The 111,779-nt window shown below is 39.5% G+C and overlaps 1 protein-coding gene across 1 annotated transcript; it reads right to left on the bottom strand.

The window, feature by feature from the left end:
- Positions 1 to 5,338: 5,338 nt before the first annotated feature.
- mylka (myosin, light chain kinase a) lies at positions 5,339 to 100,434 on the bottom strand. The gene is made up of 33 exons (XM_077216304.1): positions 100,420 to 100,434; positions 91,949 to 92,076; positions 75,360 to 75,567; positions 74,121 to 74,166; positions 73,494 to 73,659; positions 73,238 to 73,403; positions 72,757 to 72,778; positions 69,897 to 70,384; positions 68,977 to 69,180; positions 63,664 to 63,798; positions 57,153 to 57,305; positions 42,323 to 42,460; positions 41,278 to 41,475; positions 40,902 to 41,148; positions 40,179 to 40,262; positions 39,049 to 39,836; positions 37,938 to 38,054; positions 35,243 to 35,305; positions 26,378 to 26,425; positions 23,962 to 24,089; positions 23,295 to 23,448; positions 21,559 to 21,864; positions 21,404 to 21,439; positions 21,101 to 21,188; positions 20,795 to 20,998; positions 17,981 to 18,198; positions 17,609 to 17,732; positions 10,840 to 10,992; positions 10,421 to 10,544; positions 10,150 to 10,240; positions 8,484 to 8,606; positions 6,755 to 6,954; positions 5,339 to 6,635 (listed from the first exon to the last, which is right to left on the bottom strand). The coding sequence occupies exons 2-33, from the start codon at positions 92,051 to 92,053 to the stop codon at positions 6,495 to 6,497; spliced, it is 5,466 nt and encodes a 1,821-aa protein (XP_077072419.1). The 5' UTR covers positions 92,054 to 92,076; positions 100,420 to 100,434; the 3' UTR covers positions 5,339 to 6,494.
- Positions 100,435 to 111,779: the final 11,345 nt, after the last annotated feature.

Genomic DNA, 111,779 nt, shown 5'->3' with positions numbered 1-111,779 from the left:
CTTTTTAATACATATTACAATGTACTCTTTCATGTGGTACAGATATTATTCATTTCAATTCAATTATTACTTTATTTTTTAATCAAGTTGAACATTGATTAACTCCTAGCCAAGGACAACTAATTTTGTAGGCAATGGGCCAGCATATAATCATTAAATCAATACAAATTAAAAATAAACCTATAAAAGAACCTTACTATGTGCAAAGGACCCCCTGATTATAACCTTGATTCTTTTTATTCATGCAAATGTTATTAATTTCCAACAGAATTAGCACTTGTCTTTGTGGGACATCTTTTTGCCAAAGTTTCAAGAATCAGTGAACTTCAAAAATAATCTGCATGGAAAATAAATAAACTATGCCTCAGGCTTGCATAGTATTGTCAACTCACTCATTAGAATCATCTGTAATCCTCGGCAAACTTCAACAGTCTGTTGAACTGGCTCAGTCGGTTCTTTTTAGAGCTGCACGATTAATCAAAATGAAACCACATGCGATTTGGCAAATGCTGTGATTATTTTATGCGCAGCTTGTCAGTGAAGCACAGCTGATCGGTGGTAAATGCTGCTCCATCTGAACACCAGAGAGTGCTTGCACGCAGACACGCCAAATATGCCCTTCCGCAGAAGTAGATAATACACGTCGTTCCAGGAAATCTTTATGGGCATCATACTATGAACGCTGTAGATGAATAAACAGATGATTTATTATAATGCTTTAATTGATTTATTAAATGTTGTCTTTTGTTAGACAAGTGGTTAATAAATGCTTCTCATGAAAAGGTGTTGCTTTTTCAAATGCATGTTATAAGCGACTCAAACTCACAGTGCTTTCAGATAGGGGTGTAAATCATCTACATGACGATTCGATACTATACCGATTTCTTAAGCCAACGATTCGATTATTTTCGATACTTCAGAATTCCCCACGATACGATTCGATACGATTCAATAATCGATATTTTTACATGATATCTATTAAGTTTCAAATAAATCAACAAAAATGTTTATAATTTGCCTTTTATTGAGAATAAAGGAACAGTATTCTATTCATATAATGTGCAGGCCTATGTTGTGCTCAATGCACTGCAAATAGAACAGCAAATATAACAGTTACTGCATTCAGTTTAAAACTTGATTCTATCGAATCCTGGTGCGTTTCCGTGCATCTTACGTCATCGCAAACGTGCACGACGCATGATAGAAAACAGAACGCGGGTCAATATAGCCTATTGTGTTTTTTTATTTTATTTTATTTGGTGCTATTATTCACAGCTGAGTGAACAACACCGGTTTACTGTGTGTCGCATTTGGCTTTTTGCTGATTGCAAACGCAGGAGACAGTGGATTTCCATTAATTTGTTGCCCTGAGTCCACGCGCTATGTGTGTGCGAATACAGACTCACTCTCGCTCTTATCCAAGGTAAATTATCAACACTATCATCCCTTACATGTGTTTTATTTAACTAAATACATCATAATCAGTTAAAAAGCATGCGCACTTACTTCCTGAACAAGTGCGCACCCGAGTCCGTGATGCTTTCACATTCACGCGAGCCGCGGCACGGTTCGAGTGCAACCGAACTCAGCGCACCTCCTCCAGGCAGTCTCGGGTTTGGTACCCCAGTGCGCACCCGGGTCCGCATGACAGACAGCGTTTACATAATTAGCTATTTTTCATGCGAACCATGCCCGTTCCGTTCCGAGTTGGTGTGAAAGACTTTTCAAGTAAGCTGTTGAAGTAGCCTTTTGTACACCCTAGCGCCTGTTTGTTTATGTTAGTAACTGCTAGCTTGGAATTCGCCGACTAAGTGACTGAGGGTGCATACACTGGCAGTTTAGTTCGGTGACTAACTAACGTTAGCCCAGTGCATAACAACAATCGTTTGTATGCATATGAGCGGATGCTGAAAATAGACTGGCGTCAAAATAAAAACACATTAATCGATGCTCTTGCGGACGCATCGAATCGTCGGCTGTATAATCGATGCATCGATACTAATCGATTAATATTTACACTCCTACTTTCAGATGGAGCAGTGTACTGATCACAGAGCCGTGCATTAAAAATAATCGCAGCCTTTGCGATCTCATAACCGCAATAATCCAAATCAGTTTAAGCATGATTTCCATGTTAATTGTGATTAATCGTGCAGCCCTAGTTCTTTTTGAGTTGGACGTGCTACTTCAGCAGTGCGTCTTGTCATCAACCTGAAACTAAAGTTCGACTCAGTTCGATTAGAGAACTGGCTCAAAAGAACGATTTGTTCAAGAATCGAACATCTCTAGTCAAAACTAGTGAAACTGTTGACATGGAGAAGCTAAATCTAGAAACTCCGGGAATCACCTGTTTAAAAATAACACGGAACAGAAGAGTGTCTGCTGTCAAAAAGAGAATGTGACAGAGATTGTAATAAAACAAGAATTAACATTGTCATGGCTTTTACAAGATGGTGAGAACTGAGGGATTTGACATATAGAAGTGACGTGGAGATGCCGTTTTTATTACTGAACAGGTTATTAGAGCAACACTATGTCGTTTTTCAACCTTCATTATATATTTCCAAGACCCTTGAGATCGTACATCGACTTACAATAGGTTGAATGACACGTCTGCCGTAGCCTGACAGTGTCTGTATCGCTTTTACTGGCACTATATAACTTCGGGTTTCGGGTAGTAACCCGAGCACAAAAAAAACCTACAAAATTCGACTGCTTTACGGCAAACGGCATTTCCCCCACCACCCCAACTTCCTCAAATTCTGACGTGAGAGCCCAATTAGCGTTTGATACCCGTCTGTATGTTGTTGTCATGACCGAAGCAACAACTAAAAGGAAGAAGGGAAAGGTTTTGTCAGAGGAGACTAAAAGAAGAAAAAGGGAGAGTGACAAATTAAAAGACCGGACGAGGATCACTATTGGAGGGAGAGCAAGACAGTTCGAAGACGGTGAGAGTGTGCGCGCGCGCGCACGACCGGCTCTCTCTCTCTCTGCTCGTTCTTTCAGTAACATGCACGCTGTCACAAGCCCAGCAGTCAGTCATCTATAGAGTGTTTATAAATGTACCGCACGAAATGTAAAAGGCTGAATAAAATGGTCTGGCCATGTTACGGAATCTATCTGATCCTCCATTTATCTTCATGAATCAAGTAGACTCTACTACTACTGTAGAGTAGCGAATTATCAATCTGGTAGCTACACTAACATGCTAGTTTACGATGGTTATAATAAATAATCTTTCAGGATAACTATCCTAATGTCTGCACAGGCTGAATCATGTTCGTTTATTTATTTTTCTGGTGAAAGTGTCATATATCATATCATACAAGCTTGATATTACAGTATAATATTGAATTAGCATATCCGTTATGTAAAACAGTAGACAATAGGCTACTATAATGACGCTGGCTTGTAAACGTGAGCTACGCGATCTTTTGACGTTTGAAAAAAATAAAACCCATGAAATTATATTCATATGACATGCTGAAATATATGCCTGTGATGAAGACATTCCATACGCAACGCTGGCAGTCTGCCTGCAAGAACTCAAGACAGTATCGGCTTGTCAACAAATGCACACGTGTATCCCCGGGTGGAACCATGACAGATTTTAAGACAGTGGTAGAAAACAATACTGTTTCCCAACTGTAGGGGGACCCCGAGAGCAAAAACCACAAAAACGACATAGTGTTGCTTTAAAGGGTAACCAGCCTGACTCCACCCACTGGCAATATTTGAAAAATGCTGGAAAAGTGGGCAGAGCCCTGGGGGGGGCACCTGAGACCATCTCTCTGTAGGGAAGGGCGGTGTTAGCTGGTACCCTCTGACGTCAGAGGGTACCACAACTTCCAATAGGAAAATTCAACTGCAGTAGCCACCGTTCAACCTGAAGAGGGCAGCACTCAGATGTTTTTACACCATAGATTGTAGAATTAAAACACTTTAAACCCAAATGTCAAAAAATTTACTCAAATCAATTAACAGCATTAATGAAGCTCCATTCTGACACATCATTAACTAAAAAAATGTTGTTTTAGTGTTTAGTTTCCATTTAAGGTATTTTTAAACAGATAAATTGCCATATGTAGCTCTCTAACTAAAGAGTTCAATAAAGCATTATGTATTGTGAAGGGTCATTTCATTATGGTTGCTGTAGCGCTGTGCTGGAATTTATTTTCAAGAAAGTACCGTGTCTATGGGTAAAGCTACAGCAACGCCTTCAGCAAGTCAGCATGAAATCTATTCCATATAAACTGTTTATGTGTCCTAAGCCTGGTAGTGAATGTTTTATGAGCAGCAGGATAACTGTATTTATCCGCAGTCACACAGAGCCGAAGCTCAACCGAAACTATTCTTCCGCAAAATGCATGCAGTTTTGTTTTTTAAAGGACAAGTTCGTTATTTTACACTTAAAGCCCTATTTTAAGATCCTTTCTGATGAAATAGAACAGTTAAGATTAAAAATGTGGACAAATGCTGCTGTCCCGAGAATTTTCGGTTTCTGTGTTAGCATCCCCCCCCCCCCACAATGGTTTCATAGTTGCACTGGAACAATATCATTCATAAAACGCATTAAACTTTAGTTTACAAAGACGTGAAACTCACAGAGTGGTTTGGGGTGTTACCTGATATGCTCACACAAAAACCGCTGCAAAAGATGCTTTCCAACAGGTGTTTTACCATTCGTTGTAAAACTGTGGACCTATTTTTCCAAACGCCTCACACCCATACATTCTAACGTTGAGAGCTTGAATAATAGACACTCCAGCCCAGTTGGTGGCGATAATGGACCTTTGCTAATGTTTGTATAGCGTAGCCTACGATACCGCGACTGCATAAGACTACAGAAAGAAAACAAACAACCCCATTTCCGTTTCCGGCGGCGGAGTAATACCGTACCTCACAGAACATCCAATACAAGTCAATAAAGTTGGACAAAAACTACAATAAAACCTGTTGGAAAGCATCCTTTGCAGCGATTTTTGTGTGAGCTTATCAGTGAACACCCCAGACCACTCGGTGAGTTTCACGTCTTTGTAAACTAAAGTTTAATGTGTTTTAGGAATGATTGTTCCAGTGCCCCTATGAAACCATTGTGGAGGTGGGGGGTGCTAACACAGAAACCGAAAATTCTCGGGACAGCAGCATTTGTCCAAATTTCAATCTTAACCGTTCGATTTCACCAGAAACAATCTTAAAACAGGGCTTTAAGTGTAAAATACTGAACTTGTCCTTTAACCGCAAGAGGGGCAAAAGTTACATGTTAACTAATTATCAATGACTTTAATAACTTTTAAGGACTAGTCAAGTTGTTTTTTGGGTGAGCACAAATATACAATTTGTTTGTGATCAAAATTTATTCTTTAAAAGTGAATAACTACATTTGTAGTGTTCTCATTACAATGCAATCTGTACTTTATCAAACGCATATATATGTAAATACATTAAAGAAATATAATCTACAGACATTCCTAATACAATAAACATACATTTAAAATGTGTCTCCAAATATCCGTTGAGTTCTGCTACTGTGACAGTTGGTGAAAAAGAGGAAAATGTCTCGAAATGAAAACACACAACCTTACTTGAGTTTACAGTGCTTAAATAAAGCTGTCATAACAGACAGGAAGTGCTGCCCAATTCAAACATTCTCACACAAACACACATGTGAGTTTAGTTTGAAAAAAAAAAACCCTACTTGTAGAGTAAAATATGACAATGCAGAACAAGCAACCAATGGAATGTGAGTAACATTAAAGGGATAGTTCACCCAAAAATGAAAATTAACCCATGGTTTACTCACCCTTAAGTCATCCTAGGTGTATATGACATTCTTCTTTCAGACAAATACAATCGAAGTTATATTTAAAAAAAGCTCCCAAGCTTTATAATGGGAGTGAATGGCCGTTTCTGTTTTGAAGTCCATAAAAGTGCATCTATCAATCATAAAAGTGCATCTATCCATCATAAAAGTGCTCCACACAGCTCCAGGGGGTTAATAAAGCCCTTCTGAAGCGAAGTGATGCATTTGTGTAAGAAAAAAAATTCATATTTAACATGTTACAAAGTAACATTCTAGCTTCCGGCCAAACGACTATACGCAGTCTACTTACTCCTAAAGGGGAACTTACAAAACTTATGACATCAGAAGTAGTGTAGTGCGTCATGGCGTAGCGTAAATATCAGCAGTACCTCGCATTACTCGCATAAGTTGCGCTTTAGACTTAAATGCAATCCGTATGTTCGTTTGGCCGGAAGCTAGTTATTTTACTTAATAAAGATTTAAATGTGGATATTTTTCTTACACAAACGCATTGCTTCACTTCAGAAGACCTTTATCAACCCCCAGGAGCCGTGTTGAGTTTGTTTATCACTGCCATTATAAAGCTTGGAAGAGCCAAGACATTTTTTAATATAACTTCAATTGTATTCGTCTGAAAGAAAAATGTAATGTACACATAGGCTAATTTTCCTTTGTGGGGTGAACTATCCCTTTAAAGCCATGTGATAAACAAATCTGATATCTGACTTTGGGTGTTGCATAAATACAAAAAGAACAAATTGAAGGTGCAATAAAGGAAATGCAGCAAAAGGTGATCAGAGGTCTTCATTATCCACATCATCATTGTCATCATCTGGAAGTCCAAAAGACAGTGAGAATAAAAGCACCATGTGAAAAAGAATGAAACATGGCAAAAGAGATTGTCTTCTATTCTTCCTCCTCCTCCTCCTCCTCCTCCTCTCCTCCCATCACCTCTACGATGAGTTCGGCGGTGCAGATGGCCTCCCCGACGCTGTTCATGGCCTTGCAGGTGTACTTTGCATCATCATCACCGTTGACCTCAGAAATGACCAGACTGCAGTTTCCATCTTCATCATAATCAATCTGAAAATGGCGCGTCTCTTTTATCGGCTGGTCGTCCTTATACCACACCACCTCTGGGTCAGGATAACCTGTTTGTACACAATAAAAAATATACATAACTATTAAATAAAATATATGAATAACTTGACACAAAAAGCATGAATATTAAAAGATCATAATTACTGCATTATTACTACTGTTAAAAGTTTGTGGTCAAAGGAAGCATTAAATTAATCAAAAGTGACAGTACATTTCTGAAGGATCATGTAACACTGAAGACTAGAGTAATGATGCTGAACATTTAACTTTGCCATTGCCTGAATATCATCTTAAAGGAGTTGTTCACCCAAAAATCAAAATTATAACATAATTTACTGACCCTCAAGCCATCCTGGGTGTATATGACTTTGTTCTTTCAGCTAAACACAATCAGAGTTATATTAAAACATATCCTGGCTCTTTCAAGCTTTATAATGGGAGTGAATGGTACCTTAGATTTTGTGCATCCATCCATCATAAAAGTAATCCATACGACTCCAGGGGGTTAATAAAGCTCTTCTGAAGTGAAGCCATGCATTTTTTATAAAAGAAAATACATATTTATAACTTTATAAACTATAAACACTGGATTACGGTAACGGTCGTGCGCAAGTGTAGGAAGAGTGACCTCTGACCCGACGCATGACGAGTGACCTCTGACCCGACGCATGACGAGTGACATCTGACCCGACGCATGACGAGTGACATCTGACCTGACACATGACGAGTGACCACTGACTCGACGCATGACGAGTGACCTCTGACCCGACGCATGACGAGTGACCTCTGACTTGACGCATGACGAGTGACCTCTGACCCGATGCATGACGAGTGACCTCTGACTCGACGTATGACGAGTGACCTTTGACCTGACGTGTGATGTAGGAGTAGCGTAAGCTCAGGTGAGGGTAAATATATAATCATGCCTGCATTTGTGATTGTAGAAACGAAAAACAAGAGCTACTCTATACTGCAGAGAGTACTGCAGGGGACTCTAGTCGAGTGAGTTCACTAGTGTAACAGCGCAGCGCTTCTGTGTTTTACGTCACACGCATCACCCACATGACCAGCGTCGGCCAATAGTGAGCCTACGTGGGACGTAGCTCTATGCAATCACACTAAGTTAACTGACTAGAGGCCCATAGAGAAGGAAATGAATAGTTGAAATAAAGTCATTATTTTTGTTTGTTTTTGCGCACAAAAAGTATTCTCATCGCTTGATAAACTTAAGATTGAGCCACTGTAGTCACTTGGACTATTTTAACGATGTCTTTAATAACTTTTCGAGGCCGGCAAGTTCAATCCCTGAAGAAGTCTATGGATTAGTATGGAAGAGTGATCCAGCTCTCAGATTTCATCAAAAAATATCTTAATTCGTGTTCCGAAGATGAACGAAGGTCTTACGGGGTTGGAACAACATGAGGGTGAGTAAATACAGACAGAATTTTCATTTTTGGGTGAACTATACCTTTAAGTCATCTTTAAAACTGTAATTTTATTTTACACCATATTTAATCAATGCACCATATTTTATCCATAGATTGTTTCAGCAATGCATTATGTAACCATATAATTCTACCTTCAATATTGCAGTCGAATCGAGCAGCACTTCCCTCCACCACCTCAACGTCTTTAATAACTGTGCTGAACGTGGGTTTCATTAGAGTCTTCTGCTCCAATTCAGCAGAAAACTGTTTGTCCTCTATGACAGATAAACAGGAAGATTTTGGACATTAATAACAATGTTAACGACTTTAACATTTACTAACTCATTTGGATGATTTTAGTAATAAAGACAGAGGTTTGAAATAAGAAAGATTTTTACACATAAGGAGTAGTGCAATATATCTGTTTTTCTTTTTTCTCATCAAAGACAGCCTCACTTTTTAAAATTTTCTTTTAAGATTCGAAGTACGCATTTTTAATAAGCACACTTCTTTAGCACAATGCCTGACTGTGTTAAAGAGGACCTAGCCTATATGCACTTTTAAACAAGGCTTGATTTTGTCTTTGGGGTTTTCATAATTGAATGTTCAGAAAAAAAAATCTACACATATTTTACATTGTTGCCTCACTTCCCAATCTGTTAGTAACTCTCTGGGGTGTGTTTCCAGAAAGCATCTTTAGCCAACTATGGTCGCAAGTTCCATTCTTATCAACATAGTTCAACGATTTGCCGTTTCCCGAAAACCATAGTTCCAACAAACATTCGCGAACAGCAGCGCAAACTTACATGGTTGTAACTACAGCTCTCGACCTGTGGTTAGAAGCATAGTTTCTTGTTAAATGACATGTGAACTTAAATAGATCATGCTTTTAGGCACAATAAGCAAGCTAACATTCAGTATATTCTATATATTTTATTCTATTTAAATAGAGTACGCATGTGTGTAAAATGCGCAAGAGAACTCTGGACTATGATGGACTATATCAAATATATCAAAATAACATGGAACAAAAACATGTTCATTACAGCACCATCTCAGAGATCTCAAATAGATTAATCATTAGAAATTACCGGTAATCCTCCACCTGTGCAAGATGTCATTAACGACAGTCCTACTGTATATTGTTGAACCAATATGGTTCAAACGAAAAGAGGTGTGACTATGTTACGACAGTTTCGGGAAACATTCAAGACTAGTTGGTTAGTTTCTCCAATGATGCATCGTACTATGGTAGTTAATCAGCGAGTTACGGAAACGTAACGCGAGTTACGGAAACGTAACGCGGAAAAAGCACACATTTTTAGTTCCTGCCTCTATGAAGCCCCTCCTCCTGAAAAGTACAATGTCCTTTGATTGGTTGGCTAGACCAGCTAGTTGAGATTGGTCAACCGCTTCAAGCGTGTCAGAAATGTCACGGCCCTCACCATAACTGCATTAAATCCAGGGTGGAAAAAAACTGTGTCACTTGGACATGTCAACAACACACTACTAATTTAACTCTGACCATTTAATTTGCGTATGCCTTAGCTGGGAAGTATTTAAATGAGGAACACTGTGATGTGATGTGTCGAGGTCTTCCAGGGAGTTCAGAAACAGTGATACAGTGAATACTGGAAGTCACTTTGGAGTGACTTGGTGCTTTGGAACTTTGCAGACCGTTTCAATGCTCAAACAACAACATTACACACTAAAGAAAGTGAAATGTAAAAAAGCATATCATGTCCTCTTTAAAACAATTCATTAGCTGAGTCACTACTAGTATTCTATTTAAGCGTTGGTCATTCAGAAATGTTGTACCTTCAGTGGGGGAACCCTTTTTGGCATGAACACCTGCCATCAATGCCATGTTGGATAGTCGACCAATAGCTCGTACCGCGTGTCCTGTTTTCTGGAGAAGAGAGTGAAAAACTATCAGTTATCACTGTATTCACCAACACATCAGTAACAGAACTGTGATAAACACACTGAAAGAAGATCCTGAGCTTGTTTTAATCAGACTTTCAATAATACAAGAAACAAGGAGAAAACCAACCTTTTATGTCACAATATTATTATTCTAGATACTAACCTGCCACTTTCTTCTCAGAATATACTTCTTCATCCTCTCTTTAGAAAGCTTCTTGGCCTCCATGATGGAGGTGTCCTGTTTGAGCCATGGGTGCTGGAAACACTGATCGCAGGTCAGACGAGCTCTGCAGACAAAAAAACACAGACACTGATCTTTAACTGCTGAGAGAGAGAGAGAGAGAGAGAGAGAGAGAGAGAGAGAGAGAGAGAGCTTTGAGGGAAAAAAAATGTGAAAGAAAATGTATAGTCTCAGACAAAGAATTGTACCTCAGAGAGCACTGATGCGTGATGCAAGACGGGGGAAATCAAGTAAATTAAACATTTAAATTTACTCCCCGTATAAGGCAACACATGTACTTTCAAGCATTTTTCTGAATAAGGATTTGACATCGTGAAAGTGAAGCAGAGATGTGCACTCACTTCATGTCTTTCTTCAGCAGGTTACTGATAAAGTCTTTGGCCTCGTCTGAGATCTCATCAAATGCATCGTCTTCAAAGTCCCACGTCGCTGAGGTCACATTAGACAGCGTCTCATTATCATTGTCCCCCATGAAGGGAGACAAACCACTGACACTAAACACAACAAGAAACAATGAAAAAAAAAAAGTAGAGCTATTGACAAAAAAAACCCTAAGTTGTTAAATATTCATCTTGAAATATTACTAACAATAGAGTTATTCTTACGTGTAATTTATAAAAATTAGAAAAGATTTCACAGCAAAAAGACGTGTACCATGACTTGAAGATGGACATTTTTACAATTATACTAAAAGGCCTTTTACTTTGCTTATTGATGCCCAGATTAACACTGGAGAACCGAGGAGATCACAGAGAAACACAAAATATCTACATCTTTCTGTTACCAAAGATACTGTACACTCTTATCACATACATACTGCATAAACTCATACAACTCTGACAGATAGCTGATAAAACAGACAACAAAAAAATACATGAGGGACTGTAGTATTCCTCTAGTTTCCAAAAGTAAAAATGCAAACACCATGCCAAAGTCCATTTAAAACAGGAAAGACTATTGAGCAACAAAATCTCACACATTCTTCCCAACAACAATAATGTGGGACGATCACCCCTGTGGAAAAGAAGTGTGCTGAAGTGTACTGAATTATGCACTTGTAATATAGTTCAAATCTTAAAAGTATTACAATGCAATTAAGTATCTAGGAATAATGGCAGGATGCACCATTTCTCCACTGGCTTTTACCATGGCAATGTAAGTAATCATTAGGGCATCAAAATGGGTAGTAGGAGGAGAGCGCTTGGCTTCTGGGATGCGACTACCACCAATCAGAGCATACATGGATGACATGACAACCATGACTACAACGGTAGCCTGCACTAATCGGTTATTGGGGAAGTTAACAGATAATATTGAATGGGCACGAATGCAATTTAAGCCCTCTAAATCAAGGAGCATCTCAATAGTTAAAGGCAAGGTAGTAGATAAAATATTCTTCATTAATGGTGAGGCAATACCAACAGTTGCTCAGAAGCCAGTGAAGAGTCTAGGGAGATGGTACGATGGGGATCTAAAGGACACAGTTCGAGTGGGAGAAGTTAGACGACAAGCAGTGGAAGGGTTGAAGAGCATAAACAGCTGTGCTCTACCAGGCAAACTAAAACTCTGGTGCTTTCAGTTTGGTCTACTGCCAAGGTTGCTGTGGCCACTGACTGTGTACGAGGTTTCTTTGACAACAGTGGATAAGCTGGAAGCGTTAATAAGTTCATACATCAGGAAATGGTTGGGAGTTCCACGCTGCCTCAGCAGAGTGGGACTTTATAGTAAAGGAGTATTGCAGCTGCCAGTCTCTGCTTTAACCGAGGAGTTTAAGTGTGCCAAGGTCAGACTGGAAATGACTTTAGCAGAGTCACGCGACAAATGTGTAAGGGAGGCAGCCCCTGTGGTAAAAACTGGTAGAAAGTGGTCAGCAAAGAAATCTGCAGTAGAGGCAAAGGCTGACCTTCAAATTGGGGATATCGTGGGACAGGTGCAGCATGGAAGAGGGGGTTTTGGGCTCAGTTTAGCTCCTCCTAAATGGCACAAGGCAGGCCCAGCTCAAAGGAGGAAGCTGGTAGTCAACGAAGTGCGAAAGCAGGAGGAGAGGATGAGATGTATAAAGGCCATTTCCCAGGCCAAGCAGGGAGAGTGGATGAGATGGGAGAGTGTGGAACAACGAAAAATGGGCTGGCAAGACCTTTGGTCAATGGAAGAGAGTAGGATCAGTTTCCTTATTAGGTCAACAAATGATGTTCTCCCATCACCGCAGAACCTAAACCTCTGGGTAGGAGAGGATCCCTCTTGTCCTTTGTGTTCATCACCTGCCACATTAAGGCACATTTTGACAGGATGTAAGGTGGCTCTTAGCCAAGGTCGGTTTACTTGGCGCCATGACCAAGTATTGCGATGTTTGGCTTTAGCATTGGAAGGCAAGCGTAGTATGACCAATAAGTTGCCGCCTGTTCTAGCAAAACATTACACGCAGAAGACAATATTCCTTCGCCCAGGCGAGCAACCACCAAGAAAAGGTGCTAACACCAATTCTCGCCCAGGACAACTGGAAGCTGCTAGGGACTGGAAGATGCTGGCTGATCTTGATCAACGGCTTATTTTTCCACCTGAGATTGCCACCACTAACCTACGACCAGATATTGTTTTGTGGTCTGGATCAGCACGCATTGTTCAACTGATAGAGTTAACAGTGCCATGGGAGGATGCGGTAGATGAGGCATATGAGAGGAAGAAATTGCGGTATGCTCATCTGGCCACTGAAGCAGAACAGCGAGGATGGAGAGTCCAGGTTTATCCAGTGGAAGTGGGTTGTCGAGGTTTTGTGGCACACTCTACAACCCGGTTCCTCAGAGACGTCGGATTCAGTGGTCAAGAGTTGCGTCGCACAGTAAAGAACTTATCTGAAGCAGCAGAAAGGAGCAGCAACTGGCTGTGGTTGAGACGGAAAGATTCTAGCTGGCTGAGTACAGGCCGCCATGCTACGGTTTCGTAGAATTCTTGAAAACTTGAAGGGTGTTGGTTTATTTGTATAGGTTGTATAGTATTTACAATCATTACGTTCCTGTGTATATTGCGTGAATGACGGGATGTTGGGCAGATATTGTGTTTTGCGGTAGGTGGTATGCCATACGGAACCGTTGCCACTGAAACTGCATATTAACGCACCAGTGTTAGTTGGTGCTTATCTTGGCGAAAGCCGAGTACAAATCAGCATGAAGTTTTAGCATCTACTCTCGTGTAATGGAAATCTGAAAACATTACATTGAGTAAGTACTAGTGTATATTCTTTTAAAGTATATTGTTTCTGTAAAAGTATTTTTAAAGAATGATAAAGTATACTTGATTTCCACAAAATTGCAACACGTCAATTATGAGGGTCTACAAATTTGGACCATAGGCAAGGAAACACTCTGGACAAAGACCCAACATATATACAGTCAAACCAAAAATTAATCAGACACCAGATATAATTTTTGATATTTTTTTACAAGTGGGTGCAGGACACTATAGTTAATTTATGTAAGCGAGGAAAGCAAAATAAAGTAAACTGTGACATACCAAAAAATTCTTCATACAGTCGCTATCAGTAAAATGTATAAAAATGTGGGAGCAAATTGTTTTGCTTAAGTGTTTTGCTAATTTTACCTTTTTACACCACAGACTGAACAAAATGAAGCATTGCTTGGTTGACCTAAACTTGTATTATCTAGTCGTGTACTTAAATTTAACAGCTGACAGATATTCAACCTAATTCATTTGTGAGACAGTGTAACAGAAGGATGGCCAAAACTAGTGAAACTAATTTGAAAACTCTTGAGTTCTTGTCATATTTTATTACCATTTTCTAAACTATAACGAATAAACTGTGATAATGTGAGAAATGTTAAAGGTGTCTGAATACATTTTGGTTCCCTTTCGAACGGTCACTTCGTATTGTGTAGCTATTCGCAGTGGGGGGGGGGGGGGGGGGCCTTTGCAGTCAGTCCAACACTCAGTATGTGCGCAAATCACAATGTAAGGGTATCAGGTCCCCCCTGTGTTAGACGGCCCATCCCTGACACGCTCTCTGCGCTCTCGGTGCAGACGCTTGCAGACTCGTTCAGAGCGCGCGAACGCGCGCCCCTGAAGAAATTTCAGAAACTTCTCAGTCTCATGGCAGCAGCAGCGTCAGTACTCCGTACTGGCTGAAACGCCGTGTGCCAACCCATGCATGGCAGTCGGGCAGCCTGCGCGTCATGGTGAATCATGGTTGTTTAAGGATCCTGATTCCCTGGCGGGCTCAGGACTGGTATCACAAGGGTGTGACCATGGGAACAGTTTCCAGGAGGAAAGTGTTTTTTACAGACACATCCAACCTGGGTTGGGGAGCGCTGCATGAGGGCAAGCCTGCCTCTGGCCTCTGGTCGAGCACAGAGCAGAGCTTACACATCAACTGTCTGGTAAATGAAAGCAGTTGGTTTGGCCCTGAAAGCATTTCTGTCAAACCTCAGAGGTCACCACGTCTTAGTCCGTACGGACAACATTTCAGTGGTGGCCTACATAAATCACCAGGGTGGCATCAGGTAAGGCAACCTGCATGCTATGGCGAAAGACCTCCTCTTATGGGCATAGACCAATCTGAGCTCTCTGGGAGCAGCGCATATCCCTGGTGTCCAGAATTTGGGTGCGGATATGCTCTCGCGGGGCAACACTCCCCTAGGCAAGTGGTCCCTGAACTCACAGACGGTCAGTCTGATATGGAGGCGAGGCCGAAGTCTACTTTTTCGCCTCAAGAACCAACACCCATTGCGAAGTGTTCTTCTCGAAGAGCAGGGACGCGCTGGCCCATCTCTGGCCCAACCGCCCCCTTTACGCCTTTCCCCCGTCTCAATGATTCCACAAGTCATCAAATGGGTCAGGGAGAGTGGATGCCCAGTCCTTCTGGTGGCCCCACTCTGGAAATCCAGACCGTGGTTTCCGGAGCTGGTTCAGTTATCAGACACAATCCCCTGGCCTGTTCCAATGAGGAAAGACCTCCTCACACAGGCCAATGGGACAATATGGTACCCGGGGACCTTCCTGAGAAGGTCTTAAGCACTATCTCTGAAGCTAGAGCCCTGTCTACTCGGCGCTTTTATGCTTTGAAATGGTCGAGTTTTTCCAGCTGGTGCTCGAAAAATCGTGTGGACCAAGAGTCATGTGAGGTATCTGTGGTACTCTCCTTCCTGCAGGAGCTGTTGGATGTGGGCTGCTCCCCGCTCTCCGTCCCCACTCAAAGTGTACGTGGCAGCCATTGCAGCGCATCATGCTCTGGTGGCTGGCCAACCACTAGGGAGAAACGATCTGGTGGTAGGGTTTCTAAAAGGTGCTAGGAGGATGAACCCCTCCAGACCTCCTTCTGTGCTGCCTTGGGACCTCTCCACGGTTCTTGGGGCTCTGAAGGGACGGCTTTTGAGCCGTTCCAGTCTGTTGGTCTGAAACCTCTCTCGCTAAAGACTGCTCTCCTGTTGGCATTGGCATCAAGTGAGTGGGAGATCTGCAGGCTCTCTCTTGTGAGCCCATCATGTTTGGAGTTTGGTCCAGATGACTCCAGAGTCATTCTCAAACCTAGACATGGTTATGTACTCAAAGTGCTCTCAATGCCGTTCAGAGCACAGGTTATTACATTATTAGCCCTTCCCCCTTCTGCCGAGGATGGGGAGGTTAATCTTCTCTGCCCTGTCAGAGCGCTGAGAATCGATTTGGAGCGTTCTGTGTCTTTTAGACAAACAAAACAGCTTTTTTTCTGCATGGGTGGCCGATATAAGGGTGATCCAGTCACTAAGCAAAGACTGTCTATATGGATAGTGGATGCCATTTCTATGGCATATACCTCAGTGGGTCAGGTTGGCCCTATTGGTATCAAGGCCCATTCGACTAGGGGCATGGCCTCGTCATGGGCTTGGTCATCTGGCTTTCCCATTCAAGAAATTTGTGATGCGGCCGGCTGGTCCTTGCCTTCCACATTTATGAAGTTTTATAATATGGAGGTGCCTTCCCTACAGGCGAATGTGCTTTCAATATGATCAAGGCCCGACAGTGTCTGGTCTGGTCTAAAAATGTTACGGTGGACAATCACATACATATCTATATAAAACCCGCTTTGGCCGGTTATTTTTCCTTATACTAATTAGTATATTATGTTGGTCTGTTACTAACACCTATGTATTTTTATTCTGATCCCGACAGTGTCCGGGCTGATATATATACTTGGTTTTCTGGCTTGTTCTGTGAGCTCAGGGGTCCTGAGTTTCAGTGGCAACCAGTTACTTATAGTGTGGCGTTTTGCATGGCGTCCCCACTGCGTATAGCTTCGCAATACGAAGTGACCGCTCGAAAGGAAACTACTCGGTTACTATCGTAACCTCAGTTCCCTGAGATAGGGAACGAGTATTGCGTAGCCGGCCGCACTATAGTAGCCTGGAGAGTTGTCGCTTCAGTCGTTAAAGCTGCTATAATGGCGAATTCGGGGGAATATTATAGGCTATGGCCACGCCCCCTTGACGGGCTCTGACGTGTAATGACATAGGGCTAGCTCATTGGTCGCACATCAGAGGCGCCCGCGCCATTGGATGTGCAGTTGCCGCAGCACAGCCTATGAGCGAGCCAGACGCTCAATGTGCTTGCTGTGTAGCTGCAAATGCGTTTTACATACAAGCGTAAAATTCAGTAAATCGAGGAAAAGGAGTTTCCCCCACTGCGTATAGCTATGCAATACTTGTTACCTATCTCAGGGAACAGAGGTTACGACAGTAACCGAGTAGTTTGACTGTAATTACTTAATTGTTTGGATCATTTAGGCTTCCATCAACCAATAAGAGTGTAGTAATTCTAAGCGCATTTTTACATTCATTGCATATAATTCAGCAGATTTTACACCAAGATCAGCACAGAAAATAGGAAAAAATCCATTGGCCATAAAGGTAATTTCTCTTCAGAATCGATGTGACATGTATTGAGCTAAATAATGACACTATTGTCTTCTGTAGCCCTGCTTTACAGTAGATTTTGCATCTGAAGTTTGCATCATTGATCATTATTTTCCTGTTTATTACTATGAAGCTGCCTTTAAACAATCTGAAACAATTGTATAAGTACATAAACAAGAGTGACTTGACTTGACTTGACTTGTGTACTCACAGGATGTAGCAGATAACTCCTATACTCCACATGTCTGTAGTATAACTGATGGCCTCGTAATTAATCACCTCTGGAGCCACAAACTCTGGGGTGCCAAAAAGGACTTTCAGAGATCCAGCATTCTCTACAGTCATACATAAGACACAAACCAATTCATGATTTAATTTTAAAACAATACATGATATTTTAAGTAAATAAATGACTCAAATGGCTTCTCAGTTGAAATTATAATTGAAAAGCATTGGAAAACGTCAAAATGATATATTGACCGTGGATTATCAACAGTAAGTCTTAAATAAATTAAAGTCTAATATAATATTTTTCTGATAATAATTTAAATTATTAATTCATAATTTTAAAAAATGCAATTACCCAGTCTGCGTGCCAGTCCAAAGTCAATTAGTTTGATTTTGCTGCCGGTCTTATTGACACACATGATGTTCTCAGGTTTGAGGTCCAGGTGGACAATGCCTTTCTTATGGATGAAATTTACTCCATCCACAATCTGAAGCATGTATTTGATCACCTCTCTCTCTGTCAGCTCAAAGTCCTCATCTATTATCCGCTCAAACAGTTCCCCTCCAGAAATCCTGAAGAACATTAAAGTTCAGCCTATACATCAGACACGTTATACTAAAAGCTTCAAACCCTGTAAGAGTTTATCTTTGAACTGTCCTTCACTTAACCTCTTCTTAACTACTTCTAAAAGCGAGTTAAAACAAAGGGGACATGCGGAATAACGCCAAAAATGTATTACATTACAGTCTGAAATACAGAAGCAAGAATGAGTTACAACAGCTTCCACTCTACTGGGAAGGGTTTCCACAAGATTTTGAAGTGTTTCTGAGGGAAATTTTTACCCATTCATCCAGTAGAGCATTTGTGAGGTCAAACACTAAGTTTCCATCCACCTACTTTTATGCACATTTTGGGATATTGCATAAAAAAGCTGAACAGAAATGGCAATATGCGCATAAATAAATAAAAAAATACACAAAAAAACATATGCGCTCAATTGAGTCGGATAAACTTTTTGTGTAAAACATGTGCATAAACTACAATGAAAACACATTTACTGAATAAATTCCTCATTGAGCATCAAAAAAGACATGTGACTGCGATGGAACGGCATAACTGGACTAACCAGCGGACCGATCTCATTGCACAACATCTGAAATGCTGTTTTGGTTGTTCTGAAATGCAAAGTCTGTCATCAAAGTGGTTCGGTATAATTACCTCCCAGAACCGTCTTACATTAATGTGTTCCCAAACAGCAGGTATCCACCTCCGAAAGCAAGATAACTTTATTGCCGTTTCTTCTACGTGCTCTGAGGTGCAAGTAATTTATTAAATACGACATTATTACATACAGAGGCTTACTCTGCCTACTGCAGAAACTTCCATTTACTGATATTTAGCGCCAGTTAATCAGGAAGTGATGATTTTGTTATCTTCCATCACTGGATGGAAACAGTGCTTTATTTGCAAATGTTTTATGCCATATTCCAATTTTGCGCACAAGTTAAATTCGCAACTATGGATGGAAACATACTGATGTTGGACCTCTTGGCATTGTACTTGAAGGTGTGAGGATTGCATAAAGCGGCTCGGACTTGAAAACCCATTCCATGAAACTCCCACCGCACAGCTTTTGTGCTGATATTTATGCTAGTGGAAGTCTGGAACTCTTCCATGGAATCAACAGGGCATTGGCGACTTTTACGCACCATGCTCTTTAGCACTCAGTGACTTTACATGGTTTTCCGCTTAGTGGCTGAGATTCTGCTGTTCCTAAACGCTTCCACTTTAAAATGCCACTTACAGTTGACCGAGGAATAATATCTAACTGACTTATTGCAAAGCTGGCATCCTATCACAGCATGACGCTTGAATTCACTGAGCTCTTCAGAACGAACCTTTTTTCCCCACAAATGTTTGTAAATGCGGACTGCATAGCTAGGTGCTTAATTTTTTTTACAGCTGTGGCAATGGGTCTGATTGAAACACCTGAATTCAATAAATAAGGGGCTTGAGGGGCTGTTTATACGACACCGTTATCAACTAAAAACTTTATGCGTTTTGGCTGTTCATTTACATGACAACTGCGTTTTGGGTGCCTGAAAATGAAAGCACAAGTTTTTGAAAAGGGACTCCGTGTAAACAACAAAACGCAAATCTCTGAAGCTGCTGATGTCAAGCACATGCGTGTTACATGTTCAGTCTATAGTGTTTCATCGCCATCTAATGGCCTGGCAGCAGAATACAGGATTTTTTGTCATTTTCGCAGATCCGTGTAAATGGGGATCGTTTTGATAATGGTGTCATCTGTACGCGGAAAACTCACAGGAAAAACTTCTCCGTTGTAAGCATATCGTTGTCATGTAAGCGTACCCTAAGACACAAACTTTCAAAATTAATTAAAGACAGTAATCAATCATCCAGTGAAGGGTGGATAAAATAAGCAAACCTCTGTGTTATGGCTTTTCAAATTGGAATCAGTTAAGGAGATGAGATTGGAAGTGTGTTTTGCACAGGTGCACTGCCCTTTACATAAAGACACACAAAGCCTAACAAATCTGGTCTTTTTGAGAAAGATTGGTTAGTGTGCATCATGCCTTGATCCCGAAAGCTTACACAGTACCTTAAATAAAATGTGTGTTTTCCTTAAACAGGGCTGTGTTATCAAGAAAACTCAAGACATATTGATACATTAAAAGAGATTTATGATGGTCCAAAATTGGTCAGAAGTCTTATACTGTTTGCAGATACAGGAAACATTTAGTGGAGGTTTTACTGGAGAATCTACTGTACAAGTTACTAAATTCAAGAGTTTACTTTCTCCACCCTGCATTGGGAATAATTAAATAAAAATGTGAAAAAAGGTTGATTATTTTTTCCTTATTAGTTTAGTCAGATTGTGTATGACATTTTCAAAGGGTTCATAACTTATTCTTGCCAGTGTAACTTGACAATGACAGTGCCAAGTAATTTCGGTAAAAAACAATTATGTTATAAAAATTGGTATACTTGAAAAATTATAAAACTTCTTTTCAAATCACTAATTCCTGGGGTAACGTTCTGTTGTAAATTGATTACAGGCTTAGAAAGTAATTAACAGTAGTCTCATTCTCTAATTTGAGAACTGCAATTAGAAGATTAAAGCTCATAAAACACATATCTACTTACATTTCCAGCACCATTACGATATCTGTCTTTCCCTCAAAAGCGTCGACACACTGCACAAGCTTTGAGTGATGCAGGTCATTCATGATTGCAATTTCCTGTCTGACATTTTCTTTTTCTTTGGCAGAATATGCCTTTATGAATTTTCCAGCCCAAACCTTCTTAGTGGTCTTTTCTATCAGTTTGAAAACAGTCCCGAATTTCCCTCTGAAAATGAAAATATTTTTGTATATAAAATGTTGTTTCAGGTTCCTTTATTGTACAATATAATTTTTTTACACCATTGTATTGATCTGCTGTCATACTCACGTGCCCAGTCGTTCTTCCACATCATAAAGGTCCTTCACTTTTACATCTGTCTTGATCATCACGTTTCTGTAGTTCAGTGCCTTCTCTTCTGATGTGAAAAGAGGAAATAGATCCATATTATTCTGAATTGTCTATAACCAGTCATATTGCAAAATTTAACACTTTTAAAAAAAAACTGAAAATGAAAATTGGAAAAAAAAACGAAAATGAAAATTGGAAAAAAAACCGATTACTACGTCTCTGATTACTATGAGAGAATCATATTTTCAAATATACATCAGACACCACAAACATGACACATACCATCATCTGAGGGCTCAACTTCATCTTCTTTATTTCCTGTAAAATCAACAGACTGTTTTTATAACACATTTTAAACTGAAATAACTAAATTTAACAGCATAATCCATGCTTTGTTCCTAGTACAATACTATTGATGTCCACCAGGTGGCGCTCACCCTCTTCGGCCTCCAGTCCCACCTGCACCGGCACAGACTCAGCACTAGGCTCCCCGACTCCATAGATATTTACAGCTCTCACTCGAAACTTGTACTGTCTGTCTGGAAGCAGGTTCTGTACGTTATAAGAGGTGCTGTTACAGGACGCCAGATCTGTCCACTTCATGTCCACAGAGTTCCACAGCTCCACGTTGTAGGAATGGACAGCGCAGCCCCCGTCGTATGTCGGCCCATACCAGGACAGTGTGAGGCTGGATTTACGGATGTCTGAGGCCGCTGGGACGCGGGCAGGGGGGTCAGGCTTATCTGTGAAGAAACAGACCAAGATTGACATTGACATCCTAAAATTCATCAAAGAGTTCAGATTCAGTTCAAGTATTCAGGCAAAATGACAGCCAGCATTTCACCCCAGCCTTGTGTTTTTGTAACCGAGAAAACAGGCAATGTTCAATGATTATATTGTCTTTTTAGTCTTTAAAGATGCCTAGTTTTCAAATGTAATTGCAGTTAATATGACTTCAGGGGATCAAGAACTGATTTGCAATCGCGCCTGGGAAACCCAGAGATAATTTTGATAGGAAAGGAACCATACGTTTTGAATATGGTGGAAAAGAGAATGTTTTGTTTATTTATGTTCTTATATACACACACACACACATATGTATATATATATATATATATATATATATATATATATATATATATATATATATATATATATATTTATAAAATGGGAATGAAGGCTTCGTCGGGAAAGCATTCCGGCAATGCACGGAGAAGAGCAATTACACAACATTTTCAGATGAACAAGCACACTTTGGCATTTTTAACTGTGATAACTAATGTTCTCACTCATAGAATCAGACACTGCTCACTCACTGATTGTTTTGGTGCAGATCTGAGCGCAATTGCCATGTTCATATATGCCTAAATGAACCAAAACTATGGGAGAAAATGCATTGGGTTGTGAAAATCACCCCTGACATTTTTTTAGTGTGCACATGGCCTCAGTGGCTCATGGGCTCTGTACATTATTTAAATAAACTTATAGTCAATAAATCAAATAAAAGTTATGCAATTTAGTTTCAGATAGAACAAATAATTTCTGTATATTTCTACATTAATATTTGATTGACATTCTAGTTCAAAAATCTCTCTCCCTCTGGTTTTCTCACTCGGTGCAGTTGGGCACAAGGAATGTGTTCAACACTGTTTTTAAATAGTTTTTCTATGTAAACGTGCTGGATAAACAAGAACGTGTTCTGTGTGAATGGATCCTTATTTTAGTTGCCATTTTACAGCGTTCCTACAGTTACCATTTCAAAATTCCATTATTTTCCAGACTCAGATTTCCAATTCTGTCAGTAGATTTTTCAGACCATTTAAAATAATTGGTTCATACAGCATTATTTTTAAGCTTTATATTTGGTATAGTACAGTCATCTGTAAATTTCAGTCATCTGGGGTTTTTTTCAGGGGTTTTCTCGAAGTGATAACATGTGTTTACTTGATGAGTAGAAGCCTAAAATGCATATTAACCTGCATTTCTCCATACTCTGTTAACATTTTTCCATTCTTATCCAGACCTGGAAATGAATCAAATCCAATTCCATAATTTTCTAAACTACATAGGAGCCCTGATTTTAAATGTTCAAATGTTGTGAAACTCCTTTCCTGTAATGACTCCCATATGCATATGACCAGATGTTTATGTTTTCACTAGTGTTCACACTTACCGACTATAGTGAGGTTGAGGGCAGCCTGTCTCACGCCGTAGCTGTTCCTGATCTCGATAGTGTAGCATCCGCAGTGCTCCTGCTGTCCTTCTGTGATGGTCAGCTGACTGCTGCTGTCTGTGCTTAATACTGAGATGCCCTGACCTTCCTGAATCTGAAGAAGCAGAGGATGTGGATAACCAACATGAACACGGGTGCTTGTTTCAGGCGTAGGCGATTTCAAGTGTTCAGTTCAAACTATTTTGAGTGGAAAGACAACTAACTGAAATAAATGGGAGTAATAAACGTTTTTTTTCGTGTGTGTGTTTGAGCCATGTGTACAGAGGAGTATGCCAGTGCTTGCAATATTTGGCCATTGAGGATGATGGCTGTTTTGGAAAAGCTGTGAGCTGCCAACCTAGAAAGCATATTTGGGCATTATAGCAACTCCCAATCCAAAGACAATATTAAATAGTAACAACAAATTAATGTTTAAAGCATTTAAAAGGGACTGGCGAGTGAATACATGTGCAGATGGCAAATGTATTCACTCGCCAGTCCCATTGTAAAAGCCAGAGAGAGACTTCTAAATGTTCGATTCTTTAACTCACAGATGGTGAGTTAAAGAATCAAACATTTAGAAGTCCCTCTCTGGTTTTTACACGTTAAAAGGTGAAAAGACTCTTACTGGTTTGCGGAACTTGAGCCAGGTGCAGCTGATGGGCAGCGCTCCAGTGAACTTACACAGCAGACTGACCTCCTGGCCCGCCAAGATCTTCATATCATCAGGAAACTGCAGGATCTGAGGAGGAGCACCTAACACACAATCCAATTATAGAATTTAAGAATTTAAAATAGAATTTTAAAATAAATGTATGTTCGCCATAAGATCCATTTGCTCTCACAGGGGTTAAAAATGTATTGAAAGTGCACAACAGACTTTCATGTCACTTTCTGGTATGTTTCCAAGGTGAACCAAGCACAAAAAAAAATCAGGGATTTTTTTATTTATTAGCTTGTTATGACATTAGCTAAGTTTCCATCCAGCTATTTTTACATGCATTTTGGGAGATTGCATAAAAACGCCCTATGGAAATGCACATACATTTTAAAAAATAAAACACATAATAAAAACTTTTGCACTCAATTTGGGTGGATACATTTATCCAATAAGAAGAAATGCGCATAAACTATGCTGGAAACACATTAATGGAATAAATTAGTGATGGGTCGATCATGAACAATTTGTTCATTTTAAACAAATCTTTATGACTCGGCAACAACGAGTTGTCTCAGAGAGTAATTCGTTCATTTTATGTTGACCACTTATGTACAACATTTCATAGGTTCAGTACAGGAAACAGAAACGATTTGTTTCAATCAAGCACATCATTTTTTTTTTTATTACAGTTACATGATGCATTTCTGGTCTCAAATTTCTTACAATTTATACATTTGTGAATTTCTGTCATGATGGTTCTTTTCCAAAATTTGTGATGAACGAACGACTCAGACCCGAAGACTCGGGAGGTAAACTAATCATTTCTGTTTCCTGTACAGACTGCATACCTTCAGCCTATGGGGATGTGACGTGACAAAAGAACGAATGACTCGGATCAGGAGGTAAGGTAAACTAACAGACTGAATATCCTGAATATCCATCTAAGCAAAGAATTAATAATTTATGTTTGTTATACTTCAGCCTTGGATGCAGTATAGTTTTTTGTTATTCTAAATGTGATCAATGTTTGCGTAAGTTGATGTGTTGGGAAGTCTGGCAATTAAAATGTAACATTTTAAATATATACTGCTGAAATGAATTAAATTACTTGGAAAAAAGATTAATTTATTTTGTTGGACAAGATTTTCACGTGACTTTCCCTCAACAGTGGTTGTGATTGGATAACTTGGCTAATCAGTGGATCAGTTTCATTACACAGCATCTCAAAAGTTGGTTTGATCATACTGAAATGCCTGAATCAAAGTCTGTCATTAGAATATTGAGGTTTAAAAAAAAGTTTTATTTGCACACTCTGAGGCGCAAGTCATTTATGATGGAGGAAAAAAGAGCCACAGTGACTTCCATTTTTATTACAGATATTTTGCGCCAATTTCCCAGGAAGTGACGATTTAGTTCTCTTGAACACATGGGATGGAATAGTGATTCCATCCCATGTGTTCAAGAGAACAAAATCGTCACCTAAGTGACGATTTATTCGCAAATCCACTGAATCCACTGAATAAATCAGTGGATTTATTCGCAAATATTTTATGCGATATTCCAATATTTCCAATTTTTAAATCTGCACCTTGGATGGAAACATAGCATATGATGACATGAGTTAAAAGATTGGATATAACTTTGTATTCTATCTCCCCCAGTCGCATGCAAAGTCCAAGAGAAACTTTTTGCTACTTTTCCCCAAAATTTATTTTAAAGAGTTACCAAAATTTCTTAACAGCCATGAAATATGTTTTCATTATTTTTATTATATTGTTTACCATGTGATTAGTTATTCACTTTTCCTTGCCCCTCAATTTACAAAATGTAAATAAAATAAAAAATAAAAATGAATGAATGTTTATAGTTATACTTTAAAAACTGTGATATAGTTGCAGAATTGAAATGTTTAATCATGGTGCTGCACTTGCCTGCTAGACTTCCATTGTAAGTGTATTACTACACCACAGGGGTGCTCAATCCTGTTGCTGGAGATCTACCTACCTGAGGTGCGGTTCCCAAAAGCAGCATTGGCCAACCATGATACGCAATTGCGAAACAACGGAACATGCGACCATAGTTGGCTTTGGGAAACACACCCCTGCAGAGTTCAGATCCTGCCCTGATCTAACACACCTGTCTGTAATTATCAAGTGTGTGTAAAGATCTTAATTAGCTGGTTCCGTTTTACTTGCTCAGGGTTGGAGCTGAACTTTGGATTGGGCACCATATAAACTATTTTCTTTGGTTGTACAAACTGAGGGACACAATTATTATCTGTTGTAATCAACAACATGTCACAAACATAGCTTAAGTTTTGTACTGTTTATTTAACCCAACATGCATCTTTAAATTATGCAGATGATGACTGATTTGATCCTACCTTGTTTAGTCAGTGTTTTGGGTGGGGGTTTCTTTATTTTTGCCTCACCTGAAGTGAAAGACACAAGAAATAAACACAGATGAGATACTCACATATGTTGAGAAAATGGGCTCAACATACAATCTCAGTCCAGAGAACTGATCTTAAAACATCAGCCTAATATGTTGGAATTTCCCTATGGAAACAATTTCATACATTCTGTAGTTGTGCTACTTTCATGTCTCTCGTATCATTTCACACTCTTTCTTCTTACACAATCAAATATTTCAAAATCAAGATAAATTGCAAGTCCATTTTCATGCATGTGCATTTCTCACACACACACACACACACACACACACACACACACACACACACACACACACACACACACACACACACACACACACACACACACACACACACACACACACACACACACAGTGTGAGTTCAGATGCAAAAGCCTCTAAGTGCCATTTGAAATTTTCTTCTAGAATGATAATTTTAATCAAGATTGTATATTTATGTTCATAAATGTCACTTAAATGGCAATGAAGATTACCTTTTAATTGTCATTTAAGTGAAATTACTGAACTTAAATATACAAGCTTGATAAAAAATATCATTCTAGAAGAAAATTTCAAATGGCACTTAGAGGCTTTTGCATCTGAGCTCTTCACTTTCAAAAAACCTCACTTAGTATGATTTATAAGCAGTTTTCTTCATGGGGACCAATGAAGGGGACCAGTTCCCCTTCATGGGGATTTATTATATTGCCATCGTGGTGGGGTTGTTTTGTACCCATAACATAGGGTTTACCAGGACCACACATACACACACACAAACAAATGTTAACATCAACCATCAGATCTACTCTCAGAATCTAGTGTATTTGAGAGAACATGCACTCTCACGTTTACAAAATGGTAAAAGGGAGAGTGGAATGAGAGGAAAGGAGATATGCTTTTCTATGGATGTACTAAGAGATCAGCTGCTAAGGTTCTTTGCACTTTGCCTTTTTTGGTCATACTAAAAATATCCCCAACAAGAATCCAGGAAATAGCTTTTGCCACTATTTATTTTACATCTGATCGCTGTCATGAAACAATGTGATGGCAAGGCCAACAAACACAAGCCTAGAGCTGCAGCACTGGCAATGAAGCTATTCTGATCTGAAACAATGTCAAACTTCTGAGGAGTTTTTCTGTCGGTTGTAAGACATTCCAATCTCATCCCTCTATGAGGCCATTCTCTCATTCCTCTCTCTTTTTCTCTGTAGCCATGGAAATGAAAACATCCTCTTTCCAACACAAAACTATTTTTGTTTCATTGAGCATTCACCTGAATCCATAAAATGTGGACAAAACACATCTGAAACTGAGTTTATAAACAGAGATTATAATGAAGCCGATCAGATCTTCCTATCTGTCCTTTCATTATAAATCATTTGTAGTAGCAGCAACACATATATAGAACCTTCAACCGCCAATGGAGGGTCACACAAGATGCAGTATTACCTGCTATTTAGGAAAACTTTTTAGGAAGTCTGGCTTAAGACATGCTTTTTTGGGGCGGTAAATAATGGGTCAAACACCAGTAAATTGAAGAGCGCAAACCTTTGTAAATCACCTTGCATGATTCATTTAAATACTCTCCTCCCATATATTTTGTGTCTGAAAGGGAAACTCCTACAAATGCATATGCAATAAGGTCAGCCGCAAAAAAAACTGGGTCCACGCCTTTTCAGCGCTAATTTTTCACTGCGTGTCTTTAGTAAATCCTGACAGTAGTTTAACTCCAAAAGAGGGTTTGCGATGTCGCAAGCTGTCAGTAAATCTAGCACATAGTATTAAAGTAAGTTCTTACTTGCCCAACAATGCAACATTTCCAACAGTATGACATTGGCTGTTTAATTAAAAATTATTAGTTTTTTAATTAATTTAGGCCACAGGATCAAACGTATCTGTTTAAAAGCCTGACAACCTGAAGACACTTAGAACACAGAATCTCTGCCCTCCAACAAATCACACCACTTCACACTGTCATCCACTGCAGAAAAATAACCAGACAAAATGAAAGACAGAGAAAACAGGAAAAAGATCCCTGTTGGTATCTTTAACATTGCTTCATTTTATAAATGATCAAAAAAAGCAGGTGAATTAATGTAATCACTGAAACACCTGCATGGTGATGTACTGTATAGAGAGACATAATAGAAATTAGAACTTGTATTTAAAAGTTCTGTATACAATATGACATAGTAAAATGGTAAATGGATTGCATTTATATAGCGCTTTCACAGACCCAATGGCCACCAAAGCGCTTTACATATTTGCCTGACATTCACCCATACACTCACTCATTCATACACCGACGGCCATGCAAGGCACCATCCAGCTCGTCGGGAGCAGCTTGGGTTAGGTGTCTTGCTCATGGACACCTCAACACTTGGTCAGGTGGAACCGGGGATAGAACCACCAACCTTCTGGTTTGTAGACAACCTACATGAACCACTGAGCCAAAATGGGAAAAGGGGAGAACATTTAATGCGCAAATTTTTTTCACGGTAAATTAAGTGTCGTATTATACTTATTACTAACATGGAAAGGTCTGCAGCAAAACAGTTACATGATTGATTTTATTGGCTTCCCTTATCCTGCTGCTTAATTGCTTGCATTTGTGAAAAATAACTACACTTCTACGAATAAATTAAATATTATTATTGTTTAAATTTACATTGAATGCAATTAGCTGAACTATAAAGTGCTTTTTTTGACCCACTTAGTTAAGACTTAAGTATACTGTATGTAATTGCATAATTGCATTGTTTATTGTTTTAGTTTTTTTTTAAAATTTACTGTCAAATGTAGAATATGTTGTACTGAAATGTAATTTTAATGTGATTTCTCTTGAAACCTGTAAATCGTGTATTTAAATATATGGTCATACTTTATATTAGGTGACTTTAACAACTATGTACTTACTTAAAAAATTGATACAATGTACTTGTGTTCATGTATTGCAAAATACTTTTGATACCATTGAGGTTTAGGGACAGTATACTACAAGTGCAAATTAAGTAATAATACGTTATATATATATATATATATATATATATATATATATATATATATATATATATAGTGCCTTTCCAGTGCTCAAGGATGCTTTACAATGTACACGCAACAACGGAAGGATAACACCAATGTTACACATTGGTGACAAACCACTGATTACAAACAATAGTAAGTAGGTTAGAGTAACAAGAATACAGAACAGTAAAAGAGCATTACATAGACATGGCAGCATACAAGGAAACATAGAACAGAACTTAAGAATGATAACATTCAGAAAATAACTGAGTTTTGAGTAATGTCATAATGTTTAGGCTTTAGGCCACAGGATCAAACGTATCTGTTTAAAAGCCTGACAACCTGAAGACACTTAGAACACAGAATCTCTGCCCTCCAACAAATCACACAACTTCACACTGTCATGCACTGCAGAAAAATAACCTGAACATTCAGAAAATAACTGAGTTTTGAGTAATGACTTAAATTCAGAAATATTAATAATACAACAGAGTGATCGGGGGAGAGAATTCCATAGTTTAGGTGCAACAACACTGTATGACCGCCCCCGAGCGACAAAGAGAAGGCCAGAGTCAGAAAATCGCACTGAATGAGTCGGGGTGTAGCGGAAGAGCAGGTTACAAATATAGGGGGAGCCAAGCCATGCAAAGATTTAAAAGTGAGCAGGAGAATTTTGTATTTAATACAGTAGGCCAATGGAAGCCAGAGGAGATCATACAAAACTGGGGTGATGCTAGCAGAACACTTGGTATGGGTACGTATTCAACAGCAGAGTATTTAATATATTGTAATCTGGAAATGGTGCTGGAAGGTAAACCAATGAAAAGGGCATTACAGTTATCAAGATGTGATGAGACAAATGCATGGATGACAGTTTCAGCGTCTTTGACACTGATGAAGGGTCGGAACTGGGCAATGCGACGTAGTTGAAAGAATGCAGATTTGGTGATAGAGTTAATATGAGCCTGAAAGGAGAGATGAGTCAAAAATAATACCTAGATTTTTAACAGTACTTGATGGTTTGATGTGAGAACCATCAATCTCACAGGTGAAATCAGTAGGAATATTGCTAGCGAGTGACTGAGTTCCAATAAAAATGATCTCAGTTTTGTTTCAGAAAATTTGAATTGAGACAATCTTTTTCATGCACGCAAGCAGAGATTTTCGGCAGTTTGGGCAGATAGAGCCGGTAGAGAAGGTGAGAGAGTGTATATTTGGATGTGATAATCCAAAAGTGGTAAAAATCCATTCTAAAATCCATTCTAAAAGTCATAATTAAAACAATGACGTGTAAGATCTGAACCAGAGGTAGTATGTAAATTATGAATAATAATGGCCCAAGAACGGATCCCTGGGGGACACCTTGCTTCAGTGGAACAGTAGGTGACCAAAAATCCTGAACTGAAATGTAGAATTGTCTGTTGGAGAGATAGGAAGATAACTAAGTAAGAGCAGCACCAGAAATACCCACACCCGAGAGGCGAGAAGTAAGAAATTAATTGAAGACGGTTTTGAAGGCAGAGCTGAGGTCAAGAAGCAGAAGTATAGACAGAGAACCAGAGTCACCAGAAAGTAGTAGATCATTCACAACCTTAACAAGTGCAGTTTCTGTACTATGAAGTGGGCGAAAACCAAGATCAAAGAGATTATTTTCAACTAGAAAAATACATTTGAATTAATTATATAGAACTGATGGATCAAGGTTGGGTTTCTTGAGAACAGGGGTAACCGCAGCAGTTTTGAGTGGCAGATGGAATGAAGCAGAGGTAAGAGATGCATTGATAAAATGAGAAATAGGTGCAGAGATGACATAAAGGCAAAGTTTCAGGAGAGAAGTAGGAGCAGGGTCAAGGCGACCAGATGATGAATTGGATCTCATAATTAACTCAGAAACAGAAGATGGAGTAGTCAGAAAAAAGAAGGTCAGGGACTGAAAAGATAGATTCTGCAAATATCTAAGCTTTGTAGCATCATTAGAGAATCACGGGTGGAAGGCATCTGTCTTTTCTAGCAAGTGAATAAGGAAGGAACAGCAAAGCTCATCTGAAGCTAGAGCATCATGGGATGGAGGCTTGGTGAGCTTGTCTATTGTGTTAAATAATGCTTTTGGTCTGTTGCTTGATTTGTTAATGGTGGCAGAGACAAAACTAGTTCAGTACCCAGTTCAGAGCAGATTTGTATTTTATGAGATGTTCAATTAAAGCTAAATAGTACACAGTGAGGCCAGTTTTCCAGTGAAGACGCTCAAAACATCTACCAGTAGCCTGTATGATACGAAGCTCAGGGGTGTACCAAGGAGAAGAATGGAAAATTAACATTCTGAGTCCGATTAAAACATTCAAAATTAGACAGTAATTGATAAGTGTTAAAGCAAGTCACCGAAAAGGAGAACGGGAAAGGAAAATGAACAGGCAAGGGTCAAAAGTTCACTGGGTTCAGAAAAAATAAGTTAGACAAAGCCTTAGGAGGATGATAGAGCAAGATAATTATAAGAGAGTCACCCTTCAATACCATATATTCAAATGTATTGGTGTCATGAAAATCAAGTTGTGTGAGTCGGAGGTTATCTCGATATATGACAGCGAGACCACCCCCTTTACAGTCAAGGTCTGGACAGATACTTTTATCCTTCCGGTGTGAGTAGATTTAACTGCAGAAAATTGTCAGGAACATGTCAGGTTTTAGTGAGAAGACAAATATCAAGCGTATTGAGAAATGATAGTTAGTCCAGATGCATGGAAGAGCATCAGGCTTAAAGCGTAAGGTACTCTTAAAGAACTCTTACAATTAAGTGCACACTTTACGTGCACAGAAACCTATGAATATTAAAGAGACCATATTGAAAAACTAATGAGATCAAAAGAAAGAATAATTTATCGCAATTACATAATTTATGCACACAAAAGATTTAATTTAATTTATATTACATAATCTGATAGTACAGTTTTTTTAAATATACTTTTAAGATTTGTACAGTAGAAGTGCACTACACTCTGAGTTGACATGTTTGTGGATTTTTTTTTAATTTTTCACCTTTATAGAACTAAATAAGTAACTGTGGAAACCATGATGTTTTTTTTCTTAACGCTAAACTACACCCCCAGTATAGATACAATGTCAACTGTATCTAATGTTTGTTTTTTATGACTTAAAAAAATACTAATACAGAGCAGAGTGTTGCGGCAGGATACGGGTTTCAAAAGAACTGTGCAGGACTAGCTTACAGCAAAAAATGACAAACAATTTTTTTTTCGATCTTTTCAGATTGACTGAATTCGATGACTGAAGTATTTGTACATGTTGGTACCATATACATACAGGGTGAGGTGAGTTACAAGGCAAAGTTTAATATTTAGTTAGGTTAAGGATTCAATGCTAACAGTGATGCTTTCCTAACAAGCACAACTAATAACATAGAGAGATACTAATAAAAGCCATTAGGACAGAGGAATGTAACAAACATGACGCAAGTTGCAGTGGTTGTTTCTGAACTGGTCATGAAAGCACAAAGTCCTTAAGGACACCAATTGGGTTTTCAATTTCCACCAGCGATTCAGAGGTGCTTTGGAGGTTAGAATTTTCCATCATCCAAGACACAACTGCTTATTTTTATAGCTTCATGATTTTTAATCACAGATTTTCCATGACTGCAAACAACTGAATGACTCAATGTAACCCCTATAATGTAGGACCTACCTAAACCTTCAGTTGCTCCAAAATCACACTCAATCTTTTATTGTCAGCCTTGTTGATGTTCAAGTGTGGACAAGAGGAAATGTACAACATTAAAAGCATATCTGCATCCGTTTAGTGCTGCTACAAATGCACTGCTGCATCTCTCTTTTGAGGAATCTGGTTCTGCAGGTCCATCCACAACAACTACATGTGCATTACAACAAATGCATGCAGGAATATTATATAAACATTCTGTTATTGTTTAAACAGATGGTTTCTGAATACAGTTTCCTAATAAATGAGTAAAATCCACTGCCCCTTTAAAACAAAGCATCAAACTTGACTCACTGACTAATGGTTAACTATTAAAGTTGGAAAATTAGGGCTCATCATCACTTTGTTCCAAATCTAGTGAGCTACCTCAATGTCTACTGTCTACACAGGCCACTATTTCATTCGGCAGCATTTACCCTGAATGAAACATCGTAAGTAACTGATTTGATATCAGGTCAATACTGATACTAGACAGCAGGTGCATTAAGACCAATTCAAGTGTGCCAGCCAAACATCCTCAAAAATAATTCTGATACACTTTGACTTAAGAGTTTTGTGTTGTAACATGCACTATAAAGCACCTTTCACATGGTTTGCAAGTACGTATACGCATCCTGCAACACTTTAACCTGCACGTTAAATCACAAATAATGTCATGGAAGGGTGATTTCCTTTTTTCTCACCAGAATTGTCTTGTAACCTTTGAGAAAACCTTTGTAAATATACCTTTAAATTCTCACTTCTCCTTTCCTTTAAGAATAAAGACATGGGACATTTCTTATGTGCACATATCAACAGTTTCAACAGTTTCAGTTTCAGCCATTTCGAAAGAGTCTGCTAAAAGAGTAGGCGAAAAGTAGACCCACTAGTATACAAAAGCTTCACAAAACATTCTGAAGAATGTCAGGCATGTTAAAAACATTGATGTTAGAAAACTCATACAACACTCCTCGTGGTCCGGAGAGTGAGAGAGAGTCTTGACTGAGCCCATACATGGAAATCTAAGTGGGTTTTGTCAAGCAGTCATGCAGTAAAAGTCATGATCTCTCTTGCTCTACTGTCAGAAATCTCCTTATATCTCTCTTTATATCTCTAAAACACACTTTTGTTCACCCCTCATTCTCCTTTTTGCTCACTGAGTGTGTTTAACGTTAAAAATCAGTCAAAGTCAGCTATCCAGCAGCCTTTGTCAAACAACTCATCTGATGAAGAGTGTGAGAAGTGAATGACTGGTTCACCAGTGAACACGGACCTCCTCTAGGGTTTGTTCTGTACTATACTCCTATACTAGTTCATCTAACTACAACTGTTGGAGGATGCAAAACTAAAGACCATATGGCAACAATAGAAAATAGTGCAAAGGCTAAATCTTTAACAATAATAGTCCAGCTTAAAACATTATTTTACAATAAGTGTCCAGATTAAGTGTCCAGATAGAGAGTGGAAAAACTATTCACTAGTTTTCATCTTTCCCTGAATCTGTATGAACTAGGTTACATGCAGATGGATGTCTTTGTTTGTGTGTATTTTTTATCTGATTTTAACCAAGATATATTTGCAGCAAAAAGTAGCAACCTACAAAACATAATCTCTAACAATTGAAAAACTTTGCAGAAAATTGCAAAATTCACTCTAATTAACCTTATCAGAAATCAAATGGAGAGCTTCCTGTTAGGCTTTAGACCAGTGATCTTTCTTTCTTTCTTTCTTTCTTTCTTTCTTTCTTTCTTTCTTTCTTTCTTTCTCTTCTTGAACAAAGTAATTTAATAAGTAACTATTCTTAGTAAAATATATCCCGAGTGAAATTGTCTACAAAAGCTACAAGCAACTTAAAAGTGTGCGTGCGTGTGTGTGTGTGTGTGTGTGTGTGTGTGTGTGTGTGTGTGTGTGTGTGTGTGCGTGTGCGTGTGCGTGTGTGTGTGTGTGTGTGTGTGTGTGTGTGTGTGTGTGTGTGTGTGTGTGTGTGTGTGTGTGTGTGTGTGTGTAGCAGTGGGAAAGGTTCACATCTCCCACGCCACTCCATATTGGGATATAAAAAAGGAAGTACATATTTTGGAAACTCACTCTCTGTGGTCGGGGTAGAGGGCTTCCTGCTCCGCTTATCAGCTGGTGTGGAGACACTGGGATCTGAACACAGACAGTCAGAGAGAAAGAAATACAGAGAGCAAAATTAGAATCAAATTCATGTGACCCCGTGAAAGCAGCATATTATGCCTCCTCTTCAACTTCTGCACACTAAAAAAGTTTCAAAAATAATATCTAAGCTAATTAACTATTTTGAGAATTTATTGACATTATTTCATTCCCACTTATTGCTAAGATCAAGACAAAGGTCAAAATGTCAAACCTGAGTTTAAAAAGTGGAATTGGGCAGTTAAAATGGCAGAAGCCACTTAAGCACAAGCTATTTGAGATGTTTATTCAGGAAAATTATAACATTAAAGTATTTAAAGGGATAGTTCAGCCAAAACATTTAATTATGTTATTAATTACTCACCCGCATGTTATTCCAAACCTGTAAAACTGTAATCTTTTTGATGAAATAAGAGAGATTTATGTCCCTATACAACATCCATTTTTATGCTTCAAAAAGTTCATAAAGAGATTGTAAAACTAATCCAAATTAATTGAGCTGTTCAGTCCAAAAATTTCTGAAGTGACATGATTGCTTGATGAACAGATTGAATTTAGCTTTTATTCACATATCAACTCATACATCAGTTGTTGTAAACGGAAGCTCAAGCATGTTCGCCTGACATTCGAGAACCAATTCTTGTGTTAAGTAGCACGTTTGAGCTTCCGCAAGAACCAATGAGGTTCATTCTTGTTCATTCTCACGCTTGAGCTTCCACAAGAGGTTTGTTATTGCGCGTCAAGCAGGTTAGGTTGAGCTTCTGTTTATGTTAACTGATCAATTTTTATGTTTGAATAAAAGCCTAAATTCAATCTTTTCATCATATATAGTGATTGTGTCTATTCAGAAAATTTGGAATAAACAATTTGATTCATATGGATTAGTTTTACGATCTCATTATGAACTTTTTGAAGCGTCAAAGTGGTATTTGCATAGCTGTCAATGGAGGGACAGAAATCTCACAGATTTCACCAAAAAGGTCTTCAATTGTGTTCCGAAGAGGAACGAAAGTCTCACGGGTTTGGAACGACATGAGGGTGAGTAAATGATGACAGAATTTTCATTTTTTGGGTGAACTATCCCTTTAAATTAAACTAACATGCCACCTTTTGTCACCGTTAAGCAGGAAAGAGATGTCTAGAGTCAATTTTAATGTCAAATTCTATATTATAAGAGAAAGACATATCTAAAGATTTCTGTAGCAAAGATGTGACCTGTAAGGCTGGACGCAGAAATCTAGAAAAGCTGTAGGGAGATGTCCTGTTAAGCATGAACGAGATATCTAGATACTGTACAACAGTAGGTACATGCCCAGTAAAGTAGGATTGTGACATCTTGACACAGCTTAAGGAACACATCCTTTAAAGTGGGACATAGAGATCTATGAACGGCTGTAAAGAAATGTCCTGGAAACTACAACAGAGATAAAGAGATAGCTGTAGGGACATGTTGACTGCAGGGGTATGTATTGGAAAGCAAGACACAAAGATCTAGAGATGAATGACAGAAACAGTACACAGGGATCTATAGTGAATCAAATGGAAAGAATTTTGAAATTGGACATGACCCTGTTAAGCAGAACAGAGATGACTGAAGAATCAAGTCTTGTAAAGTGGGACAAAATTATTATGAACAGCTGTAAGGACATAACATGGAAAGCAAAACAGTGACATAAAAAGAGTTGTAGGGACATGTTCATTAGTTAGGACAGAGAAATCTAGATATGACTGGTAAGACATGTCCTCTAAAGCAGAAGAGAAACAAGAGATCACTGTTAGAATATGTTATCCTGTCCAAGTGGATCTAGAGATGGTTGTGGGAAGATGTCCTGTCATGTAAGACAGAGCGATCTTGAGATCTTTTCAAACTTAACAGGGAGATCTAGAAATGGCTTTATTGACATGTCTTGTTAAATAGGATACATACATCCAAAAACAGCTAAACACATCCTCTAAAGTGGAAAAGTGAGACCCATAAATGATTGCAAAGACATGTCCTGGAAACCAGAAAAGAGAGAAAGAGACATGTCATTTAATCAGGACTGAGGGATCTAGAGCCGACAGCAAGAACATGTACAGCAAAGCAGGACACATACATCTAGATATGGACATTGGGACATGACCTGTAAAGTCAAACAGAGATCCAGAGATGGTTGTTAAAACATGTTATGCAGGTCATAGGTCACAAACAGCTGTTATGACATATCCTACAAAGCGAAACGACGAGATCTCAGGACATGGCATGCAAGGGATGCAATACAGCCTGATCTGGTCAGTAATTACCGGAAGCTGCAGAACTCAGGCAGAGACTCTAGGGAGGGAGACATACTGCCCAGCCCAAAACAGACAGACTCAAACCATAATATTCTCAAAGAAACCAAGTGTTTTGACAAAGTTCTCAAGTGGAGAGATACATAATTATTTGTGTTGTACAATTCAAAATTTTGAGTTGTAAAAACAAAACAAAAAACAAAACACTAAACATAAAAAAATACAGACACTCTTGACACATAGGGTTAGAGTACGCCTCATCTCTCAGAGATCCTATTGAGTTTCATAAAGTAGATACAGGAAAAGCATGCTGCAAAAACATTTATTGTACTGGAGTGTTATAATATAAACTCACCGTCCACTAGGACCATACAGGAACATTCTGCCTTTCCCTCGTTGGTCTCTGCCCTGCACATAAATTGTCCTTCATCCTCAGGTAGAGCTTTATCAATGGATAGAGAGCACTGACCACCTGCTTACACACACACATATAAACACACATTAAACATTGACGCTCAGAGGGGTGAAGAATCCCCTTCTTTTACAGGAAAGTTAATCTACAGTATACTGATAGAATCTGCTGCATGATGGAAATTACCATAGAAATAATCTGGTTACCAAAGACATCATTTGGACTGGTCCCTTAATCATAAAAGCAGTTGTAGTCTTATAATGGATGTCTATGGGGCAAATGTGCAATGACAGATGAGTTTGGTACTTCTAAACATGAATTTAACCTGGAATATTCCTGCAAACCACACATTCATATTAAATAAGATATTCTTCAAGTACACAGTTTAACTTGTATGTGTCACTACATTGATATACGAGAGTCAGATTAAGAGTTTGTGAAACTCTTTTTCACAAGAGTTTGTGAAAGAATTAGCATGCAATTAAGAACACAGGAGGCCAAGCCACAGAGATACATCCCTCACTGTCCAGCTCACACCACTTTTCTCCTTAGATCTCTCAAATATCATTACTGATAGCCCTAATACATCATGAAACATCTTGAATAAACTTTCATCCAATCACACTCCTGCCGGCTGACACCAGAGTGTTATGTGACCACTGTTTAATGACAATTATGTAACAGTTACTTCTGGTCCTCTTGTCTGATTGGATAAGTGGCGTTCTAAAAGTGCTCATCTTTGTTTGTGGCGTTTCAGCCAACCGTTGTTTCTCTCAACAGAACACAAAGTTGGTCCAGCGTTGGCTTCATTTGGAACTATTTTGATTAGTGGACCAAAAGTCAACTGTCTGTAATGTCAGGTATTCAATATTAACTTATTGTTTGTATAAAATGTATGTCAAACTGTGATTACCTCTGGTATGCTGAAACATGTACACATGCATATAACATAATAGAGCCCCTGATAAATGCCACAATGCCAAACTTTATTCATGATAGATTGCAACAAATTGGTCTTATTTGGGTAATTTTAAATTGTAAATGCAACACTGACCCTCGTTAGCAATAATGATGAATTTGGATGGTTTGATGAGTTTTCCATCAAGCATCCATGTCACTTTAGCGGGAGACTCAGATGAAAGTTGGCACTGTAGATGCAAACGTTCCCCATACAGTACTGTCACGTCAATCAGTTTCTCTGTAAAAAAGGGCTTATTTTTCCCAACTGAATTTGTTTTCTCTTTTATCCCTCCATCCACACAATTCACGTCATTTTCCTTTTCTCTGGTGTCTTTATCACCGTGGCTTTCTCCATTCCTGTCCTGGCTTGGTTGTTTTTTCTTGTTGCCTAACACTGATCTAAAGTCAACAGCTTCATTTTTGTTGGGTTGTGTTTTCACTAAGGATCCAGGACCAGGTTTGGGGCCTGGGGTTCCTTTCTTTCCCAGCACTGCTCTGAAGTCCACCTGTTGTGGAGAGTTGACTTTACGTTCCTCTTCCGTCAGCGTCTTGGGCTTGATCTGCCGTTGAAGGTTCCCCCTGAAGTCCATCTGCTCGGCCGTGATCTCCTTCAGGTCTTCCTCAGAGACGCTCTTAGTGTTGACCTTGCGGCCGAGCACAGTTCGGAAGTCAATCTGTTCGGCCTCCTGTTGTCGGATTTGATCTTCTCGGTGTTCCTTTGTCTCTACACGCCGTTTGAGAAGCCCAAGGGTGGCACACCCCTCCTCTTCTTTCTGATCTGTCCGACTGTTGATGTCCCAGAATGGCTCAGAGCACGGTGTTGCAGGGCTGGGAGTCTCTGGATGTCCTCCCCTGCCTGGTGCAGTCCTCTCCACCCCTCGGCTGCCACAGGAAGAGTGGAGAAAAAAAAACATACAGAGACGTTTAAAGCCCCAGCTAGCTCAGCCCACACTGGAGAGCAGCTTAATCAAGAGGAGAGTTAGTTCAAAACGACAGAGTTGCATCAGAGATGACTTCAGAAGCCTTATAGGGAAATGAGACCAGAATGGGGCCCCTAGACTAACCCACACTCCTCTTTAGACAACAGCACAGCGGAGTAAGGAAGCATAAACAGAGCATTTGGTTATGTAGAGATACTATGTAGATTTAGTGCAGGGGTTAAGGGACAAGGGCTGTAAATATAGCTTCGGGGCAGAGGAGAGCAAGAATAGAAGGAAAACTTACTGCTTATGAGAATCGTCACCAGACAACATGGGGTCCTCGCTGACGTGCAGAGTGGCCACTGACCTGCACTCTCCTACTTTATTCCTGAGAGCAAAAGAAGATTTGTGAACACTGAAGTTAATTTATGGTAAACTGCAGAATTGGAAAAGTAAATGAAGAATTAAAAAAACAACCCTTTCTGATATGACAGAATGTCGCCTTGAATGTACTTAAAAGTGTGGATCTCATGAAAACATTTTTCATAAAAAATAAAACAATAAACAATTAATTACAACATAATTACAATACTACCATGGTGTATCAATACTTCTTTATATAACTATTTGTATTTAAAATAATATTCATATTTTCATAGTTATATTATTTCATTATTTTTTGTTACATACAATATTATATGAAATTTCAGATTTTGGGTAAAGTGTAATTTTCACATATTTTCACGTGAAACTATTATGGAGAAGGAAATTGTTTTCAATTGATAAAGAATCAACAAAATAAAATCCGTCGTTCACCTTGAAAAAGAAAACTATAATTGTATATATAAAAAAATCACAAAGATAAATAAAGCCTCTTGAGTACTATGTTTTAAGTGTGTACATTTTTATTGTGTAATTTTCTCAAAGTGAGTCAACATTAGAAAATAACTTACTAAAAATATATAAAATGTAAACTATAAAGAATGGTTTAGTAAATCTTTTTTGAAACAAGTGTAAAAACTCTTACTTCAGAAGAATCTCATAGTTTCCAGCATGATGTGTCTTCACTTTCCTGATGAGCAGTGAGACAACATCCTCCTTCTGTAGGATCTCAAAGTCACTGCTTCCAGATATTACCTGCCCTTCCTTCATCCAGAGGAATTCTGGGAAGGGGTCACCAGCGATGGCACAAGAGAGCAGAGCGTGTTGACCCAGGGAGGCGGTAGATGACTTGGTTTTAGTGATGAACCAGGGCTGAACTCCATCTTGAGGCTCTGTGACCAAATTAACCAAAATCCATTGGAGATACACATCCATATTTAACTATTACATTATTCTAAAAGGCCCTGGCAGTATCTATTTGATATCACACTATTTTGTTATGCAGTCAGTACAATGTGTACCTTGTACAGTCAGTGAGGCTTCAGTCCGAGCGTCTCCAGCTTCATTCCACACCTCACAGGTGTATGTGCCTGTGTCTTCAGGAAACACTTCCTGTATGAAGAGAGTATACTGACAGCCCTTCTTCTCAAAGTGGAAATCCTCTGACTCTTGAATCTCTTTTCCATTATGCAGCCAGACCACCTCAGGGGCAGGATTACCTACATACAAAACACATCACACTTGCAAATGATTAAGCAAGTTTGGGTTAGAGAAAATGAATGGAGGACAGTGGGACAAAATAAAGAATAATGAACCGCGGAGTGTACAAGTGTGTCAAAGAGAGTTAAGAACAGTGTCTTACAAGCCACACTGCACACACTTTGTTGTGACTTCAGCAAGTTAATATGTTGAGGTCACATGTTCATGCAAATAGTCAGGAGACTCCTAAGATGCGGTCGTTACACAGGAAGTGCTCACCATTATATAATCACCAGAACTAAATCATCTGCACAAACATACTCTTGAGGGAGTACAAAGGAAATTACATTCATTACAACTGAACACAGCAAAACACACAATCTATTGAAAAATAAGGATTTTGGAAATGTTGGCACAATTTAGATTTTACAAACCTGCATTAGAACATGGTATTGCTTAAATTAATCGATCAGGGCATCATTGTCTGGTAAGATTGTCTGGCATCACAATCTTAGTGCCCACTGTTTTTAAATATGTAGCTTGCAGAAAAGGCCTTGAAAAGGCCCTGACGGCCCACCACTGATATATACATACGTATATATATATATATATATATATATATATATATATATATATATATATATATATATATATATATATATATATATATATATATATCTGTATGTATGTATGTAAATAAAAGTTGTCATTTTACATCTGTGGCAGTGATTTTTGTTGTTGTAAGAGGGATGTTGTTGTTTGATGTTGGTCGTATTTGTAATGTGTGAATTTCCAAAAGGACAATAAACTACACTTAATCTTGCTCTGCTTTCCTCCTAGATTGAAAAACTGAAGGTTGTTTCATACCTGTCACCTCCACGGTCATGGTCACCTGACTGCCGTCCATGACTCTGAGATCCTGCAGACCTTTGAGGAACACCGGGGCAGACGGTCTCCTCACATCAGTCACAGAATGAGCAGCAGACCGCTTAACACTTTGCTTAACTGGGGAACCACATACAGATTACATGAATGATGCAAAATTTACCTCAAAAACATGCAGACAAACACTATATACAAGAGCTGCATTCCCTATTGTGTTTCACGGAAGAACAAATATCATACAATACAGGTTTGAAGTTGACTAAAAGATGGTAGACGTTATTTTTTTCATTGATGATCTATCCCATCATAAACCATAAAAGACTAATGTGAAGTATTCTGCAATCTATAAATCGGGTGTATTTAAAAGACACACTGAAGTCCACACACAGGAGCATCTGTGCAAACAGTATCCTGCACTGCTCTTCAGTACTGAACCAGAATCAGTCACACATGATTATTTTACAGAGAAAAGTTGAGTGACATTGTGTGTCAAATACGTAGAACTAATAGATGAAGCATCTGTAAATGAATGGATGTTGGAGACTGTAGGAGCCTGTGGAGACGATGTATCATTACCTCAATTGGGAATACATTGTTTTTTGTTTTGTTTTTGTTTTACCTACATATCCTCTGGTGCACCCCTTAATCTGCTCCTGAATATTACTGTGAAAGTGAAGACACATAATTCTGGGTATTCATAATTATAAGTATGTGGTGTCCCTCGGGGGCTGATTTTGGGACCAGTTATTTTCCCTGTATATGTTTCCTTTGAGTTGTATTTTTTGGAAGTACAGTATCTTCTACCACTGTTACACTGATGATTTTCAGTTTAATTTTGCAGCTAGTTTAGATAAGAAATGTTCTTTAGACAATGTTTGTGAGCATATAATGTCATTTTATAATGACATTAAACTTCAGCTGTCTAATAATTTACTTCAATAAAATGAGAGTTAAGCGGAGGTTTTGATTGTAGACCCTTCCACATCATATCTATGTACCCTGGTCAGTCAGCAGATGTTTTGTCCTTAACCTCATCAGATCAGATTTTTTTTCTATAGAGCAAAACATAATTATTAAAAATTAACTTTATATTTGGTCTTTTCTTATGTAGAAGTGAGTCTAAAAAACAAGATCAGTGCCAACTCATATTTTTATTGTGATTTGTGAACGCCACACATGCATGTAAAAGTGCTCATATTTTAACCATAGCTATGAACTACAGTTAAAACATTTACAGTATTTGAATACGTTTTGAAGATTTTGAAAATAATACTGTAACAATGAGCAATGCAACAACAATGTAGAAAAAAGGTAAGATAAGATGAAGTCTTATTGGAGTCTTTTTGTAGGTTGCAGTGGATGAATCTAATTTGTATATGTTTGTGTGTCCTTGTGGGTGCATTTATTTGTACTTGCTGATTTATTTGATAAATATACAATTGTGTGGATTTTCTTATCAAGGCATCAGTGTGTGTGTGGAGTGTTTGTGTGTGTGTTGCTGTGTATTCACTTATTTCACAATCACTTTTTCTGTCTTTCACTAAAACCAAAAAGTAAATGACAGTTTATAGTTTGATACCCCTATAACCCTAGAGTCTGCGAGAGCAGGGGCGGAAGATGACTCAATGTTGGACAACATGGTTAACGTTGGAATGGAAATGGATATGAGTATGAAGAGTACTTCACAAAAGACTAGTTCAGGTTCTGCAGTTAGCAAAGTCATTGAACTCCAAGCTTGTGTCTGTGGCTGGAGCAAGGCGACAACGGTCAGGGGGTTGAAGATTCATCAAGGGAAAATGAAATGCTTGAGGGAGAAGGGACAAGGGCCTTGCATTGATCAGTACTTCTTACAAAGTCATTCAAGTCAGTCGAATGAAATCCAGCGACAGGAAGCAAACCACAGTTCGCAGGATATCAGTACCCCTGTCATAGAGGAGATGAGGATTTGCAAAGTTAGTGATGAACACATTGATACTTGTGAACCCGGTCAGACTAACCAGCATAAGAGAGAAAAGAACCTCAACGGGCATAGGCCTGGAGTTAGATGGCCAAGAGCTTGTGAGAAAACTGCATGGGACATGGTAAACACAGATCTATGCTTTGCATTGGAAAGATTAACTGGTACAGTTGAAAAGAAGCTGGATACATTTGGGGACATCATTTACGCATATGGAAGTGAGAGGTTTGGTGTGAAAAAAGGAAGGAAAAAGTACAAACTACTCCTGCTGTATCTAGACGGCAGCAGAAAATTGAAGGGTTAGTTAGAGAAAGGAGACAGCTGAGGAAGAAATGGAATAAAGCAGAACAAAGTCAGAAGGAGGGACTCTCTTACAAAGGGCCATAAAAGATAAGCTTGCAACATTACGCAGAGCTGAGCGCCTACGGAAACGCTACAAAAAGAAGGAGCGTGCGAGGGCTAATTTCTATAAAGACCCATTCAAATTCGTAAAGAAGTTATTCACCAGTGAGAAGAATGTCACTTTAAAAGCATCTAGGGTTGAGCTAGAGAGATATTTGGAGGAAACGCATACAGATGCAAAAAGGCATGAGCCTATGTCAATTCCGTCAGATATCCCACCTATCAATGCACCAGAATACCAAATAAAGGTCTGTGCACCTAAGTGGAAAGAGGTTGTGAGAAAGGCAAGGGCTTCATCATCTCCAGGGCCTAATGGAGTTCCGTACAGAGTGTACAAGAGTGCTTCAGGAGTTCTACGAATTCTGTGGAAATTGATAAAAGTGGCATGGAAAAACCAGGTTGTACCTAGAGCATGGCGCCGAGCAGGTGGAGTCTTTATGCCTAAAGAAAAAGATGCTACAAGCATCAGTCAGTTTCGACCTATTTCACTATTAAACGTCGAAGGTAAGATTTTTTGAAGGACTCTAAGGATGCTTAGAACACATCAATGTTATCTGGCAACGAATTCAATCAGCTAAAAAGGAGAGGAAGGAGCTCCATGTGACATTCCTGGATTTGGCTAATGCATATGGTTCAGTGCCACATTAGCTTCTTCGGGCAGCATTTGATTTTTTTAGAGTACCAATGTCAATAACAAATTTAGTGAAAGCCTATTTTGGAGATTTGCAATTTAGTTTCTCAACTCCAAAATTCAGCACCGCATGGCAATGCTTAGAGGTTGGAATGGCAGGATGCACCATTTCTCCACTGGCTTTTACCATGTCAATGGAAGTATCATTAGGGCATCAAGATGGGTAGTAGGAGGAGAGCGCTTGGCTTCTGGGATGCGACTACCACCAATCAGAGCATACATGGATGACATGACAACCATGACTACAACAGTAGCCTGCACTAATCGGTTATTGGGGAAGTTAACAGATAATATGGAATGGGCACGAATGCAATTTAAGCCCTCTAAATCAAGGAGCATCTCGACAGTTAAGGGAAAGGTAGTAGATAAAATATTCTTCATTAATGGTGAGGCAATACCAACAGTTTCTGAAAAGCCAGTGAAGAGTCTTGGGAGATGGAACGATGGGGATCTAAATGACACAGTTCGAGTGGGAGAAGTTAGACGACAAGCAGTGGAAGGGTTGAAGAGCATAAACAGCGGCGCTCTACCAGGCAAACTAAAACTCTGGTGCTTTCAGTTTGGTCTACTGCCAAGGTTGCTGTGGCCACTGACTGTGTACGAGGTTTCTTTGACAACAGTGGATAAGCTGGAAGCGTTAATAAGTTCATACATCAGGAAATGGTTGGGAGTTCCACGTTGCCTCAGCAGAGTGGGACTTTATAGTAAAGGAGAATTGCAGCTGCTAGTCTCTGCTTTAACCGAGGAGTTTAAGTGTGCCAAGGTCAGACTGGAAATGACTTGAGGGAAAATGTGTAAGGGAGGCAGCCCCTGTGGTAAAAACTGGTAGAAAGTGGTCAGCAAAGAAATCTGTAGTAGAGGCAAAGGCTGAGCTTCAAATTGGGGATATCGTGGGACAGGTACAGCATGGAAGAGGGGGTCTTGGGCTCAGTTTAGCTCCTCCTAAATGGCACAAGGCAGGCCCAGCTCAAAGGAGGAAGCTGGTAGTCAATGTGGTGCGAAAGCAGGAGGAGAGGATGAGATGTATAAAGGCCATTTCCCAGGCCAAGCAGGGAGAGTGGATGAGATGGGAGAGTGTGGAACAACGCAAAATGGGCTGGCAGGACCTTTGGTCAATGGAAGAGAGTAGGCTCAGTTTCCTTATTAGGTCAACATATGATGTTCTCCCATCACCGCAGAACCTAAACCTCTGGGTAGGAGAGGATCCCTCTTGTCCTTTGTGTTCATCACCTGCCACATTAAGGCACATTCTGACAGGATGTAAGGTGGCTCTTAGCCAAGGTCGGTTTACTTGGCGCCATGACCAAGTATTGCGATGTTTGGCTTTAGCATTGGAAGGCAAGCGTAGTATGACCAATAAGTTGCCGCCTTTTCTAGCAAAACATTACACGCAGAAGACAATATTCCTCCACCCAGGCGAGCAACCACCAAGAAAAGGTGCTAACACCAATTCTCGCCCAGGACAACTGGAAGCTGCTAGGGACTGGAAGATGCTGGCTGATCTTGATCAACGGCTTATTTTTCCACCTGAGATTGCCACCACTAACCTACGACCAGATATTGTTTTGTGGTCTGGATCAGCATGCATTGTTCAACTGATAGAGTTAACAGTGCCATGGGAGGATGCGGTAGATGAGGCATATGAGAGGAAGAAACGTCTCAGGTTACTATTGTAACCATAGTTCCCTGAGAACAGGGAACGAGACGATGCGTCCATCGACGCCATGGGAACGCCCCCAGCGTGACTGCGTCTGAAGCATCTATGTCAACTAGTCCAATGGAAAGAATGAGCGTCACGGGCGGGTGACGTCATGACCAGGATATGATAAAAGCACATCCGGTGCAAACCGGCATTAGCTTCGAAAATTGCCGAAGCAAGCCGATCACAGGGATGCAGGAAGTATGGCAGGGTGACGCATCGTCTCGTTCCCTGTTCTCAGGGAACTATGGTTACAATAGTAACCTGAGACGTTCCCTTACGAAGGGAACTCAACGATGCGTCCATCGACGCCATGGGAACGAGAATACCCAAAGCGCCAGAATTCCAAGTACCTGAGTGTCAGTCTGTTGTAACTAAGCACTAAGCACCTGAGAACCTGGGGCAGCATCCAGGTCCAAGCTGTAAAACCTCATGAATGTGAGCGGTGAGGACCAGCCCGCCGCATCACAAACGTCTTGGAGAGAACTCCAGATAATACGCTTAGAAGCCATACTCCTAGTGGAATGAGCCCTGACCACCAAATGGTTGGCCAGAAGACTCACAAGCAAGAAGAATAGTCTCGACTATCTATATGCTCAATAGGTTGGATTTTCTCGACAGAGAAGTCCGATGAACATAAGTGTCCAGTGCTCGCACTGGCACAAGAGGTTCAGCTTTTCCTGGTCCGAAAAATGGGGGAGGACAGAAACCTGCAGCACAATAGGCCTCGGAATAATGGTAGGCACCTTTGGAACATATCCATGTTTCGGGTAAGATTGCCTTGGCCATCCCGGTGCACTCAAGGCAGGTGGGGACCGAAAGGGCCTGAAGGTCTGACTCTTATAGGGACGAAATAGCTAGCAGAAAATAGTCTTAAAAGAAAGGAACTTCTCTGAGACCAAATCTAAGGGCTCGAAGGGAGCCCCAGATAGGCCTTCTAGAACTATTGCAAGGTCCCAAGCCAGCACCTTAGTGCAAGTTGCATGCCTCAGCCTCAAAGTGCCACGAAGGAAACGAGTGATCAGGGGGTCTCGACCCAAAAATGTACTACCCACCAGGGCGTGGAAAGCCGCAATGGCCGCCACACATATTATACCTTAAGCGTGGAAGGACATAGACCTGATACAAAGCGTTCTTGCAGAAACTCGAATACTGTGTTTACTGAACAGTTAACCGGATCCCACTGACGCTGGTAACACCAAGAAGTGAAAAACTCTCGAAATAGTGAATATAGTTTCCTCGTAGCGGGAGCTCTGGAGCTTAGAATGGTCTAAACAACCTCGGTTGAGAGACCACTCTCTATGAGTTGGGCCCCCTCAGAGGCCAAACCCACAGTTCCCAAATCCCCTGCCGGGGGTGCAATATTGCATCCCCTGCCTGAGACAGAAGGTCTCTCCTGATCGGGACCTCCAAGGGAGGTCCGTCGAGGAGAAAAATTAGGTCCGCAAACCAAATTCAGCTCGGCCAGGCTGGTGCTACTAAATAGTCTTATTCCATCCTGGCGGATTCACTCCAGAACTCCTGGGAGCAGAGCAACGGAGGGAAATGCGTACAGACGTAGCCTCGGCCACGTCTGCACCATAGCATCCAGCCCCGAGGGGACTGGTTGAGTGAGGGATAACCAGAGTGGACAGTGCGTCGTATGCTGAGACGAGAACAAATCCACTTCTGCCTGGCTGTAAAACTCCCATATTTGCTCCACCGCCTCGGGGTGGAGTCCCCTGGCCTCAGCCCCTGCCTCGACAGGGTGTCTGCTCCAATATTCTGGCCCCCCCTGGAATATACACTGCCCTCAGACAGCGTAATTTCTTGAGGGACCAAAATAAGAGGCCACCAACGTGTTGTCTGTGGGTCAAGAACCAGAGTTTCCTCCATATAACCAAGGCGCGGGGATACTGCCGCGTGATCTTGATCGTAAGGAGTGGGTTTCCCCTCAGGGAGAACCCTCTGGTCCTGAGCCACCTCTGTAAAGGTCTCACGTACAGCAGGTCAAAGGGTATCACATTGGACGCTGCTGCCCTGAGGCCTAACAGTCACTGTTCCAGAACAACACATGATGGCCCCTCAGGTCTGGGAGGAGATGTCTCAACGCATTGAAGACGACCATCATCTCTAGGCAATTCATGTGCCAAGAGAGATGATGACTCCTCCACAAGCCCTGAGCTGAGCGGCCTTCCAATACCGCTCCCCAGCCGGTGAGGGAAGCATCTGTCGAGATCACAACTCGATGGCAAAGAGCTCCCAACACCGGACCCTGGGTTAAGAACCAGTGTTTCCTCCATATAACCAAGGTGCGGAGACACCGCCGCGTGATCTTGATCATACGAAGTGGGTTTCCCCTCGGGGAGAACCCTCTGGTCCTGAGCCACCACTGTAAAGGTCTCATGTACAGCAGGCCAAAAGTTATCCCGTTGGACGCTGCTGTCACAAGACCCAACAGTCTCTCTAACTGTTTTACAGTGCGTGACTGGCCTAGCCTCAGCTCTTTTGTGGCTGTTAGGATAGCAGCTACACGAACGGGCGACAGAGTGGCCCGCATCGTCACTGAATCCCATACCACACCAAGGAAAGTGGTTCTCTGTACTGGAGAAAGCACACTCTTCTTGGCATTGAGCCTCAACCCCAACATCTGCATAGGAGCGAGAACGACACCTCGGTGCCGAACCGCTAACTGTTCTGATTCCGCTAGAATCAGCCAGTCATCTATGCAATTCAGAATGCATATACACTGCAGCCTGGCGGGGCCAGAGCTGCGTCTACACGCTTCGTGAATGTGCGGGGTGATAGAGCTAGACCGAAAGGAAGTGCCTGATACTGGTGTTCTTTGCCCCAAAGAAAACCTCAGGAACCTCCTGTGCTGAGGGAGGATGGAGATATGGAAGTATGCGTCTTTTAGATCTATCGTGAAAAACCAGTCCTCGGATCTGATTTGAGTCACAATCTGTTTGAGTGTCAGCATTTTGGAATTGAGTTCCAGCACCAAACACTCCAACAGACGAAGATCTAGTATGTGACGCAGCTCTCCATCCTTTTTTGGAACAATGAGATAACGACTGTAAAGACCCGACGCAATGTCGGGTGAGTACACCTGCTCTATAGCTTCCTTTGCTAACAGGGCCTTTACCTCTTGCTCCATTACCAGAGCCTGCTCGGGATGCACCACTGTGGGCAGCACCCCGTTGTAACGAGGAGGACGAGAACCAAACTGGATTCTGTATCCTTTCTCTACAATCTGCAGGACCCAATGAGAAATATTCGGCAGAAGCTTCCACGCTGCCAGAAAATTTACTAAGGGAACCAGCCTCTCGAGGCTGGTCTCTGGTGTTATCGAGACAGCCAATTCCGGAGCCTGAAACATAATGGCAGGAACTACCTGAACTGGCCGCTCTAAGGCCCCCCTCAGAGGGCGCGAAACCGATGCTGTGCCGCAGCATAGCATCAGCGACTCGCTGGAGACCGCTGCGCCCTGAAGCACCGAGGGTGGCAGGGTTGGCAGAAGGGTCTCGTGAGGACCCCGAAATGGAACGGGCACCGTAAAATGAGGTGTACACCGCTCCACTTCGGTCGGGGCTGTCCTCACAGGCCTGATGCGTGAACATCAGGACCTTTTTTTCTTTTGAGCCGCAGCCTTCTCAGCGTGAAGAACGGTCCTCGGATCCGGCTTCTGCTTTGAAGGCTTTGGCTGCTGTGTTGTGTATGAGAAACTAGACGGCTGGAGCTGCTCACGCCCAGCAGCCCCAGGGGGTTGGACATAGCGAGGGAGAGATTATCTTGTATCTTTCTCTATGATTCCCATCAAATTGAGCCAGAGGTGTCTCTCAGTGACCACAAGGGCTGCCATCCCTGAGAGATAAATCTGTGGCCCGACGGAGTTCTCAAACCCCATCGGGCCAAACTCCCTCACTTCTGTCCAAATACCGCAGCAGGTCAGCCTGATATGCTTGTAGCACTGCTATGGTGTGCAAGCAGGCCCATGCTAGACCCACTGCCATATATGCTTTTCCCACTAGATTAAAAAATAGTTTTCTTTAATGGTTTAGTGAGAGAAGCCGACGCCTTCAGGTACGATACTGAACCGGGAGACAGATAGCTCGCAAGCGTCTGTTCTACCCGGGGTATAGCCATACCCTCTTAACCCCCAAATATCTGAATATACATGAATGTGGGGGCTAAAAGACAAGAGGAGAAAGGCTTTTTCCATGATCTAGACAGCTCGCTGTGCAGATCGGGAAAAATGGAAGGCCCCGTGATGGAGGTGGAAAAATAGAGGGAAGGAAACTCGTTTAATTTATTTTATTTTTAGGACGAGTGCCCCCTTATTTCTGCTGGCCATAAATATTTAATTTATCTACAGCCTTAGTAAACACTTCCACCAGCTTATTATTTTTTATATATATTTTTTATATATATTCACTTTATTTTATATATAATATATAAACTATCATATATATATATATATATATAGGCTATATATATTTCTCATACGCTGGGGAAAGAGATGGCAAATTCACTTCCCCCATGATTGTGTCACTTTCAATGCCCAGCACATCTACCTCCTCGGAGGTAGAGCACTGAAGCATTGATTTCTCTCTCTCCCCGGGCGGAAGAGACCGCAGCGCGGGCTTCCGAGACCGGCGAGAGAGCACTGGATCCCTCGTGGAAAGGGAGGAGATAAGATCCGCGGACCCGTCTCCAACCCCGTAAAGAGATCCTATTCGCGATCCACAGGAATGCATTCTCCGCGCTGCCTCGGCAGACGCGGGACCTGTCACCCTGAGAATTGCGAGCCCGGCCACTTTCCTCGAAAAGTGACAGGCGGGAGCGGAGCATGCGAAGCGAAAGCTTCTCACAATGTTGGCAATCAGCCCCCTCGGAGGCTGATACCGCATGCTCTACTCCCAAACACATCACACAAAGCTCGTGTGTGTCCCTACTCGTTAAATAGCGCGAGCAGGGAGAACACAGAGTTGTGCAATTGTTTAGTTTCCATAAATATATATATATCAGACAGACAACAGTAAATATAACAGACAGTTTGACACAGATCGCTTGCTGAGGCAACAGAAGCAAATGCCGGTTTGCACCGGATGTGCTTTTATCATATCCTGGTCATGACGTCACCCGCCCGTGACGCTCATTCTTTCCATTGGACTAGTTGACATAGATGCTTCAGACGCAGTCACGCTGGGGGCGTTCCCATGGCGTCGATGGACGCATCGTTGAGTTCCCTTCGTAAGGGAACTGCGGTATGCTCATCTGGCCACTGAAGCAGAACAGCGAGGATGGAGAGTCCAGGTTTATCCAGTGGAAGTGGGTTGTCGAGGTTTTGTGGCACACTCTACAACCCGGTTCCTCAGAGACGTCGGATTCAGTGGCCAAGAGTTGCGTCGCACATTAAAGAACTTATCTGAAGCAGCAGAAAGGAGCAGAAACTGGCTGTGGTTGAGATGGAAAGATTCTAGCTGGCTGTGTACAGGCCGCCATGCTACGGTTTCGTAGAATTCTTGAGAACTTGAAGAGTCTGTTGGTTTATTTGTATAGGTTGTATAGTATTTACAGTCATTACGTTCCTGTGTATATTGCGTGAATGACAGGTGGTTGGGCAGATATTGTGTTTTGCGGTAGGTAGTATACCATACGGAGCCGTTGCCACTGAAACTGCATATTAACGCACCAGTGGGGCTCGACAGCCTTAGTCTAACGGGTTTGCGTGTATGGTTGGGTTGCGGTGAGATTGTGAGATTGTGGTTAGGTCTCAGCAGCAGGAGGGATGTAGAGGTTAGTAAGCTGGGCTGAGTTGAGTGGGGGACGGAGGGGGGTGACTCTGGGAAGCCAGAGTCACTGTTGAGCCCTCTTGAGGTGTCGTGGGCTAGTCGACGAAACACTGAGGATGGAAGGTGCCCACTTGAAGACCCTAGAGATGTCCCCTACTCAGCTCAATCCAGACGGTTGTCATGGGGGGACCGCACTGTGGTTGCAGCCGTTGTGTGTGCTGACGCATGTTAAAACTAGACAGAAGGAGATTTACATCCCCATATGGAAAGAAACGTAAATGGATGGAGAAGCATAGGTTACTGTAAAGCTATGTCTTAGTTGGTGCTTATCTTGACGAAAGCCGAGTACAAATCAGCATGAAGTTTTGACATCTACTCTCATGTAATGGAAATCTTGAGAACAAATAAAATCATATTGTTAATATTAATAATTAATAAACAAGAATGTTCATAAAACATTAACATTACAATGTATAGCTCTGTAGTTTAGCTTTTAAATGCTTTCAACACCTGATGTCCATTGGACATTAAACTTTAAAAAATGGTTGTTCTACAACTCTGAAAGATCTTCTAATTAACTTTTAATATTATCACTTGATACTATTAAGATTATTATAATGCAGCTTAGCATATAAAAGGTAAAAATGGGTAATTCCTGTAGAGTTGGGGAGCCATGTCTGTGTTATGTGATGCCTGAAGCTCAATTAGATTAGTTAGGGGTCATATATTCATTGTGATTGGCTGATCAGGGACCAATGAGTGACCAGGCATTACTGGTAAAAAACATTGTATCGGTTTAAACCAAAAACCATATGATGTCCATTTCAATGGACCCAGAGTCTGAAGGGGTTAAATTTAATAGTTCTTTATAAAATTTAAAGTAATTATGGACTTATCTCTAAATTTTAATAAGCAGATTAGTGCTGTTGTTAAGAGTAGCTTATTTGATTTGAGGTCAATCGCTAAACTTAAACACCTTCTTACCAGGACAAATTTGGAAATTGTGGTCCATTCACTTTTCTCAAGGTTAGACTATTGTTACTCTATTTACATTGGTCTCCCATTAGCTCACCTGCAATTGGTGCCAGGGGTTGAAGAGACGCTAGCCAGCCATTTATCCCCAGGTTCGTCGTCATAATTAAAGAGACTCACACTAGCCTCAAAGCCCTGTAAAATTACATCTGGCCTCGTGGGTTAGGTTTATGTGGCAGGGGGTCAGGCTTGTGCGTCATTGCATATGATGGTTCTCTTGCAGGCGTACCAGGATGACCTGCAAAAAGACCTGGACTCTGGCGAGGAAGTAGACCCAGAGTTAGTGAGGGAACTCTGCCAGGTCACAGATCTAGCTCTCGGTGCCAAAAAACATGAGCAAAGGGCCAGTGTGGCTTGGTGACCTGGGTGTCGCAGAAAGCCCAGGCGAGAACAGATCTGAGGTCTGTCATTGCTTCTAGGATGGCTAAAAAACAAAAGCCTTCAGGGCCTTGGCCATAGGGCGTCCAGGGCATGCCCCCTTGGGGAAGTGATTTTGGCATCGCTACATCATGCCTCGTCTCTTCCTCCAAGCCCTTCAGGGACTGCTCCGCTTTTCCCGCAATCTTTGGTGTTACGGGAGAGGACAGTCTCCGGTGGAATTTCTGCCCAATCTCCACTCAGCATGGCTACCAGAGTGCGGCACCTGATGGTGTGCTTCCCACTATGGTGAATCAAGAGCAGGTTCCATTATTGAGACAGGAGTTAAAGTACACTCTCTTTTAACAAAAGGGTCCATAGAAAAGGAAGGGTCCCAAGAATAGTGTGTCTCAAATTCAATCTGAGGATTGGTTTGTCACAATAGATCTGATGGATGCATGCTTTCATTTAGAAATTCTACTACAACACATGAATTATCTCAGTTTCCTTTCGGGGGTGAAGCTTACCCGTTGAAGCAGAAGCTGAGGCCTGGGGAATGGATACTCCATCCTGAGGTGGTGGAGTTAATCTGGGAGAGGTTCAACAGAGCAGGAGTGGACCTCTTAGTCTTTAAGTTGTCAAGCCATTATCCACTCTGGTTCGCCCTCACACCTCAAGCTCTGTTAGGGCTGGATGCCATGCTGCAGATGTGGCCAAGGCTACATTTGTAAGATTTTTGAGGTGTGAGAAAGAGTACATCTGTCGCTAGTTGCTCTGATCTGGCAAGCACAAGTTTGGTTCTCGGATCTCTTGGGAGATTTTGACCAGGAGGGATCTTCTCTCTCGGGCCTGGGGTACAATATTTCACCCCAGGCCTGAGATGTGGAACATGTGGGTCTTGCCCCTGAGTGGTACCAGCTCATAGATTCAGGTTTCTCAACTGAGGTTGTTGAGAACATCCTAAAGCTAGAGGTCCCTCAACATAGGAAACTTTATGCCCTAAAGTTGCATCTCTTGAGAGTCATAGTGTTTGTAGGACCATATACTGTGCTGTATATCCAGTCCACTGCCCAGTTGTTTCAGAGCTGGAGTTTTTGCGGGGGCATCAGAGCCCACTCTACTAGCACTGTGGCATCATCTTAGCATCACCTGACCGCGCTGTTGGCCAATAAAAATGAGCAGGTCTTCACATGTGCTTCAGACACTGGCTCACCCAAAACGTTTCAATAGCCTTAACGTCACGATGCAGCGTCTCGTTCCCTCTGAGGGAACCAGGTTACATATGTAAGCTGTGACAGTTTAGGGTTAGGTTTGTTGTGATTGCTAATTTTTAATTGGGTTATTTTTATATTACTGAGTGTTTACTTGTCTTTAATAATGCTCGTAATTTATATTAGTTAGGCTAGTTGTTATCCTGTGATATTTTTACACCGCAGGCAAACATTATTTGTGTAAGTGTTGTTTAGCTGGTTGGTTTTTGTTCATGATTTTCAGCTAAAAAGAAACGCTTTGCAATGAGACTAAATGTGAATGACATCTATGTTTTTTTTTTTTTTTACCTTATTGGAATCTAAATTAGGAATCGATAAGAATCGGAATCAATAAGCAGAATCGGAATTGTTAAAATTCAAACGATATCCAACCCTAATTATCGCCCACCTCTTTAATGTTGGATATATATATTATATCCAACCTTATCCACATGCATACAGTATATACTTATGTAGGGTGATATATACTGCAAATATACACAAAGCAAATAGTAACTTTGTGATTGCTTGTATAATATTGTGAAGAGCACAATACAAATAAAATTGATTAAATAGTATGTAACTGAGAACTGTAAAAATGAAGTGCTACCGGTAATTTCTTTCCTTCACTGTTAGGTACTCTATATATTCATATAAAATAATGTATTTTGAATGTATATTTTCTGAAAATACAGCAAAAAAGTAATGGAAAACATTTCAGAGGGTAATTTCTCTTCAAGTTGTCCTCTGAGACTGCAGCATGTGTGTGTGTGTGTGTGTGTGTGTCTGTGTGTGTGTGTCTGTGTGTGTGTGTGGGAAAAGACTGGTATTTTACATTTTTAACCCACTTGAACATGGAACCTCCGCCATTAGACAGCCTCACAGACTGCAAAAGAGCAGATGTTTCTCTAATCCCGAGGATCTTAAAATAACTCTTAAAAAAAAAAAAAAAACGAAAAACTCCACGATATTCACTTATCAACGGAGCACATAGCAAACGACAGTGTAGCGTTATATGAGAGAAGTTAAAATTTACAAGAGTCTTTAAGTTTTTGTGACTTAAATGCCCTCAGAGTCGGGGGCAAGAAATGTAGGCCTATTTGAGACTTTTGACATAATTTTATGAAAACACCAATTCAGTTCAATTTAGACTCTCACACTGAAAAGTCGAAAAGTCTATTCATATGAACATATTATGAATGCTGCTAGAGCTTTTCTCAGAGCTAAGATTTTGCTCAAGGACTTTTAATCAGTTGGCTTTTTAATTCCTTTCAGTGGATGTACATGAAATCAGTTCTCCTTAAATTCTGTCCTAGCAGAGTAACCACAGATGTAGAGAATCAGATTGACTATCAATGTGATTCATAAACATTTGACTTCCACAAAATGTCAAAATACTGTTTGAATTTAATATTACTTTAATGTTACTTTTAGTTTATGAAAACTCAAAAACAACTTTTTTTGTGAAATGGTTAGGTTGAAAAGTGAGTGAGCTTCTTTAAAAAATAAAATCACTCTGGTTAGATATTTTACAAACTAATGCAATGACATTCAGACATTTTTAAGTGTGACTTCAGCATCCAGTACATAAAACAGAAAACCTGAACCGTACTGGCAAATACGAATAGAAGAAAGAGATGTGTGTCTTACCTTTAACCAGCACACAAGCTGTACACACAGCTCTGCCATGATAATTCACTGCTACACATGAATACACTCCTGCATCCTCCAAAACAGCTGCCTGAACTTTCAGCTGAGCTTTACTATTTTCAAACATGGTGTGGGAATATGGAATGGGCTTATCTGAAAAGACAGAGACAGAAAAAAGACTGAAATTTCATCATTTTAATTGCTGAGAACTACACTGAGAAAGGAATCTAAATTATCCTTAATCCATTATTTAAAAAGTTGAGATGGACAAGGAGGGGTTATTAAGACATGCAGATAACATTTCAGCTGAAATATTGACAAAGTTATCTTGGAGTGATCTTAATAAGAAAATAGAGTGGTTCAGTGATGCTATTTGTGTAGGCCAACCCAGAAGTGTTGTCCCTCAACATAAACCCTATATAGGATTGTTCTGTTGGCTTTTAGATTATTGAAAAAAAATAAGCCCTCTGACTAACAAAAGTTTGTGAAATGGTCATGTTATTTTTTTGCTTTTGTTTTTACTGTTCTGATTGCCTTAATCTGGGTTCACAGTGTACGATTTTGACCACAAATTTGGCTCTCTGGGGCAAATTTGGTGTATCCTAAAAGATTTCTCAGATCTTAGACTAAAATCTGAAGTCTTTGATTGTTAGTTTGACATGTTCACTGATAGCCGATTAATGACCATTGCGATCAAATTTGACCTCCAACAAAATTCCTGTAGCGTGACTTCTCCTACGACAACCGTTAATCAAAAACCAATAGGAGCGCCGAACCTGATGATGCAATTAGTGAGACAACAACAAACCACCACTTGCTCCACACACATCGTCACACACATCGTTTTTTTCCAGTTTTCTTTTCATGAGAAGCCATGATCAAACTTAACGCTATATATTTCTCACGGATTAATGATGGTAAACTCTGGATGAGTATTCTTGCGTACAGTCTGCCATAAAGTCGGCATTAGTGACAACTGAGATCCCACAGTGTGAGATCCCTCAGTGTGATGGCTTACAGCGGGGATCATATTCATAAACAGTCTGACAAGCAGCAGTCTTGAAGGACTATAATAAATTGTACAGTGTGCATCCAGCTTTAGTTCTTGTCCAAGTTTGTTACTATGGTTTCTGATTAGTTACACACCTGTTCCTTGTTTTGTTACTTGTGTTTCACTGTGTCTATAAGGCCTAAGCTTTCCCAGTCCAAACATGCATTTTGAAGCTTAAGCACCGTCTGTGAAACTGGGGTATGTTTCTTACACATTTAATTCATCATGATAATCTTTACAAATGAACATAGCTTTTGTGAATTTTGAAGCCTAAATACAATCGCAAGTAAAAAGCTATACGTAGGCTATAAACGAACTACACCACGGTTGCATGACTTTAAAGATTACAACCATGAAGCTTGTGAAAACCCTTTCAAACTTTATTTAAATTTATTTAAATTGTTTGCAAGAGTGCAGTTATAAACACAATGAGGCTTTAAAAGCGGACTAGTGAGTAGATGCATTTTCTTGTTAGGTGTGATGACGTTCAATGTTCCTGTCAAACTCTGTACGTAGTCCCATTTAGTAAAAGCTTTAAAAAAAAATCTCACAGTGGCACTGCAACGATTGATGTGTGAATGTATCTGTCAAATGGGAAATGTATAGAATAGCACTTTGTTATTCATTGTTAAATGTTTTTGCTTGTAAATGGCTAAATGTCCCTGAGGGCAGAGAGCAACATGATTCAGAGAGCATTCCTCTCAAAATCATGAGGAAAAGCATCTTCTTCTTTTCTGACTTTCTTTTTGTACAACCCCCTACTTTTCCAGGGATTGTAAAATCAGCCTGTACAGATACAGTTCGTTCTCTCTCTCTCTCTCTCTCTCTCTCTCTCTCTCTCTCTCTCTCTCTCTCTCTCTCTCTCTCTCTCTCTCTCTCTCTCTCTCTCTCTCTCTCTCTCTCTCTCTCTCTCTCTCTCTCTCTCTCTCTCTCTCTCTCTCACACACACTCTCTCTCTCTCTCTCTCACTCTCTCTCTCACACACACACACTCTCTCACACACACACTCTCTCTCTCTCTCTCTCTCTCTCTCTCTATCTATCTGACTTACCATGTCCATCTGTGTGAATATTTTAGGGTGAGTGATGCATGTTTTGCCTTTATATGGTTGTAAGGTCTCATATTTGCTCAAAGGCTGCGGCTCACAGTTTCTCGGGGAAACCCAGAGTCAAACTCAAGAGACTTTCAGCTAGTCTGTAAGAACACCACCATCAGTCTTACAGTCCGATTCTTATAGGATAACACACAGAATCAGTTTATCAGTACAGTTTATATATAATTAAAACTGCTACACCAAAAGGTCCTTTAGCAATGATTGAAGAGTCACTATATAAAAATAGATTAAGGAAATGCACAACAATTTGAACATGAATTGTCTCTTTGAAGAGAATCATAAACTAACAATAATCTTCCAGTGCATGATTAAAATTATATAATTATTAGTAGTATTAGCTAAGGCGAGCATCACAAGTATTGTTGCTTAAATGGACTGTGACCATAAACCCCAACTAAACTTCACTTTAACAGTGCACTAGCATTGACGAAGACTGACCTAATAGCCAAAGACAGAACAATAACATCACTCTACATCATAGAGTATTTTATTACATCAACAACAATTAAAAATATTGAACAGTGAATGAGGAACTCGAGTCACAACTTGTCACAGTGTGGTGCAGGCAGAAGACGACGAAGGAGAATAAGTTCCAAAGCAAACCTTTACTCCTAATATAAATCATAATGGTACATCGAAGACGGGCAGAAGGTTCACATACACTTACTACAACGGAGATCAGACAATGAACAAGGCAACACACAGGGCTTAAATACATAGGGAAACAGATCAGGGAAACAAGACACAGCTGACAAGACTAACGAGATAACAGGAGAGACAGATTAACTAATGAGGGTTACCATGGAAACAAATGAGTGGCGGGAAAGCAGAACAAGGGAAGACATATGACTAGTGAAAATACAAACAAACACTGACACGTGACAGTACTCCTCCCTACCGGTAGGCACACCCTTTTGCAGTAGATAGGCCAACTGCAGAGGGAGGGAGGGGACTCAGGGAGGAGGACGAAGAGCAGGTGAAGGGCAGACAGAAGGCAGCAAGCCAGGGCAGAGCAGGCTGTGCAGGCGGCCAGAGAGAAGACGATGGAGGGAGGAGCCATGGAGGAGGCAGGGCTGACGTCTCCAGGGGGCCGACTGATGGGGGTGGAGCAGGTGGGAGAGAAGACCAGGGAGAGGAGACCAGGGTGGAGCCGGAGAGCCGATGAGCCCAGGGCGACGCCGAGGATCCAGCGGGACATGGCGAAGCCGCCGGCTCTGGCGACTGAGGTGCAGGCGGGGACATAGAAGGGCGCGGTGGAGACAGAGGGAGTGAGGACCAAGGAGGAACAGAAGGGAGTAAGGAGTCCATTGGAACCAGGTGGACGAAGGGATGAGGCGTAGCCAGAGGAGTGCAGTCCAGAGGCGAGGGTAGGTCGATGACCGACCCAGATGGATCTGGGGGGACGAGGGAGCCTGGCGAAACTGGTGAACAGGAGGGCCACGGTGGAGCTGAGGGAGGTAGGAGCCAATGTTGAGCTGATAGATCGACGGGCCGAGGTAGAGTCCTAGTCACGAAGGTTGGAGGCAGAGACCGGGGATCCACCGACCAGGCTGGAGCTGCAGGCTGGCAGACCCACGACGACCCCACCTCTCTGTGGTTTGAGGAGCTGAGGTGGCTGACAGGCACTGGTGGAAGAAGGGTTGAGAGATGGTAGATGGGAGGAGGTGGGAGAGGGAGGCTGGGTGGGAGTTCAGGAACCGGCTCAGGCTCAGGTTCTGGAACAGATTACGGCTTGGGAACAGACTCATGCTCGGGAACAGACTCAGGCTCGGGAACAGACTCAGGCTCGGAAGCAGGCTCGGGAACAGATTCAGGCTCAGGCTCAGGCTCGGGAACAGACTATGGCCAGAAAAGGGTGGTACGGCGGGACAAGACTCTGGACGGGTGGTCCCGGTGGGACGAGACTCTGGAACGGGGACTGGAACGGGTCTGGGAATATGGACAGTCCTTCGGGCAGGAACAGGTCTGGGAACATGGACAGTCCTTGGGGCAGGAACAGGTCTGGGAACAGAACGGGGAACAGGAATCGGCGTGGCAGCGGGCCAATCTGGCTGAGGGCTCAGGTGGCGGCCATCTTGGCTGAGGGCTCAGGCTGGGCAGGCATGACCTGAAGAAACGTTGGGTCTGGCTGTGTTCTTGATCGAGGCACGACGCTCTCCAGACACCTGATGACGGTCTCCCTCCAGTCCAGTCCGGTGGTGTCTGGGAGGTTGATTGGATGGTTGAATGTGGCCTGATCTGGAACAAGGTGCTCAGGCTCACGTCATCGAGGGTGCTGGTGACAGCGAGGTGGCAAAAGTCCTTGACAAATGAAAAAAAGTTTTGGCTCTCCTGAGCCATGACGATCATTTTAAACCTTTTATCCATTTTGGGCGGTCCGATCTTCCGTCACAGTGTGGTGCAGGCAGAAAAAGATGAGGGAGAATAAGTTCCAATGCAAACTTTTACTCACAATATAGATAATAAAGGTACATCGAAGACGGGCAGAAGGTTCATTCACGCACGCACGCTGCCAAAAAAACACTGACACGTGACACATCTAGAGACCAACACCTCAGAGACTTGCGTTTTCTATTCACCAGTAAATAACACTGTAGCAACAGGCTAAAAATCACTCAAAACTCCTTACCTAGTAAAGACCCAGAACACAGATCCATAAATGGCCTTGCAATCTCCTAATAACCATTCAGAACACTTTAGCAACCACATAGCAACACCGTGCCAATCCCCCAGAAAACACTAGCATTTATTGGGTGAGTTTTTCCACTGATGTTTTCTTCAGAACATGTAACAATTAAACAGAAGCATTGTGTTTGAGATATAACAGTAAATATATATTCCACAACATTTCCACGCTTGTCATCCATCTAAGATGTTTCTCTGCCTCCAGCCCAAAATTCTGGGATAGGCATAGGTCTAGCGGTTTTTGAGAATTAATTGATGGACAGAACTTTTAGGATTGATTTACATTGTTTTCAGACGCTGGGGTAAATGTTACATTTTGGATTATTGCTGTGTTGTTTTAAAGGTGGTAGTTTTGATACCATTATTCAGGCTCTTTAAGAAACCAACAATTCAAATGTCAATACAATGCAATTGTACAATGCAATAGTTGCTATGAAACTCAGCTATAAGACTTAAGATGCAGTTGCATTTACAATTTCAAATGGACAACAGTAATAGGCTAACAATAAATACAGCCTATTTTAGCTTTACAGAGGACAGAGTGATATAAAAAAACACACACCTTAATAACTCTTCTCAGACATGAGTAAAGACAGATATCTAGTAATGTATCACTCCATTGCATTCCATAGTAGGCCAAGAACATTCAGAGGGGGAAAAAAAGAAAATACAAAAAAAATCATGCTTTTTTGCCCAGTAGGCTACTTTCTTTTTTTTCTCTTTCATTTTTGTTTTTTGCCAAAACAGCAACACTATTGCCCTCTACTGGTTATAAAGAAGCTGTTTAAAGGGTTAGTTCACCCAAAAGTGAAAATTCTGTCATCATTTACTCACCCTCAAGTTGTTCAAAACCTGTATGAATATTTCCTTTTGTGTTCAGCAGAAGAAAACTTTGGTTTCACTTTATTTTGATGGTCCCTTTAACACATTCATATAAGTAACATTGCACCTATATGTCTACTAATGACGCTAGAGTGTTAGTTGAGTATTAGTAGACTGGTAGGGTTAGGATTAGAATAAGTTGACATGTAGTTGCAAAATTACTTATAGTCAATAGAGTGTTTGTTGGAGCACCATCACAATAAAGTGTTATCAGATATTAAGAAGAAAGTCTACTAATACTCTAATGGGAGTTAGTTGACAGTTGCAAAGTTACTTATATTCAACAGCACGTTCAAAAGGGACCATCAAAATAAAGTGTTTCCAGAAATTCATACAGATTTGGAAAAACTTGAGGATGAGTAAATGATGAAAAAAATTTGTGGGTTAACTGTCCCTTTAACTTCATCCCCAGAGAGAGCTTTTTACTCATGCTATTCCACTCATTTAATAGACCAAATATACACACTAACATGCATCTGAGTTCACTTCAATTTTGTTGTGTGTTTGTATAATGTGTATTATATTATGTATAATTGTGAGTATTTCAATTGTGAGAGTGCATGGCTGCTACCTTGGCCAGGTCTCTCTTGTAAAAGAGATCATTTGATCTCATTTGTACTTTCATGTAACTATATTAACCCTGGTTGTATGTGATATTTAGGGGCGGATACATGTTCATGTATTCATTTATTAGATGCTTTTATCTAAATTGACTCGCAAATGATAATTACTGGAACGATGATAATTGGATGTCTCACTCAAACACTGCGTCATCTTACCATTGTGCATCCAGGAGAGCTCAGGCAGTGGTCTTCCCTCTACTGAACACTGCAGGATAAAGTCCTGTCCCTCGGATACCGAACAGTCTTTCAGAGTAGAGCTGAACACCGGGGCTTTAGCCTCCACCCTCGCACCTACAACAGACAAATAATTGAACATTAACTTTAAAACCACAAAGCATCTGAAAGCATTTGGTTTCACCAATAGGTGGCACTGCCAGACTAATAACAACAACATCATTATTATTATTTATAAATTAACTAATTTTCAATTAGGTTAAAATAGAATAAGAATAGAATAACCATTCCACTATACAGTCCCATTCAAAAGTTTGAGGTGTATGTTTGTTTGTTTTAGTTTTTTTAAGAAATGAATACCTAACCCAATAACAGTAGCCTAAATTATGCATTGCTACAAGTGAGTAACTCTAAACCAAACCCTAACTCTAATATAGTAATTGCATGCTTTTATTAATTTGAATTAGTCTTTATTTGTATAATTACACTGTAACAAGGGCACCTTAAAATAAAGTGTAACATACTTTTATTCAGAAAGGATACATTAAATTGATCATAAGAGACAGTAAAAAATTATAATATTTCAAACAAAAGATTTATTTTCAAATAAATGCTGTTCTTGTGAACTTTCTAATTATCAAATAATCCTGAAAAAAAGTGTATTGTGGTTTTCACAAAAAAATTAAGTAGGAACTGTTTTCAACATTAAATAATACAAAATGTTAATTGGGCACCAAATCAGCATATAAGAATGATTTCTGAAGGATAATGTTATTGTATAATCCATGTTGATGAATGAATCTAAATTAGGAAAATCTAAAATCATGGCACAATACAGGACAGTGATGTCGATGCTTAACATTTAATGCTCTTATAAAGATCAATAAATTGTTGTTTTTGTTATTATAAAACCCGCACTGAGGCGTCCTTTGTTATAAGTTCGAAGTTACTGTTAGTTTTAATGTAAAATATTGTAATTGACTTGACAAAATATTAAAATTAAAAAGGTCTAATCTAACACTCAAGCTTCAATTTGTGTCCTTTGTTTTACTATAATAATCGAATGGTGACAGTCGTTTCTTAATTTGTGTACCTTTTAATGCACAATGTGGTAACTTTAATATGAAATATGAGCCTCCTCCGCATCCATTGAGAAAAAAATCTTCTGTAAGTTCACCATGACTAAACAATGTCCCTCGGAGCTTTTAGTTCAAAAGTGTGTATATTTAGAGACCTATTTATTAATTCTCATGTGTTTACTGAGATATGTTTATTTTTTTCCAAAAAATGAGGCGATGGGAGCATTACGGAGTGTTAAACAATCTCATGTAATGTTGGATTCATACTGAAAGCTGGAGGGCACCCACGTGCAAGAAGTCCACAAGTGAGATTCCAGGAAATCCTTTATTTGGACAAAAGCATCCAGAGAGCAGTGCAGCTGAATAGCTTTGAGTGATGGAACATGAAGACAATAAACACACGATTGTGCTGATATGGTTTATCTGGTTTATCGGTGTCCTTAAAGCCTTCAAAAATAAGTATATTTATAAAGCAGTGCTAATCAACATAGCCTTTATTACAGTAGCCTACAGTATAAAAAATACTATATTTTCTGCCTCATTCTGTGAAGCACATGGGGTCACACAACGTTATTTCACTCAACTGCGTCGCTATAAAGTTTAGACCAAAAACATACTCGGTTACATACGTAACCTCTGTTCTCTCTAGAAGAGGGAACGAGTATTGCGTAAGTTGCTTACGCTACGGGTAAAGTCATCTTTTCTCAAGATATTGAAGCCAAAAAAATTATCTAATTTTTCTAATTTACTGTCAACGCAGTGCAGCAGCTAGCAGACCTAGAGCAGGCAGTCTTGCGTGCTCATTGGCTGCCCTGCGGCAACTGCAGCAGCCTACCACTGTGCGTAACGTCACGCCCAATAAGGGCGCCGGCGCCCTTTACGCGTCACAGCCCGCCAAAAGGGGTGTAGTTTAGCGTATAAAAGTCAGGCTCGTTAGGCAGCTCACTGGTTTTCATCGACTGAAGCGAAAATCGCTCATTGCGCTAGCACGGTCGGGTTACACAATTCTCGTTACCTCTTCTAGAGAGAACCGAGGTTACGTATATAACCGAGTACGTTCTCTTACGAGAGGTTCTCTTGTATTGCGCAAGTTGCTTACGCTACGAAATCCCGGAAATCCCGCTGGACCACGCCCACGACGAGCCCACGCCTCCAGTGGAATGAGCCCTGACGCCCAACGGGCATTGCAGACCTTTAGACACATAAGCGGATGCAGTAGCATCCACTATCCATCTGTACAGGCTCTGTTTCGAGGCGGCGAGAACTTTGGTGCGCCCACCAAACGAAACAAAGAGCTGCTCCGAGCATCTGAAAGGGGCGGAGCGCGTAATGTAAGCCCTCAAAGCCCTGACAGGGCAGAGGAGATTAACATCGCTCTCACTATCGGATGCTGGCAGAGCCGATAGAGAAATGACCTGCGCTCTGAAGGGAGTGCCTATCACCTTAGGACATAGCCATCCCTTGGTTTAAGGATGACTTTAGAGTCATTTGGTCCAAACTCAAGACACGCAGCGCTGACAGACAGCTTGTGTAAATCACCCACACATTTAACTGATATCAGAGCTGTCAGAAAAACGGTTTTGAGCGAGAGGAACTTTAGGTCCACGGAGTCTAGTGGTTCAAAGGGGAATGCTTTCAGGGCCTCTAGGACCAAGGAAAGATCCCACATGGGAACCGACAGGGGTCGCGGGGGATTTATCCTCCTGGCTCCTCTAAGGAAGCGGATGACAAGCTCGTTCCTTCCTATTGACCGACCGTGCGTCGACAGAGCGAACGCTGCAACGGCCGCCACATATACTGTAAGCGTGGATGGGGACCTGCCCTTTTCCAACAGCTCTTGGAGGAAACTAAGCAACCACGATACCCCACATGTCCGTGGGTCCAGATTTCTATCGGCACACCATTTGGAGAACACAGACCATTTAGACGCGTAGCGCCGCCTCGTAGAGGGAGCTCTGGATTGCGTAATCGTGTTCATCACTCCTTCTGGCAAGACAACGGGTATCTGTTGATTAACCATACGTGCAGAGACCAGTGCTCTGGATGGGGATGCCAGATTGAGCTGCGGGCTTGAGAGAGGAGATCCCTCCTCACAGGAATCGGCCAAGGGGCTGTGTGTGACAGCCGGCGTCAGCTCCGGGAACCAGACTTGATTCTCCCATCGCGGGGCTATAAGGAGCACAGAGTGGCGCGTTTCCCTGATCCTCTTGATTACCTGTGGTAACAGAGAGACTGGATGGAAAGCATAGAGAGGGAGGCTCGGCCAGATTTGGGGCAGCGCATCATCGTTCTTTGAAAAGAACATTGGGCAATGAGCGCTGTCTTTTGACGCAAACAGGTCGACTTTCGCTTTGCCGAAAAGGCGCCATAGTAACTGGACTGTTTGGGGGTGCAGGGACCATTCTTCTGGGGGAACGTAGTTCCTGGACAGTTTGTCTGGGCCGTCGTTCAGATGGCCTGGCACATGGGCGGCTCTCAGCGAGCGCAGGAGGTGCTGAGACCATACGAGAAGGCGTTCTGTCAGATAGCAGAGACTCCTGGATCTGACACCGCCCTGACGGTTTATGTAGGACATGTTGTCCGAGCGGACTAGCACATGGTGGTCCCGTATGAACGAGAGGAAGCGCTTGAGCGTGTTCTCGACCGCTATCATCTCCAGACAGCTTATGTGGAAGTGTTTCTCTCGGTCTGACCACAGGCCAAAGACATGTCTGCCCTCCAAGAGAGCGCACCAGCCTTAGTTGGAGGCGTCCATCGAGATGACCTTTCGGTGTGAGACAGCTCCCATTGTCACCCCCTGCTGATACCAGTCGGCCACTAACCAGGGCTGCAGAGCTGAAACGCAGCTCTGAGTCACTCTGATCTGTTTGCGGCCGAAAACCCAAGCCCGGTGAGGCATTCGGACGTTCAACCAGCGTTGTATCAGGTGCATGCACAGCAGCCCCAACTGAAGCACTGCTGCAGCTGATGCCATACAGCCCAGCATCCTCTGGAATGTTTTCAGAGGAGCGATGCTGCCCTTCTGGATGCTAAAATACACTACTGCAGTAGCATTCTCTGAGGGGACTGACAGGGCGAGACACTGTGATGGTGGTCCAGCCGCAGGGAGACTCAACCACCTTTTCCTCTCTTCTCTTGCTAGAAGGACTTTGCATGCTCGGGCTTCAGCGCAATCTTAGGCCAGTGTCCCCGTGGGGGAGGCGGCCTGTGGTGGCTGGATGAGCGCGATCTAGGACGGCTGCTCTGTCGTCGCTGCGAAGGCTGTGGCTGAGCTGGACGCTGGTTAGAGCTTTGTGCAGGCGGCTGGTCACGTGGGCGACCTGCAGCAGAGCTAGAGCGTCGAGGCAGGAAGAGGTTCATGGCCTTCAAGGTCTTCTCCACTTCGGAGAAACGGTCAACGATCCCGTTTACCGCTGGGCCAAAGAGACCAGTGGGAGAGAGCGGCGTGTCGAGTAAAGCGGAGCGCTTGGCTTCCCTCATGTCAGCAAGCGTCGACCAGAGGTGCCTCTATGTGACGGTGAGCGAAGTCATACATCTCCCGATCGCCTGCGCTGCGTATTTCTTAGCATGATGGGAAAGATCTGTCGCGCTCCTCAGATCAGTAATGGCGGCTGGGTCCTTGATTTTCTCGTCCCATTCGTTCATCTTGAGAAAAGATGACTTTACCAGTAGCGTAAGCAACTTAGGCAATACGAGAGAACCTCTCATAAGAGAACCCTGTTTTAATCTCATAAATGGTTGTGTTTTTATGCTGTGCTAAGCTAACATGCTAGCTAGCCCTTATGCACCTCTTAACAGGAGTGATTATGTTCTATGACTAATTTTGAAAAGTAAAGAATATTGGAATGTCTGAATCAATGTTCTTTTTTTAAGAAGGTTATTTCATAAAAAGCCAAAGAAGTTGAAGTGAGAAGTTTGATCAAAGAAGTGAGGGATTAAAACAGTGTGAATAGAAAGTCGTAGGTAAATATAATAAAGACACAAGGCATATAATTAGAGGTGATCAGGCCTGTTACTTTAGCTGCACGGCATTTCTAGACTGCAACAAGGCCAATTTAGTTTGTTTTTCCCCCATAGATATTTCATGCAAACTAATTTCTAGTAACTTTATGATTAAGCCCTTATGCCTATGCCATTTCTTGGGGGGGGTAGGGGTGCTAACTTTAAATGGCAATCCAGAAAATGTAGATGTAGAAAATGAGTACTCAATTCTTACGCTTGACAGTCAGATTCCAGTGGACTGCAGTCTTTCCTTTTTTGTTGGTTGCAGTGCAGCCATACTGTCCCGTGTCAGTAATGTGAGCGTTCTCCAGACACAGGACATGCAGACTGCCCTCCTGGTGAGTGCTGACGCCTGATCTCTGTCTGAGAGGAGCACCATCTTTCACCCAGCTCACTGTTGGCACTGGAGACCCAGACACTGAGAGAGCAAAGAATGAGATCACTCATTTAACATCTACATAACTTTACACAGCTTTGCACAACATCTACAGTTCTTCTTACATATTTTACTGAAAATTCAAGTGTAAAATTTTCATTTGTATACATTTGTTTCCCCAGCGAAGAACCTTTATTGTTTTATTATTACACAAAAGTAATGATGAAGTTGCAATTTAGTACATTTAAAATATATTAAGTTATATATATATATATATATATATATATATATATATATTAAATAATCCACTACAGTTAAAATTGTATTCAAGTACTTTACATGTGCATTAATACATTAGTCATCACATACAAATTAGTGTAATTTAAATCATAAAAAAATATTATTAAAACATACTCTACTTTAAAACTTTTAATTTGAAAATATCACAGTGTGAAACAGTCTCTATGAGTACAATTTTATTCAATGAATAATGCATTATCTGCAACTGCAGTTTATTTTTCCAAATATACTTCATATTTATTTGAAGAATACAATTAAGCGCACTTCATTTCTAAAAGGGAATTCATGAAGTGTCATTTTTCTTCCAGAAAAAGTCGAGACATGTGAACAGTGGTATAGACAGGAGCTGGTCACATCAAAGCTGCATTGACCAATCAGAATTCAAGACCAGAACTAAATACTAATACTGACTAAACTTTAAATTTGATCCCAGTCACTTCAGTTCACTATAGACTCACCTTGGCATCTGAAAGTGACATTTTCTCCCTGCATGACCTCTTGGCTCTGAGGCTGATAGTCAAAACTGGGCAGAGTTTCTAGGACATCCATGTTGCTCTCTCTGGTTTGTTGGCTTTTGTCTCTGCTGGACTCCATCCGTGACGGTTCAGGCATCTGTCCTGGAGCTCTGAGCCTTTCCGAAACTCTCTTCGTGCCATGCGACTCAATCTTTACAATGTTTTGACTTCTTTCATTGACAAAGTTTGATGTCTTGTCACTGGCAGGTGATCTTCCATCTGTGGATTTGCTGATGGGTTGTGAGGATAGGGTTGATGTTATTTTTGGTGTGTCAGTTCTGGTCATGGGGGGAACACTGGCTACAATGGTAGTGGACAGTGGTGTAGTTGTTTCTGTAGTTACGGTTCGGACAGATGTGCTATAAGTTTTCTGTTCAATGTCAAGACCGTTGGTGCTGTGCTTGACCGGATCCTGAAATCGTTCGGGAACACTAAGGAAAGAAAGATCCTAAAGTCAAGTGTACAGTCTTGTTGCTGTGTTTCCACCTACCCATTTTAATGCGCTTTTTGGGATATTGCATAAAGAATCTACTGGATTTGCATGAATTCTAAAACTGCGCTTGTTTAAATTGGATTTTCATTCAATTAAGAAAACATGCGCATAAACTACGAAGGAAACACATTTACCGAATAAATGCGCATCAAATAAACCATGTGACTTTGCGATGGAACGGCATATCTGGACAAACCAGCGGACCGATCTTTTTGCACAGCATCTGAAATGCTGTTATGGTTGTTCTGAAATGTAGTCAAAGTGGTTCGGTACACTCCCTCCCACTACCTTCAGCTCACGTCACGTCCGCCCGCCCCACAAACACACTAGATCACGGGTTTTTCAAACTTAGCTAGCTGACTGACACTGCCAATATGCAAAAGTGGGCAAAATATTTAAAAAAAGTTACAGGAAAGAGTGGGAAAGTGATCCAGACTTAAAGTCATGGATTGAACCGGGTGCAGAAGAAGGAAAGGCACACTGCAAATACTGCAACGCTGATATCTGTGCTCATTTAAAAGATCTCAAAGATAAAGCAGCCACCAAGAAACAGAAGGCAAGGGGCCAGACAACGGTCAGTCGTTTGGTGTGAATGCAGAATTACAGTTAGCAGAGTGGGTGAGTCCAGTAACTCTAGTAAATACTACTGCTTTTGTGTTATTATTCTTAATAACAATTGTTCAAAGCGATTTTCACGAAAACTCAGACTCCTAACTGTCTGACGGGGAATAGCTAGCTCAGGCAGTTCGACCTGTGTGTTTTTGTGAAAATCGCTTTGAACATTTTATTCAGAATCATTTTAACACAACAATATTATTGTTTATGTTATTGTGTTATCAAATTATTCCAAATAACAATTATTCAAAGCGATTTTCAATAAAACAGGCCTAACTGCCTGTCTCGGGGAATATAGGCTATACATTTATGGTATTAAGCCTAACTGTTAAAAATCACAGATGTCAAATATTATATGCTATTATATTTGGCGTATGAAAATATTGTTTTGTGTAGAGATGGCCCGCCATGCATGAACGTTCCCCTGTTCTAAATAAAATGTTCAACGTGATTTTCATGTAATGTTATTCATGAATATGCATGTTTCATGTTGCTATTTATAGAAATAATTGACGTTAAAGTGGGCTATTTTGTATATCTATATATCCACTCAATGTTTTTATGTTACTGAATGCTTTTGTTTCAAGCGGCTTTTATTGACAATAAACAGACTCATTGATAGCCTAAGTTGATTGCATTATGTTCTGTAACATAAGCTTATAGTTTAAGAGTAGAATTGTCTGACTGAGGTCAGTGTAGCCTACTTGCGTTCATTTGATTTGAAATTGTTTCTGAAATCGGAGAGTCGAAAAATGGGTAATTTTAAAGCTTGTTAATGATTTCAATGTGTATAAACGAGAAACAAGCCAAAACAATTTTGGGCGTTTTGTCCATTCTCACGTTTTTTGACGAGGTTTTGGGCTGGAAAACCGTGCTGGCATCTGGCAACCCTGTCGGTATGATTACCTTCCAGAACTGTCTTACACGACTGTGTTCCCAAACAGCAGGGATCCGCCCCCGAAAGCAAGATTATTATTAGACAGAGAAAAACTAATGTTTAAAAGTCAATGATCAAGAGCTCACCTAAAGCAAACACTAAATAAGTCACAAAATGGTGACATCAAACAAAATTTTCTATAAAATGTCAACATCTAAACCTCTGTTAATTCTCAAGAAGGACTTCTGTAGACAGAAATCAAGTCAAACTGGTTAGTAATAAGTGAAGCTGCTAATGCGGTTTGTGGAGTTCAGTAGTCCACGTCCAGTGCCCGCTGGGCATATCATATATATATATATATATATATATATGTTTTTTTTTTTTTTTTTTTTTTTTTAAGTATAAATTGGGTCTTTATATAGATGGCTCCCATTTTATGATGGGAGTCCCTCAAATGAGGATGATCATTTAGGTGGTTCATGATATTTAAAAGATTTAAAACCCCTGCATTAGAGGGAATCTCTCACAAGGAAATATGAAGGTATTATGACAAAAAGTTGTCATAGAAATGTTTTTATTTATTTTGCATACAGAAAACATTTTCATAACTTAGCACATTGATGTATATAGTGAATTTTGCCCACATTTCTTTTTAACAAAAATACTGAATTCAGCCAGTTGTATGAATCAACATGTAGATTGAAACAGATTTTTCTAGGCCAAAGAAAAATGGTGCATCGACATAATTGTAAAAAGATTTATTAAAAGTACTATTAATTTCTTTTTAGATCTTAAAAAAAAAAGTAGTCTTTACTTACACGGCTGTCTCAGTGTCTCCATCTGCAACAGATCAACAGAATAAACCATGCGAATTTCAGACTTTAAACTGTGATTTTTTTTATTCTTTTTTTTTTTAGCTGGATAATATTAAGACATTATTGAAACGCATATTGCTAGTTACTGGAAAATTCTGTTACCAAAGACTGAATATGATCCAACAAGGATCCAGGGCACCAGCCTCACTGGTGGCCCTCTTTTGTCGCAATTATGAAATGTAATATTCATACAATGAGAATTATATAAAAAAAAGAGAAATAAAGCTGCAATAGTGAGCTCTAAAGCTGCAATAATGTCAATGAATTCTGCATTTAAAAAACACTTTGCCAAAGTATACGTTTTCAAATTTTACATGAGTAAAATTGAGATAGATGGTGGTAGTTATAGCCCATGGGGAAGTGGCCTACATTGGCCTGGTCTAGAATCATAATCTGTTTCTCCATGAATACACCCTTCTCTTACCTTGTACAATGAGTTCAGCAGTTGCAGAGGCTTTCCCAGCACTGTTGGCCACCAGACAGGTGTACATGCCAGCGTCCTCTGAGCACACATGGCGAATCTCCAGGAAATGCATTCCTGATCTCTCAAACATGTTATAGTGATCCGATGGCTGGATCTTATCTTCTCCCTGACAGAGGAAACACAGGGAATGAATATTCCCACACTACCTGCACTTGACCCAAACTGTGATTTCAAATATTGGTTAATCATGTCTCACCTTACACCACTGCACCAGTGGCTGGGGTCGCCCCGTGATCTTGGCAGAGAATTTGCCACTCTGTCCAACTTTGAGATACAGGCGAGAAGGTTTAGTCACAAACTTTGGGGGGCTTTCACTCCAGATACTGGGTCTATTCTCTACTGCAGGAACACCCATAGAACCACTGGTGACAAAAGAGAGAAAATGTATGTAATGCTTCTGATTCACACGACTAAACCCAGGAACATACATTTATTACATGCAAATGCAGTTTCTTTTCAAATTAGCTCAATTATATCCTCAGGTGGCAGGCAGCAATGGCCAAAATGTTGACCAAATGTTAATAGAATTCATATTTGACAGAAATTTCATAGCTTATCAATTTTTGTCAAATGTTTGTTCATTACCAACCAGCTCCAAGATAAAGCGCAACTATACATTTGATTTTAAGCTAAGAAAAATTTGACTACGACACTTTTGTGAATCATATTCTTCACATGATGATAATTGAAAAAAACGAATGAACAAAAACAGTAACTGTAAACAATGTATAACTAACTACCAAAATGATATGGCATGTTATATATTTCGTATTCATGCATGCAATTTCCTTGTGTGGTGCTTTTCGGCCAGTGTGTATCTCACCCTGCTCTGTTGGAGGAAGGAAGACTGTATTTTTTCACAGCATTTCCTGTGGGATGGAAAAGGTTATTCATGAAGCTCGAAATACAATGTATACACTCATCCATAAACACACAGAATTCATTAGAAACATAAAAAGCAGATATTTCCCCTTTCCTCTTTCTCTCCTTCCTTCATAAACATGCAACAGCTGCTATTATCTGCTGCTAGTTGTAAAATACTTGAATGGCTCCATATGTTTGTGTTTTTGTGAAGTATGCTGGAGGAAGTTTATTAAGCATTTATTAGTCTCTAAATCAGTACAGATGTAGTGCTGTATCTCTGACTGTGAACACTTTTACTGTCGGTAAAAAGTGGAAATTGAGAAATGCATTACACCGTAATGTAAACTTTTAAGTACAGTTGTAATCAAAATTAATCAACCCCAAATTGCAAATCAAGTTTATTGACAATTTACAGACTTTCCGCTGTTTGCAATAAACAAATCAAACAAAGTAATTGAAATAGCTCAACACAAAAAATGTTTCAAGAATTCAAAGAATCACAAGAATTAACTGCATTTGGAATCATTGCTATCAAACCTCTTGAGGTGATGTGAATACCAGCATGCATAATTTGATAAATAATTGCATAAACTTGAATATACCCCCCCAAGTCATGTTGACAACTTTTTTTATGGTTCCTTTTGTGAACTTGACAGCCTCACCGTGCGTAATGGAAAAGAGAAGCTTGGACATTCTGCCTAACATCTTCAATCTCTAAAACACACCATCAGGACCAACAGCTCTTGTTTTTGAAAGATTATTTTCTTATTCACCATTTTTGTCAGTAAAAATGTCTAAGATTAGTTAAAGGGTTTATGTTGATGTCTTCTGATTGTATTTTATATAATGCTTTATATTTTTTACACTGCATGTTTTCTTTCAATGCTTTCTTTTTATATGCTCAATATTTTATTGTACAGCCGTTTGGCAGAACTCTAATGCCTTTAAATGTGCTGTAGAAATAACTATGACTTTTTTTTACTTGACTGATAGTAGACTTTCCAGTAGACGAGCATTATGCAGATGTGTAACACAGGGCCTGTTATATATTCTATATATCCTGGCCATATATTCTCCAACTTATTTTTCTTTATCTTCAGCATAGATCATTCCATTACCCTAACATTGATCACTGACCCTGATCTTTCTAGAACACCGTCTCAAGATGAGCCTCAAGCCCATTAAGGTGATTATTTACCTTCCACAACGATCTCCACGGTAACCTGGCAGCTCCCAGCATCATTGACAGCTTCACAGGTGTAACGTCCTCTATCGTCATCCTGGACTTCCTGGACCACCAGACTAAAGGTTCCACGAGCATTTTGTTCCATAGAATAACGATCCCCTGCTATAAGCAGCTTCCCATTCCTAAACCAGCAGACCTGGGGCTCTGGAAATCCACGTACCTGACAAAGATCACATATACACAGGAAGCTAAGAGATAAACACTCCAACAAATTGTAAAATTAGTCAAACAAAGAGAAATGAACGGCATTCTGGACATGCTTGAAAGCCAGTGAACAGAATCGGGAACAGCCTTCATTATTAGTTACTCAGTAACTGATTATCAGCGTTACCCTGCTTATGCACCAAGAGGGAAAAAGCTCTGCTACTTATTTCCTGAGATTTCTGCATGTGTGTGTGGTGTGTGATGAACAAGAGAAACTTTATACCAGCCGCAGTATCTCTCTTTCTGTCATTACTCTTTCATGATTATAATAATTTATGATTTTGCCAGAAATTCAAACCAACACTACCAAAAAAAATTGCAAAAAAGTAACCATTTAACTAAGGTAAATCCAGGGGTTCCCAATCCTACTCCTGGACAGTCAACTTATTTGAGTTTTGCTCCCTTGGTTATTTCCTAAAAGGGCAGCATAACATCTGATCTACAGCAAAATACCGTAAACCTTCAAATAATAGCCGAGTCCCAAATAGACGCCTGTCTCTTTTACACGCTTGGTGTGGCGACAGGTTTGGGTAAATAAAGGCCGGTCTCAAATAGAGGCCGGGTCTTTTTTTTAGTTTCGGGTTGTATTTAATCTTCTAAAACCCGTCAGATCGTCCCCTTTATGGCGGCCGCCAAAGGAAATTTGTGTCCCGCCAAAGCCTTTTTTGATCGGTGAGTGATGTAATGACTGCTGCGCTTGACAGGGCGCAAACGGAGAGAACGGAGAGCGCACTCTCTCACGTCTTCAAACAACACGAGCGCTGTATTGCTCTCTCTCCCTCGTGCATTAATCAAAATCAACGGACACGATAGTAAAAGGTTGGAAGACCGCAGTTTCACGTGGAGCATTTGGAGATTTTTAGAGATTAGAGACTCTAAGAACAACATCTCAATGAACAACATCTTAACACGAAATTATAAAGGCCTGTTTTATATAGACGTCTGTCTCAAATACAAGCCGGTGCAGTTCGACGATTTGGGAAAATAAAAGCCCGGGCTATTATTTGAAGTTTTACGGTAGTTGGTTTTAACTGAATGAATATTTAATTACTAAGTACTAATTACATTTCATCTCTCCTGAGATTCCTTCATCTGATCGAGTATTGAAGGAAGCATAAATCCACTGTAAAAAAAAAAAAATTTGCTGTTAAAAAACAACTGTACATCTGCAGTAAAATACTGTTTTCTTAAAACTTCCCATCCTCAAATGTTGTGGGCGGGGTTAAGTTATGAATAACTAATGAATAATAACTAACTAACTTAGCCTCACGTCGTTATACACAGATTCTAGTCACAGAAATGTACTGCATTTAATTTCACAGAAAAAAGCTGTTAAATAATTCACAGTATGAATACTGTAGAATTACAGTAGTTTACTGGCAACTCTGCTGCCAATATTTAACCGTTATTTTACCGAGAAATGTTTTACAGTGTGTATCCTTCGCTGTCTTTGATATCCCACAATCCTGTGCTTTACATTGTTACAGTTGAGCTAAAAAAAGAAGAGTGTCTAAAAGTTGCAGTTGGTGGTCAGTTTGTGCGTAAATATAAGATTTTGACCAACATTTTCCATTTTGTGTATCATTTCTAGCGGGAAATTACTATATAATTACTTAAATATTTGCTTTGTTTTCACTATAGCTCTCTATTTTGCTGTAGATCACTAAACCGTTATGCTGCCTCACAAGTCTGTCCGAAATCAGTTTTCAGAGATACTTTTGTGAACAAATGCTGCCTGCAAAGTCATTGCCTGATAGTCAGCTGCCTAGCTTTTTGGACACAGACCTCGATTAGCTGGATCAGGGGCTAAGCTTAAACTTTCCAGGACGTTGGCCCTCCAGGAGCAGGATTGGGCACCTCTTTAAAGACTATGTCACTACTATGGTAATACTATGGTTTTGGTCATGGCACAGTAGTGCTAGAATATTTTCTTTGAATTACTTTGGAATACTGTTTAAATACCATGGTAAACAAATATGGCAATAATTTGGTTCCATTGTATATATATATATATATATATGTATATATATATATATATATATACAATGGAACCAAGCTTATTAACATGACTAAACTTGTCTTGCCTCAGCAAACACAATGCATTATTTTCATTTGCCCTGAGAAATCTTTTGTAGTAGTGAAATGTTTATCAGTTATGGATAAGCACAAGGAAAGGAGCACCGGATCTGTCTATAATAGAACAAACACAAATGCCTGAGTCATTTTGATGGGAGCGGTACTACTGTGGTTCTTATGAAGAGCTCATACTCACTCCTGTTCACTTCATTGATATCTTTCTACCTGTTTTCTCTCGGTTCTATCAACCATTCCAAATCTGTGTGCTGACCATGTCTAATAAGGACACCATATAATCTCCCCCGTTTCACTCTGTCTTTTACTAATGTTGGCATGTCTTGTTTCTGCAGATCTCAGTGAGATTGTTTAACATTGTACATTGGAAGTGGACCAATCAAATCATGAAACACAACCAACCTCTCTGTCTGCAAACCAGCAGCGCCAAACATCCACTTCACATGAAACTAAAATCAGAGGAAACTGCTAACTACTACAAGCTGTAACAGATTTCAGATCGAATACACAAATTTATACAGCTCGATGGCTAGTAGACAATAGATTGATTCCAGATGCCCTTTCAAAATTCCAAGGCTAAAATGAAAGCAAAAACTTTACCATACAGGAAAGGTTGATGAGCGTATCAAGACTGGCCTCTCTTCCTTTCAGGCAAACAGACCTCACAGTGACAGGTCCACTTCGCTGCAGATTTGCCCAAAAATAGCAATATTAGCTCAGAATTCTTTATTAAATCAGTGCAGTGCTGGTATTTCCTCTATGTCGGCTGCTGTTTTTCTTGTGTACACTCTCTCAGTTTGAAGCCTTTACTCTGAGACATGTGGTCAAGAGCTCTACCTCAAAAATCCAGCAGGACTCAAAAAACATAGGGTTGTTCGCACAAAACATCTGCTTTTTTTCGTGTTTTCTCTCACACAATTCATACTAACAGCACAAGTAGGACCCAAGTCTTAAGCAAGACCAGACAAAGAGAGGTCTATTGTATTCACAGTGCATTGCCCTAAAAGAGAATCGGCCAAGCAATGATAAATTGATACATTTGTATACATGCTAAACTCCTCACCAACTGTTCTGGGGTGCATTCCTCGTAACTCTCTGCTTAAGTACCATAGTACAATGCATTTATGGAGAAATTAACTAGCTAGTCAAAAGTTTCCCGAAACCATAGTAACTTTGCACATCTGTTGTTCGAACCTTGTTGGTTTAACTATACAGAACTGTCATTTACTGTTTCCCCGCCACTGAATTTTCAGTCTTTCCGTGTTTTCACTGTTATACGGTAGGTGGCACTATTAGGTATTTTCTGAAAGAGAACTGAATCTCCTGATCAAAACACATGCGAAAAAGAAGCAGAAAAAAGCGATATCATATGTAAGCAGATGCATATGTAAAATAACGTGATCATCAAAATTAAACCGCATCAAAACTGCCTAATTGTAATGCATGAAATGTCGACCAAGGACGAGCTACAGGAGTGTGAAGCTTTGGGGTTGTTGATGGACTTGATCTACTCCAGCTGTGTTTTAATCATCATTCTAAATCCAAGTTCCATGATTCTTACTCTTATTCCGCTTATTCACTGCGTCATCAATCTAACCTATCGTCTATCAACTTTTTTTTCACATATTGTAGCTTTAAAAGCAGAAGCTCTGTTCTTTCTTTTGAAATATTGAATATTCAGATATAAAACAAAGTCATAAAACAAAATATTCTGGGGGTCATGAAATGCTGGTGGTGGCAGGCAACATTTTTCAAAAACGCTGGCGAGTAAAGAGTTAATTATATCACATATGTGGCGTAATAACTACAACAAACTAATTAATCATTTAATTTTAATTTAATAATTAAACTAATGTAAGATTATTGCTCTAAATAATGGAAATGGCATGAGACTTGTTTTCTGTTCCCTGTTGTTTTGCTTTATTTACTGTATATGTTTGATTCCATCACTTTTCCCCTCTTTATGTCATACTTTCCCCATGGTCCTAGAGCACATGCAAGCCCTTAAAAAATATTGCTTTTCTTTTCAATTTAAAATACTTATTTTTGTACAACATGCTAGCTTTTTTATTTTTGGGGGTTTTTTGCCCAAGAGCATAATCTATTTAAATCCACATCATACTAACAAGAAACTATGCTTCTAACCACAGGTCAAGAGCTGAATTTACAACCACAGAAGTTTGCTGTTTGCGAAGTTCATTGGAACTTTGGTTTCGGAAAACACAGAATGGGTGAACTCTGTTAGTTGCAACGGAAGTTAGTTGCGACCACGGTTAATGATGCTTTTGGAAAACCTCACCCCTAGGGTGGTTGCTAGGCATTGCTGTGTGTTTACTAGCATGCTGTTAAGTAGTTTCCAGGGTTTCCAGGCGAGGTGCATGCTTATCCACCATAGTACAACGCATTATTGGAGGAATTACTTAGCTCAAGACTGTCGTTTGAGCCACGTTGGTTTAATTGTAGAAGTTTTGAATGTCGTCACATAGGTGGTGGACCAATATTGCCTGCTAATTAATTAATATTAGATTGAATTAATGTCATATTGCTAATTTACATGGACAACCGAAACACTGTTCGAGAAACACCAAATTGTTGAACTATGTTGATAAAGATGAAGCTTTCGATTATGTTTGGATAACAATGCATTTGGTCAACAGAGCATTACTAAATTCTTGATTAACCTGGGAAACATGGGAAAATGAGATTGAGTTACTTATTTTAATCCAGGACCAGCTTACGCCTTGTTTGTGAAAATGTGGGGAAGAGTTATGAATTGCCATGAGATTTTGTTGGGTTGATGAAGTATTCTGGGTGATTGTTTACTAATGAAAGTATCTATGCTGAAGTCTCCATGATATTCTGGTCTCTAGATGACTCTGGGAAACTTTAGAAAACCTCTCAACAAACTGCATGATTTGAGATATTATTTATGATAACAGTGCAGGAAGTGGAAGAGTTACATGCTGAAGTTTATTATTTAGGGTTAGGAGTTTGTTCAAATCATTAAACCTAAGTATAACATTTTTGCTGTAATTATAGCGAAGTAATAGTGATGCTTGACTGCAAACACTACTAAATACACCCTTGGAACATATGAGTAGATGTACAGTGGCTATAGTGAAATGACAGGAGTACTCTTCATTTTGGCTTTGGGGCACTGCATGTGTACACAAAGAAAATACACAAGATGAGACAAAACCACATACCCAGCTTGTTCTAATACATCAATATTGTTTGTTATGCTACAAGATCACTAGCAATCAAAAGGCACTCATCTTTTAATGATCCCTTTAGACTGCTGCCCAGAACTCATTCCAGTGAACATCAGGTCCACAGACCATGCTCTGAGGCATCTCACAAGATTTCTCATCTTGAAGCCAAACTGAGACACAATGTTTGAATGCTTTTTGTGTGATATAATTTGTTTTTCAATGATGGCTTGTTTTGAGATGTTGTCTGAGATGTTGATTTCCTAAATTAGACTGCAGACTGATGGTACATGCAGAGTTTGGAGGTTCTCTGGGGATGCTCCACCTGGCTCTCATTATGGGGCCTCAGACAAATATTCACTAATGACCTGCTGTTGATTATACAGCCAAAACTTTACATAGCACATACTTGCATAGCTACTAACCACATTCTATAAAAAAGTTACTAAATGCTCAATTTAGTGTATTCCAAGTTATCCATTCAGTAATGTACACATGCCACACACTCTGAAAAGCAATACACTCACAGACTTTATGAAGTGTAATCTGACTAGTATGAGAATAAACTATACTTGCATTTACTGAAACTGTTGCTGGCTTGAACTAGCCCTAGTGAAAAGGGCTATTGTATTGTAATTGAAATATATTTCCTTTTTCAATAGTCCATTGCAAATATACTAACACAAATGTTACTAACTTAAATATATTAAAAGTATATTAGCATCATGTTTTTACCTATTTTACCAATACATCTTTTAATACACTTTAAAATAATTGTACTTTAGTATATTTTCAAAAAATATACTTGAAGTGAAAATTATTGTTTTAATTTAATTTAGTTATTCATTTAATTAATTTAGTTTATTAAAGTGTATTTATTTGCACTTCATTAAAAATATATTTTAGGTATATTTTAACTGTGTGCTGTACTGTTATATATATATATATATATATATATATATATATATATATATATACTTTCAAAATTCATTATACTATACAATAGTATTTTGTACAAAGTATTATTTGTCTATTAGTATACACTAATGGTTGGCTCCGATAGCCTCCTGGGCAAGTGTGCAGACATGCAGCGCTGTTGTGCTTCGGGCGACCCGAGTTCGAGTCCTGGCTTGTGGACCTTCCCTGATCCCTTCCCCCGCTCTCTCTCTCCCACCTCACTGCCTGTCTAGCTACTGTCCTATCCTAATAAAAGGCAAAAAAATATATAAATATACACTTGGTATATTACTTGTATGTTTCGGAGACACTCGTAATGAATTTGTAATGTACTTGTAACACAAATAAAGTACACTTTAATATCACTAATCAAGCATGTAATTAGTCCCTACACAGGCATATACTTAGTATACTTGAAGTTGTTCAAATTTAGTACACTTAAGGTTATGCTTTATACAATTAAATTATAACTAAAATATACTTAGTACAAAATTAGTTGTTTCAAAATAGCAAACTTCAAGTTAACTAATCATTAACACACTCAAAGTATATTAAATTAGTATGGCTAATCATTAAACAGGTTTCTTATTGAGCAAGAAGCTACTAAGTGAGTCTGTTTCTTTCTTCTACAAAGTTCATTATACTGTATATGTTTCAAGGTAAATCATTAGCCATTTAATATGACTAATAGTGTTAACTGATAGTAAAAACAAAGACATTTCTGGTTTGGTGGGGGTTAAGTGGTATTGAGCATAACTGATGAGCTTTCATGAGAACAACAACAAAAATAAACGGTTAAATTTGTTTAAGTTGTTCATTAAACGGTTTAAGTTGAAATAATTGTGAGAAAAGAGAACCAGAATTGAGATGAATTTTAATGCAGTGCTCCCTTTCAAGCACTGTAAATAACTCTCATAGCTCAAACGGGTGGCATACAGACACTCTGAACGGCACTTAGGTCATAATTTATACAGTAAACTGATACACACGCTCACATTCCACTGGGTAGTGGGCCGAAACATCAGGCTGTTGTTTGACAGTGAACTCAACCTCATGTTTCTCCCCCTCTCTCTCTCTTTCCTGTTATCACTTTTTCCTGGCTTCACCTTCGCTGTTAAAACCTGGCGAGGTCACGCACCTGAAATACTGCGGTACAATCAATCTAGAGGCTCCCAGAGCCTTCAAACACTCTGATATCATTAACATATGCTCAGCTCTACTCTGTTAAACACAACTCATTCTGCTTCTCTATATTCTTATCCACAGTGTCCTTTTCTATAGAAATATTACCAAAATGCCTGTTTCATTAAAAAAAGCCTGTTTAATATACATGTAAAACATGGTTTTATACCTGGACACAAGGATTTTTAGATTAATGTGTATGCTGTTACACTACGTGAACTGACTCAAGGTCCACAGAGAAGGAAATGAATAGTTGAAATAAAGTGGTTATTTTTGGGGGGGTTTTGCGCACAAAAAGTATTCTTGTCACTTGATAAACTTAAGATTGAGCCACTTGGACTTTTTTAACAATGTCTTTAATAACTTTTCGGGGCTGGCAAGTTTCAATCCCTTAGAAAGAGGAGTGATCCAGCTCTCAGATTTAATCAAAAATATCTTGATCCGTGTTCTGAAGATGAACGAAAGTCTTACGGGGTGGGAACAACATGAGGGTGAGTACATTTACATTTAGCTGACGCTTTTATCCAAAGCGACTTACAATTGCTATATATGTCAGAGGTCGCACGCCTCTGGAGCAACTAGGGGTTAAGTGTCTTGCTCAGGGACACAATGGTGTCTCACAGTGGATTCGAATCCGGGTCTCTCACACCCAAGGCATGTGTCTTATCCACCGGCCATCACCACCCCATTTTCATTTTTGAGGAACTAACCCTTTAATATTTTTGATGCTTAAAGGGATAGAAAGGAATAGGGATTGACAAATAAAATTGTCATTTACCCTTCAAGTTGTTCCAATATGAATTATGAAGTATTTTCGGTTCCTTGCTGTTTAATGCCTACATAGGCAGCTGCCTCTCATAAGTGTCTGGTTTGAAGCTTTATATGGATGGCAATACTCAACATAAAAGACGGCTTTCCACACTGTGTTATCATTGTTCTAAACTCTGCTTTTCTGCACTGGTAGTGAAACTTTTCACACTTGTAATTTAGATGTGGGGTTAGCACTGCTTTTTATCCAGCTTAGTGGCACTTTTAAGGTGTTAACCCTCCATTGTGGTAACAAACTGGTACAGTGTGAAACGATGCAGTTTTAGAATGTTACTGCTAGATCCTTAACATCTAGATCACACTTGAAATAGTTAACCCTGGGTCATGGTAAACTCTGGATAAACAGAATCCTGGGTTATCTATTTAAGTTTTTCTTCCCTTCAACTGATGCGTTTTCTGTACCCATTTGACATTTGAGAGACAGAGAGAGAGAGAGAGAGAGAGAGAGAGAGAGAGAGAGAGAGAGAGAGAGAGAGAGAGAGAGAGAGAGAGAGAGAGATTGCTCATACAGGTTAGAGATAAATCAATAACTTTAAGTATTTAACTTTAACAATTAATTTTTCTTGAATGTTACCCTAAAGACATGAATGATCCTCACATCATCTACCATTTTCAGGATAGGTGTACCGTTTTAAGCACTCACATCTACAATTAATGCATGCTGGATTATAAACATGTGAAACCCAACATCTAACCCCCATATCTAAAGACAAGTATATCATAGACACTTGGGGGATGTGCTCTTTTGACTTGGGTCAGCCCCTAAGCAACATAACAAAATCAACAAAACCAAACCTGTTTTTTATATAATAGACGCAACTGCAAAAAAACTTCCAGCATAATGACTGGTATTGTATGTCAGAAGTTGCTTCTATACAATATGGGTGAAAAAACTGCAGACACTTCAATCTTTCAAAACTAAAATAAGGCTAACTCATGATATACCGATGCCACTGTAGCTCTTTCCAGCCATTAGAAATGAGATATGTGCTTCTGTGTCCCTGTGAGAGAGGTGTCTGACAGTTATATTGAGGATTCTCTTTCCTGTTTAAAATCCATGCTGAATGGGATCGTGCTGAGGTCCTATGAAGCGTTTTATAGCATGTCTTCCTTTACACTCCAAAAGTTGTACTTCAGTTTGTAATGGTCCACTTCAGTCCCTGTGTCTGTGTGTAGTCAGTAATCTGAAACAACATAGCCACAGGTTGCCCCTAATCTGTTTATGTACTGCTGATGCATATTGTAAAATATGAGGAACTTGCCAAAAGCACATGCAACATTTATATTTTTATCTTGTTTACGGTTATATAATTAATTTCAGATAAACTAACCCCTATTGTAAAATACAGACACTGTGGTTGATCATTGTGCATGTCACTCAGACAGTCATTTCCTGTCTAATTGGGTGGTTCTTCCACAGAATACACTGCAGTTTAATGGGGCTTTTCCACTGCATGGTACGGTACTGTTCGGTTCGGAACTGTTACAGTACAGCTCGGCTCGCTTCGACTCGCTTTAAATAGTACCACCTCTGTTGAGGTTCCAAGCGTACCGATACTAAAATGTGACGTGTAAACACTGCAGATCACTGATTGGTCAGACAGAATCGTCACTACCAGTGTCATTCTATTTGCGAGACATCAAACCCGCTAGATATAAATAGCCAGTAACAGCCACCACTGTAGCACCTGTTTTAAAACTACTTGCTTGAAGAAAAAAAACATCCAAAAAAGAAATGGCTGAATCGTGGTCAGTGGACGAAGTGCAGACGTTCCTCTTGTTGGTTCCTGAGGAGCGGATAAACTAGAACGATCAGTCTATAATCCCACCCACTTTGAAGCGGTACTAACTGCAGTGCAAAAGCAAACCGAGCTAAAGCGAACCGTGCCGTGCCGAGCCGAGTCGTACCATGCACTGGAAAAGCGAAGCGAGCCGAACCGTGCCGCGCCGAGCCGAACCGAGCCGTACCATGCAGTTGAAAAGCGCCATACAAGCCTGTCTCTGTGAGACTAGGTCACTGTGTTAGATCACAGCATAACATGTTCTCTGACACTCGTCTCATGAGAACTAGAGAAACTTCTCTGCACATGGTGCCCCTGAACCTTCACACTTCCCAATAAATCTAACAAATAGCGGTACAAGCATGTGCATGCATGTCTGTTTAAATCTATTTTATTATATGCAAAGGTTTACCCAGTAAGTATGCCTACTACTTGAACCAAGAGATCCCAAAGTACTCCAAAAAACATTTAGAACATAGTGTAATCCTGTCATGCTGTAGTGTAGATCCAAAGCACAGGAAGAAGGGAGAAATCCAAGGAAAATTATTTAAATTCACCCACTGATCAAAACATAACTAATACCAGACAAGGAGCTAACTGAAACTAAGGGCCTATATACACAGAGATCAAAGAGAGCTAAGGAGACTAAATTAACAAGACACACCTCAACAGAATACTAAAGCAATCAGAAATCATGGTGACAAAAAGGTAGGGGACAGAGGGTGACAGAACTAATTAACAACCTAGAAGACTAACAGAAAAACTCAGACATGAATAGAACAAAAACAAACTCTAAACATGAACACACAAACTCAAAACGTGACGCCAACTTGTGTGTTGTACACATGCCACACACTCTGAAAAGCCATAAAGCTCTGACTTTATGAATGAAGTGTAATCTGACTAGTATGAGAATAAACTAGACTTGCATTTACATTTACTGAAACAATCCAAAGTGTATATCTATTGTACAAACCTAATTTTTAAATATGAATCACTGCTCTTTTGAAAAAGAAGCGTGCTTAATTTTATTGAATGTGCACTTGGTCTACTTCAAATCTTTAAAGTTTATTTCTTTAAAACTTGCAAGTATAAATTTATAAAATTATAAAATTTAATATTAATTAAATAAAAAGCCACTTACATGTTCTTAAATGTGGCACACTTTGACCAAGACTTTCATGACTACTTGTAAAAAGTGCCCTTTGTAATAATGTCAAAGTTTTACATTTTAAGAAAACAAACACAATAAATTTACATTTGAACTGTGTCATTGCCTTAAATTTGTACAGTTGTAAATGTTATCTTTGTAAAATTGTAAAAACTATTCTCAATGATTTATAATAGATGATTGACAGCACTTAAGTTATTTGAGTAACGCAATCGGTTTGCATGGTTTTACAAGTGAACTGGATTGCTTTTGAAGTAAAGTAAACTCAGTAATTCCAAGTTGTATACAGAAAACATCAGAGTTAACAGCTAGCATACATGAGTAGTTAGGAATACTCACAAAGTGTATTTTACTTCAAATTATTTAGTTGTTAAAAATAGTGATTCTGAGTAGTCTAAACTTAAACAAGTACATTTAAAGTAAATGATCAAGTAAACTATACAAATTAGTTGTAAGTGACTGGAACTCTTTTGTAAATTACACTACTAGACAGGCACTTGTTAGTTCTACATACTATTCCTATTTCACTTTACTGTGTTTTCAAGGCAATCGGTTTGCATGCTTTTTTTAAGCAAGGTTTACTAATTGGATTTTACAGTGCATATTTCAAAGACAGTAAAAGTAATTCTGAAATTTTTCATAAGGGCGCACAAATAGTTTGAATTGGACATTATCTAAACAAGGGGGTTTGGTAAAAAACAAACAAAAAAACTTTTTCAAAAATTCTGCAGTGAAACCTCCACCATGTCTGTTGATGCTTGACTTCACCTCTCAATGCCCTGAAAGAAAACAGCAGTATGAAAGGAAACTAGGAGTCACAAGACAAAGGTATTTTAATCCCTGTTTGTGCTGTTTCTGCTGTCTCACAGAACTAATAGAACAGACCACAACATACTGAAAACTCACAGCTTCAGAGTCAGTCAACCTTTTAATATGAAAAAGATTTCCTTCATCTGTTAAAGATGTAACAATTTTCATGTATTAATCACTTTTTATTGCCAATGTGTCAACTTGTAACAAAACTTTAAAAATGGGTTCATAGACAGGTTGTCTATGATAACCTGCAAACTGAGTTTTATGTGAAGGACTCAAGATGTTTTTGCAAGGAAAATCAAAAGGATGTGACATCAACGCACGCTTACAAGAGCCTTTTCAAGGTTATTTTCGTAAATGAAAACTGGAACTAAATCTATTGGTCAAAAAACATTTTCGTAAACTGAAATAAATTATGAATTTCAACAAATGAAATACTAAAACTAAACAAAACTAACAAGTGTTACTAAAAAACTAACCGAAATAAAATCATAATTAGCAAAAATAAGTAATTTTCGTAATTAAGCTCTCATCCTGTACCGGAAAATCCATTTTTCCCATTCCACTGCGCTACTTAATTTTTCAATGTATGACTATTGCGCTCAAGTCTCGCGTCATTTGCAACATCTCGCACATGACAAGATGTTCTAAAAACGCGGCACCCAAGTTAAAATAAGTTCAACTTTTAAAAAACGCGTCATGAGACCTTGTGCGTTTTCCCCATTCCACTAGCAGCATTTTCCCCCATTTTTCAAAGCAAAACCGCTTTGTGTGAACCAGCCCTAAGAAGCAGAAATGGCCAAATAAGTATTTCCATCAGTTCTAGACCTTATGCAAATACAGCTGTACCTTCTGTCACCGTGCCATTATATATTTAGAACAATAATATCTTAGTAAAAACATATAATATATTGACAAACTATATATCATTTGAAAGCTTACAATAAGTTTTTTTTTCAATAAATTACAGAAGAGCAGTAATTTATCAATTTGCATCAATAATATTTCATATTCATTAGGCGTGTTTAGGCCTTTATTTTGAAATAGCAATAAACATGAAATCATTTTTATGAGAAAAAAAAGGTCTGAATTTTTTTAATTTAAAGAAAAATATTATGGATTCTCGATTTGTGATGCGGCTGCGACCTATAACGCACATGTGCTCTTTTTATCCGTTTATTCGAGGTTGAATTCAAATCAAATACTGCCAAACCACCCATACTACTTCTGAATAGCATGTCTACTTTATAAATTGTATGAATTTTATGGAAATACATGGTTCAGATCACTCAAAACATATGAAAATGGAGACAGCCTCATCTAGTGAAAAAGTTTGGTACTGCGCCCAAATAAAATCTCACTGAAAGCTCATTTTTTGAGATATCAACCTAAAATGTGGAACACAACTTGTTCAGATTTTTGGCTTTCGTTTTAGAGTAAAATATATTTTGTATTTTCATAAACTCAAACTTATATAACTTTTTCTCTGTTTCACTTTCATAATTTACTTCACTTTTACAATAATCTTGCAAATGTCTTCTTTGGAATATAGACCTATGGTTGGTCTTATTTTAAAGCATTCTTGAATTACAGTTTGGATAGGGATTTTCAAATCTATGCGGAAAGTGGGAGGGGGGGGGGTGGTGGGGGGGATGGGGTGACAGTTGAAGGGTTATTACAAGTAAGATAACCATCTCATGTGAAACTAAACAAGATACCACACTGAGCAGAAAACGGAACAAAAAAACAAATACAGTAGCCTAGCATGTCAACCCACAAATAGACGTACATTTGTACACTTTTAAAAGTTGTACTAATAACAAGTGTTTCTGAATTCTACACAAAGCCCTTTTAAAACAAAGAGTTACTTGTTAACTATGAGAATGTGCCATTTTAAATTCAAAGTTTACTTTAGTCAACAGCTAAAAGCAAATTAAGTTCAGTGCATGAAAAGGCATGTTAAAAATAAAGCCAGGTCATGTGTGTTGTTTTCAGGTGTTATTCTCAGCCTAGAAATGTCAGCTAAGTGCAAAAACAGACACTGTCTGTGCATGTAAAAATGTATGTGAATTCAGCTAGTGCTAATACATGAAGATAGATGAGATCCTGTCAGACTTTCCACTGACAGCCATAGCAAATTCACTCCGATCCAGCAGCTGTACCTGCGATCAGGGCTTTCCTGTGTCTGCAAGAACACTTTACGCTTGAGGAGCAATTCTGAATCCTACTTGCATAAAACATGCCATATGGAAGCACTGTAGGTAGCACACAGTTTGAAGACTCAGGACTGTGTGACCTCAAATGGAATGTCTGTTATTCGGATTGTCAATAAATTTCACTAAATTACAAAAGACAATTCATTATTTTATTTATATAATATGAACAAATATATGAACTTCCAAAACTCGCTGGCACAATTAGGATGCTTGCTTAGATAATCTGAGAGTTTTAATGCTGTGTCACTAAACCGGCATCAAAGAACTAGCGGCAACGAAAATGGTGTCGCCTCACATTACCTGCAACTGTGAGAAAAGGTTGAGCTTGAATACACTGCAAAAAAACAAAAACAAACTCGCTTTAGGGGGAAGTTGTGGCCTAAGGTTAGAGAGACAGACTTGTAACCCGAAGGTCACAGGTTCTCAGTATTAGCAGGAAATGTAGGTGGGGAAGTGAATGAACAGCGCTATCTTCCACTCTCATTACCCACAACTGCAGTTCCCTTGAGCAAGGCACCGAACCCCCAATCGCTCCTCGGGCGCCTTGGATGGGTGAAATGCAGAGCACAAAATCCGAGTATGGGACACCATGCTTGGCTACGGAGAGCTACACATCACTTCACTTATAAACTACGGCTAATGGCCAGTTAGCAAGTATTTTGGAAATAATCTCCATAAGAGCAGGAGGCTGAATTTGTCATTAAAAAAGGGAAACCCAGATGAACCAGGACTATGGATACACAGACAGCACTTCCACACCAATCTGACTCCCCACAGACGGATTTGTAATATAGATTCTTTGAATATGTCTGATTAGTAAAAGATTCACTACAGATTTGTTAAAAGATAGCAAAGCCACCCATGCTGGTGACCATCAAACCAGAAACCAGCATCCCATTCTGGTCTCAGCATGCAAAACATACTTTATGCTGGTGATCAACTTGTACAATGCGAAAAAAATTGGTGTTAGAATATAATAACTAGATGATTAACAACAGACACCAAATCACAGGCCAACCAAAATGCTGAGTTGAAACTATTTGGTAAGGAAGCTGAGTTTGGCCCAATTTGGATTGATAATCATTTAAAATAAACTCATCGGTGCTGGGTTGGGAGTTTAAAGTGCATATGGTTCTCTGTATACCATTACCAATTTGCCTATCTGTGTTTTAACAAGTTCCCACTTACAAATAAGTCGGATAGAATAAATGGTATGTATATTTGGAGTGCCCTCTGAGGAGAAGGCTCCGGGCTCGTTATTTGGCCCGAACCCAGAGTACTCCCCCCGTATTCCTGACTGTGGAAGGAACAAGCCAAGAGTGAGGAGTCAGGGTGGTGGAGGGATGCTGAAAAACTGTCAAGGAATGTAGGAATATGTTGACTGAGTGTATGTATATGTGTGTGTGTGTATATATATATATGCTTCCTCTCATGCTGATAGGATAGAAATGATGATTGTTGATGACAAGTTGATTGAATTGATTATTTGAACATGCTCCTCCCAAACTTTTTTTAATAAAACATAATTTGTGGTGCTTTTGACAGGAATATTTGTGGAAAACATAAAACTAATCGAAGCAGAGAGGAGAGAAAATTTTGAAACTGCCTGCAGTGAGGAGACTCAGACAGCACACACATTATTGGAGTATCTGCCTGCTGTCAGTCTGAGACTGCAAATAAGTGTCCAAATGCACTGTCCTCAACACACTCTGAGAACGTAATAAAACACAGATGTTTTCCTGATAAGAATCTTCAAAAGAAAAGCTCATCATATAATCTTACATAACATTTTACATTTCTTTGATATCTGCTTAGGACAAAGGATGAAGGTTTGACAATTCAAAAGAAGGGACGCATATTTCTGTAAATTCTTAAAAAAACAGGGCCATCCAATCAGAACTGCCAGGTGCCTATGCGTGCAGCAGACAGCAAGGCAGCACACTTGGTTTTGGAATAGAGCTAGTGTCTAAATTAGATTATTGTTGGGAGTCTTAAATGAAATTCATTGGCAGACACAGTGTCTGCTTCATTACACTATGAGGATCAGTTGAGGGTCTGGATCAGGATAGTTCTGAAGATTCTCTCTCACCTTCCCTTCAAGGCGTGCGGTACCCCCTTGGCAGATGCGGGTATTACGTGGCGGGAGTGTAAAAACGGGGGGCTCTTTGCTGGGGGAAGCTCGTCCCAGAGTCATAGTCGTCTTGGAGGCATGAGATCCTGTAACAAACTGAACGTCACCCATCATTCTGCAAATACAAGAAAAACAGAAAAGTTTTGAATTCCATCTCAAGTTCATTTAGCTTTTTGAAATTGTGGCTGATGCAATAGCTTTGAGCTAAAAAGGGGAAAAAAGTAAAAAATAATAATAATTAATCTGGCCCTTGACGTTTTTTGAGCAGGCATATATATATATACCTATATATATATATATATACTCTTTAGGTATACCTGTTCAACTGCTTGTTAATCAGATATCTAATCATCAATCACATGGCAGTCTCTCATTGCATTTAGGCATGTAGACATGGTCAAAAGGATTTGATGTTCAAGCTGGGCATCAGAATAGGAAAAAAGGGTGATTCAAGTGACTTTATTGTGGAAGGGTTGTTGGTGCCAGACAGGCTGGTCTGAGTATTTCAGAAACTGCTGATCTACAGGGATTTTCACACACAACCATGTCTAGGGTTAACAGTGAATGGTCTGAAAAACAGAAAATAACCAATGAGCGGCAGTTCTGTGTGCAAAAATACCTTGTTTAAGTCAGAGGTCAGAGGAGAATGACCAGACTGGTTCAAGCTGATAAAAGGCAAGTGTAACTCAAGTAAAAGCAGATGAAGCAGAAGAGCTACAGCAGCAGAAGACACACCAGGTGCCACTTATTTCACATGAGAACAGGAAACTGAGGCTACAATTCACACAGACTTACCAAAATTTGACAATAGAAGATTGTAAAAATGTTGCCTGCTCTGATGAGTTGATTTCTGCTGCAATGGTCGGGTCAGAATTTGGCATAAACAAAATGAAAGGATGGACCCATCCTGCCTTGTATCAGGGGTTCAGGCTGCTGTTGGTGTAATGGTGTAAGGGATATTTCTCTTGCCACTCTTTGAGCCCCTTAGTAATTGAGCATCATTTAAATGCCACAGCCTACCGGAGTATTGTTGCTGACCATGTCCATTTCTTTATGACCCATGAGTGTTACCTATCTTCTGATGGATACTTCCAGTAGGATAACGTGCCATGTCACAAAGCTCAAATCATCTCAATTTCTTGAACATGACAATGAGTTCACTAAACTCAAATGGCCTCCACAGTCACCAGATCTCAATCCGATAGAGCAGCTTTGGGATGTGTTGTAATGAGAGATTCATATCATGGATGTGCAGCTATTACATCTGCAGCAAATGTGTGATGCTATCATCTCAATATAGACCAAAATATCTGAGGAATGTTTCCAGCACCTTATTGAGTATATGCCATGAAAAATTAAGGCGGTTCTGAAGGGGTCCAGCCCAATACTAGCAAGATGTACCTACTAAAGTGGCCAATGAGTGTATATAATCAGGTTCAATCGATTTTTAAGCATTTATTTATAAAAGGGTTATGCTCCCTCCAATCATGGGGCAGTCATGGCCTAATGGTATCAGAGTTGGACAGGTGACCCAAAGGTTTCTGGATCGATTCCAGTACCGGCAGGAATATGACTGAGGTGTCCTTGAGCAAGGCACCTAACCCCCAATCACTCCCCGGGTGCCACTCAAGGCTGCCCGCTGCTCCGGGTTAGTGTATCCACGTTTGCAGTGTGTGTGTGTTCACTACTCACTATTCTGCTCCTAATGTGTCTGCACTTACTTGGATGGGTTAAATGCAGAGGTCAAATTCCAAGTATGGGTTACCATACTTGGCCTTCACTTTCACTTTCAATGAGTATCAGGATATTCATATGACATACAGTGCTTAGCATAAGTGAATACACCCATGCTAAAGTTGGCTAAAAAGAGGAATAACAAAATCATCTTAATTTAAGATGCCTTAATTTAAAAAAAAATGAGGGGAAAAAAATCAAACCTTTTAGGACACCAATTTTCTTTGTGAATGAATAATATATCGTAAATAAATAAATGTTCTTCCTTAAAATACAGGTTGCATAAGTCAGTACACCCCCATGTTAAATTCCCATAGAGGCAGGTAGATTTTTATTTTTAAAGGCCAGTTATTTCATGGATCCAGGATAATATGCATCCTGATAAAGTTCCTTGGCCTTTGGAATTAAAATAGCCCCACATCATCACATACCCTTCAGCATATCTAGAGATTGGCATGGGGTACTTTCGATAAGATCATCGCTCAATGCAAATCAAACCAGCTATTAGGCTAACTGAAATAAAACCATGCCAATCAACATTTAATCCAATTATTAGACACACTTCTTTTTTACAAGGTATGTTTCTGGGTGAGTTTGTTGTGTGCAATGTAATTTAAAGTGTGGTACTGTGTGACCCTCCATCATTTAGTGTACGATGCCTGGTATTTCTATGTAACCATTCACAAAGTCAACAAATGTATGATGGCCAGTGTTCTAAAATATGTTTATATTATATGTTTAGTTGCCTTTTATTAACATTTATGATTGTACTTGGCTACTGTTCATGATGACCCTATCTGGTCACACATCAATGTAGAGCCACTGCATACTAGCTCATGCATACATATCAGTTACCACAAAAGACTTGATGCTATCATGGATGGTGCATCTACAAATTGTGAATTTCTCATCATGCAATCAACACACTGGTGAAGTATAACACCATATATGGTGAGGTGTATTTATATGTGACTGTAAACATGCCATTCTTTAGAAATAATGGTTATCAGCACTACTGCAGTCAGTCGTATGTTATTGTTTCTGGGTGTCTGTTAAAGCACTGATAACATGAAAGAAGCCAAAGCTTTATCACATTACCACTACACAGTACATATTCCAGTGACTCTCAATGAGTGTGTGTGTTGAGCAGATGCTGTTTGAAATGGCTCCCAGCCAGTAATGACCTGATTCAATAAACACACATTAATGTGTGAAGTAGCTTGTACGTCTTGCGAGGCCAGAACTTTCAGGACAGGATAGTGTTTCACAAAACTTTATGATTGAGGATATTTTTTTTTTAAATAACATAGTACCTCTTATGTTGTCTACCTACAAGTGATGTATTTACTGAATTCACTCTTCACTTAGTTACAAGTGTTAAATCCGGACTGTAGTTAAACCGTAATGCAAATGCCATGTGACTAATCACTCTCAAGCAATCATAACAGCGGTGATTGACTAATGCTGCCAAGAACATGCACAGTCTCAAATATTTCAAATGCAGCAGTACAGGGAAAATATAATTCTAGTTCAAACTTTTAATAGCCTTCCAAAACAAGTTAGGCTCTGGGAATACTCATTATTGCTCATTATTGAATTATGTTGCAATACAGCCAGGACTAACTACCAAAGCTAACTTTCCTGATTTTCTATGTAACAAAAATAATGTTTTGTCCCATCTTTCTTTCATAAATTATATTTGCTAGGTGATCATAAAATAGATATAAAATTCTCACATTAGAATAGCCTAATCTAAGGTAGCTAATCTCATCATTGTATATTTTGGAGAACAAAATTACCATCCAATCACATTTTTCTATAGATTACCTTGCAGTTAGTGAAGATGGGATATTAGAGAGTGCGGAGTTCTAGTCAGACACTCAGAAGTCAAAGAAGTGTGCGTACATTTTAAACTCAAAAATAGTTTATCAAGTTATGTAGTAAGTTGAGAAAAAAGAACTCGATGTGGTATTGCACTGAATGACACATACCAGAAGCGCCCTCTCAGACGCCGAATCCTGAATTCAATTCTCTTTGGGCCTGAAAGGTCAAATACAGACACAGTTGTCAAAACGCCCATCATGTGGAGTATACACAGGATATGTAGCATTCAGGCTTAAAGTGACAGCAGCCTATACCTGTCTGTGTCATTAATGTTCAATTAGGTGTGGCAAAAGGTCTTTACAATTGGAATAATATAAAATATTCAATAACAAATTACAAATATAGCTGCAAGCAGCGATACAGGGCCACGCACCTAAGGTACAGCAAGCAGAGCCAGTACAGTAAGCATAGCAGCACAACAAGCATTGTAAGCAGAGTAAGCATTGTAAGCACAGCAAGCAAAGAGTGCAGCAAGCACAGCAAACAAGAAGTACAGCAAGTATTGCAAATATGAAGCACTGTAGGCACATCAAATGTCATGAAAGCATAGCAATGTGCATCTAAAATAATACAAGTAGTTCTGTAAATCCCTTTCATTGCATTTGCGTCAGATTTGATCTGGAAGTGGTACATAATTTGTAAAATGTTTCTTATTTCTAATTTGTGAATCCTGGTTTCCTTTCCTCATGTTAAGGGGGTTAGGGCTATACATTGAATACACATTGGTGTTCTGTTTAAAGCTTTATGTATTTAACTTGAAATGTAAAAATCCAGATCAATTAACAAAACAGAGGTTTACTTAGACCACCAAAAACCTCTAATCACACCCTTCTGCTCTCTAGTTCACTACTTTACACACAATGCACAAAAAGAGATATGAAAATGAGAATCAACCCACAAAGGCAAAAAAAGAGTATATGATAATGAATAAGATGAAAACAACCAATTTATGTAACAGCTTACATTGCAATCAGAAAAATTTAGTCAATGACTGCTATAACCATCCTATTTGATCACACAACTTTCTGGGTACTCAAGACTTCAGGTGGGAATCAACATAGAATGAATAAAAACAATCATATTTCTAATCCCAAAAGAAGAAAGATTAGAACAATGCTTACCTGGATAATAAAATAATTGAAAAGACACCTTTACAAACAATTTTATAAATTTGTCCCACACAGGACTTGAACCGACTAACTCTAGGTCAGGTGCCTGCTGTTTATCTCATTGGGTACTGGGAACACGTGTATTCACACAGAGGCCTAACTTCCATAGCTCAAGTGAGAATCAACTCAAAATGAATTGTCATTTCCAGATTAGGCCTAGATCAGATTAGATAATTCTCAGAAAGAAAAGCAACAAACACATGCAAGTTCAACTTCGGAGAGGAACTGATCGGGAACTGATCTGCTAAGGAGAGGTTTCTGTGTGAGAATGAGTTCACAATAAAAGTTCTATAGCATGCTAACCAATTAACTTGCTAAACTAAGTAGCAAAAGACAACAAACACAGGCGTGGTCAACTTTAGAGAGAAATATCTCAGGAACGGTACTGAGAATCAAAAATCCATTCAGTAATTTCTGTGCGACTCGGTCCAAAGATCCACTGAGTTTGATTTTGGACCAGATTGGGCAAAATTTGTAGGAGTAGTGAAAAAACTGTTTTTCATTTGCTCCAATATGGCGGACAGTCACATTGTTGGAAAATGACAAATGACACATTGGCGGAATTGGCAATATCCAGGGAACAAAATGCCCTAAAGAAAACAAAACTTTCGACAATGTTTTCAAAAGTTATAAGCGTGTTTGCAAAAATAAATTATATCTCTGGAACACTTGGTGGCGCTGTGTTCAATCTTCTCCTGTACCTTCAGGACATGCTAATGATGATACATATCAATTTTTTTAAAGATGTCAAATATTTTAAAAATATTGCAATTGATGACAATTTAAAATGGCGGAAGCATGGCGCAAAAAAATCTATTGACCGCAATATCATGATTTTCTGACAAACTGTTCAAAGGTTATTGGCCAAAATAGGCATTTTACAGATCTCATGACCTGTATGTGGCACTGTTCCCATCTTTGGCATGGATTCTCAGATCATGGTTCTGATGAAGCATACCAATTTTAATTTCAATTGATCAAAGTTTGGCCGAGATGAAGCCTATGAACAAATTTTGGGTCGACCTTGATAAGTTCGAGACATCATTAAAAAAAATAAAAATCAGTTCAGTCATTTCAGTGCAGCTCAGTCCAAAGATCATCTGATCACCAATTTTCGTTAGAATTTAACGAAATTTGAATGAGCAGCAGCAAAATAACTGAATACTGTACTTTTCAAAATGGACACTACTGTAATGGGCGGAGTCTTAATGTAAGATTTTGCGTGTGATCACCATATTGAGAGGAATCAGGTGTACTAAGTTTCATTTTTCTAGATTAAAGGGTTCAAAAGTTATAACCATTTCAATGTTGAATTTTTGAACTGGTGGTGGCGCTATAGATTTGGTCCTAGAGACTCCAAAATTGGTCCAATTACTTTTCATGACCATCTCCACAAGTGTGCCAAATTTCATAATTTTCCTATGTTCCGTTGATAGGGCTGCCATAGACACCTCGTAAAGAAGAAGAAGAAGAAGAAGAAGAAGAAGAAGAAGAAGAAGAAGAAGAAGAAGAAGAAGAAGAAGAAGAAGAAGAAGAAGAAGAAGAAGAAGAAGAAGAAGAAGAAGAAGAAGAAGAAGAAGAAGAAGAAGAAGAAGAAGAAGAAGAAGAAGAAGAAGAAGAAGAAGAAGAAGAAGAAGAAGAAGAAGAAGAAGAAGAAGAAGAAGAAGAAGAAGAAGAAGAAGAAGAAGAAGAAGAATTACAATTGAGTCAAAACAATTACAATTGAGTCAGTGTCATCTTCTTCCACTCTAAGGAATTATGTATAGGTATGGTTAACGTTGATTGGCCAACACAGTTGTCAACTGGAAGCTCCTTTCATCACCTGTCCATTCCGTCAACCACAGAAATCTGATCACCCTGTCAAGGCTATGATAATTCATGTCAAATGTCAAACTGTTATTTAACTCCTCTACTCCTTCGATGGCAAAGTCACCCCTTCAATCCGAAAAACAAACAAACACCGCTTTCATGAACAGCTCCCCACATAACACGATAGTCCAAGTCACTAATATATTACAAATGTGACAAGATTAAGGGGATTTAGCAATCACTAAAAGGGGAACCAAAAGTGTTATCTCACTTTTCAGACACACTTTGGGAACAAATGCTTGAAACAGGCGGCTGATAAGGTTTAGACATTCCAGGCTTATAATAATAAAGTAAATGAACAAACAAGCAAAGATGATACACAAGTATATTCAAGCAAAAGACAGCATAACCAATGTTACACATGCATCGAGAATAAAGCAAGCAACCTCTGTGTCTGTTTTCAGGCCTTCCCACTCGTCAAGAGCTCTCCAGCTCTGGAAAGCTTCTCCGATATAATCGCTGGTCCTACCTCTCGCATGATCATAACCATCTTTTTAAAGTAATATTACCTGGGCCTTTTCCTCTTGTCTGTCTTGTGCATTGAGCTCTCTCTCCCCTCCCCATCATGAGTGGACACACCCAGAGCCATAGCTAGAGGATTTGGGGCTCCCTGAAAAAATATTGATGTGGGCCCCCACCACCCTCCACCTATATCATATATAATAGATGAGCATGGATGCCCACATACAACAGAAGATGGTGATGTTGTTGTTAAGCCTTTTTTTTAAGTGAAATGTTCATATAAAAATTACAACTAATAAAAACTAACAAAAAGCAAGAAATGGCTAAATAATAATAAAACCAATTTTAAAAAAGTAACAGCAAAATCATGTTCCCCCCCCCCCCCCCCCCATCAGTCTGTTATAATTCATAAATCAAAAAGTAAACATTTAGAAATTGACAAGAATGCAGTCAAATTTAAAAAAATAAAACATAACATGGAACTGGTAATACTATTAAATAAAGCTAATAAATGTATTCATCCAAGTGCAGTGTGTTGTATTCCTGTTTTCTTGATGTAATAAATACATCATCAGCTGGCAGGTCAGGTGCATAATGCAATGCGTCATGACTCAAATTTTTACAATAGTGTAAAAAGACAGAAATTTTAACTACGTAATATTCGGTCGATTGTGGTGCACACCGATAATGAAAAGTGACCGTACCCGGCAGGCTGTAGATGGTAATTTTCTTAATCCCATTGAAATAACAATACAACCTGTCTTTAAGAACATTTTGATCGACTGGGATACAACAACTCTCCTGGCCTCCCTCTCCTTTTAATTTAAATCTCAGGCATACAACTAATATAAATAGAATTATTCATAGAACAGGGGCCTATATAGTATAACTGCTGGATTGTTTGGGTCCTCCTGGGCCTGTAATAATGAAGTTGAAATTTAGTCAATTTAAAATATATTAACTTTCAATGTAATATAATCAAATGCTTTAGAGGTACACTATAAGTGCACATTCAATACAATTAAACACCTTCACAAGGGTCAGCCTTCTAGATTAGAGTTGTAATGTGACATCAACAGAACAATTTCCCACAGACAGTTTTCTAAAATGTGTCTTCTGACATGCACTCTAGGCTGATCGATTCCTTCTAAAGCTTGTCAAATCTATTCTTTATGTATTTTTCCAGTTTTCCATGATCGGCTGGTCATTTACCTCCCATAGCTGTGTTCATATAAGTTAAACTATTTACACACAGGTTAAAGACCTGAACTAAGGTGAGATCACTGTGAGAGAATGAGAGAACACACATACCACTCTCCTGCTGCTCTCTGTAACATATTGTTCTGAATGTCTATTTCTACTCTCAGCAATGGTTGTGGTAAAGCAAAGATTCAGACAGACAGTCTTCAATAATATCCAAAGTTAAATCCAAGAACAGGTAATCAAGAAAACGCAAACAAGACCACACAAATGAGAACTGAAATGACTGCAACTTATGCCGAGTTCAGACTGCACGATTTTAGCCCCGATTTTGGCTCGCCGACAGGTGTTGAGAAATCGCAGACAAATGGCCGAAATCACAGGTAAATCGGTGCTTGTTCATGGGAGTGACAAAGACGCAGTGTGAATGAGCAAAGACGCCATCTGAGAGAATCGCTGACGAGTCACCGACGCCTGTGAGATATTTGCCATGCTAAATATCTGGACCTGTCGGCGATTCACAATCCTGCTGTGTGAAAAGTGTTCTGATTGAAAACTACATCGGCGATGACCGACAGCCAATGAGAGAGCAAGATACAGGACAGCAGGATGTTCAGGGAGGAGTTATAGACCAGAATATCAGTATTTTAACAGATAGGCCTATATTTACAATTATATCAAACAGAAACAAAGCACAAACATTTGCATGACCAGCAGCAACAGAAGGACATTTGTAAAATTATTTATTTACCCCCAACTCTCTTTGCAGAACACAGTCCTTGCTCCCCTCGTCTTCCCAACCATTTCCTCCTGCATAAACTGTTTATTTTTCTCATTTTCGCTGCAAATCAGCGCACAGACAATTTGGATCGCAATCTTCTTGTAGGCTATCATTTTTAATTACAAATTCAGTGTCGCGCGAGAACTCCGGTCTCACGCACGCTGATCTTCCGTTATTTCCTTATCACTTCTCGCGTTTGTTTGGTTGTGAAACGTAGTTTGCGGACCAGGGAGAAGTTGTCGACGATTCTTTCTTTTGTAAAGTCATGCAGTGTGAAACCTCCTGTCGCCGATCCACCGTGCAGTGTGAACACACCAGCAACTGAATGTTACCCCAGATAGTCACGCAGTGTGAAAACAACAGTGACACAATTATTTTGAAAATCATGCAGTCTGAACTCAGCATTAAATGCATAGTAAATGGGGGTAAAATGACAAACACCTGTGCAGATCAATTGAATCACAATGACAACTCATAAGTGGCGGGAAAACTAGACAAAGGAAATCAGGAGACGAATGAAAATAAAAGTCCATGAAAATTAAACTAAGACCAAATAACTGAATGTCTGTGACACAAACAGACACTCAGATGTCTCTTGGTTCATTAACTTTTAACTCAAAATTAAAGTAAAATTCAATTACAGCATGACATTTCTCAAAACAAAAGACAGGAAGATGGCCGTATGTGAAATTAAGTTCAAATCAATCCCAAACGCATGAAAAAAGTCATAATATCTTAAATCAGTGTTACACAAAAAGTCTTGTAGCATGCAGGGCCCATATCAAAAACGAAATACTTCAGTAGCTTGTAGAACTACTGTAGCTTTAGTAGCAACAACTCTAATAAAAAAAAACCTCTACACTCTTATGGCAAATTCGTAACTATGTTATCCCTCAAATAGAGGATTGTCTAGTGTCCTTGGGATCATCAGTTTTGGCAATCAAACAGATGACATCATATTTGTCTCTTGGGTACTTTATGATAAAGAGGGAGTTCATGTGTGACTTGATGACAGCAAGGTCTTCTGGTCCTTTGGCAGCAAAACAAGGCTAACTCATCACTCCTCCACGCAGCACTGTTTGACAGTAGATTTTAGGTGTTTTTGGAGAGACATTTTGAGTATAATAACTACTTCAGTCTGTTCTAATGACATTATTCTACAAATATTGTACCTTGTTTAAATTTAGCTGAACATCTGTCTCTTATATTTACCAAGGCTGCATTTATTTGATCAAAAACAGTACTATTGTAAAATATTATTAAAATTTAATATTTTAAATAGGCCTAACTGTTTTCTATTTAAATATATTTTAGAATATAATTGTCAGGGTTCCGCCCTGGCAGCTTTGTCTATGTCTTTGTTTCATGTCTCTATGTTTGTGTTGTGCTTAAACATGTGGTTTTATTTGTGTTTGCCATGTGCTCCTTTGTTCCTGCCTCCTTGTTTTCCTGTACCACGCCCTCTTGTCTAGTTGAGTCCTCGTTTGTCTGAGTGTTGTCACCTGTTCCTTGTCCAGTGTTATCGCCTATTCCTCATGTTCTCTGCTCCCTTGTTTGAGTCCTTGTTTACCTGAGTGTGTACACCTGTTTCTCTTGTTCTTAGCTCCCTTTATATGTGTGCTCTTTCCCTCATGTGTTGCCAGTTCGTTATGTTGTGCCAGTGTGAACTTCTGAGCTAAATAGTTTGTTACCAAAGTCATTAGTGTTTCTTTTGTAAAGGTTTTATTTGTGCTTTAGTTTTGGCTTAGGTTCTGTCTGTCTTGTCCCTTGTTCCAGACCTGTCCTGCTAAGCAGAGCGTCCCTGACTGCTTTCTCCCTTTTGCTTTGGAGCAAGCCTAGTGCTGAGTCTGATATCCCTGTGTGCCTTGCTGTTGTACGTGGATTTCCTGTCTGGCTACTGCTGGTATTCTCTGGTCTCACTCTGCTCTGCCATTGCTACTCTCCAGCCTACAGACATCTTGTGCAATTATCAACAGCAGCTCGGCTAGCTTCAACTTCTGTCTTTGTGTTATCCTTGCCTATTGTTTGGACTGTTCACCTCTCCCACCACTTCATGTCGTCTGTCTGTCAATAAATCTGTTAACTCACATTCGGCATTTGAGTCCTCCTTCATAGACCCGTTACAATAATTTATGCTGTATAATTACTGAGTCTTCAGTAGCTATGTTTCCATACAAAGTTGTGAATTTAACTTATGTGCAAAATTGGAATATCGCATAAAACGCCACTGTGGCTCTATTTCCCTACATCATAAATGAGAGCGCATACAAAACACAATAAACAGTGTCATGTTACCATGTTAAACGGTGTTGATGTTTTGTAACAAAACCATGTGATACATTTCTGGGAGGGAATTAAACCAATTCATACTGATAACTTTGACTCAGGCATTTCAGAACGACCAAACCAAATTTTGAGATGTTGTGCAATGAAATTGATCCACTGGTTAGAGTAGTTTATCCAATCACATCCACTGTTGAGGCAAACATGAGTTTTTTAGTTGCACGAGGGATTTATTCAGTAATGTGTTTCCATTGAAGTTTATGCGTATGTCTTATCGTATAAAAAAAGTTCCACCTCAATTGAGCCTATATGGTTTTTAACCGCAACTGTTATGTGTTATCTGAGAATATAGCGCTTTATAATTATAAATTTGGTAAAGACAGTGTACTTCGGTGCTGTGTTTAAGCGTTAATTCACCCACACATACAAATTATTTCATTAATTACTCATCCGTATGTCGTTTAAAAACCTGTAAGACTTTCGTTCATCATCTTCATCTTTTTAATGAAATCTAAGATATGTCTGTCCCTCCATACACAGCATCGCAATTATCACTTTGACTAATCAAAATGTTCATAAATAAATAGTAAAACTAAGCCATATGAATCGAGTGGTTTAGTCCAATATTTCTGAAGAGACTCGATCGCTTTGTATGACGAAAAGATTGAATGTTGGCTTTTATTCACATATAAACATCCATAACATCAGTTATGATAAAAAGAAGCTCAAGCATGTTCACTTGACTTGCGAGAACCAAAGAGGTTCCTTCTCGTGTTACGCAGCAGGTTTGAGCTTTAGCAAGAACCAACGAGGTTCCTTCTCGTATTACGCAGCACGTTTGAGCTTCAGCAAGAACCAATGAGGTTCCTTCTCGTGTTACGCAGCACGTTTGAGCTTCAGCAAGAACCAATGAGGTTCCTTCTCGTGTTACGCAGCACGTTTGAGCTTCAGCAAGAACCAATGAGGTTCCTTCTCGTGTTACGCAGCACGTTTGAGCTTCAGCTTGAACCAATGAGGTTCCTTCTCGTGTTACGCAGCACGTTTGAGCTTCAGCAAGAACCAATGAGGTTCCTTCTCGTGTTACGCAGCACGTTTGAGCTTCAGCAAGAACCAATGAGGTTCCTTCTCGTGTTACGCAGCACGTTTGAGCTTCAGCAAGAACCAATGAGGTTCCTTCTCGTGTTACGCAGCACGTTTGAGCTTCAGCAAGAACCAATGAGGTTCCTTCTCGTGTTACGCAGCACGTTTGAGCTTCAGCAAGAACCAATGAGGTTCCTTCTCGTGTTACGCAGCACGTTTGAGCTTTAGCAAGAAACAATGAGGTTCCTTCTCGTGTTACGCAGCACGTTTGAGCTTCAGCAAGAACCAATGAGGTTCCTTCTCGTGTTACGCAGCACGTTTGAGCTTCAGCAAGAACCAATGAGGTTCCTTCTCGTGTTACGCAGCACGTTTGAGCTTCAGCAAGAACCAATGAGGTTCCTTCTCGTGTTACGCAGCACGTTTGAGCTTCAGCAAGAACCAATGAGGTTCTTTCTTGTGTTAAGCAGCACGTTTGAGCTTCAGCAAGAGGTTTGTTCTTGTGCGTCAAGAAGGTTCGGTTGAGCTTTTGTTTATGTTAGCTGATCAATGTTTAAATGTGAATTAAAACCCAAATTAAATCTGTTCATCATATAAAGCATTCAAGTCTATTCTGTAAATTTGGACAAAACCATTCAATTCATATGGATTCGTTTTACATTTACCTTCGTTTCTCTTTATGAACTTTTTGAAGCGTCAAAGTGGTAGTCGCATAGCTGCCAATGGAGGGACAGAAATCTCTCAGATTTCATCAAACAGATCTTCTTTTGTTTTCCGAAGAAGTCACACAGGTTTGGAAAGATATGAGGGTGAGTAAATTATGACAGAATTTTCATTTTTGGGTGAACCTTTCCCTTTAACAGAAAAAAAGGTGTTTCACATGACTTTACCTCTAGAGACAACAAATAGTTGAAGATGAGGGTTAAACATACCATGTATGGTGTGTGGTTCTGCCTCAGGTAAAACAATGCTTTATCCTGTCAGAAAACGCACACTGGTGATGAGGCGTCTTGTTAAACGTAATTCCAGCCAGCTGCACAAACACTTTGTATAGATTTGTCTACACATAACAAGAGGAAACAATTGTGTCCATTGATTCACTCACAGGATTCTGAAAAAACACAGATAAGACACAGAAGAGCCTGTCACTGTCCTCTGATCACACCAGTTCTAAAACTCAATATAGCCGGTAAACAAGAGCACATAACCTGCATATGACCATTAAAGCAGTGAATCTAACACATCTGGAGGCTGGAGATGTAGGGAGGGAGGGGAACCTATTATAAAAACTGATCTTAACAGTCATAGTTCAGGAAAAAAAACATTCATGAAGGGGCTTTATGGAAAGTAACGCCCTTTAATACACCTCACCCTATTTACATAATAAACTTAATAAAGGGCAACAGTCGATTCATTAACCTCACAAAGCGCAGGTTTCATTCATTCTCATGGGCATTGTTTGCTGTACATCATGCATTCACTAAGACACTTTTCCTGTTCTGGGAATTTAACCTCAAACCTTTGATAAAAGAGATCAAACCGGAGTAAACGTCACATTTTTGATGATTAAGAGTAATTATATGCATGCGAATGTGGAATAACTGGAAATGTTCCCACATGAAACACTTACAGTGTACTGTATGTTTATGGACATCCTCAAATTTCATGTGTTCATCAAAATAAATATTAATTGTTTTGTCCTCAAATGCTTGAGTCAAACATGTCTGATTGTCATTGCATGAAATACCAAATATCAAAGCAAGTGTGTATGTGTGTGTGTGTGCGTACGCTGCAGGAGCTATTCTTCATCGCATTTGCTCAATGTCTTTAAATCAGCTGGCGATTTTAGTGGATGTATGAAGTAGATTTACTTTTCACAAATAGTACATTTCACAAATAATTCCCAAAGAAATGGCAAGTAAAATTGAATGAAATGTGAAGTTTTGAAGTAGAAAGACTTAAAATACTATTTTCTTGTAAAACATACCTTTAGTTTATTTACTTGTAAACAAAGTTGTAGAGATTCACATTAACTATGATCATGATCCACTAACATTGAAAGTGTGTCAATTTTGATCCGAAACTATCATGCATTTGACATTTTTTGTTAAGTGTGACTTTTGGGGTCACTTTTGGGCAGTGTTGAGGGTAACGCATTACGAGTTTCAAAATTACTTTTCACTAGTAAAGTCACTAAGTCACTAGTAAAGTAATACATTACTTTTAAATTTACAAGAAGTTACTTGTAACAAGTTACTTTGTTTTCCCATCTATTGACTGGCAACTCTCCTGAGAAATAGGGAGTGAGATGCAGCATTGTGTGCGCTATGTGAACATGGTGGTAATTGTAGTCCTTGAGTAGACTACATTTACTCATCTCACTGGCATGAAAACATTCAGTATTAAAAAATAAATAAATAATAATAATAAGCAAAAAAATATTAAAAGCAAACTCATAATATTTAAAGAACCTGCAATAATTAAATATGTTAAATAACACAAATGTACGTTGTTTATTTAATCAGGCTTATTCATTTCACTTTTGGGCTTTTCTATTAAGAAACAAACAAGCAATCCCAGTCCAGGTGAGAAAAAGTAACATAACACAACTAAGTATTGCAATTAGTTACTGTTTTTAGGGAGTAAAGCAATATTGTATTGCATTATTTTTAAAAGTAACTTTCCCCAACACTGTTTTTGGGGACAGTTATTTTAAAATGCATAATATAAAAAAAAACATACAATGCATATTTTACATAAAACTGGTCAAGCATAATATACATTTGACTTTGTAATACAGAAGAATATATCTAAAACAAAAAGAAAGTTGGCTTTTTGTTTTAATTGTTAACTTATTGTTAATTATAGAAAGTTCTCACTCTTCATTCAAAAAGTCCATCAGATTGTACCATTTGAACGAATAGCTGACTGAGTGTGAGATTAACATTTCTTACAGATAAACTCAAACTGCTTAAACATCTTCCCATATGAACCTGAGGACATACAGAGTCAGAGCAAACTCACCCAGACAGCCGAGTTGAACTCTGGAGAGATTAGTGTCCGTCTGCTGCACGTCCGTCATTCACAGGAGTTCAGACCCGCTGTCCTGACTCTGCTCTTAAAGTGTTTTCCCTGTCGGCACCGAACTTGCTGGCATGGATCCTAACATCACAGGCTGAGAGTTCCTCATTGGTCGCAGGGTTATAGGAGTTGAAGGGGGAGGACTGAACACTGCACAGACCAAAAATGAAATGTGTGTCTCACTGATTTCTGTTTTCCTTTAAAGCCAGAGGATTGCAAATGTAGTATTTTCATTGCTTATGTTATATTTTTACCTAAGGCTTCTTTTGGATATGTGTGTATAGCATAAAATGAGTTGGTATTATACGTATTCTATCTATCTTTCTATCTATCTTACCATAAGAAGACTTTTTAAGAAATGAACACTTTTATTCAGCATGCATTTAATTAATCAAACGTGACAGTAAGGACTTTCATAATTAAATTTCTATTTAAAATGTTTTTTTTTTGTTCTTTCAAACTTTCTGTTGATCAAAGAATAATCATAAAAATGTATCACAGTTTCCCTAAAAAACAATAAGCAGCACAATTGTTTTTAACATTGATAATAATCAGAAATGTTGATTGAACAGCAAATCATCATATTAGAATGATTTCTGAAGGATTGTGTGAAACTGAAGTCTGGAGTAATGCTGCTGAAAATTCAGCTTTGATCACAGGAATAAATTACATTTGAAAATATATTACAATAGAAAAAAAAGTTATTAAAATATTAATGATTTCACTGTATTTTGATCAAATAAATGGATAATGCAATGATTTGTGAAGTTTGTACAACTGTACCACTTTTTCAAACTCTTGAGGTATTTTTAGGACCCCAACCTTGAAAAATCCGTGAAATCCAGAGAAAATTATAATCTCCTGTCAGCAGTACGTTGGCACATATTAAAGCAAAGCTGCTGGACACATTACAAATATACAAGAGTATTGCACATGTTCCAGTGTAGTGGCAAAGCAGAAACAGCTCATAAAGATGGATGCACGGCAAGTATTTAACAAAACCCCTATATGCAAACCAGCTGCCCACTACACAAACCCAACATCTGGCTCTGCACCAGTGACACTGATTGGCTGCCAGACTTTCAACAAAGCATAAACCAAGTCCTGCTGCATTTGTAAAGACTTTGAAATAAATATTACTGTATATATGTTCTTGGACCCGACACTTAGCAGTAGAGAAAGTGCCGGGCTATAGATTGCCTCTAACACGTGGAATGGCCATCTTGTGTATGTTTGGGTTTGTGTATGGATCTTGACTTAGTCCTTCCTGTCAACACAGAACTAGTGCAAAAAAAAAAGAAGAAAAAACAGTGTCTGTGTGTCATTTAACATAACACTCTGAACAACATCTTCTACAATGTGGAGACATTCACAAATCTACTGATCATATGATCTAAAGTTAAACTATGGAGTGCTTGAGAATCTTTACTGAGAAAACTGTTGCGCCATCTAGAGGATCTGAAGAAATATTGGTATTCAAAGAAAGAGCACAGCAATAAGAACCTGTAAAATGGACCCTAAAAAATGTGATTTCATGAAATGTTTTCTATTAAAAGTGTGTAGTATATGTTATTTGGGCGTTTATAGTAAACATCAGATGTGTGGGTCTTATCTGTCAATTTGTTCCAGTAAGAGGAGGTTCCCGGTGCATCGGCTGCACTTCGGGAGACACAAAGCGCCCACAGGAAACATGAAGTAAACACTCTCTGGAAGCACTGCCCTGAACCCTAGACAAAACATCTGCCTGAAAGAGAGAGAAAGAGATGGACTGATAGAGGATACCTTTTTCAGTACATTTTAACCATATTTCTATGACGATAGAAGAAATTATGGAATTACATTTAAGTTCTACTTAAGTGGGACAAAAAAGCACTCCTCAGCTGATGCATTTAACATAATTTTTAACCTATACATTTTCATCTCATTGTAATTAGCGTGCACTAAAGCGTTCAAAAACATTACAGTCATTTACGTTACATTCACACTCAAGTATATTCTTTAAGGTAAATGATTTTCATAAGACTTACACTTTTTTAAAAGTGTATAGTGTAGTATTTTTCAAGAAGCAACTTTGTCAAGCTTATGATATAGAGTAGAAGGGCTAAATGCAAACAGATAAACTTTTGAAAAAGCAGTCTACATTACAAGTTAGTAATGAAATACTCTGAAGATACATAAGGGAGCAATATATTTAATATGCTCTGTCTTAACAATAATAAAGTTTTTTTAATTAAAAATCTCTATTAGAGTGAAAGTGTTACACCAGAATAGATACAGTATACTTAAAACCAGAATATTAAATAACAGTAGCATAATGCTGCTATAAAACGGAGCAGGGTCCCTGATGGGACTTTGGCGCACTGGGACTCTTTTCTTGTATCTTTAGGCTCCACAGTTCATATCTGATTGTCTTCCTGTTGGCTCTCAGTGTAGTTAGTGGTTTGATTCTCATTAATCTAGTTATCACTGCAGTGCCCACAGAGGGATTTCCAGCCTGAATTCAGCAGTGCTGCCACACTCTACTGATAACAGCCATGGTAACTTCCTCATGTTACATTTAAATGTAAACATTCTGCAATTATTTACTGACCCATGGGGTTTCTCCAAAACCCACACTGTAAAAAGCTGTGGTTACTAGAATAATTCTGTAAAATATACAGTAAAAAAGTATAAAACTGTAATTAACCAACAATAACATTGCAATTTAAAGGCTAAATGCTACAATGCACACTGTTACTAGAGATGGGCACTTTCGAAACACTGCTTCATGAAGAATTGAAACCTTTACGAATCTTTTGAAAGACACAATAGTGTCTATACTTCACCACAACGTCTACTATAGCGTCCTGTTGCAGTTGATAATATTTGCTAACATTGCAATTTGAATTTGCTACATGGTGCTGTTGCTGAACTTAAGAATTGCTGTAAGCTCCAGTAGTATGTTCCTGCACAACCGGAGGCTGCAGTTTCAGGACCCCAGTTTTAGGACCGCAGTTTCAGGACCCTAGTTTTTTTTGTGACAGCGCCACCTACCGAACTGGATGATATAGCGGCAGTAGCGGTTTCAGGACCGCAGATCTAGGATCTAGGTGGTTTAGTTTGTACATAGTATCAAGATCCACCTATTATCTTAAGTCTTGTTAGAAAAAAATAAATTACATATAAATATATATATATATATATATATATATATATATATATATATATATATATATTAACAAAGAAGATTATGGAATAGAAAAGCTCCTACAGCAGGTGGATTAAAGTAAGTAACATCCAGCTACATGACACAATTTAAAATATTAATATTACACTTTTACTTAAAGCTCACTTTAAGCCACCATCGAGTATTTGTATCATAGAGCGCAGAGAACTGACGCAAATCAGGAAGAGGAGAGATAGATCCATAGGCATATCTCACTGTGTTCGCTGTTTGAGCTTCAGATCGCATAATTTAGTGGAACATGAAAATCATTATTTCTCCAAATATGTACACCATTGGACTAAGAGCCCTGGCGGATGCTGTATGTATGTGAACACAAATAAGCCGGAGAAGACGTGAATGACTGCTTTATGAGTGATGATTTCTATTCAAAATAACGAACCTTACAGATTAATAATTTTGCACTCCTGTCATAAATTAAGAAATTAATGTCACTGCAAACCAGTTTTATCATAAACAGTGGTCAACTATCGAAGATGGAGTTTTAAATATTTCTAATGATGCTCAGTTTGTCCAGATCAAATAAGTAAGAGTGTGATGTTTTAACGAATAATGAATGTTGAACAATACTCTGGGGCCGTCTGTGATCTTTGCCACGAAAGGGGTTAAATGATGAGTGTTTTCGGTGATCCAGTTCGATAGGTGGCACTGTAACAGAAAACTAGGGTCCTGAAACTGCGGTCCTAAAACTGGGGTCCTGAAACTGCAGCCTCCGGTTGTGCAGGAATACCCTTCTCGTAAGCTCGGCTGAACCGGAAGTTATAACCAAATTTACTTCAGTGTTGTGACGTATTTCCCTAATATTGAATAGGGTTTTATTGTAGCCCTCGCTCATAGCATGGCTGGAGGCGAGTGGTTCTGGTTAAGGATATTTAAACCAAGTCCTCAAACTGACGCCATCAGAGAAGGAACGCCATTCCAGAGTGGAAGTGCATTTTCAGAATTTGATTAAAGATTACCATGACAAACAAATATTTTATGTGCATTAACAAAGTTAATTGACAACAAAGACAATTACAAACATGA

The sequence above is a fragment of the Siphateles boraxobius genome, unplaced genomic scaffold (genome assembly GCF_051911475.1).
Source record: "Siphateles boraxobius isolate OS27281-9 unplaced genomic scaffold, OSU_SipBor_1 7, whole genome shotgun sequence".
NCBI classification, from domain to species: domain Eukaryota; kingdom Metazoa; phylum Chordata; class Actinopteri; order Cypriniformes; family Leuciscidae; genus Siphateles; species Siphateles boraxobius.
This window is presented reverse-complemented; position numbering and strand designations above follow the sequence as displayed.

Excerpts from the sequence above, each read along its gene's own strand:
- mylka (XM_077216304.1), bottom strand. The coding sequence starts at position 92,053 with ATGACTCTGGGACGAGCTTCCCCCAGCAAAGAGCCCCCCGTTTTTACA. Across the intron at positions 73,404-73,493 it reads CACTGGTGCAGTGGTGTAAG|GGAGAAGATAAGATCCAGCC; the intron begins GTGAGACATGAT and ends TTCCTCTGTCAG. Across the intron at positions 40,263-40,901 it reads AACTATGAGATTCTTCTGAA|GAATAAAGTAGGAGAGTGCA; the intron begins GTAAGAGTTTTT and ends TTTTGCTCTCAG.